Source organism: Oncorhynchus nerka, linkage group LG13, assembly GCF_034236695.1.
Source record: "Oncorhynchus nerka isolate Pitt River linkage group LG13, Oner_Uvic_2.0, whole genome shotgun sequence".
In the NCBI taxonomy this organism is placed as follows: Eukaryota; Metazoa; Chordata; class Actinopteri; order Salmoniformes; family Salmonidae; genus Oncorhynchus; species Oncorhynchus nerka.
Window position 1 is genome coordinate 32245367 of NC_088408.1, and position 121896 is coordinate 32367262.

At 43.6% G+C, this 121896-nt stretch overlaps 4 protein-coding genes, 1 long non-coding RNA gene and 1 pseudogene across 11 annotated transcripts; 2 read left to right on the plus strand and 4 right to left on the minus strand.

Moving 5' to 3' along the window:
- The first annotated feature begins 1532 nt into the window (after positions 1-1532).
- LOC115139376 (dnaJ homolog subfamily C member 5-like) lies at positions 1533-30009 on the plus strand. 4 transcript variants are annotated; one of them, XM_029676665.2, is made up of 6 exons: positions 1533-1920; positions 18412-18578; positions 19319-19532; positions 20431-20587; positions 22004-22245; positions 27251-27339. In XM_029676665.2, exons 2-5 carry the CDS (start codon positions 18421-18423, stop codon positions 22240-22242), a joined length of 768 nt encoding a protein of 255 aa, XP_029532525.1. In that variant the 5' UTR covers positions 1533-1920; positions 18412-18420; the 3' UTR covers positions 22243-22245; positions 27251-27339. The 4 variants fall into 4 exon arrangements, with proteins under 4 accessions (XP_029532525.1, XP_029532529.1, XP_029532528.1 ...); XM_029676669.2 differs by lacking the exon at positions 22004-22245 and adding an exon at positions 25090-25129 and having other exon boundaries at positions 27251-27335; XM_029676667.2 differs by lacking the exon at positions 1533-1920 and adding an exon at positions 10806-14407.
- LOC135574678 (uncharacterized) lies at positions 29344-33181 on the minus strand. The gene is made up of 2 exons (XR_010465550.1): positions 33100-33181; positions 29344-30560 (listed from the first exon to the last, which is right to left on the minus strand). It is a non-coding gene; the product is annotated as an uncharacterized LOC135574678 (long non-coding RNA).
- Positions 33182-35089: 1908 nt separating this feature from the next.
- Positions 35090-42971, plus strand: LOC115140409 (tripartite motif-containing protein 54-like; annotated as a pseudogene).
- Positions 42972-47405: 4434 nt separating this feature from the next.
- uts1 (urotensin 1) lies at positions 47406-48414 on the minus strand. The gene has a single exon (XM_065026045.1). It carries the CDS (start codon positions 48393-48395, stop codon positions 47898-47900), a length of 498 nt encoding a protein of 165 aa, XP_064882117.1. The 5' UTR covers positions 48396-48414; the 3' UTR covers positions 47406-47897.
- Positions 48415-50006: 1592 nt separating this feature from the next.
- LOC115139377 (protein Mpv17) lies at positions 50007-81977 on the minus strand. Of its 3 annotated transcripts, none has more exons than XM_029676671.2 (8): positions 81893-81977; positions 81095-81180; positions 68451-68566; positions 63577-63669; positions 59338-59433; positions 53444-53476; positions 53302-53354; positions 50007-53172 (listed from the first exon to the last, which is right to left on the minus strand). In XM_029676671.2, exons 2-8 carry the CDS (start codon positions 81165-81167, stop codon positions 53103-53105), a joined length of 534 nt encoding a protein of 177 aa, XP_029532531.1. In that variant the 5' UTR covers positions 81168-81180; positions 81893-81977; the 3' UTR covers positions 50007-53102. The 3 variants fall into 3 exon arrangements, with proteins under 3 accessions (XP_029532531.1, XP_029532532.1, XP_029532533.1); XM_029676672.2 differs by having other exon boundaries at positions 81095-81175; positions 81893-81950; XM_029676673.2 differs by lacking the exon at positions 81893-81977 and adding an exon at positions 79991-80607 and having other exon boundaries at positions 81095-81167.
- A 142-nt stretch (positions 81978-82119) lies between these two features.
- On the minus strand, positions 82120-110575 carry LOC115139378 (uridine-cytidine kinase-like 1). 2 transcript variants are annotated; one of them, XM_029676674.2, is made up of 16 exons: positions 110334-110575; positions 109839-109865; positions 109097-109302; positions 106380-106486; positions 105361-105531; positions 101212-101283; positions 94071-94260; positions 93849-93910; positions 90664-90683; positions 89798-89896; positions 89535-89628; positions 89353-89415; positions 88698-88820; positions 88204-88311; positions 85970-86126; positions 82120-84354 (listed from the first exon to the last, which is right to left on the minus strand). In XM_029676674.2, exons 1-16 carry the CDS (start codon positions 110573-110575, stop codon positions 84293-84295), a joined length of 1803 nt encoding a protein of 600 aa, XP_029532534.2. In that variant the 3' UTR covers positions 82120-84292. The 2 variants fall into 2 exon arrangements, with proteins under 2 accessions (XP_029532534.2, XP_029532535.1); XM_029676675.2 differs by lacking the exon at positions 90664-90683 and adding an exon at positions 91496-91512 and having other exon boundaries at positions 110334-110573.
- Between the last annotated feature and the right edge of the window lie 11321 nt (positions 110576-121896).

The following is a 121896-nucleotide window of genomic DNA, read 5'->3' on the forward strand; positions in this document are numbered from 1 at the left end:
CTAAGCAAGCGGGTCCTGGGGCTCTGTTCACAATCACAAACAGAGCCCCGGGACAGAAACACATTTAGACCCAACCAAATCATGAGAAAACAAAAAGATAGTTGACACATTGCTCTGTTTTTTTGTTAATTCTTTCCAAACTGGAAAGCTATTTGGCCCTAAACAGAGAGTACACAGTGGCAGAACACCTGACCACTGTGACTGACCCAAACTTAAGGAAAGCTTTGACGATGTACAGACTGAGCATAGCCTTGCAATAGAGTCCGCTGTAGGCAGACCTGGCTCTCAAGAGAATACAGGCTATGTGCACACTGCCCACACATTAAGGTGGAAACTGAGCTGCACTTCCTAACCTTGTGCAAAATATGTATGACCATATTAGAGACACATATTTCCCTCAGATTACACAGACCCACAAAGAATTTGAAAACAAATCCAATTTGGATTAATTCCCATATCTATTAGGTTAAATACCATAGTGTGCCATCACAGCAGCAATATTTGTGATCTGTTGCCACAAGAAAAGGGTAACCAGTGAAGAACACAATAATTATTTATTTATTTTAACATTGTTACAACACTGTCCATAGCCATAATATGACATTTTAAATGCCTCCATTCCTTTGAAACGTTTGAGTATAATGTTTACTGTTAATTTCAGCTTGTTTTTCACTTTTGTTTATTATCTATTTCACCTGCTTTGGCAGTGTAAACATGTTTCCTATGCCAATAAATATATTTGAATTTAATTGATGCCTGTTCTTAAGTGGCTTGCGCAATAACTCAATTTTCCCTTGCAGTATTTTGAAACTTCTCAAACACAAAATTGTACACTGTTCGTAAAATATTATAGTTTTGGGAAAAGAACTGTATTGAGAGAATGTTTCATCGTTGAGTATTTGCAGAATGTCGACACAAATCTATCTCGCTCCATTTTATTATTCTCCCAGCCACTGGGCTTCCTCTCATCACCATATTTGGTGGTGAGTAGAAACGTCAACCGGATGCTTCAGATTTATATATCCGGTAAACATCTGGCTCATTGTTCTATGACTGTAGCAACAAAAAAAATAGACAACAGCCCGTCGTTTCAAATGGGAACAAACAAGCCAAAGTGGACAGAACAAGCAAGGAGGTGTACAGAGCCAAGCACGAGCTAGCGATATCCTATTGGCGCGTTCTAGCATTCAATTGCATATTTCTGTTGGGGAACGCCTACTCTGAAGTGCGCGTGTCCAATAACTAAATTCGCCTTTGCACTCCTAAACAACGCACTTTTTAAAAACTTTGGCAAAGGGTAAAGTCTACAAAACTTAGTCCACTCTGTTCGGAACATATTGTAGTTTTGGGAACAGAAAACTGTATTGAGATCAAATGTTCTATCGATGAGTAAATTAGCATAACGTCTGCCAATATCCATCTCGTTTAAACTGGGCTTCTTCTCACTGCCATATTTGGTAGTGAGTGGGAAAAGCCAACCGGATGCTTCACATTTATACAACCGGTGAAATATCTGTGTTTATTGTTCTATCTGTGACTAGTGTGGTAGTGGTGGTCCAATTATAAGACCATTCCAGAAACCTGACTTAACTCATCGTAGTTAGTTGTAACAATTTTATAGTTTTCATAGACATATTTACAGTAGTTAGAAAAACCAAGATGCATTTTCTTTGAATTTAAACATTAATTTCAAATCATTCGTGTAACGACATGACGACGCTGTCCCCTGCTTCTGAGAAGAGGGAATCAACCAATCAGACCTCGCTTGTCTGTATGGCTAACAGTACTGAAACGATAGTCTATAGCTGCTAGCATTTTTAGGAGGGGCAGAGACATTCTGAGCCATTATCTGGCGTTCTTGAAATACAAAGTGGATGCCTCTATGATCCAGCTACAGCGAAATATACCTCTCCGTACAAGGTAAGATACGCCGTAAAGTCACCCTGACCTGAGCCACGGGAAAGGATTTCGAGCTACGCTAGCCGGTTTTGGCTAAATGGAGAACTAGCCGCTAGCTAGTGTGTCGCGAGCGGTCTCTTCAAAGATGGTTTCCTACTAACGTTACTATGGTCTCGGTTTAGTCTCTGGGTGCTTAGTGGGTGACAGTCCATACTCCACACCTGGAAGACCATGGGCATGGTGGAAATCCAAGCAACGTATTCTGGCATGGGGTTGAACAGTGTTGGATTGGTTAAATATAATTTATTTTAACGTTTGAACGTTCGCTAGCTAATTGTGACATCCAGTAGCTATCATCGTAGTGAGCTTGTTAACGTTAGCTGCTAAATTACAGCGAAGCAGCCCGTCGGCTTTTGCAGTTGAAACACATTTAGAAGTATCGGTTGATGTCCATCCACCTGTTTCGCATTACTAACCAACACAGTAGACCACGTCAAGCATGAATCTGATCATGTTAGTTAGCTAGCTAATAGCTAATCACTCCCCAAACGTTATTGACAACATTGATTGACAGAAAGCCTACTAACGTGATCCATGTGCGAGGAAAATAGAAATGTCATTACTAGTTCATTAGCTAGCTAAATAACGTTAGATGGCTTACTACATCTGCAGTACTAACGTTATATCATTCAATAACAATGATTGGGGTAAAGACGGGATGTAAAAATGGTTTGTAATTCTCCATGTGGAGATTAGCAAGGGATTATGGTTGTGCAAGGACACAGCAGTGGTTACACGTTTTCAACGAGTCTGTATCCACTAAATCAGATTTCACAGTCAAATTCCACAGCCACAAAATCTAAATTGGCTACAAACATTTGCTTGTTGGTCTTAATTTATATGGGCAGTCCTTAGGTGCTACATCCATTTTTGGACATGTTTTTTTAAGGCAATTATTCGTTATATTATTCAGGAATCAATGGGTACATATGTCATACCTGCATACGTCCAAAAATGGATGTAGCATCTAAGGATCGCCCATATAAATTAAGAGCTATTGTGTGTGACAGCTGGCTAGATATATCTATCTCAGCAAAAAAAGAAAATATCCCTTCAGACGGTAGACAATTAAGGTCACAGTTATGAAAATTTAGGACACAAAAGAGGCTTTTCTACTGACTCTGAAAAACATCAAAAGAATGTGCACATCTGTGTGAACGTGCCTTAGGCATGCTGCAAGGAGGCATGAGGACTGCAGATGTGGCCAGGGAAATAAATGACAATGTCTGTACTGTGAGACGCCTAAGTCAGTGCTACAGGGAGACAGTATGGACAGCTGATCGTCCTCGCAGTGGCAGACCATGTGTAACAACACCTGCACAGGATCGGTACATCCGAACATCACACCTGCGGGACAGGTACAGGATGGCAACAACAACTGCCCGAGTTACACCAGGAACACACAATCCCTCCATCAGTGCTCAGACTGTCTGCAATAGGCTGAGAGGCGCTTGACTGAGGGCTTGTAGGCCTGTTGTAAGGCCTACAAGCCCACAGTCTCTTGACCAGACAGGACTGACAGAAGGTGCTCGTCACTGAGGAGTCACGGTTTTGTCTCACCAGGAGTGATGGTCGGATTCGCGTTTATCGTCGAAGGAATGAGCGTAACACCGAGGCCTGTACTCTAGAGCGGGATCGAGGTGGAGGGTCCGTCATGGTCTGGGGCAGTGTGTCACAGCATCATCGGACTGAGCTTGTCATTGCCGGCAATCTCAACGCTGTGCGTTACAGGGAAGACATCCTCCTCCCTCATGTGGTACCCTTCCTGCAGGCTCATCCTGACATGATCTTGCAGCATGACAATGCCACCAGCCATACTGCTCATTCTGTGTTATTTTCTGCAAGACAGGAATGTCAAGTTAATTGACACGAGAAAATAGCAACTCTACAAAATCGCAATGCCTACAATGAATAGCTAAATTACTTCGGGAAACTAACGGCGTCCGAATGCTTCCCAGCCCATACAGTTTGGTAGAGTTTGTGCATATATTATGACATTTTGTGACGTCATTTGTTTTGGACTTCGATGAGGGTTTTCTCGGCTGTTCGGTCACGTAATTTTTTCTGGAGGCAAGCCGAAGTTCAGAGGCGAAGTCTATGCCTCTTTGTCTGTAATTGGTCAACATTAGGGATTCTTCAATAAATTATTTGTCATTCAACTAGAGACAACTTGTTTTCATGAATGTTTTTTCATTGAAAAATACTGCACCAAATATCTTAATTAGATGTAAAATTGTGCTACTAAGATCTCTTCGGCAAAAACGTCAAAATGAATGACAGATTTCTTGTTCTTTTAATTCTGACTTTTTTGAGGAAGTGTATACTGGCTATGGCGTCATTAAATGGACAAACAGTACTTTTTCTGCTATGTTCTCGTTTTAAAAGGAAAGGTTTTGAAGTGAGTGCGAGCACACTCGTTCTGCCAGCCAAGTTTGACTAGGTACCAGCTGAACTGAATGCATGGGTCCGCAGAGCTCCTCATCCTCTCCACTCTGCTTTTACTAACTGCAAGACATAATTAAGATTGAGGAATCCATTCAATCTCTTATCTGTAGTAATGTTACAGCTATGGTTTGTCGTGTGAGCTAGCTTTTGCATAATGCTGCTGATGATCACACCCTTACAGGCAGCCCTCACTGCCATGTTTCCTAGCAACGTGTAGCTGCTGTGTTTTCACAATCTTCTGTCACAGAAAATATAGCTCAAACTGTTTTCTTTTATTGCCCTTTTGTCAGCAGATCTATCTATTAGTGAAACAAATTTGGGTCTAGTAACATATGGTATGACAATGATATTATTCAATGCATTTGGAAAGTATTCAGACCCCTTGACTTTTTCCACATTTTGTTACGTTACAGCCTTATTCTAAAATGGATTAAATAAAATAAAAATCCCTGTCAATCTACACACAATACTCCATAATGACAAAGCGAAACAAGTAAAGAAATTAAATGCCTTATTTACATAAGTTTTCAGACCCTTTGAGCTCAGGTGCATCCTGTTTCCATTGATCAGCATTTGAAGGTCGCCAAGAGCACAGTGGCCTCCATTCTTAAATGTAAGAAGTTTGGAACCACCAAGACTCTTCTGAGAGCTGACCGCCCAGCCAAACTGAGCAATCTGGGGTGAAGGGCCATGGTCAGGAAGGTGACCAAGAACCAAATGGTCACTCTGATAGAGTTCCTCTGTGGAGATGGGCGAACCTTCCAGGAGGACAACCATCTCTGCAGATCTCCACCAATCAGGCCTTTATGGTAGAGTGGCTAGACGGAAGCCACTCCTCAGTAAAAGGCAAATGACAGCTGGCTTGGAGTTTTCCAAAAGGCACCCAAATGACTCTCAGATCATGAGAAACAAGATTCTCTGGTCTGATGAAACCAAGATGGACTCTTTGACCCTGTGGGTTGATGAGGAATTGAAAAGAGAGATGAGGCAAAATAAGTCTGGCTGCACAATCGATTGGCAAATGTACTGAAAATTGAGAAATCATGTGACGACTAAATAATAAGAAACTACACTGAAACAGCACCTCAATTACATTTTGGTCAAAAATGCAAACTCGGCTCCATCATTCATTGAATGATGGGTCATTCATCACAAAACCCACTGATAATGCCAACTACTTTAAATGTAAAAAAAAATATTGACAAGATCAGAACTTGATATGCCAGAAATAAACACTGACAGTATACATCCAAGTATATCTGACCAAATTTATGAAAGACCAGCATTGTAATTTTGAGTTCAGTAAAGTGAGTGTGGAAGAGGTGAAAAAATGGTCTATTAACAATGACAAGCCATCGGGGTCTGACAACTTTATGGAAAATTAATGAGGATAATAGCGGACGATATTGCCACTCCTATTTGCCATATATTCAAGGCTACTAGAAAGTGTGTGCCCTCGGGCTTTCCTAAAAATAGTAAATCCCCCTTTACCGGCTCAAATAGCCGACCAATCAGCCTGTTACCAACCCTTAGTAAAGTTTTGGATTTTTGGGGGGACCAGATACAATGCTATTTTACAGTTAACAAATTGACAACAGACTTTCAGCATGTTTATAGGGAAATACATTCAACAAGCACAGCACTTACACAAGTTACTGATGATTGGCTGAGAGACATTGATGATAAGGTTGGGGGGTCTGTTAGACTTCAGTGCAGCTTTTTACATTATCGATCACAATCTGCTGCTGGAAAAACATATGTGTTATGGCTTTACATCCCCTGCTATACTGTGGATAAAGTGTTACCTGTCTAACAGAACACATAGTGAGTTCCTTAATGGAAGCCTCTAACATAATCCAGGTAGTATCAGGAGTTCCCCAGAGCAGCTGTCTAGGGCCCTTACTTTGAGTGAAGCCAGTGTGTCTGTATGCGGATGACTATACACGTCCGCTACTACAGCGACTGAAACACAGTGGCAAGGAATAAGTTCATCCTAAATATTTCAAATACAAAGCATTGTATTTGGGACAAATCATTCACTAAACCTCAACTAAATATTTTAATTAATGTGGGAATTGATTAAATTCAGACTGTAATGGTCAAAACATATTGATACAACAGTAGCTCAGACGAAAAGTCTGTCCATAATAAAGAGCTGCTCTGCATTCTTAACAGCACCATCAACAAGGCAGGTCCTAATACCCAACCTATAGACAAATTAAAACAGGAAACGAACGTGCTCATGTCTGTTCAATGCTGGTCCGACCAATCTGATTCCAGGCTTCAAGATTGCTTCAATCACGTGGACTGGGATATGTTCCGGATAGCATCGGACAACAACATTGATGTATACGCTGATTTGGTGAGCGAGTTTATTAGCAAGTGCGTCAGTGATGTTGTACCCACAGTGACAATTAAAACCTTCCCCATCCAGAGACTGTGGATTGATGGCAGCATTCGCACTAAACTGAAAGCGACCGGAAACATGACCGACTGTGACCGACTGTAGATGATAATACAAGTTATAAACATGGAATTACAGATATACCTCTCCTTAATGCAACCGCTGTGTCAGATTTCAAAAAAACTTTACGGAAAAAGAAACACATGCAATAATCTGAGACTGCGCTCAGAACAATAGAATAATAGCCTCCATGTTGGAGTCAACAGAAACCAGAAAATACATGATAAATGTTTCCTTACCGTTGATGAACTTCATCAGAATGCAGTCCTAGGAATCCCAGGTCCACAATAAATGCTTGATTTGTTCAATAATGTCTGTTTATGTCCAATTAGCTACTTTGGTTAGCACGTTTGGTAAACAATTCCAAAGTCACAAAGCGTGTCCACTATAACGTGACGAAATGTCCAAAAGATCCGTAACAGTCAGTAGAAACATGTCAAACGATGTACTATATCAATGTATGTAATGTTGTTTACATACATCTTGAATAACGTTCCAACCGGAGAATTAGAATGATTTCAAATGAGCGGTGGAACGCAGGTCCTTCCCTTGTGAACGCGCATAGTGAAAGCATGGTCAACTTGTGGCAGTGGTGACTATTTCCTGTCTCATTCGACCCCCTCCCTCCTCACATTAGAGGCACCAGACAAAGTTCTATTGACTGTTGACATCTAGTGGAAGGCGTAGGAAGTGAAAACTCATCCATCTCTCGCTGTAATTTCAATGAGAGCTAGGTTGAAAATCTGCCACCCCCAGAAAAAATCCAAACAGGGAGTGGAATTCCTCAGGTTTTTGCCTGCAATATGAGTTCTGTTATACTCAGACATAATTCAAACAGTTTTAGAAACTTCAGAGTGTTTTCTATCCAATACTAATAATAATAGGCATATATTAGCAACTGAGACTGAGGAGCTGGCTGTTTACAATGGACACCTTTTCATCTAAGCTACTCAAACTGCCCCTGCAGCCATAAAAAGTTAACTATAATAAACACACAGAAATACGAGCCTTAGGTCAAATCCGGAAACTATCACCTCGAAAACAAAACGTTTATTCCGTTCCATATTTTAACTAACTGGTGGCATCCATGAGTCTAAATATTCCTGTTACATTGCACAACCTTCAATGTTATGTCATAATTACGTAAAATTCTGGCAAATTAGTTTGCAAAGAGCCAGGCGGCCCAAACTGTTGCATATACCCTGACTCTGCGTGCAATGAATGCAAGAGGTGACACAATTTCACCTGGTTAATATTGCCTGCTAACAGGTTTAAAAATATATAATTGTGTATTGATTTTAAGAAAGGCATTGATGTTTATGGTTAAGTACATATTGGAGTAACGACAATCGTTGATTGATTGTTTTTTATAAGATACGTTTAATGCTAGCTAGCAACTTACCTTGGCTTACTGCATTCGCGTAACAGGCAGGCTCATCGTGGAGTGCAATGTAATCAGGTGGTTAGAGCGTTGGACTAGTTAACTGTAAGGTTGCAAGATTGGATCGCCTGAGCTGACAAGGGAAAAATCTGTCGTTCCTAAGCCGTCATTGACTGACTTGCCTAGTTAAATAAAGGTGTAAAAAAAAAAAAAGATTTCCGATTGTTATGAAAACAACTTGAAATCAGCCCTAATTAATCGGCCATTCCGATTAATCGGTCGGCCTCTAGCCCTAACCCATCTGGACAAGAGGAATACCAATGTAAGAATGCTGTTCATCGATTACAGCTCAGCATTTAACACCCTAGTACCCTCAACTCGTCATTAAGAGACCCTGGGTCTCGACCCAACCCTGTGCAACTGGGTCCTGGACTTTGTGACGGGCCGCCCCCAGGTGGTGAGGGTAGGAAACATCTCCACCCCGCTGATTCTCAACACTGGAGCCCCACAAGGGTGCGTTCTCTGCCCTCTCCTGTATTCCCTGTTCACACATGACTGCGTGGCCATGCACGCCTCCAACTCAATTATCAAGTTTGCAGACGACACTACAGTGGTAGGCTTGATTACCATCAACGACGAGACAGCCTACAGGGAGGAGGTGAGGGCCCTCGGAGTTTGGTGTCAGGAAAATAACCTCGCACTCAACGTCAGCAAATCAAAGGAGATGATCGTGGACTTCAGGAAACAGCAGAGGGAGCACCCCCTATCCACATCAACGGGACAGTAGTGGAGAAGGTGGAAAGTTAGAGCGCCTCTTCAACCTCAGGAGGCTGAAGAAATTTGGCTTGTCACCAAGAACACTCAAACTTTTACAGATGCACAATCGAGAGCATCCTGTCGGGCTGTATCACCGCCTGGTATGGCAACTGCTCCGCCCATAACCGTAAGGCTCTCCAGAGGGTAGTGAGGTCTGCACAACACATCACCGGACAAACTACCTGCCCTCCAGGACACATACACCACCCAATGTCACAGGAAGGCCAAAAAGATCAAGGACAACAACCACCCGAGCCACTGCCTGTTCACCCCGCTATCATCCAGAAGGCGCGGTCAGTACAGGTGCATCAAAGCTGGGACCGAGAGACTGGAAAAACAGGTTCTATCTCAAGGCCATCACTAACATTGAGTGGCTGCTGCCAACATACTGACTCATCTCTAGCCACTTTAATAATTAAACATTGGATGTAATGGATGTAATAAATGTATCACTAGTCACTTTAAACAATGCCACTTTATATAATGTTTACATACCCTACATTACTCATCTCATATATACTGTACTCTATACCATCTACTGCATCTTGCCTATGTCACTCGGCCATCGCTCATCCATATATTTATATGTACATATTCTTATTCATTCCTTTACACGTGTGTGTATAAGGTAGTTGTGAAATTGTTAGATTACTTGTTAGATATTACTGCACGGTTGGAACTAGAAGCACAAGCATTTCGCTACACTCGCATTAACATCTAACGATGTGTATGTGATCAATAAAATATGTTTTGAAGACTCGAGGCTGTAATCGCTGCCAAAGGTGCTTCAACAAAGTACTGAGTAAAGGGTCTGAATACTTATGTTAATGTTTATTTCCATTTTTTTTATTTGCAAAAATGTCTAAACCTGTTTTTGCTTTGTCATCATGGGGTATTGTTTGTAGGTGGATTATACAAAAAATATTTTTTAAATCAATTTTAGAATAAGCAAGTAAGATAACAAAATGTGGAAAAAGCCAAGGGGTCTGAATACTTTCCGAATGCACTGTATGTTGGTGTAGGTCAGTGTTGATGGTTAATGTAGATATTTTACCCTTATGACATCAATATCCCTATTTGCCCAGCTGTAGTGGCTACAAAGGTTGAGGTCAAAGGTGAGCTGTCATAGCAAAATCATGGTGTGTTATTTCACATATTAGTCATTGATTGTCAATATTTTTGTTTTAACTGTTTGTAGCACCTGGCAGTTTAGGTTAAAAATGGTTAGGCTTAGTTTCTACTCTGTTGATTATGAGCAGGCCTACTTGTCGTCTTGCTCATTCCGTTGTCCTTACGCCAAACTGAAGCATGCCTAACATTGTAGCAATGTTATAGGCCTCTACTTGTATTTTGTTTAATACCTCAACCTTTAATCAGGTTGCTGCCAATAAAGTTCATGGTGGCAAATAAAAGCAGATACGATCCTTTTCCGTTGACAGTGTAATGATGTAGGCTGGATGTTTTTCTGAAGTAGCTGTCATCCCTGAGATCCCGGTACTTTGAAAGAAAACAAACAACAAAAAAAAAGTACTTTGAGGCAACATCCGTCTCTCAAATCATTTGCGAATGGCAGCCAAAAATAGCCTTTCTGTGAGAAACAAGAGGATTGCAAAGAAATACAAAATACTTAATTTAGCCCAGTACTGACAAAAGGCAATTTTGGCTGTCACATAGTGTTAGTGTCTGTGCTGAAAATTTGGTTGATCTTTCCATCTCTGACAGACTGTTTGAACACTGAACAAAAACGTAAACATGTAAAGTTTGGTTTCATGAGCTGAAAGAAAAGATCCCAGAAGTTTTCCCTAAGCACAAAAAGCTTATTTCTCAAATTTTTTGCACAAATTTGTTCACATTGCTGTTAATGAGCATTTCTCCTTTGCCCAAATAATCCATCCACCTGACAGGTGTGGCATATCAAGAAGTTGATTAAACAGCATGATCATTACACAGCTGGGTACAATAAAAGGCGACACTAAAATGTATAGTTTTGTCACACAACGCAATGCCACAGATGTCTCAAGTTGTGAGGGCGCGTGCAATTGGCATGCTTACTGTAGGAGTGTCCACCAGAGCTCTTGCCAGAGAACTGAATGTTATTTGCGCTACCATTTATCATGCTGAAATAAGTGGAGTATTTTTCTCTACGGTCACTTAGTAGCCTAGGCCTACTTCTGCCCCAAAAACTTGTCTTTTAATCAATCTATGTGATTTTTGTTTCATGGAATCTCCATCTGTAGGCTATATTTGATTAGTTCTGATGCTGGGCAAATAAGTTGGTGGTCAATTCGTTTGCACATCTATCACTGATTTAGAAACATTTAGCATGCAATGTAAATCAAGTGTAGGCCTATTATTGAGCTCACGTATAGGAAACGTCAAAAGCCTGCAGAGGTTGTGAAATATGAACACAAGATGCGAATGCTTTTGAAAATATATGTTGCTATTACTTTCTATGGGTCTCATGATGAAGATACTCTACTCCTGCTTCTTAACGAAGCAGAGTTACGGTAGGAAAAGAGTTGAGACGTGGATCAAAAAAGCATGGGCTTGCCATGGGCTCTGTTTCAAAATATCACTTTTTTTTAGGATGTCGGTTGGCATGAAGGAAGTTGTGGGAAAAATATAATTTTTTATCCTTTTTATATATTCTTAGCCTACTATAAAATGTGTATGTGATCAGGGTAGGCTAAGTGTGTCTTGTCTTTTTAATGGACAAATTTACTATTTATTTCATGTGCATGGTGCAGCCATATAAACTCAATATGCCATTCTATTTTCCATTCTTTTGAAAATAATTCAAAATAAATGATATTAGTCTTATGTTTCTTAGGACCTGCTTAAAATGAATGAATAATGGATTTCTTTGAGATGGTGTATATTCCATGGATTTATTAACATAGACGCCCACATCAGCACACACCTACTCTGACTCCTACACTTTCCTGCATGTGCACGGGAGATAGAAAAGGCTTATCCTGGCAATGTGGTAAAAATGGGACCCCCAAATATAAAATGTATATCCTATAGTATAAAAAAATGGATTGTGTAACTCCATGATGTTACTTAGATGATTTGTATATGAAGTGCGAAAATGCTAATATACAGTGCCTTCAGGAAGTATTCTGACCCCTTGACTTTTCCCACATTTTGTTATGTTACAGCCTTAAATGAAACAATTCCCTCAGCAATCTACACACACTAACCCATAATGACGAAGCAAAAACCGGTTTGTGGCTTTTGACAATTCCTTTTGTATTCCTCATGTCTTACACATTGTTAGAAAAAGTTTTGTCCAAATCAGATATTAATTGGAATCCTATAAATGTAAAAAATGTATTCAACCAAGTCTGAGATGGTGGGTGTCATGGCTTGCTGAAATGACATTGAACCACTCCACAGCTAGAAGTGCTCTTTAGGTCTTCATTTAAAAAAAAAAAATTTATAAAAAAATTAAATGTAACCCTTATTTTACCAGGTAAGTTGCCCTGAGAACACACTCTCATTTACAGCAATGACCTGGAGAATAGTTAGAGGAGAGGGATGAATGAGCCAATTGGAAGTTGGGGATGATTAGGCGGCAATGACTGTATGAGGCCCAGATTGTCAATTTAGCCAGGACACCCCTAGTCTTACGATAAGTGCCATCTCTTCCAGGGAACAGTGTGTTGTTGGAAAGGTGTCTTCAGGTTTCTCCCCTAGTTGTTTTTCTCCTCTCAGCCCACAATAAGCGGTGTCTGGGCTGGGCCACTCCAAGTTTCTAGGCCCATGGGAGAGGCTTGGCATAGTTCTGAGAGACAGAGTTTAGTTTATTATGATCCCCATTAGCTACTGCACATGCAGCAGCTACTCACCCTGGGGTCCACATAAAACGTACAGAACAGTTATAGACAAAGTAAGATATTACATTACATTCAGAAATCAAATAAGCGTTATGTATTTGTAAGACGAGACAACGGGAAAAAAATACTACTTACACACTTCCTATTCTTATTTCCAGTACAGTTAAATTAAATCTTTAGAAAGAGGAGAGGCGGTGTGGTACAATTTTTGTATGTTTTAATTTTTTTTGAGCTAAACTAGCTTTTTGGCTGTTTGTAAATGGTACAACATGAGAAAACGGGAGCAGGAGATTCCAGCTGTGTATTGACTGGTCGTGTTTTATATTGAAAGTAACTTTATTTTTTTGCCTCAATGGAGTGATAAGGGGCGTGCTAATGTAGTTTTCCTGCACAAAAAATACATTAGTGCAACACATTCAGTAGAAAATAACTTAATTTTCATCAGATGACAACAGAAGTGCAACGCTATTTGGCTGGCAGCCACACAAGTAAATGAGCTTACACTGCAAATGTAGCACTGTGCGCTGAGAGTCGGGAAGCAAGTTCAGGGAGTGAATGTTTTAATAAAAGGAACATAATACAAAAGAAACACTAACAGCACACAGACATGAAACCCGAACAAAGACTCCTGGGGAAGGAACCAAAGGGAGTGACATATATAGGGAAGGTAATCGGCGAAGTGATGGAGTCCAGGTGAGTCTTACGACGCGCAGGTGCGCATAACGATAGTGACAGGTGTGCGCCAGAACGAGCAGCCTGGTGACCCAGAGGCTGGAGAGGGAGCACACGTGACAGCAAAAAGGATGCGTGGCCAATGTATTTCTAATGTTTGCCATGGAAGGAATGTAGCCAGCTACATTTTTATTAATGTTTTGCTTGAAGTTAATTGTGCATTTTTACCAGAGAAAAGTAGCTCCACATCAGTCAGAGCACTGTCTGCTGATAGAATGCCAATTGGTGAATTCTCATCTGAGTATAGAAGTGCAACTGAAGCAAAAGGCAGTGGCCGAGCAGAAATTACAGTAAGAAGTATTTAAATCTGTTTAAAAAATGCAGACATTTATTACGCATTCTTATTTTTCTGTGTGAAAAACGCAGAATTCTGTGTTAACACGAACCCTAAGTGTAATTTGCTAGTTATCTAAGTGGCTGAATTAATAAGGAGACGGGGCATCGTATAGTGTTAGCATTTTTGTTTTCTTTAAAAAATATATAAAAAATTGTGGTACTTTTACCCCTTTTTCTCCCTAATTTCGTGATCTCTAATTGGTAGTGGTACAAGGAAATCCCGGCCTGCCAAACCCTCCCCTAACCTGGACGACGCTTGGCCAATTGTGTGCCGACTCATGGATCTCCCGATCATGGCCGGCTGTGAAACAGGCTGGGATCAAACCCAGGGCTTTAGTGACGCCTCAAGCACTACGATGCAGTGCCTTAGACCGCTGCGCCACAGAGGGGGCAGTGTTCTCTTTCTGCCGTGTTTGAGAAGTCAAAGCCCTTTGGGTGAGTTATCTGTACAGCTGCCTCTGCTATCTGGATTTTCTTGCGTCCCCCCCCCCCCCTCCCTATTCTCCAAGCAGAGCAGGCAGCTCGTTGCCGTAGCGACTCCAGATTCCACACAGACACAGCGTGTACACTTGCTGCACCAGAGATGGTACTGTTCTTCCTTCAGACAAGTATGCGTCAAAGCCTTGTTCATTTGCACTATGTCTCTAGTTCACAGTCTAAACTCGCCAAAAATTAAATTTGGTAGCTCCTACCTATCTGTAACTTATGAGCTGGATTGCCTGTCTTTGCAATTCGTTTTTACCGTTTGTGCTTGTTAGCATATTTAGCTTAGCAGCCTCCATGGAAATGGACTATTACTTGTGCTAATTTTGACAGCATTCTGGTAATAGATGCCGATTGGGATTTTTCTTTTTTTCTTTTGTCGCCCACTTGTGTATTTAACCTGTAATACCGCAAATCCTGAGATGAGAGAAGGATGGTATGAAAATCTGGGTACCGCCCAACCCTACTGCAATGCACAGGAGACCATTATCTTAGGCCTCCAGTGTTTGCCCCATATGCATTTCAATCGTAGACGGCACTGTAGATGTAAAGATGTATCCCCCAGGGAGACCCATTCACCCCCAAGCAAGAAGCCCCCACCCAACACCCTTGCAGAAAGCCCCCTGCTAAGTCTGCCACTGCTGTTGGGAAAAAAAATCCTGGAGGAAACACTGGGCTTCAGTGGGTCCTATTTGACATGATGGATGCCTCATATGCAGAGTCCCTTTACCCCCTTTACACAAGTAATTGTGAAGTCCCCTTTCTCTACAGAAATGGATAGACTGTTCACAAGTAATTTTATTTGAACTGATTAGAGTTGAGGCTGGACCTGAGCCATTGGAACTGGGGCTTTAGTGAATGGCCTACAGACAGGCCAGATAGCAGAGGTAATTCATGGAAACAAGCTTTACTGGTTAAATGTCTCTGCTTGTCCAAGCTTTGGAAGTGTGGTTGTTGTTAAGCAGTTGGAAACCCTTGACTTGGCTACTGACCAGTTCCAATGTAGAACAAAGGTGATTACAAACAGACTGCTTTTTCAGTGTTGGGGCGCCACCAGCTTTAAGTGAATCAATGGGGTAAGCTTAGTTTACTGCTAGTCTGATTTTGCTTGTAGCCTTGTGCCACCATTTACTGTTTCCCCTCACAACAACCTATAGAAAAAGGTTCCCCCCCAGCCCAAACCACCTCCTAAGCCTCTCCCTGCTTGTCTCTGGGCTGTTCAGGGGAAGTCTCTCCAGGCCACAGCCAGTCTAAGATTTCCCCATGTTGATCTGTGTGAGATCAGCAATATGTAATCGTCTTTAGCTCAAGCCTCCCCAGGGCATTAGTAGTCACCGTGTGCGTGGCTGAATGTGGTGTGTGTGTGCCCCAGCAGGGCTAATGTCCTGCTCAGCAGAATGTGGTGTTGAGTTTCACTGCTGCCTTCTGTTAGGCTTTGTTTTAATCAAATGGATTTCAGATAGAGGCTCTACAGTTTATGTATTTCATTATTCATGTTTGCCATGCTGCTGCACTTTACTACTCAGTCTTGGAGCTTAATCCCAAATGAATCTGTGCTGGTCTTCTTGTCAATAGTGTATTGTGATTGTAAATGATCTGTAGGGGTTTTGTGTAGGCTCAACCTTTACATACAGTGCATTCGTTACAGCCTTCTAAAATGGATTACATTACATTTTTTTCCCTCATCAATCTACACACAATACTCCATAATGACTAAGTGAAAACAGGTTAAGACATTTTTGCAAATGTATTAAAAATATAAAAAAGAAACCTCCCTTTATTTATGAAAGTATTCCGACGCTATGGGGCATCCTGTTTCCATTGATAATCTTTGCAATGTTTCTACATCTTGATTAGAATCCACCGGAGGTAATTTCAATTGATCGGACATGATTTGGAAAGGCAGACACCTGTCTATATAATGTCCCACAGTTGACAGTGAATGTCAGAGCAAAAACCAAGCCATGAGGTCGAAATTGTTCGTAGAGCTCCGAGACAGGATTGTGTCGAGGCACAGATCTGGGGAAGGGTACAAAAACATTTCTGCAGCACTGAAGGTCCCCAAGAACACTGGCCTACATCAATATTAAATGGAATAAGTTTGGAACCACCAAGACTCTTCCTAAAGCTTGAGACCCCTTGACTTTTTCCATGTTTTGTTACGTTAGACTTATTCTAAAAATGTTTTTTTTCCCCTTCAACAATCTACACAAAGTACCTCATAATGACAAAGAAATGTTTGCAAAGTTTCTCCCATTCTTCTCTGCAGATCCTCTCAAGCTCTGTCAGGTTGGATGGAGAGCATCGCGGCACAGGTCTCCAGAGATGTTTGATCGGGTTCAAGTCTAGGCTCTGGGTGGGCCACTCAAGGACATTCAAAGACTTGTCCCGAAGCCACTCCTGCGTTGTCTTGGCTGTGTACTTAGGCTCATTGTCCTGTTGGAAGGTGAACCTTCGCCCCAGTCTGAGGTCCTGGTTTTCATCAAGGATCTCTCTACTAGGCCTCCCGGGTGGCGCAGTGGTTAAGGGCGCTGTATTGGATGTGCGCTGTGTTAAGAAGCAGTACGGCTGGTTGGGTTGTGTATCGGAGGACGGATGACTTTCAACCTTCGTCTCTCCCGAGCCCATACGGGAGTTGTAGCGATGAGACAAGATAGTAGCTACTACAACAATTGGATACCACGAAATTGGGGAGAAAAAGGGGTAAAAATTCACACAAAAAAAAAAAAAAAAAAAGGGGATCTCTACTTTGCTCTGTTCATCTTTCCCTCGATCCTGACTAGTCTTCCAGTCCCTGCTGCTGAAAAACATCCCCACAGCATGCTGCCACCACCATGCTTCACCTAGGGATGGTGCCAGACATGACGCTTGGCATTCAGGCCAAAGAGTTCAATATTGGTTTCATCAGACCAGAGAATCTTGTTTCTCATGGTCTGAGAGTCCTTTAGGTGCCTTTTGGCAATCTCCAAGCGGGCATGTGCCTTTTACTGAGGAGTGGCTGACATTTAGCTGATCTACCAAAAGGCCTGATTGGTGGAGTGCTGCAGAGATGGGAGAACCTTCCAGAAGTACAACCATCTCCACAGAGGAACTCTGGCGCTCTGTCAGAAGGACCATCAGGTTCTTGGTCACCTCCTTGACCAAGACCTATCTCCCCTGATTGCTCAGTTTGGCCGGGCGGACAGTTCTAGGAAGAGTCTTGGTGTTTCCAAACTTCTTCCATTTAACAACGATGGAGGCCACTGTGTTCTTGGGGACCTTCAATGCTGCAAAAAATGTTTGGTACCCTTCCCCAGATGTGTGCCTCGACACAATCCTGTCTCCTAGCTCTACGTACAATTCCTCATGGCTTGGTTTTTGCTCATACACTGTCAACTGTGGGACCTTTATATAGACAGGTGTGTGCCTTTCCAAATCATTTCCAATCAATTGAATTTTCCACAGGTGGGACTCCAAGTTGTAGAAACATCTCAAGGATGATCAATGGAAACAGGATGCACCTGAGCTCAATTTCAAGTCTCATAGCAAAGGGATACTTATGTAATAAATAACTTTTAAAAAATGTTTTAAAAAATGTTTACCTGTGTTTGCTTTGTCAATGGGGGGTGTGTGTGTTAAAAATAAAAAAATAGAATAAGGCTGTAATGTCATAAAATGTGGAAATAAGTCTAGGGCTCCGAGTACTTTCCAAAGGCACTGTATATACTGGGACTGCTTGACATACACATCTGTCGACCAACAGACTATGGACCAAATAATCGACCAGTTGACTATTTGGAATCAGCCCTTATACACACGTAGTTACTTGTTTTGAAAAACAATGAAGATCTAAGAACAGGTCTTTAAAATACTTGTTGGTGTATGTCTGTTGCTGCAATGACAACATACTCAGTGCCACACCTCCTGTGTGTGTGACTCCGTGCTAACCTCCTGTGTGACTGTGTGTATCTTGCCAGACTTCAGCCATGGCCACGGCAGGCACAGGACCAGGCGCAGGACCAGGCACAGCAGAGCCAAATCGGCCAGGCCCCCAGAGGAAGATGTCCACCACAGGGGAAAGCCTGTACAAGGTGCTAGGCCTGGAGAAAGGAGCTTCCGCTGATGACATCAAGAGAGCTTACAGGTAACATGCTCTCGTGGTGTGACTACCATTAATGTGATGACTGTTGTTTGATCAAATTAACTATGTTGAATTATTACGTGATTAAATTAATCATGTAACAATGAACTCATTAGCAGTCTTGGGGCACCACAGGAAAGTTATTTAACGAGTTGCTATCTCCCGACTTAAACTCTAAATGTATAAATATCTCTTACCTCAATAACAGTCAATTATGAATTATTATTACCTCATATCAGTCTTATTCTGAACGTCATCGACCGCACATAAATACTAATAATCGCACAGAAATACACACAGTATAGATTATATTGATTACTAACATAATGCAATGTAAAGTCCCAAGTTGACGAACAAAGCATGACGGCGTGGGCGGCTGCTACTGCTGCCATCTTTGATTCTCACCCAGGAGTGAGAGTCATGACAGTCCCCCTCTGGTCGTTTTAATCTTGTAATTATCTTGCAAGTTGCACACCACCATTAAAAATGACCACGGGATGTCCTGGTTGTGGATCCAGGACATCCCGTGGGGGGGACAATACTCAGGCTGTCTCTGGTTGTTATAGCCACATAACTGGTAAGCCTGTTTCTCCATTTCCCAATGACTTGGTCCATCAGATGCAAAAGAATGGACTTCTAATGAGTTATAAGCTCTCTATAGGATTGAGTTTCATATAATTCATATGTGACGGCGTGGACTAAGATGAATGAATTCATCCATCTGTCCATCCATCCATTTACAGGAAATTAGCATTGAAGTACCACCCAGACAAGAACCCAGACAACCCGGAGGCTGCAGATAAGTTTAAAGAGATCAACAACGCCAACTCCATCCTGAACGATGACGGCAAGAGGAGGATCTACGAAGAGTACGGCTCCATGGGTCTCTACGTGTCCGAGCAGTTTGGAGAGGAGAGCGTCAAATACTACTTCCTCATGTCCAAGTGGTGGTTTAAGGTGAGAGAGAATACCTCATAACCCCTCTAAAAGCACCTTTTAGTCTAACAGGGTAATAGATTGAATACTCAGGTGACCTTGACCCTCTGGACAGGTTATCCTGGGTGTAGTCAGGACTGCAGTAGCCTCTGACAGTGGGGTGATTAACCCATCCTGAGTCCCAGCCTACTGTCTCTGTCTGTGATGACGCACTGACTGAATTGCTTTTACAGCCATGTCACTCACACACTCATCACACTGTATTAGACATTACTATGTCTACTCCATTCATTAGACACCCTTCTATCTGGTGGTGGGAGTGCATTGACAGTCTATTAATTCAAGACTTGTGTGGAAGTGCGTTATTGCTTTGAAAGGTGTCATCGTTACCTCCCTCTGAACCTGTCAGTGTACTGTGTTTTTCTGTTTGTCAGTTAGACCGCTGGCGTCAGGTGCAAAGCGGTCTTTATTTAGAACTGTGTTGTGTGTAGTTGTGCTCAGTCACTCTGAGATGTGAGGCCTTTGATGCTGAGTAGAGTACAGTAAGTAGAGTGGTTGAGATGCAGAGGGGACGATCCAGTGACTGTCTCACAAACCTCACTCTGCTTTCATCTACAAAGAAAAATACAAAGCACAGGAAATGACAGGGAGAAATCAAACCGCCACACGTATTTATACCCTAGAAAGCACAGTGCAATAGGATTATTAAGCGCACCACACATATTACATTGGATATGTAGCATTGAAAAGCAGAGAGCTCTGTCTGAGCCAGGAGGTCTCTGCTGCTAGCATCCACTAGCTTCTCTCACTGGGCTACCCTGTAGATCTGAGGCCAGATATGTAGAGGTTCTCATGGGAGCAGGATGACGGCAGGTGGCTGTCCTGGCTGACTGCTGTGTGTTCTGTCCTTGTGCTGCAGACCATGGCCGTGTGCTGCACCGTCTTCTCCTGCTGCTGTTGCTGCTGCTGTTGCTGTTTCTGCTGCGGGAAGTGCAAGCCGCCGGAGGAGGATGATCACTACCAGTATGTGGACCCAGAGGACCTGGAGGCCCAGATCAAAGCAGAGACGGACGGAGGTGAGCGCACGCTGGGAAGGGGGGTTGTGTATGAGAGTTGAGGGGGGATTTTGGTTTGATGATGGGTAGTCTATGGGAGAATGTTTGGGGCACCAGTAGGTGGGCTGGGGACTGAGAGCGTGGTGCTACACATGCATGTATATTATAGACTCTCTGCTATAGTTGGACTAGAGGTCATGGGGAGGGTAGCCGATTAAATGCAGTGTGCCCCTCGGTCCCTGTCCTTCTCCTGAGTCCTTCTCCTGAGTCCTTGGCCCCTCCACTGTACCTCAGCGGCAGGCAGCCTCGCAGATGTCGGTTTTTCAGCCTGAATTAACGCTGTCACTTCCTTTCAGAGCATAGGAGCCGGAGAGAAGCCGATTAGAGGGAGGAGAGGCGGGGAAACCGCAGAGCACAGATGGGACTAGAGCTGCCAAACAGAGATGGGGGGAGGGGGGAGGAGAGAAGTGTCAGTGTCTAGCTCTGCTAGGCAGAACTCCCGGTCTACAGCACCTGATCCTGCTCTGGAGGTTGAGGCTGAAGGCTAGCCCATAGATTACCTTAATGAAGCAGAACAGCTAAAAGTGCATGTATTTATAGCTCACACACACTGAATGAGAGACTGCTGGCTCATATCACAGAGGATATGTGCTTTGTATCACAATCCTCCTTTACCACAAGGATACAAATCGCTAATGAAATGTTGTTTGGTATTTCTGCAGGTCATCTTTCTGTTTGAAAGCTATGAATGTAGTGTACAATAACGTAAACATTAACCATTAGAAATGTCAAGTGTTACTTTTCTTCCAACATTTCAAACTCAACAAGAAGCTTTGTTTTACCCTCTACCATCCAGGTAGGAACAGGGAGAGGGGTTGGGACAGAAGTGAGATGAGGATGATTAATAGCACATCCTCAGATCTAACGGGACTGTATTGTCTGCCTCTGCCTCCTGTGTCGTGTCCTTGACTGGTTGGTCTGAGGACATGACTCGGCTCCTTGACTCATGTTGCCTGTAAACACGGCAGCAGGAGAGCTCAGATCACTCAATAGCAGACAGTCCCAACGACTATACTTCTAAATGCTTTGTCAGAGTGATCAGCGACCACGGTGACCCTATAGTCATGACCCTAAGCCCAAATTGCTGTCGCACTTTCAGTATAAGAAGTTGTGAAATGATAATGCATTGTAATTTACTCTTGGTTTCAGAGATATTTGAATGTTTAGGCGAATACCTAGGTGACATGAATAACCTAACAAAAAACAGGAACTGTGCTTCATTTACAGTACCTGAAAGCTAACCAGGACATGACAAGCTGACAACCCCAGGGCGGTATGGGGATAACACATCAGTATACTCTGGCCCAATGAGCAGGACAGGTTCATCTCGTTCTGACAGAGTGGTGTTTTTGTACGTTTTGTGTTTTGATCTACCAGGTGACACGGTAATCATTGTCCAGCCCATACCTGTAGCTGTACCTATAGCTGTATCGAGCCCTGTGGCTGAGAGCATCAGCCTAGGCCCTGCCATCAGCCTAGGCCCTGCCATCAGCCTAGGCCCTGCCATCAGCCTAGGCCCTGCCATCAGCCTAGGCCCTGCCAGTCCAGTAGGTGACAACCCGACCAGTCCAGTGGCTGCTGAGAACCCAGGCGGAACGCTGCCGGAGTCTAAATGACTCGTAAGCCCCCCCCCCACCCCCGTCTGCCTGATGTACTGGCTGTACTCATCCCATCTGCATGGTGTTGTCCATCCGTTACGCCCCAGACCAACCTGTTTCACCGTACTGTATTAGTTGGTAGTGACACATGTTCTGCTGTTTGGTAGTTCGACTGGCTCACTAACCATCTATTCTGTTTGCCTGTCAGTGCTGCATGATGTCATGGCTGTTACTTCTACATATTTTCAGCACGGCCACATGAGCTTACCTTGTATATAATGTCTCTGCAACCTTTTCACAACAATCATTTCAGTGAATTGATTGCTAAGTATTTTGATTGTGTTTGGTCCATCATGAATGTATCTGCAGTAACTATTTGCTGCCTTGGTTATAAAGTGGATGTCATCTCTTTATTAATTAGGCCTAGTAAATGGTAATTAGATAAAGCCTAATCTCTGCCCAGTATCCCATTACCTTAACGGCAAGAACACAGTGGCACTTAGGGCTGGATTCAATCCGGAAGATCCGCGTTAAAATGTAAAGGTCATTTGTGATTGATTTAGACATTTTAACGTGAATGCAGTCTCTGCAAGAACATTGCCTTTAAATTTAAACCGAGCTATACGGCATTTTCCGCGAGGAGACTGCGTTCACGTTAAATGCTGCATATGTCGGCTCAATCGGAAATTACCTTCAATTCCACCATACGGATTGAATCCAGCCCTTAGGCAACACAGGGCCCCACAGCAGCCAAGTATTCACTCAACCCACAACACATTAGCTGCCTTCAATAAACAGTAGCAGTCTATTTATATGAAACATCAATGAAATGTCAGGCTGGTTAGTTGAAAACCTAGCCTGTGGGTATGTGCAGGACAGAGAGCCATGTTCTAAAAGCACAGTCCCTTTTTGTCATAAGCTAACACAACCCTGGGATCCCCCTGGGGCATGACGTAGAGGTAGCTGACCGCTTGGCTGAGCCAGTCCACTGTGGGTTCAGCAGCTAAAGTGTTGGCACAGTATTCAGACCGTACCATATAACTATAATGAGTCATTCTATTTCTCTAATTCATGCTCTCCCTTCATAGTGGTGGTGATAGACTAACTGGTGGGGATAGACTAACCGTGGTGGTGGTTGTGATAGACTAACTGGTGGGGATGGACTAACCGTGGTGGTGTTGGTGAATGACTAACCGTGGTGGTGGTTGTGATAGACTAACTGGTGGGGATGGACTAACCGTGGTGATGGACTAACCGTGGTTGTGATAGACTAACTGGTGGGGATGGACTAACTGTGGGGATGGACTAACTGTGGGGATGGACTAACTGTGGTGATGGACTAACTGTGGTGATGGACTAACTGTGGTGATGGTTGTGATAGACTAACTGGTGGGGATGGACTAACCGTGGTGGTGGTGAATGACTAATCGTGGTGGTTGTGATAGACTAACTGTGGTGGTGATGGATTAGCCGTGGTGATGGACTAACCGTGGTGGTAGTGGTGATGGACTAACCGTGGTGGTGATGGACTAACCGTGGTGGTAATGGTGATGGACTAACCGTGGTGGTGATGGACTAACCGTGGTGGTAGTGGTGATGGACTAACCGTGGTGGTGATGGACTAACCGTGGTGGTAGTGGTGATGGACTAACCGTGGTGGTGATGGACTAACCGTGGTGGTAGTGGTGATGGACTAACCGTGGTGGTGATGGACTAACCGTGGTGGTAGTGGTGATGGACTAACCGTGGTGGTGATGGACTAACCGTGGTGGTAATGGTGATGGACTAACCGTGGTGGTGATGGACTAACCGTGGTGGTAATGGTGATGGACTAACCGTGGTGGTGGTGAATGACTAACCGTGGTGGTGGTGAATGACTAACCGTGGTGGTTGTGATGGACTAACCCTGGTGGTGGTGATGGACTAACCCTGGTGGTGGAGGTGGTGGTGATGGACTAACCCTGGTGGTGATGGACTAACCCTGGTGGTGGTGATGGACTAACCCTGGTGGTGGTGATGGACTAACCCTGGTGGTGGTGATGGACTAACCCTGGTGGTGGTGATGGACTAACCCTGGTGGTGGTGATGGACTAACCCTGGTGGAGGTGATGGACTAACCCTGGTGGTGGTGATGGACTGACTGTGGTGATGGACTGACCCTGGTGGTGGAGTGGTTTTTCACTTGTCACTGAAGCAGGGTTGAAACTCTAACCTCACAAGACATGCCTTCATTAACCTACAGGCTGTAGGCTAACTCCCATGGAATTACAGAACATTCTAGTATGTTAGTCAGGTGCCTACCACTTTAGGTTAAGAATATTAGTAGTGTTTCCATGAAAGACGGGGGTTTAGAGTTCCTAGATGGTATCGTGGAATATTCCAGACTATGATACCCACTGGGTACTATTAATTTGAAAGTTTGTTCATGGGGTTCCACTGTCACCGTGGAACTACCACTTCCTAGGTACAGGTGTGTATCCAGTGCACTGTTGAGACCAATGCCCCATAGACCTAGACGGACCACCGCTGTCCTGTCACATCCATCCATATGTTTTTGTCATCTCACCTCACACCTACTTCCTCAGCACCGTCCTCTCTGTTAGTGGTCTGTTTGTTCAACACCATGACACCTATTGACGTGTTAGTCTGGTTCTCTCTTTAACTATACCAGAGCGATAGCTTGAAGCTTTGAGAGACAATGGCTATATAATGATGTTGGGATAGTAGTGAATCAGTACTATCATCACATTATACTGTCATCTGATATAGTAAGGGTAGTAGTCTACCACTAATAGTAGAAGTACTTTCAAAGCAGTGCTCTGTGCTCTCCCTCTATGCTGCATTTTGGATGGTGTCCTCTATAAGGACAGTGACAGTGTGGATGAGCCTCACCAGGGGAGGGCAGGTAGGTTCCTGATACACACTTGGTTATGTTCAGTAGGGTGGAACGGAAAGCACTCTCAGGTAACACTTCCTTGTTTCAAAACTTTTTCCACCTACTGAACATGACCTTTGTGGAGTTTCAACACTTCAGGGCAGGTTAAACAAGGGCCCAACTTGAGGTCATGCCTTCTACTAATAATACATTCCCTTGTCTGTTGTATCTGAGATAAAAACAGGCTATTACTTGTAAACTTTTTATTTAACATTTTCACTCAGCAAGTAGCCTAAATCATGACAAACTAGTACAAGATAAAATCGTGTAAGACTGCGCATTAACAAAACAATAATCATAAAACGTGACTTGCTGGATTTTGACCTCTGTATTTTCAGAAGAGGTCACTTTTTTGATAACATGATTTATTGCCGCAAAGCTGGATGAGGATTGGAAGCTTCCAGTCAACAGGGTTTACAGAGCTGTAGATCCAGCTAGTAAACACTCTGTGTACCTGGCAGCCAAGGCCTTGCCCTTGTAGCCTCAGCCTAGCTGCTTTATTGTTTAAAGTTTTACTGTAGTCACAGACCTTTGGCTTGTACAGTCTGCATGAACCACAACCTGTACTGATATTCCTGTTTGATTTCTCATTGGCATCATGTCATTAGCCTAAATCTACAGAACCCTGATATGTAATTTGGTGTTTACAAAGTCATTGTCATTTGAAAGTCATTGTGATCATTGTTACCTGTCTGTACATGCCTGTTGGTTATTCATTTGACTTCAGAATTTGACCTTTTTAGTATACAAACAAATAGAGAATTATTTGACAGGATATGTAGCATAGTCCTTTACTCACTCCATTAGTATAGAGTGGGGCATATAGCTAACATACAGCGCTTTCAGAAAGTATTCACACCCCTCACATTTTGTGTTATAGGCTGAATTTAGAATACATTACATTTAGATTTGTTTTGTCACTGGCAATAGACAATACCCCCATAATATCAAAGTGGAATTATGTTTATTGGAATTTTTACAAATTCATTAAAAATGAAAATCGGAAATGTCTTAAGTATTCAACCCCTTTATGGCAATCCTAAATAAGTTCAGGAGTATAAATGTGCTTAACAATTCACATAATACGTTGCATGGACTTAAACATGATTTTTGAATGACTACATCATCTCTGTACTCCACACATAAAATTATCTGTAAGGTCCCTCAGTCGAGCAGTGAATTTCAAACACAGATTCAACGACAAAGACCAGGGAGGTTTTCCAATGCATCGCAAAGAAGGGCACCTATTGGTACATGGGTAACAATAAAGATACACTACGAAGATACAGGTGTCCTTCCTAACTTAGTTGCTGGAGAGGAAGGAAACCGCTTAGAGATTTCACCATGAGGCCAATGGTGACTTTATATCAGTTAGAGTTTAATGGCGGTGATTAGAAAAAAATAATGAATGGAATGGAGGTAAGCACAGGAAAAATCCTAGAGGAAAACCTGGTTGTCTGCTTTCCACCTGGTTGTCTGCTTTCGACCAGACACTGGGAGATGAATTCACCTTTCAGCAGAACAATAACCTAAAACACAAGGCCAACTCTACACTGGAGTTGCTTACCAAGAAGACAGTGAATGTTACTGAGTGGCCAAGTTAGTTTTCACTTAAATCTACTTGAAAATCTATGGCAAGATCTGAAAATGGTTGTCTAGTAATGCTCAACAACTAATTTTGACAGAGCTTGAAAATTCTGAATATAATCATGGGCAAATGTTGCACAATCCAGTAGTGGAAAGCTCTTAAAGACTTAGCCAGAAAGACTCACATCTGTAATCCTGCCAAAGGTGCTTCTACAAGGTATTGACTCAGGGGTGTGAATACTTCTGTAAATGAGATATTTCTCTATTTGATTTTCAATAAATTGCCAAGCTGTCTAAACATGTTTTCATTATGGGGTATTGTGTGTAGATGGGTGAGGGGGAAAAAAACAATCTAATCCATTTTGAATTCAGGCTGTAAAATAACAATGTGGAGTAAGTCATGCGATATGAATACTTTCTGAAGACACTGTGTCAACTGTCCTTTTCTCTATTGAGGGTTATTTTTTTCTAGTGACTCTGACCCAGTCCCTTGTCTTCCTGCAGGTCCGCGTGCCCCTATCGTGATCCAGCCGCATTCCATCACCGTTGAGGTTCCAGAGACCTCCCAGCCTGCAGCCGGCCAGCCCACCTCCAAGCCCCAGCAGTGACCCTCCCCTCCCAGCCCCGTGTACCCGCTGGAGCCCTCCCCTTAGGTGGGCACGGCCCCCCGTGGGCCCCACCCTGGAGCCCCCAGCAGCCAGCCAGGCCAGCCGTCACCAGTGTCAGTCAACCCCCCCATACTGTGGCAAAGGTCCAACCAAATGGACATGAGCGGCACGCTGCCAAGAGACCAGGACTTCTTATGACTTGATATATATATATATGTCTATCTACCAAACTGAGGATTAGAACAAACTCCTATCACTCCATTTTATCCCTATGTTTCAAATCCTCCCTCATCTATCCCCCCTCCCCTGCTCTCTTTCTCCCTCTTGGACTCTCGTCTCTGTCAGAGCTCTGGGATTGGAGACTCTTCAAGTTCAGTCTGAGTTTTGGGATTTAAATAGCCTGACTCAAACCTTCCACCTCCCGGAGACTAAAGCATGGATCAGAGGATGTGCATGTGTTAAGTTTGATCTGCATGCCCCTACTGTACAACACTGGCACATACATACCCCTCTACTACAGCCACCACCACCATCTTACCCCTGTCAGTGATACCCCCAGCTCCAGCCAGGTGCACTTACAGAATGCTGCACAACCAAGGGTCTCCACCTCCACCTGAATGAGACCCAGAAGTGGGGCCGACATTCGAGAACAGTGAAAATGTCCTGTGGAAAACTTCTGCATTTCTAACAGAAAAATGTGCTGACTGCTTTATTTAATTGCTAATTGATGTCACAATTCTGTTAGTTAGACCAAAGCCAAACTACATGCCACTAACTCCATGCGTTCGGTAGCCACCAGTTTCTCCTCATGCCACTAGAGCCAACCTGAGAGGATTGCACCATTGAGGTGTATGCATTTGGGTCTACTATGCACTTTTGAAACCTGTGAATTGGGTAAATGGTCATTTCTGATGGACTGTCAGCTATTTTATGGGTCCAGCCAACCAGCACTGCTTACTGAAACAGTCAGCACACTTCTCTCTGTATTCGATGGAACTGACCGATGGAAACAGCGAGCTGACTGCAACCCAGCTAAACGTCTCCCATCTCAAAGGGTGGTTTTGCTTTGCGTTCTCATAGTTTGATGTTGTAACATGGAGATACAGGTGGTATGTACTGTAGGGATCTGTGTTTGACCCAGCTACTAAGTGCACTCTATGCCACATTCTAGAGTGACAATTATGTTCTCTGTACTGCCTACAGAGAGATCCCATCACCAATGATTTTGAGACTTTTCAGATGTTGATTTGACTTTGAAGAAATAGCACACCACGTTTTCCATGGGGTTTTGGTGGACTGAGGCATGTTGAGTATTTTATGGGCTAAAGATGCACATGTCTACTATTTACAACTAGGCATTAGTCCTCCCGTTCACTCCTTTCTACAGTACGGTCTCTGTGATGAGATGATGCAATGTCACACAGCAGGGTTAGGGTCTGTACAGATCACACAACCAGCCATTTGTACTTCAGTACAGCTCTCTTTATGATCCTGGGGATGCAGAGTCGGCGCTTTCTCAAATGTACTGTAATCAGAATAGTGAAAAAGTGACGCGAATGGGTGCCACATTGTTATTGCGAATCAGTCAGTCCCAGTGGTGGGTGTGTGTAGAGCATTATACAAAGTCTTTTGGTTTGTTCATTAGTGCGGTGGTCAGTCAGTCATCCCCTCCCAGTTTCTTTGTGGTTGGTCATTTGAAAAGGGCATTCTGTGTTTCCTAAAGAGGGACTGGTACATGGTGTTAACCACCTTGTGTATTGGCTGAAGAACAACCCTAGACTAAATCATGTCATCAAATGATGTCAAGCGTTTTGTAGCTTTGGATGTTTTTTCTCCAGAGTTTTCGTAGAAATGATTTATCAGTAGCTTCAATTTCTTACTGGAATTTATGGCACTTTTTTTTCTCCCCTTCATTTCACTAAGTTAATAGCCAAAACCCTCCTGATTTCTTTTTTTTTCAGTCTGTTGGTTATGCTTTTTCGAAAACCATAGCAAATCGGATGCATTTCAACATAACAGTGCAGTATCTATCCCCAGGGTTCAGAGAGGAGAGATACCTTTTATTTATTCTGGTGATCCTTTTATTTATTCTGGTGATCCTTATCTGCTGTAAATAATAATCACTATGTGTGTCACATGCAAATAACATTGTAATAAGGTTGTTTTGAGAATCTTTGTTGAATTGAAAATGTTTTAAGAATCAACCCCATATACATAATGTACATTGTCTATTTTTTATTTATGTCAAACCGAAAGAGCTGTTTAAAAAAAAAAAAAAGTTTTAAAAAAAAGTTGACAGTTGGGAAGAGAGGACCCTAGACTAGCCAACATGGTCCTCCCATGGGGGCTGGGCAACTGGTTGACATAGGTAAGCAGGCAGGCAGGCTGTCCTAAATGGCTAGGCCACCATGGTGCTGGTCTACAGTAGCAGACAGGCAGTGTGTATCGGTCTGCCCTGAGTGTAGGGGGCAATGATGTCTCCATCTCATCTCTCTTCTAGGACACAGGGTAATGTATGAGGACTCTGCCACTGAAATGATTGATTGTAGTTTTGTTGATGTTTTCATTGTCATTCATTCATCATGTCTCATGGACAAAAATGATCTGTAAATGTGTATTTATATAATGAAATTAAAAGAAGGGGGATTTGTACAATGTATTCTGTGTGTGTCATTGTGGACTCTGAATCCTTGGTATTTTATTAGGATCCCCATTAGCTGTTGCAGAAGCTACTCTTCCTGGAGTGTTTTTATTTATATATACACACATATTACCAGTCAAAAGTTTGGACACACCTACTCAAGGGTTTTATCATTTTACTATTTTCTACATTGTAGAATAATAGTGAAGACACAAACTATGAAATAACACATGGTATCATGTAGTAACCCAAAAAAGTGTTCATCAAAATATATTTGAGATTCTTCAAAGTAGCCACCCTTTGCCTTGACAGCTTTGCACACTCTTGGCATTCTCTCAACCTGCTTCACCTGGAATGCTTTTCCAACAATTGAAGGGGTTCTCACATATGCTGAGCACTTGTTGAATGCTTTTCCTTCATTCTGCGGTCCAACTCATCCCAAACCATCTCAACTGGGTAGAGTTTGGGTGATATTGGAGGACAGGTCCTCTGATGCAGCACTCCATCACTCTCCTTCTTGGTAAAATAGCCCTTACACAGCCTGGAGGTGGGTTGGGTCATTGTCCTGTTGAAAAACAAATGATAGTTCCACTAAGCACAAACCAGATGGTATGGCGTATTGCTGCAGAATGCCGTGGTAGCCATGCTGGTTAAGTGTGCCTTGAATTCTAAATAAATCACTGACAGTGTCACCAGCAAAGCACCATCACACCACCCCTCCATGCTTCACGGTGGGAGCCACACATGAGACCTGCTCTGCGTCTCACAAAGACACAGTGGTTGGAACCAAAAATCTCAAATTTAGACTCGTCAGACATATTTCCACCGGTCTAATGTCCAACGTTCAAGTTTCTTGGCCCAAGCAAGTCTCTTATTATTGGTGTCCTTTATTTATTTTTTTACATTTAACTAGGCAAGTCAGTTAAGAACACATTGTTATTTAGAAAGACAGTCTACCAGGGAACAGGGGGTTAACAGCCTTGTTCAGGAGCAGAACAACAGATCAGCTCAGGGATTTGATTAAGCAACCTTTCGGTTACTGGCCCAACGCTCTAACTACCACTAGTAGTGGTTTCTTTGCAGCAATTCAACCATTAAGGCCTGATTCACGCAGTCTCCTCTGAACAGTTGATGTTGAGATGTCTGTTACTTTGTTTATTTGGGCTGCAATCTGAGGTGCAGTTAACACTAATGAATTTATCCTCTGCAGCAGAGGTAACTCTGGGTCTTCCTTTCCTGTGGCGGTCCTCATGAAAGCCAGTTTCATCATAGCGCTTGATGGATTTTGCGACTGCACTTGAAGAAACGTTCAAACTCTTGACATTTTTTGACTGACCATGTCTTAAAGTAATGATGGACTGTTGTTTCTCTTTGCTTATTTAAGCTGTTCTTCACATAATATGGACTTGGTCTTTTACAAAATACCCTACTTTGTCACAACACAACTGATTGGCCCAAACGCATTAAGAAGGAAAGAAATTAACTTTCAACAAGGCACACTTGTTAATTGAAATGCAATCCAGGTGACTACCTCATGAAGCTGGTTGAGAGAATGCCAAAGTGTGCAAAGCTGTCATCAAGACAAAGGGTGGCTACTTTGAAGAATCTAAAATATATTTTTGATTTGTTTAACACTTTTTGGGTTACTACATGATTCCATATGTGATATTTCATAGTTTTGATGTCTTCAATATTATTCTATAATGTAGGAAATAGTAAAAAATAAAGAAAAACCCTTGAATCATACACAGAATGAGCAGTATGGCTGGAGGGCCACGTCAGGATGAGCCTCCAGGAAGGGTACCACAATAGGGAGGAGGATGTCTTCCCTGTAACACACAGTGTTGAGATTGCCTGCAATGACAACAAGCTCAGTCTGATGATGCTGTGACATACCGCTCCAGACCATGACAGACCCTCCACCTCCAAATCGATCCCGCTCCAGAGTACAGACCTCGGTGTAACGCTCATTCCTTCGACGATAAATGCAAATCTGACCATCACCCCCGGTGAGACATAACCGCGACTCGTCAGTGAAGAGCACTTTTTGCCAGTCCTGTCTGGTCCAGTGACGGTGGGTTAGTGCCCATAGGCGACATTGTTGCCAGTGATGTCTGGTGAGGACCTGCCTTACAACAGGCCTACAGGCCCTCAGTCCAGCCTCTCTCAGCGGACAGACTGAGCACTGATGGAGGGATTGTGTGTTCCTGGTGTAACTCGGGCTGTTGTTGTTGCCATCCTGTACCTGTCCCGCAGGTGTGATGTGCAGATGTATCGATCCTCTGCAGGTATTGTTACATGTGGTCTGCCACTGCCAGGACAATCAGCTCTCCGTCCTGTCTCCCTGTAGCTCTGTCTTAGGCATCTCACGTATGGCAATTTATTGCCCTGGCCACATCTGCAGTCCTCATGCTTCCTCTTTGCAGCAGCATGCCTAAAGCACATTCACGCAGATGAGCAGGGACCCTGGGCAGCTTTCTTTTGGTGTCTTTCAGAGTCAGTAGAAAGGCCTCTTTAGTGTCCTACGTTTTAATAACTGTGACCTTAATTGCCTACCGTCTGTAAGCTGTTAGTGTCTTAACGACCGTTCCACAGGTGCATGTTCATTAATTGTTTATGGTTCATTGAACAAGCATGGGAAACAGTGTTTAAAACCTTTACAATGAAGATCTGTGAAGCTATTTGGATTTTTACGAATTATCTTTGAAAGACAGGGTCCTGAAAAAGGGCCGTTTCCTTTTTTGCTGAGTTTATATAAGGAATGGCTCTCCATGAACCAAACAAAGTATGTCTGTTCACAGAAGAATGCTATCTTTTCGTTCTGTTCTCTCAGACTAACAGAACACTGCAATCATTGGTGAACATAAAATTGGACCAAATACCAGGAATAGCAACGTTTTCTGCTGTTACAATATTTGAAGACGTTATCCAAGAGTCTGCCGACATTTCACGATGACAACAAAGCATCAAGCTAAATTGTTGCCACTAGCCACATTAGTGAAACTAGCTACATATTTAGAGGGTGCCTGCCCCTAGGCTACTCCAGTAAAAGAAAGGCAACAGGGAGCTAGAGTAAAGTACAGTAGGGTGTGTGTTTGGCTTACTCTGCACAAAGCCTCCATGTCCTATAAAAGTCCCCTTAAGCTTATTAGCAGCTTAGCATTACCTCAGCAATTACCTCATCTGTTTAGTAACCAGGAAGTGGTGGGTTAAGGGTCATGGGCCACTTGTCAGAGGGTGTGTTGCAGATAAAGTATTTCCGGGTCAGTTAATCAGCTGAGGCATTTTCTTATAGGCTCACATTCCAGCTTGGATCTTTTGAATAGTTTGGATATTTTATCCGTCACTGATAATTACGCTTAAAGTGTTGGTCCCATGTTTCCTGAGCTAAAAGAAAAGATCCCAGAAATGTTCCATACGCACAAAATAGTAATTTCTCTCAAATTTTGTGCACAAATTTATTCACATGCCTGTTAGTGAGCAATTCTCCTTTGCCAAGATAATCCATTCAAGAAGTTGATTAAACACCATGATCATTAAACCTTATGCTAGGGACAATAATAGGCCATTCTAAAATGTGCAGTTTTGTCACACAACACAATCCCACAGATGTCTCAAGTTTTGAGGGAGCGTGCAATTGGCATGCTGATTGCAGGAATGTCCACCAGAGCTGTTGCCAGAGAAGTGAATGTTAAGTTCTCTACCATAAGCCTCCTCCAACATTGTTTTAGAGAATGTGGCAATACGTTCAACCAGCCTCATAACAGCAGACCATATGTAACCACGCCAGCCCAGGACCTCCACATCTGGCTTCGTCACCTGCAGGATGGTCTAAGACCAGCTACCCGGGCAGCTGATGAAACTGTGGCTTTGCACAACTGAAGAATTTCTGCACAAACTGTCAGAAACCGTCTCGGGGACATTCATCTGCGAGGTCGTCGTCCTCACCAGGTTCTTGACCTGACTTCAGTTCGCGTCATATCTGATGTCAGTGGGCAAATGCTCACCTTCGATGGCTGCTGGCACGCTGAAGAATTGTGCTCTTCATGGATGAATCCTGGTTTCAACCGTCCCGGGCAGATGGCAGACAGCATGTAAGGCGTAGTGTGTGTGAGCGGTTTTCTGATGTCAACATTGTGAACAGAGTGCTCCATGGTGGCGTTGGGGTTATGGTATGGGCAGGCATAATCTATGCACAACGAACACAACTGCATTTTATCATTGCCAATTTGCAAGTGTACAAAATATTAGGAACACCTTCCGAATATTGAGTTTCATACCCTTTTGCCCTCAATTCGTCGGGGCATGGACTCTACAAGGTGTCGAAAATGTTCCACAGGGATCCTGGCCCATGTTGGCTCCAATGCTTCCCACAGTTGTGTCAAGTTCAATGGGTGTACTTTGGGTAGTGGACCATTCTTGATACACACAGGAAACTGTTGAGCACAAAAACCACAACAGCGTTGTAGTCCTTGACACACTCAAACTGGTGTGCCTGGCATCTACTACCATATCCCGTTCAAAGGCACTTAAATATTTTGTCTTGCCTATTCACCCTCTGAACGGCACAAATACACAATCCATGTCTCAATTGTCTCAAGGCTTAGAAATTGAAGAGGACTTAACAAGTGCCATCAATAAGGCATTATAGCTTTCACCTGGATTCATCTGGTCAGTCTATGTCATGGAAAGAGCAGGTGGTCCTAATGTTTTGTACACTCAGTGTATATCCAAAACAGACATTACTACAATAGTATGTTCAGATTCCCACTCCCTCACCGGTTTGAGTCAAGAACTGCAAAGCTGCTGGGTTTTTCACGCTCAACAGTTTCCCGTGTGTATCAAGAATGGTCCGCCGCCCAAAGGACGTCCAGCCAACTTGATACAACTGTGGGAAGCAATGGAGTCAACATGGGTCAGCAGCCCTGTGGAACGCTTCCAACGCCTTGTAGAGTCCATGCCCCGATTAATTGAGGCTCCTCTGAGGGCAAAAGGGGTGCAACTCAATATTAGGAAGGTGCACCTATCTTTTTTTTACACTCAGTGTATATCTTTGGTCCTGTTGACTGTTCGAACTGAAGGAGCCATTCAGATATGAGAGACTCCAACAGCTGCCTCAGTCCTGGGAGACAGGATGCAACAAGGTCTGCCTCTCAGGCCGAGGCCATTAATGGAAAGCAGAGGAGGCTGGTGGGAGGAGCTATAGGAGGACAGGCTCATTGTAATGGCTGGAAAGGAATAAATGGAACGATATCACAACAAACATATGTAAACCACATATTTGACTCTGTTCCATTTATTCAATTCCAGCCATTACAATGAGCACGTCCTCCTATAGCTCCTCCCACCAGCCTCCTCTGGTGAAAAGTGGTCTACTTGTCACAGACCAAGACAGGACAAACAAGAAGAGTCCAGCAGGTCAGAGGTGTGTGTGTGTGTGTGTGTGTGTGTGTGTGTGTGTGTGTGTGTGTGTGTGTGTGTGTGTGTGTGTGTGTGTGTGTGTGTGTGTGTGTGTGTGCGTGCGTGCGTGCGTGCGTGCGTGCGTGCGTGCGTGCGTGCGTGCGTGCGTACGTGCGTGCGTGAGTGAGGGGTATGTTGCAATTACTGTAGGTGCATTGTATTACCATTCTAGGGTTAGGGTTAGTGTTAGCACTTATATCCTACTTTCTGTCCTAATCCTACCACTCTTTGGACCCGTAAGGCACTGGATTCGGCTCAATCTGGCTTTCTCTTTGACCCAAGGGTCAATTTAGCCACTGATGTGGTTCGCAAGAGGGAGTGAGAATCTGACCCCCCCCCAAGTCATTAGGTTACATATTTAAAAAATAAACAAACATGTATACACTTTAATGCCGTAAAACATACTATAGCCTAACATTTCCAGGTGATTGGGTGATCTCAAGTGCTGGGGGTGAGGTAAAGAATCGGGAGAGGTTCGAAATAGTCTACCATCGGGCAGTAATGTGTGTTTACCAGTAGAGAGCAGTACTGTAATCTGTTACTACTGGGTGTTGTAAAAGCGCATTACGGACATATTTAAAAGCCGTTGGTCCTTTTGGCTGTAAACAAACTATGTTGTTTATTACATCATATATATTCCATCGCTGAATGTTTTAGTACGTGGCATATTTTTTGTTCAACGACAGAAATAGGACCCATCTCTGAGTACACATTCTCACTTTGTATACATGGCCACTGGGTGGCAGTCCTTTCCAATATTTTGTTTAATTTAGAACGCTGTACATTATCACAGCTTTTTCATACCTTGTCACTTGACACGATAAATATAAAATATAATATAATTACATCAAGGAAAGTACTTTAGGTCTGTAACACAGATTTGAGCAATATGAACAATCTATCTAGTTACACTCCAAATTATATTCCACAATGACTTTTATCGACTTTGTAAATTGGCTTGCAGTTATTTGATGTTATGACACCTTAACCCAGCAGAGCAAGGGATAGAAATAAAACATTACCAAAGCTAGTGTATCATCAGCTGTTCCAGTGACTGTGAAACAAAGCGTGGGGAGAGTGGACTTCTCCCCTGGAGAATGGTGGTCAATAGCTGTAAATTACATATGAGGTAAACTGTTGGTGAAATCCCCTAACTCCTTGTAAATGCTGTTCCCATAAGGATATTTCCTCAGTCATGGACAGAAGTGATGAGTCTCATAAGACAGAGGCAGTGTGTGTGTGTGTGTGTGTGTGTGTGTGTGTGTGTGTGTGTGTGTGTGTGTGTGTGTGTGTGTGTGTGTGTGTGTGTGTGTGTGTGTGTGTGTGTGTGTGATTGAGTGTCTCTATAACAGGTCGTTCCTTTACTTCGGTGTCCCTGCAGGCCCCTGAACCCCACCAAGGTGGAGCAGCTGATGTGTGAGGAGCATGATGAGGAGAAAATATGAGGAGAAAATCAACATCTACGCCTGAGCTGTGAGACACCCACCTGCTCTAGGTGCAGTGTTTGGCCAGCACAATGACTGTGAGGTGGCCCCCTTGCAGAACGTCTACAAGCGACAGAAGGTAAGGAAGCACCCTGAGTCAGGTTGTGATCTCACTCAATATCTCTATAAGCTGTCTGTCTTCCTGTCTGGTAGTCTGTCTGCCCGCCTGTCTGTTAGATTGTCCTTACAATGAAAAGTAATTATCCAATATAACAGCTTACTTACTTTGTCACTCTCTGTTCATCATGTCCCCCAGAGAGAGATTTGAATGTTATTTAAAGTGTAGAGCCAGTGTGTGTATGTGATCTGCCTGTGTGTGTGTAGTTTGTCTTTGAGTGCTGAGTGAAGTGACAGCAGACAGATGTATTGAGTTGGAGCTGCCCTGCGGGGGTTCTCACACTGTGAGGGTCGGGTTTCATCTCACCTCACACGCACACACGCACACACGCACAACAGCTAATGTTGTATATCACACCTCTGAGTCGTGTGCAGCATTCGTGTCTGTCCTTCATGTGGACACACACACACACACACACACACACACACACACACACACACACACACACACACACACACACACACACACACACACACACACACACACACAGCGGTGCTCTGGCCTGCTGCCATTAGTCCTTACTTCTAATTTCTACTCCCTCTAACTCATTCACTATAAACTTGTCATCTCACTCCCCTCTCTCTTAGATCTCCTCCCCCTCTGTCCATGCTGTGTACTGTGGGCCCAAGCAGAGAGGGACATGCCTGACCATTAGCTCCCATAGTTCTCTCTCTCTCTCTCTCTCTCTCTCTCTCTCTCTCTCTCTCTCTCTGAGTGACTCATCCATCCACAGCAGTGGGACTTGAGTCATTCTCCTCTGAGCTCAAGTCACAGGCTCAGCTCCTCCCTCGCTGCTGGCTGCCCGCTAACTAGCTCTCCTCTCCAGCATCCAGGTGAACAGTGACTAATATCAAAGTGAGAGTCCCACCATACCAGCATGGTGGACACCATATGGTGGGACTCAACTGAAGGTCACTTGTTAAGGATGGACAATGTGTCTGGCTATTAAGTAAAACTGAAGGGGAACGCCACCCACACAAACATGACACATAGGGTTTACATATGTACTGTATCTACTTACATAAGCTAAAACAGTACGAATGGACCATAGCGACAGACATGTTATTGAGCAGATGCCATTTTTCTTTGCACAACGTTGCTCACTCACTCTGTAAATCACTCAACATTACAGATGCAGATGAGAAACGTTTGGGATCAACTTCACCTTCACCTGATGTTTTATGCTTTGTTAAAAAACAACACTTTTTCACTCTATCATCACAGTTGTGTGAACTACCACATTAGGTTAGGGTTTCCCATCCCTCTACTCGGCCCTCCCAGACGTTTCACATTTTAGTTTTAGCCCTAAACTGGCACACCGGATTCAATTAGTCAACTAATCATCAAGCCTTTGAGTAATTGAATCCGGTGTGCCAGATGTGAAACATCTGGGGGCGAGGAGAGGGTTGGGAAGCCCTGACTTAATGTGTTAGTGCAGGGTTGGAACAAAAGCCTTCTTATCCTGTATTAACCCAGGACCAGGGTTGATGGCCACTGGTGTAGTAAGTACAGACATTGACCCATCATGCTCTGTTGTGATTGGCTCTAGACGGTGCTGAGCGACAGCATCGCCATCTTGGTGGCGGGGAACAACCGTATCCAGGCCCTCCTCTCGAAGATGGAGGAGATATGCAGGACCATCCAGGTGAGAATGTCACCCACTACAACCACTCACACTTCTCACCTCAAAGTCACAAACACTCACTGTGGGGTCACAACACACATTACTCACATCACTGTGAAGAACTTGTTATATTGTAATAACTAGCATGAATAAGCAGTAATACATTATTTATTAACTATTTCTACACTGAACAAAAATATAGCGTTGGTCCCATGTTTCATGAGCTGAATTAAAAGATCACAGACATTTTCCATATGCACAAAAAGCTTATTTAATAAGCTTAAAGCTTATTGTTAGTGAGCATTTCTCCTTCGCTAAAATAATCCATTCACCTGACAGGTGTGGCATATCAAGAAGCTGATTAAACGGCATGATCATTACATAGGTGCACCTTGTGCTAGGGACAATGAAAGGCCACTCTAAAATGTGCAGTTTTGTCACACAACACAATGCCACAGATGTCTCAAGTTTTGTGGGCGTGTGCAGTTGGCATGCTGACTGCAGGAATGTCCACCAGAGAAATGTTCTGAAACAAACATGAAAATGTCTTAGTTCTTTCATGGCCTGCATGTCACCCATTCAGAATGTTTGGGATGCTCTGGATCGACTTGTATAACAGCGTGTTCCAGTTCCCGCCAATATCCAGACTTGCCTAGTTAAATAAAGGCTCAAATTTAAATATATGTTGTTAGTTTTATAAGAAATAACTTTGCACAGCCATTGAAAAGGTGTGGGACAACATTCCACAGGCCACAATCAACAGCCTGATCAACTCCATGTCAAGGAGATGTCGCTCTGCATGAGGCAAATGGTGTTCACACCAGATACTGACTGGTTCTGATCCACGCCCCTACCTTTTATTTAAGGCATCAGTGACCAACAGATGCATATCTGTATTACCAGTCATGTGAAATTCATAGATTAGGGCCTAATGAATTCATTTCAATTGACTGATTTCCTTATATGAACTGTAACTCAGTAAAGTCGTAGAAATTGTTGTACATTGCGTCTGTATTAAGCATTTCTAAAGGCTTATTCATGAAAAGTCATTCTAAAGTGTTCAATGGGTGTCTGTGTGCAAGAGAACGGGCATCATCAGAAGCAGAGTCGGTGTGATAAGTTTAACGGGCTGTATGCCATCCTGGAGGAGAGGAAGGAGGAGCTGGTGGGGATGATCAGCCGCCAGCAGGATGACAAGCTGGACTATGTCGCCACGGAGACCACCTGGAGTGCCCGGGCAAGCTTGTGGGGACAGCCATCCAGTCTATGGAGGAGCCACAGATGGCCGTGTTCCTACAGGTAGGCACTATGGATGGAACACGAGCCCTGAACCTGGGTGCACGGTCTGGCCTCAGTAACTGGACCTGGGTGCACAGTCTGGCCTCAGTAACTGGACCTGGGTGCACGGTCTGGCCTCAGTAGCTGGACCTGGGTGCACGATCTGGCCTCGGTAACTGGACCTGGGTGCACGGTCTGGCCTCAGTAACTGGACCTGGGTGCACGGTCTGGCCTCAGTAACTGGACCTGGGTGCACGATCTGGCCTCGGTAACTGGACCTGGGTGCACGGTCTGGCCTCAGTAACTGGACCTGGGTGCACGGTCTGGCCTCGGTAACTGGACCTGGGTGCACAGTCTGGCCTCAGTAATTGAACCTGGGTGTGTACCAGTATGTTGTTGAATGGAATGGAATGATGGTCATTACAGCACAACTGTAATATGTTAAGATGTAACTTCTTGAGCAGAAAACGTTCCTGTTTCAGCCCCTCGGAAACTGCACTAGGATCAGAGTTCTTGCAGGTGTTTCACTGTCTTATGATCAGTATCCCTACAGCTAGCATACGTGTATGAGTCAGTGGGCCCTCAACAACTGACTGTAATATGATCAATTGTTTGATCAATGGCTCTGGGTCAGTTGTGAGCTGGCCCCAATCCACATGAGACATGATAAGGCATAAAGTAATAACAGTGACGATGAGTCACAGACACCATAGAGACTGTAGTCCCCCCGCTCTCACCCCTGACCTGAACAAATAACAGTCTACTTCACATCCTGTACATGCTGGGACCAGGCTCAATGATATGCCCAAAGACACAGTAAAGGATCCTTTCATCCTTTAGAGAAACCTTCACTATCGATGATCAATGGGGTGTCATGCAGTGCTTCGCCGTATTGAGCAGGGGAGGAGTGATGAGCAGAAAGCCCAGCAGGGGAGCCTTATCGGCGGGGACGCTGCTTTTCAAAGCAGCCCTAGAAACTCTGGTCCTGTGATTCTCTGATAACTCACACTGTAACCCTGTGGAGGTGATTGACACCTCTCTCCATCAATACACTAGAAGCATTCTCTGAGTTCCAGTCCCCAGAGGCCAGGCATTGCTCAACTAGTGACAAACCTACACATAGGTCTACACACACACACCTCCCCTGCGGGGGACACCTGCCTCATCCTTTGACCGCTGGCCTACTGGCCATAAATATTGTCCTTGTAATAGAGCCAGGTGGGATGATGTGCCCCTGCTGCAGACCACAGGTAGTTTAAACCCCCGCCAGGCGAGAGATAGATGGTGCCATTTATGCCATTCATCCGACACTCCTTTCCTCCACTCAGGTCCCTTGCTTTATAAAAAGCTACAGTTTGAGTGAAGGCTCGCAATTTAAGTGTCTCTTTATTCAACTCCTTCACCGTCCACGCTTGCAAGCACTTTGTTTTGTCAACCAGTTTAGGGCTCTATTCACTCTGTAAACCTGAGTGATACAGATTCCACGATAGAAATGTAAAAGTAATTTCCGATTGAGCCGACATTTGCAGCGTTTACTGTGAATGCAGTCTCCGCTATAGCGGAAACGTTGCCTTTAAATGTAAATTACGCTGTAAATCTGAACTTCCGCGATGCGGATTGAATAGGGCCCTAACTGTTAGCGCTAGCGTGAGTGTCAGGACGGTGGCAGGTGCACGTTTTATGAATGACTCAAACTGAGCGAGTGATTCAGAAGATTGAGAGAAGAGGAGGCTATAGAAATTAAATAAATTGTAAATGAATAAAATATTATATAAAACTCAAAAAACTTATTCTAGAGTATATATAGCACTAATTTACCTCAGAAATTGAAGTGCAGGAATTGAAACTAAACGCAATAGCCTATTGATAATTTATTTTCTCCACAGAGCATCAAGGATATATTTAAACAGAAAGTCAAATTCTTCTTTTCATCTGTATAGTGTTCCATTCTGCTTCTTATGGGGTGTTTAGCTGGAAAGTCACAAATTACATTACATTCACTAACACAAGCACTAAAATAAACTAACACACCAATTGCAATGACTGTAAACTGAAAGTAACTGCATGAGAGATGTGTGTGGTTGGCAGTAATGTGTGATTGCTGGCTGCTGATAGCTAATGCATTATAATGAAGCTCTCCACTTGTAGAGTTATCGAGCAAACCCACCCAGCCTGCGTCACTACCAGCCACAGGGGGACAGGGGACGCTGCCATCCATCGCTGTCCGTCATCTCCTATTTGTTTGTCTCTGAGCTGTGACCTCCCCACTGTGTCCTTGTCAGGATCTCTGCCACTGCCAAGGCGTCCAACATGGAGCGTCCAGAGCCGGGTTATGAGAGCACGGCCCATTTTGTTACCAACACAGAGGATGTGGCAGACATGCTAAGGACCATTGACTTCAACACAAGTAGGGCCTCAGGTAGCTGTACAATACATACATATATGGAGAGTTTGGCCATTAACGTTTCTCTATATTTGACTCTAGCCTCAGGGAAGTGACGTCAGCTCCAAACATTACCCCTGAAATCGCATGTTCAAGAACAATTCCCTTGTTTTTGTTGGTCTGTCTTAATGTGCTGTGCTGTATGTGGTCGCAGGTTCTCACAGAGAAGACGGTCATGATCTGGATGAGGGGGCCAGGACCTGGCATCACTGCAACGGTGGACGTAGGCTATGGGAGATACCAGTAGTTGAAAAGGATCCCTCAGGTTAATATCAAAAGACAAACCAGCATATAGTATGCTGCTCCTCTGATTTATTCCTGTACCCACATTTACAACGCTTAGGCTACAAACCCAATGGCTTTTATATATAGTTTCTTATGAAATTAGTAAAAAATATTGCCATAAAGGCTGAAATCAAGTGTTTCATGTCCAGAATATGGATCACTTGTCTTGTTTACCTGACAGCACACTCATTTCAAATGGAAAGACAATGCATTATATTTCCTCTGTGATGAATCTATTCCATATTCCCCTAGCTACCTACAAAAGGTATAACGAAGCTGCTTAAAACCAGGGGACCCTTCAGCCTCACTGTAACATTCCAGAGATTAATGAACTGGAAGCACACATTTCATGAATGACCACGATCAGATAGTCCAGGGAGAGATTGGGGGGGTTATTTACTGGGCTGTCGTTTATACATGATTATGGGTTCATCCAGAAACTCCCAAGTGAAGAGTTTGATGTAGCCTGTTGATTGGGCTTTACCTTGTTGTACTGACTATAACAATTCTTGTGATTTTGGCTTAATATACAGTACTAGTCAAACGTTTGGATACACGTACTCATTACAGAGTTTTTCTTTATTTAAAAAAAAACTATTTTCTACATCGTAGAACAATAGAGAAGACATCAAAACTATGAAATACACAAAAAAGTGGTAAACAAATCAAAGTATGTTGTATATGAGACTCTTCAAAGTAGCCACCCTTTGCCTTGATGACAGCTTTGCACACTCTTGACATTCTCTGAACCAGCTTCATGAGGTAGTCACCTGGAATGCATTTCAATTAACAAGTGTGCCTTGATAAAAGTTCATTTCTGGAATTTCTTTCCTTCTTAATGCGTTTGAGCCAATCAGTTGTAACAAGGTAGAGGTGGTATACAGAAGACAGCCCTATTTGGTAAAAAACCAAGTCCATATTATGGCAAGAACAGCTCAAATAAACAAAGAGAAACGACAGTCCATTATTACTTTAAGACATGAAGGTCAGTCAATAGGGAACATTTCAAGAACTTTGAAAGTTTATTTAAGTGCATTCGCAAAAACCATCAAGCGTTATGATCAAACTGGCTCTCATGAGGACCGCCACGAGGAAGGAAGACCCAGAGTTACCTCTGCTGCAGAGGATAAGTTCATTAGAGTTTACCAGCCTCAGAAATTGCAGCCCAAATAAATGCTTCACAGAGTTCAAGTAACAGACACATCTCAACATCAACTTTTCAAAAGAGACTGCGTGAATTTGGCCTTCATGGTCGAATTTCTGCAAGGAAACGACTACTACTAAAGGACACCAATAATAAGAAGAGACTTGCTTGGGCGCCAAGAAACACAAGTAATGGACATTAGACGTTGGAAATCTGTCCTTTGTTCTGATGAGTTCAAATGTTTGATTTTTGGTTCCAACCGCTGTGTCTTTGTGAGACGCAGAGTAGGTGAATGGATGATCTCCGCATGTGTGGTTCCTACGGTGAAGCATGGAGGAGATGGGATGTTGTGGGGGTGCTTTGCTTTATTTAGAATTCAAGGCACACTTACCCAGCATGGCAACTATATAATTCTGCAATTATACGCCATCCCATCTGGTTTGTGCTTAATGAGACAATCATTTGTTTTTCAACAGGACAATGACGCAACACACCTCCAGGCTGTGTAGGGCTATTTGACCAAGATGAGAGTGATGGAGTGCTGCATCAGATAACCTGGCCTCCACAATCACCCAACCTCAACCCATTTGGGGTGGTTTGGGATGAGTTGGATGAGTTGGATCATTACTTATAATACATAGTTAGAAATAACTACTTCACCACCTTGCGTGTGATGGGTGTTTTTAGGTTGTTGTAGATATATGGACCTGACCCTGAGTCCTCACAGGAGCTGACCTTGTCACTGGGGCTGTCGACCTCTCATTGATTGAAGGAAGAGAGAGAAATAAGTAAGGGAGAGGAAAGTGAGGGGACACACACGACGGGAGAAAAGGAGCCGGGACAGGGAGTAATTGAACAAGAATTCTGGTGGGATGATGAAGATGTCTGTGTGTGCGTGTGAGAAGACCACAGTGAGAGTTTCTGACTATGAATGGAGACAGATCATTGGAGGCCGTCAGACATGTATCAGAGTTTGACGCATGCCGTTTTCTGGCAACAAGCTGTTCCAACATTAACTCTTCACACTACAAGAAGGATAAGTCAGAACAGAATGGCCAATTCCATGGTCCGTGACATGTACATGAATCTAATCAAATCAAGCTTTATTTATACAGCACATTTCAGACATGGAATACAACGCAATATGCTTTACAGGAAAAAACGAATAAAAAAACAATGAAAATACAAGCTGAAATATTTACTACACAACACATATAATATAAACAACTAAAGTATGACAAACTGAACTACTAGAAAGCACCCTAAGGAAATACAAAGCTAAAAATATGTTTTAAGATCTCTTTTAAATATGTCCACAGTTTCGGCCCTCCTCAGGTTTTCTGGCAGGCTATTCCAGAGGCTGGGGTCATAATATCTAAAGGCTGTCTCTCCATGCCTATTGGTCCTAGAATAGTTAAAACACCAGTGCCAGAGGACCTGAGGGACCCACTGGGTACATCATTTAAAAGCATGTCTGACGTGTTGGGGTGCACAATCGTGGATAGGTTTAAAGTGGGGTTTCTCATGGAATCTAAGGGGAAACCATTGTCTTGCTCATATTATGATTTTTGGCCTCCGAGATCTGTAGCAGACATAGCTGAAGACTACACGGGCAAATGTAACATTTCGGAACAGAGCATAAAGCTCAAACATCACACAGTTGAAGGTCTCCCTTGCCACCCACCAGATATACTGTATGTACAAAAACCTGTGTATAAATATGATAAACTAAGAATAATCAAATTAAATGTATACCACTGTTGGTTTGAATTGCGCATGTTGTGAAGTAAGAAGAATACATTGTTGTGTCGTGTTTTTATCTCACCTCACACTCCTACTAGTGCTTTAACCGAAAGGCTGCATGTTCGAATGTCTGAGTCGACTAGGTGAAATCTGTCTATCTGCCATTGAGCAAGACACAACCCTAATTGCGCCAGGGTCGCCGTCAATAAGGGCTGATCTCTGGCCGTGACCCCACTCTCTCAGGTTCTCAGGGGGAGTGGGATATGCAACAACAACAAAAATATATCATTCACACACCACACACTTGTACAGGTTACACACTTGTACATGTGTGAAACAGGACATTTTGACTTCCTCTTCATCTTACAACAACCTTAACTTTGACGAGTTCCACAAGTATGACTAATATTGTAGAGGCCGAAGCAGCTGAAAGACTACTCATGAAAGTGTAAGACAAAACTAAATGATCTGACTGTATAGCATATGCACATTTTCAGCTTCAGCTTACAAAATTGTATACAAAAAGAAAATCTCATTATGATATCCCCTCTCTCCTTGTTTAGCAAATGTTTGTGTTACCAACCCTGACCTTGAGCTACAGCTGCTGCTTTGATCTCCAGTGGGATTGGAGGTGGTGTTAACCACAGAATTAATCATTGAATGCATCGCTATGGTGTTAACACAGTGAGGAACAAGGCAGTAGGTCCACCACCATACTGACAGTCTGAGTCATAGAAACACCAGGCTTGGGGGGCATTTTGATGAGTTCTCACAAATTCACAGAGACTCTCACCAACCATTACACCATTCTCTAAGCTTCCACATGTTATTCATTTAAAAAGAAGACGGGCAACTGCTGTTACATTTAATGAGAGTTAAAGGCAATAACTGCAATGATTGTTTGGCCATGGAGGTTAGATATTTGGCCATAGGGGTTTTGCAATGAGTGTTTAGCCAGAGTTTAAGTAAATCTGCAAGGAGTTTATTTATATATCAATAGGCAATAAGAGATTCAGCAGCATCTGTTTACAGATGTAGGAATAAATTATTTTGGTAGACAAGTCAGCAGAATAGTTTCCTTTATTACATTCACTACTGTACGAGACTATGACAAACTCAATGGACATATTTTCAGAACTTTTTTAAATAAAAAAATATAAATGACAAAAAAGCTTTTCTTTACTGATAAACCATGTGATCATATGATATGTCCATGATTGGGGCTTTGACAAAACAGTCAACATAAAATGAACCATTAAATGTTTTTCTTAGTTTAAGGTAAGCATGCTAGGTACAGTACAGAGGATAGTGTACTTGCTTGGATGGAAAGATAATAAGGAGAGTGGAAGTGGCGTTAAGTGTAGGATATGTTCACTTTGTCTCAGATTAGATTGGAGATGAGTTGTATCACAGAAACCTACGGGCAATGCCAGACCCCATACCTGAAACAATGTGAAAAGGCTTCTTCTGCTGGCTGGATGGCTGCCTGCCAAGTGAGCTAACAAACCAAGGGCAAATGGATAATCACTATAAATTAAACAATTGGCATACAGCAAAACAGCAATGAAATGACAATATTACACGAGTGCTTTACCTGATTTGTTTTAATCTATGCCGGTGATAAGGCCCTAGTTCAATCTTTTTCAGTTGTTGAACAAAAATACATCTCAGGAAAAGGACACAATGTATCTATATTGACAGAGCCTTGTCCCTTAAAGTGAGCAACAAAATGAGTCACACAACTAACCATTGAAAGATCACATATGGGTAGCCAATATCAATTTGCACAACATTATTTTTCTCCAATGTGTTATAAAAGGCCTATCCGGAAACAATGACTAGCCTACCTGCCTTTGTTATTTACCTAGTACCAACCATTTAGACTACGACTAACAAAACATGTTGCACTTATTCCACATGAGGGCAACTTGTAACTCAATTTGTGTCTGGCAATATTATTGTTGTAGGCCAACTACAATGCTCCGGACATCCAAAGGTGAGAATACACTATAGAGGTGTGAGATCCGGAGTATTCACACTATGCCATATGTTAGGGAATAGTTGTCAAGGCGCCTCACTATGATTCCATTGTAGATGGGGTCTTCTTGGCAGTCAATAATTTATTGCCCGTTGATTTTTGAAAGGCTTTTTGGACAGGTGGGGAAGTTATTTTTATGCATCTTATGATGAAGAATGGCAGAGAAACCAACGGTTAAATCAAAATCTAAACTATTTCGTGGGTCTGAGAGTGCCAGGGGCTTTGCTGTTTTCTGTGAGATGTTTTATCTGGATTTTTTCTCACTTGTTGACGACACTTGCTGTATCATTTTCCAACTTCATCCAGATACTTGCGGTTTAACTCCGCTTGCTCCTTCTGGCTCTCGATCCTCGCCATTTCGATCATATTTCTCAGAAGGTGGAAAGTGAGGTCGATGGAGATCGGGGGGTCGTCGTTTCTCTTGGTCAGCTCCACGAACTCTTCCAGGCTGTTGCCCTCCTCAGGCGCGCGCTGCTCCTCCAAGAGCGGCAAACTGCGCGCCAGGTGACCAAGACCCCTCGAGCCCAGGGGCGTCACCTCAAAGGGAAACTGTGGCGGGAGACCTGCCTGCAACCGGGGATTTCTTTGCAAATACCTCAGTATCTTTTCTCCTATAAGGTAGGAAATGGCGTTATCACCAGCCTTCAGCAACACCTCGTCCAGCTGACTCTTGTAGCCGTGGCCGTCGAACATTGCCAGGTCCCGTGGTCGACAGACACTGGGGGGGATGTGAGAGCTGAGGAGAACAGTGGCAAGGAGCAGGATCAGGGGAACAGGCTTCATAGTGCTGGACAGACGGACAAAACGGTGCCCTGTTACGGAGAGAGGTGTACAAATGTTAGCAAAAAGCACTGGAACTCAAAGTAGACTCAAACTTTAAATTGCACGTATTTAACAATTGTGTTCAAAGCAAAAACAAATAGGCTATCACATTTTTTACAAAAATTAGTCTAAAGGAAATCGTAACATAAACAGTAATAAACAACAAACGTAACAAAATAATATGTTTCTCTTTACATTATAAACATATGCATGTGAGTAGGCTATTTATAGGCGTGGTTAATTGTCACACAATGGATACATACATCGTTGAGTGACTGAAACAAGCATGCACATGCTTCTTCAGCTTTGTAAAGAAGTAAAATAAACATACATTGTTTTTATGATACAAAAATGACCAACGAATTGCTGTGTGTACTTGATATTCTCAATTCAGCACCAGAACTCTCAGCACCTCAAACTAAAAAGGTGAAACAAAAGAAAGCTAAATAAACCACTTACCGGTACTTTGTCTCCTTAATGCTGAAAAAGTTGCACACCGGCTAGAAAAGTGGCAATTGAGACCCCGGTCCGAAAAGTCCCGCTAAATGTCGATTGGAGAATAACGCCTCTTTCTTAAGGGTTATATATACATCCAACATCGTTCCATTGACGTCAGTGCAAGTGCATAAACTGCTTGTAAATGAGGCGACTCCGTTTGAAGTAAAGGCAAGTGTTTTGAGGGACAGCTGATTATGCTGCAAGCCAAGGTCTGCTCAATAACATTTCAAATGTTTCCATTTGAGTCATTTAGCAGACGCTCTTATCCTGAGCGTCTAACAGCAGTGAGCGCAAACATTTGAATATTTTTTTTCAGGACAGTTTGTCGATCTGATATTCTATTTTTCCATACAATTCTTAAGTTAGCCTACCTCAACCTGTCACATTATCCCTAATTAAGTCCGCAAGGCAAAACCAGTTCTTGTTTCACACGGTGTTGGTACGCCTCCAGTGAAACTAAAATAACAGAACGCACCGCAAAAAAACAACACATTTACTTATTAAAAACAACCAATTGTGGAAGTTATAACAAAGTGATTCGTCAAAGTATAAAGCTGCTCCATGTACCATGAATATGGACTCTGAATAAACTAGTCTAGAAATGATGAACTGTTGTCGTGATGCCTTTATGCATGGTTTAACATCTAAGCGAGGCAGAGCAGAAGTGCACAGCAGGGAAACGTGCTGAGGGCGCAGAGAGAACTGTCCATGGTACTGAAAAGGTTTATGCCCGTGATGCAAGTTCATTCTAAATGAAAACTACACAAAATAGAGGAATATTTCATATTTAGCTGATACAATCCGAGAGCTGTACAGGCTTCACTTAATATGACTGTAGGCCTATTAATGCAGTGAAAACGAATTTAAAGCCACATTTAGTTCGTTATAGAAAATATTCCTCTTTTCAGAAATAGCCAGACTAATGGATTTGTCTGTTTGGTCCCCAACTATTTTTCTAACACACTTTTTTTTTTCGCTTGGAGAAGAGTGGCATATTCAACAATGGTACAAAGTTGAGGTCAAAGCCACTCATCATGTCACCTTTTAAACAGAAGTTAAATACATAATTAGATATTAAAGAACAGGCAGATATGGCTTTAATATTACAATTCCTTGTACATTTTAAAAGTATAGTGTATACAATTGAAGCTTAATACAACATTTGAACATTGTATGTTTAATACTGCTGGTAATGTCATACATTGAAATGAGAACACAGAAATCAAGTAAGCTACTGTTTAACCGCAGAGTAAGTCACTGAACAAAAATATAAATGCAACATGCAACAATTTTGAAGATTTTACTGAGTTACAGTTCATATAACGAAATCAGTCAATTGAAATAAATTCAATAGGTCCTATTCTATGGATTTCACGACTGGGACTAAAGATATGCATCTGTTGGTCACAGATACCTTAAAAAACAAGGTAGGGGCGTGCATCAGAAAACCAGTCAGTATCTGTTGTGACCACCGTTTATTTGCCTCATGGATTTGCATATCGGCCTGTTGATTGTGGCCTGTGGAATGTTGTGCCCCTCCTCTTTAATGGCTGTGCGAAGTTCCTGGATATTGGCGGGAACTGGAAACATACACGCCAGAGCAATCCAGAGCATCCCAAACATGCTCAATGGGTGACATGTCTGGTGAGGAAGAAGGCCATGTAAGAACTGGGACATTACCAGCTTCCAGGAATTGTGTACAGATACTTGTAAAATGGGGCTGTGCATTATCATGCTGAAACATGAGGTGATGGGTCGGATGAATGACAACAATGGGCCTCAGGTACTCGTCACAGTATCTCTGTCCATTCAAATTCCCATCGATAAAATGCAATTGTGTTCTTTGTCCGTAGCTTATGAATACCCATAGCAGAACCCCACCGCCACCATGGGGCACTCCGTTCACAATGTTGACACCAGAAATCAGCTCGACCACATAACGCCGTGGTCTGCGGTTGTGAGGCAGGTTGAAAGTACTGCCAAATTCTCTAAAACAATGTTGGAGGCAGCGTATGGTAGAGAAATTAACATTCAATTATCTGGCAACAGCTCTGGTGGACATCCCTGTAGTCAGCATGCCATTGCACGCTCCCTCAAACCTCGAGACATCTGTAGCATTGTGTTGTGAGACAAAACTGCACATTTTAGAGTGGTCTTTTATTGTCCCTTGCACAAGGTGCACCTGTGCAATGATCATGCTGTTTATTCAGCTTATTGATATGCCACACCTGTCAGGTGAATGGATTATCTCGGCAAAGGAGAAATAACAGGGATGTAAACTAATCTGTGCACAAAAATATTTGAGAGAAATACACTTTTTGTGCATATGGAAAATATCTGGGATCTTTTATTTCAGCTCATGAAACATGGGACCAACACTTTACATATTGTGTTTATATTTTTGTTCAGTATATATGTCAACTACAGTCTGCCTGACTATAAACTTTTCATAGCATTAATAGTAACTTTATATACGCTACCGGTCAAGTTTTAGAACAAGGGTTTTTCTTTATTTTACTATTTTCTATACTGTAGAATAATAGTGAAAACATCAAAACTATGAAATAACACATATAGAATCATGAAGTAACCAAACAAAGTGATAAAGAAATCAGAATAAATTTTATATTTGAGATTCTTCAAATAGCCACCCTTTGCCATGATGACAGCTTTGCACACTCTTGGCATTCTCTCAACCAGCTTCACCTGGAATGCTTTTCCAACAGTCTTGAAGGAGTTCCTACATATGCTGAGCACTTGTTGGCTGCTTTTCCTTCACTTTGCGGTCCGACTCATCACAAACCATCTCAATTTGCTTGAGGTTGGGGGATTGTGGAGGCCAGCTCATCTGATGCAGCACTCCATCGCTCTCATTCTTGGTAAAAATAGCCCTTACACAGCCTGGAGGTGTGTTTGGTCATTATGCTGTTGATAAACAAATGATAGTCCCACTAAGTGCAAACCAGATGGGATGGTGTATCGCTGCTGAATGCTGTGGTAGCCATGCTGGTCAAGTGTGCCTTGAATTCTAAATAAATCACAGACCGTGTCATCAGCAAAGCACTCCCACACCATAACACCACCTCCTCCATGCTTTACAGTGGGAAATACACATGCAGAGATCATCCTATCACCCGTTCACCCACACCGCGTCTCATAAAGACACGGCTGTTTGAACCAAAATTCTCAAACTTCTTATTGGTGTCCTTTAGTAGTCATTTCTTTGCAGCAATTCGAACATGAAGATGTGATTCACAGTCTCCTCTGAAAAGTTGATGTTGAGATGTGTCTGTTACTTGAACTTTGTGAAGAATTTATTTGGGCTGCAATTTCTGAGGCTGGTAAATCTAATGAACTTATCTTCTGCAGCAGAGGTAACTCTGGGTCTTCCTTTCTTGCTGCAGTCCTCATGAGAGCCAGTTTCATGATAGCGCTTGATGGTTTTTGCGACTGCACTTGAAGATACTTTCAAAGTTCTTGACATTTTCCGTATTGACTGACCTTCATGTCTTAAAGTAATGATGGACTGTCGTTTCTCTTTGCTTATTTGAGCTGTTCTTGCCATAATATGGACTTTCTGAATACCCCCCTACCTTGTCAAAACAAGCTCAAACGCATTAAGGAAAAAAATTCCACAAATTAACTTAAGAAGGCACACCTGTTAATTGAAATGCACTCCAGGTGACTACCTCATGAAGCTGGTTGAGAGAATGCCAAGAGTGTGCAAAGCTGTCATCATGACAAAGGGTGGCTATTTAAAGAATCTCAAATATATTTTGATTTGATTTGACACTTTGTTTTTTGTTAAACACTTTTTTGGTTACTACATGATTCCATGTCATATTTCATATTATTCTACAATGTAGAAAATAGTAAAAATAAAGAAAAACCCTTGAATGAGTAGGTGTGTCCAAACTTTTGACCAGTCTTGTAGATGTGACAAACTTTCACAAAAATCTTTCACTATGCAAAAGTTTGAGTTTCAAGTTTCTTTTTTTTCTTTTTAAAGTTTGAATATTTCATATTGTTTGTTAACAATTTTTTTCCTGACCGCTAACTTAAGTGTGCGATTCACAGCTTTCTGGATTCAGTGTATCACACTATTTGCAGGTGTAAAAGTCTCATTGATAGTCCTATATGTGTGAGGTAGGGCGGGTCCTGAAATATCCATCACATCTTATTGGCTTTCCAGGACAAGTAGGAATTCCAGCCGATAGCTACAATCTGGACCACAGCCAATCTGCAAGACAAGAGTTCAATACTGACACATCACAGCTGAATAAATAGATCAATGCCATTGAATAGATCAATATGGAAATAAAATGTATATGGACTACATTGATGTCACTAAACCATCCCTGGTGCTCACCGATGGTGTAGTGGAATAAAATAGAAGTTTGCAATCTGGACTGCAGGCCATAGCTGAAAAAGAGCAGAACACATTCAATGAAACATTACAGAGTGGTTCAAACCGTAAATAATATTTTAAGCCTTTCACAGGGATAACTTACATAGTAATTTGAGATCAAGGCATCTGTGTAGTCCTGCAGAGAATAAGATAGACACAGAGACCTTTACGTTAGAGCTTAGAATGATTGTGTATTTCTAATAAAAACATCTTCACTGACCCTCACCCGGATGCCTTCTTCCAGTTCACACCTGTGTTGACCTCTAACCCTGACCAGGTAGGTAGGGGCTATCAGTCAAGCTGTGAGGGGTTACAGTATGTGTTGGCCCCCATCTGGGCCAGTCACAGTGACAGCTGACAGCTCAACACCATAGTCTCAAAGTTAACAACTGTGGGTCAGTGTCTTGCTCCCTCACATCACATGGCATATAAAACAACCAGCCATCTGGAACAGCCAGGACCCTCACTAAGCCTGGCCCATCTCCCTAAAGGTCAATAATGTCTTTATTGGGAAAGACTAGGTGTGTAAAATAATCCAATGTTCCCAGAAATGTTGTCTTTGGCGTAACAGTTCCTAATTACTACAAAAAAAGGCACCAGCCACCTGGGGTGAAAACACCGCAGTACTACAACATCAGAGACACACGGTGGCGTTACCAAAATCCTTCCCCTTTGGAGAGCGGACTTCTTTCATTCTTCTTCTAGGGCTGAAGAGACAACGAACTTCTTTGAGCTCACGAGGCTGCAGTTATGCGTCCATGGAACTGTTTGGCCAGCGCACACCATATGCTCACTTAATTATGACACACTGAGCTCTGAGCATGTCATAAAACCATCAAACTGTCACATAATGAAAACGGTAATAGGTAGACTAGTTGTTAGTACTTGTTTTTGTGTTCCCAGGAGGCAGTGTGCGCTTGACCTTTTTGCTTCAGTGTCAGCATTCAGCAGCGCGGAGCAGAGCGACTGACCGCATGTGTAGAAGAATGGCTGCACTCAAAATGGACATCTCCGACCTTCACGTTTCCAACTCATTCATCGTCTCATAAAGGAGGGAGGTCAGAGCTATGACATACATTTTGATCTAGCTCTACAGGAGCTATAGAGGAGGTAGGTACTGTAGCATCTGATTGGCCATCAAAATAAGCCACATTAATAACCAAGTGTTCCCGGGGGAGAGCTTGACCCACACTATAAGATGAGGTGAAGTGAAGTCATAGTTGGGATGGGCTTGTGACGTGATTTGACACCAGAGCGGCTTGCCACTAGCTATTGAAGAGCAGGGCTGAGGACTGAGGAGGATGCTGCATATGGAAGATTCCACGCCAGGAAGGCACCAAAATATTTTTGGTATCTCAGATTGTTCTGGCAATTCTCACATAGAAACTTGATTGGAAGGAAGGATGTTTGTTATTCTTTTTACATTTGTATCACAAACCATTTTTGAGAAAATCATGATGAAAGTGGCCATTTTAGGCCCTTTTTTATACATGTCTCTTGTAAGACTCCATGAGCCATGAACCGCACATGATACAGACAACATCTTGGTGTCCTTATACTCCTTACAGTATGTGCTAAAATATGGAGCGTCTAGATAGTGAAATACAATTTTTCACATTAATTTATTCAACATTAACATCTCATATCTCATTATATTTGGAACAATATTCTCTTCAAACACGTCAAATTTCCAGACTGGGTACTCTTAAAGATATGACCCATTTTATACATAGACATTGATATCATGGTCATTAACTAATTACATTCAGCAAGTCACCAGCAGAAGAAAGTGTGCACTAGAAAGTGTGTGCCCTCAAGCCTAAAGGGAAGCAAAAGTAATTCCACTACCCAAGAATAGTAAAGCCCCCTTTACTGGCTCAAATAGCTGACCAATCAACCTGTTACCAACCCCTTTTGGAAAAATTGTGTTTGATCAGATACAATGCTATTTTACTGTAAACAAATTGACAACAGACTTTCAGCACGCTTATAGGGAAGGACATTCAACAAGCACGGCACTTACATAAATAACTGATGATTGGCTGATAGAAATTGACAATAAAAAGATTGTGGGAACTATATTGTTAGACTAATGCAGCTTTGGACATTATCGATCATAGTCAGCTGCTAGAAAAACATATGTGTTATGGCTTTACATCCCCTACTATATTGTGGATAAAGAATCTAACAGAACACAGAGGCAGTTCTTGGAAGCCTCAACAACATAATCCAGGTAGAATCAGAAATTCCCCAGGGCAGCTGTCTAGGGCCCTTACTAATGACATGCCACTGGCTTTGAGTAAATGTATGCAGATGATTCAACACTATACATGTCAGCTATTACATTAAGTGAAATCACTGCAACAATTAAAGATCTGCAGTTAATTTCAGAATCGGTGGCAAGGAATAAGTTAGTCCTAAATATTTTTATTACGAAAAGCATTGTATTTGGGACAAATCATTCACTAAACCCTAAACCTAAACTAAATCTTGAAATAAATTATGTGGAAATTTAGGAAGTTGAAGTGACTAAACTGCTTGGTGTAACCCTGGATTGTAAACTGTCATGGTCAAAACATGTTGATACAACAGTAGCTAAGATGGGGAGAAGTCTGTCCATAATAAAGCATTACTCTGCCTTCTTAACGACACTATCATCAAGGCAGGTCCTACAGGCCCTAGTTTTGTTGCACCTGGACTAATGTAAATGTATACGGAGAGCTAACATTAATAAAATACATGTAAATCTCTCCTGGCTCAGAGTGGAGGAGAGATTGACTTCATCACTACTTGTTTTTGTAAGAAGTGTTGACATGTTGAATACACTGATGTGTCTGTTTAAACTACTAGCACACAGCTCAGACACCAATTCACCTCCCATAAGACATGCCACCAGAGGTCTCTTCACAATCCCCAAGTCAAGAACAGACTATAGGAGGCGCACAGTACTACATAGAGCCATGACTACATGGAACTCTATTCCACATCAGGTAACTGATGCAAGCAGTAAAACCAGATTTAAAATCCAGATTAAAAATACACTTTATGGAACATCAGGGACTGTAAAGAGATGCACACAAACAGGAACATGCATACGCACACACACGCACGCACGCACTCTAGACACACGTACATTCTAATATTGTTGTATGGTGGTATCATACATTTTGTATTGTAGATATGTAGTGGTGTAATAATGTTATATGATATACTGTTTTATATTTGTTTTTCCATTCATTGTGTTGGTGGTGCGCATACAATTAATCATAACTTCAACAGTAGGAGAGCACCAACTCTGACAATTTGATGTACTTTGAATAGTACAAACTTTTGAGGTAATCATATTCATATTTTTTTATGTTGAATAAATTAATGTGAAACATTTTATTTCAGAATCTAGACATACTCCATATTTTAGAGCACACTATAAGGAGTATAATGACACCAAGATATTGTCTGTATCATGTACGGTTCCCGGATCATAGGGTTTTACAGGAGGCATGTATAGGTCTGAAAAGTGCTTAATATGGCCACTTCCATCATGATATTCTAAACCATGGTTTGTGATAGAAATGTAAAAAACATGTCAAACACCCTTCCTCCCAATTCAGTTTCTATGCGAGAATTGCCAGAACAATCTGAGACACCCAAAATATTTTCGAGCCTTCCTGGCGTGGAATCACCCATATGTCTGTGAACATTCCCACGTGTCACTAATGTCCATTTTAACTAGTACTGTCTATCAGACTAAGTTCCATCTGGCTTTAGATGGGGAAGGTGTGGTCACATTATTGCCTTTCATCAAACATTTATTTCACATCACAGTCTTGCCTAATGAGCACAATTGCCATTTGTTTTCTGTCTATTCTGACATTTTGGTGACTGCCCTTTCGGCCTCATTTAAACTCAAGAGCCTTTCTTACATAAATATTTGATGGTCCGCCGAGCAAGAAGAACGGTGGATGAAACCCCCCCACACAAACACAGAACCTTCTCTAAGACATGAGTCACCAGCGCTATTTCAACCCTCCTTCCCTTCATTCCTTCATGGGAGAAAATAGCTTTAATTATACTGGGGCAGAGATGGAGGTCACTCAGCTTGTTTCCTGGAGAACACAGAAGAGGAGAGGAAAGGAGTTCCTTTCAGTTTGGGAGCTACAGGGGTAGCTACAGGGGTCTGACAGTCCCTGGGCTCCAAGGTCAACACCACACACCTCTGTCTCAGACCACATGGTGATTTTTTTGTGATTACAAAAATCAGCATGTACAGTTGGAGTCGGAAGTTTACATACACTTAGGTTGGAGTCATTAAATCTCGTTTTTCAACCACTCCACAAATTCCTTGTTAACAAACTATAGTTTTGCCAAGTCGGTTAGGACATCTACTTTGTGAGTGACAAGTAATTTTTCCAACAATTGTTTACAGACAGATTATTTCATTTATAATTCACAGTATCACAATTCCAATGGGTCAGATGTTTACATACACTAAGTTGACTGTGCCTTTAAACAGCTTGGAAAATGTCATAAATATGTCATGGCTTTAGAAGCTTCTGATAGGCTAATTGACATAATTTGAGTCAATTGGAGGTGTACCTGTGGATGTATTTCAAGGCCTACCTTCAAACTCAGTGCCTCTTTGCTTGACATCATGGGAAAATCAAAAGAAATTAGCCAAGACCTCAGAAAATAAATTGTAGACCTCCACAAGTCTGGTTCTTCCTTGGGAGCAATTTCCAAACGGCTGAAGGTACCACGTTCATCTGTTCAAACAATAGTACGCAAGTATAAACACCATGGGACCACGCAGCCGTCATACCGCTCAGGAAGGAAACGCGTTCTGTCTCCTAGAGATGAACGTACTTTGGTGCGAAAAGTGCAAATCAATCACAGAACAACAGCAAAGGACTTTGTGAAGATGCTGGATGAAACAGGTACGAAAGTATCTATATCCACAGTAAAACGAGCCCTATATCGACATAACCTGAAAGGCCGCTCAGCAGGGAAGAAGCCACTGCTCCAAAACCGCCATAAAAAAGCCAGACTACGGTTTGCAACTGCACATGGGGACAAAGATCGTACTTTTTGGAGAAATGTCCTCTGGTCTGATGAAACAAAAATAGAACTGTTTGGCCATAATGACCATCGTTATGTTTGGAGGAAAAGAGGAAAACTTGCAAGCCGAAGAACACCATCCCAACCGTGAAGCACGGGGGTGGAGGCATCATGTTGTGGGGGTGCTTTTCTGCAGGAGGGACTGGTGCACTTCACAAAATAGATGGCATCATGAGGTAGGAAAATTATGTGGATATATTAAAGCAACGTCTCAAGACATCAGTCAGGAAGTTAAAGCTTGGTCGCAAATGGGTCTTCCAAATGGACAATGACCCCAAGCATACTTCCAAAGTTGTGGCAAAATGGCTTAAGGACAACAAAGTCAAGGTATTGGAGTGGCCATCCCATCCTATAGACAACTTATGGGCAGAACTGAAAAAGCGTGTGCGAGCAAGGAGGCCTACAAACCTGACTCTGTTACACCAGCTCTGTCAGGAGGAATGGGCCAACATTCACCAAATTTACTGTGGGAAGCTTGTGGAAGGCTATGCGAAACGTTTGATCCAAGTTGAACAATTTAAAGGCAGTGCTACCAAATATTAATTGAGTGTATGTAAACTTCTGACCCACTGGGAATGTGATGTAAGAAATAAAAGCTAAAATAAATCACTCTCTACTATTATTCTGACATTTCACTTTCTTAAAATAAAGTGGTGATCCTAACTAACCTAAGACAGGGAATTTTTACTAGGATTAAATGTCAGGAATTGTGAAAAACTGAGTTTAAATGTATTTGGCTAAGGTGTATGTAAACTTCCGACTTCAACTATATATATTTGCAACTCATGCTTAATGTATGTTATTTAATGATCTTATTCTTTGACGTTTAATGTATGTTTGATTGAAATCAGTGGAGAAAAGCCACGATGAGATGAGCCTTACCCTCTTGAGCTTGGCAACGTTCTCCTCCACAGTCAGTCCATTCAAGGTTCCAGAGATCCCCAGGAAGGCACCCAGGAAACACGGTGCAAAGCCCAACTGTTGATACATGACAAGAACAAACACTGTTTTATCGGTCTGTGTACATGTGTGTGTCTGTGTGATGTTTTTGTGTGTGTGAATGTACATGTTTATATAAATGTTAATGTGCGTGCAAAACGAGTGGGGAAAAAGCTCAGTGACTTAATGGAAGCATAGCTTTTTCCATGGACACTGTGCATAAAAATAAGGATGCACACTGCCCACTATTAAAAGGTTTCAAAAGAAAATTGGATAATTGCAATGATTATGATGAGTCCAGTTTGGCCCTGAAAGTAGAGGGCCTGTAGGATGTTGTTACCTCTGCAGGGTTCTGCATATAAGCCAATGACGTCATAATACATATTTACGGAAGTGAAAATGGCCATTTTTAAAACACAGACCCAGGTAGGTTTTTATTGATCTTTGAGGCAACATTTCTCAAACCAAAAGCATAGTCACTGAGGCAATGGTTATACAATGTCTTACTTGTATAACATTCTCTATATATACAAAAATATGTGGACACCCCGTCAAATTGGTGGATTTGGCTAGTTCAGCCACACCCATTACTGACAGGTGTATACAATCGTAAAATCGAGCACACCGCCATGCGATCTCCATAGACAAACATTGGCAGTATAATGGCCTTACTGAAGATCTAGCTCAGCGACTTTCAACGTGGCACTGTCACAGGATGCCAATTTTCCAAAAAGTCAGTTTGTAAAATTTCTGCCCTGCTAGAGCTTCCCCGGTCAACTGTAAGTGCTGTTATTGTGAAGTGGAAACGTCTAGGAGCAATAACGGCTCAGCCATGAATTGATAGGCCAAACAAGCTCACAGAACGGGACTGGCGAGTGCTGAAGCGCGAAGTGCGTAAAAATCATCTGTCCTCAGTTACAACACTCACTACCGAGTTCCAAATTGCCTCTAGAAACAACATCAGCACAAAAACTGTTTGTCGGGAGATTCATGAAATGGGTTTCCATGGCCGGCAGCCGCATACAAGCCTAAGATCACCATGCACAATGCCAAGCGTCGGCTGGAGAGGTGTAAAAGCTCACCCCAATTGGACTCTGGAGCAGTGGAAACGCGTTTTTCTGGAGTGATGAATCACACTTCACCATATGGCAGTCCGACGGATGAATCTTGGTTTGGCGAATGCCAGGAGAATGCTACCTGCCCCAATGCATAGTGGCAAATGTCAAGTTTGGTGGAGGAGGAATAATGGTCTGTGGCTGTTTTTCATGGTTTGGGCTAGGCCCCTTAGGGAAATCTTAACGCTACAGCATATAATGACATTCTAGACAATTCTGTGCTTCCAATTTGTAGCAACAGTTGGGGAAGGCCCTTTCCTGTTTCAGAATGACAATGCCCCTGTGCACAAAGCGAGGTCCATACAGAAATGGTTTGTCGAGATCGGTGTGGAAGAACTTGAAAGGCCTGCACAGAACCCAGACCTAAACCCCATTCAACACCTTTGGGATGAATTGGAACGCCGACTGCGAGCCAGGACTAATCCCCCAACATCACTGACCGACCTCACTAAAGCTCTTGTGGCTGAATGGAAGCAAGTCCCTGCAGCAATGTTCCAACGTCTAGTGGAAAGCCTTCACAGAAGAGTGGAGGCTGTTATAGCAGCAAAGGGGGGACTAACTCTATATTAATGCCCATAATTTTGGAATGAGATGTTCGACGAGCAGGTGTCCAGATACTTTTGGTCATGTAGTGTATGTTGTGAGCAACTATGTTGTTAGCAAACTCGAGGACCCTACCTTGCACTGTTGTATAATTAAGAGGGAGAAATTACTTTTTTTTTTTTTTGAAGTACTCGTACAACTCTGTTAATGAATGACATTAAGGTCCTGCCTCTGTCACTTACAGACCAATGTGGGCATCCATAAAAAGCCTCTATGAAAGTTTCATCACACTAACCAACTGGGATGACTGACAAAAAATGTCAGAGGAAAAGAGGAGGATAAGATAGACGTTGACAACTCAGACATATTTGATTGACAGAGAAATGAACTTGACTGTGACTTGGGGCATGATTTAATTAAGCAATAAGGCAATATACTATGGCTAAGGGATGTTCTTAAGCACGACGCAACGCGGAGAGCCTGGATACAGCCCTTAGCCGTGGTATATTGGCCATATACCACAAACCCCCGAGGTGCCTTATTGCTATTATAAACTGGTTACCAATGTAATTATAGCAGTAAAAATAAAAGTTTGGTGATACCCGTGTTATACAGTCTGATATACCACGGCTGTCAACCAGCCAGTTCCTAATGAGCTTTATACAGACAGGGGCTTCCCTTACCAACTGTACTATTTATACCTTTCTTTCAGATCACTGAGTAAATCATCTAAGTCAGGGAAGACCCTGTTTCTTAACACCATCCAGCTTTACCGATCAGTGACCGTGATAAATGGAGATGCATCACTGTGGTTACGACTCCCCCTGTAAAGCTTACCATAATGTCATCGCCTGACTTACGGCAAATAATGAACTTCATCTAGACAAGAACCACCAACATTAAATCCCCAGGTTGTTGATGAGAGAGGTTAAAGGAGAATGGCAGGAAACTTGCAAGCTAACAGGCGGTCCACAAACAGGCAAATAATGGAGCAGTACAACAGTGGTGCGTAGAATGGCATCTCGGAATGCACAACTCGTCGGTCCTTGTCACGGATGGGCTAGTGCAGCAGATGACCACACCGGGTCCCACTCCTAACAATTGAGGAGTGGAAAAACATCACCTGGTCCGACGAATTCCGGTTCCTGTTCCGTCATGCTGATGGAGTCAGGAATTGGTGTAAGCGGCATTAATCCATGGTCCCATCCTGCCTGGTGTTAATGGTAGCAGGCTGGTGGCGGTGGTGTAATAGTGTGAGGAATGTTTTCCTGGCACACGTTAGGTCCCTTGATACTAATTGAGCAATGTTTGAATGCCACACCTTGTAGAATCCGTGCCCCAAAGAAGTCAGGCTGTTCTGGAGACAAAGGGGGGTCTGACCCGGTACTGGATGGGTGTACCTAACAAACTGGCCACTAACTGTATAGTGACAGGACATATTTTTGGGGGGAGCGGTGGGGGTCTTTAAGATCACAAATTTGCCCTGGAATCGCTGTTTCGTGTGTGAAAATAGCTGTGCAGTGAAAGGAGAGCGTGGAGAGTGTGCATCCTTCAGAGTGTACACTAATCCCTCCTCCAGGAGAGGGCCGTGCGGTGCTCGCCTCTCATTGTCCTCTCTAATCCTGTGCATTCACAGATCCCAAATCATGTTAGCTGCGTATTATGCAAGCAGGCGTTTGTTCCCCCGTCTGTCAATGCAGGGATTGGTTGACAGACGCTGAAGGGGGCTTCAACCTTTAGGGGAACAGGCAGAAATAGATTCCTCTGATGCATGTCACACCTATTCACTCAGCTCTGGCTGGCACCACAGTGACAGGCATTTTTGATGGTGCCTTAACCTGGGGTCCATTCATATTTGGAATGTTTGTTGATGTAGCCAGCAGCATACCACCCTGCATACCACTGCTGGCTTGCTTCTGAAGCTAAGCAGGGTTGGTTCTGGTCAGTCCCTGGATGAGAGACCAGATGCTGCTGGAAGTGGTGTTGGAGGGCCAGTAGGAGGCACTCTTTCCTCTGGTCTAAAAAATATCCCAATTCCCCAGGGCAGTGATTGAGAGTGACACTGCCCTGTGTAGGGTGCCGTCTTTCGGATGGGACGTTAAACGGGTGTCCTGACTCTCTGCGGTCATTAAAAGATCCCATGGCACTTATCGTAAGAGTAGGGGTGTTAACCCCAGTGTCCTGGCTAAATTCCCAATCTGGCCATCAAACCATCACGGTCACCTAATAATCCCCAGTTTACAATTGGCTCATTCCTCCCCCTCCTCTCCCCTGTAACTATTCCCCAGGTCTTTGCTGCAAATGAGAATGTGTTCTCAGTCAACTTACCTGGTAAAATAACAAAAAAATAAAAAAAATAAAATGAAAGTAAGATTTGTGAGTAGAGGAGTCATATACAAGGGTTAATAACCAGCCCATTAGAGGACAGAGAACTTACCTAAAGCAATATAAACCATGTTAAATGATCTATTCATGTAAACTGGCTGTCTTTTTACTTAATTGCAGCCACCCAGATGCCCCTCACCTGATCAACAAGCATTTTCTTCATGGCAGCACTTTTAGTCCCCCCAGTGACCAGCTTGTCCAGAACCTTGTACCAGCTACCTATTGCAGGGCCCTGGGGTTGAAAAAAGAACAATCAGGATACTTCACACAGATTCATCATGAAAAGACTGATGGCATAACAGCAGGAATCAATCATGAAAAATTATTATGCTTTCAGAACATTCCGGAAACAAATATGTTAGACAACAACAGGGTTGGTGTCAATTCAAATTGAAGTCAAAAAGACACACACACACACACACACACACACACACACACACACACACACACACACACACACACACACACACACACACACACACACACACACAGTGGTGAGGCACAATAATAGAGTTTCTCAGCTTTCTGTCATGTCAGTCATGTCACCGAGTCTGTGAGAAGGAGTGTTTGAGAGGGAACATCTGTGTGTGGCGTGTCTAGGAACCTTGGTGCTGTGGCCTGGCCTTGGGTGGTCCTTGGGTCAAATCAAATTAAATCAAATTGTATTTGTCACATGTGCAGAATACAACAGGTGAAGACCTTACAGTGAAATGCTTACTTACAAGCCCTTAACCAACAATGCAGTTTTTAGAAAAATAAGTGTTAAGAAAAAAATAAAAAATAAAAATAATAAATAATTAAAGAGAAGCAGTAAAATAACGGTAGCGAAGCTATATACAGGTAGTACCGGTAGAGTCAATATGTGGGGGCACCGGTTAGTCGAGGTAATATCTACACTACCAGTCAAAAGTTTTAGAACACCAACTCATTCAAGGGTTTTTTCTTTATTTTTACTATTTTCTACATTGTAGAATAACCGTGAAGACATCAAAACTATGAAATAACACATATGGAATCATGTAATAACCAAAAAAGTGTTAAACAAAACAAAATATATTTTATATGAGATTCTTCAAAGTAGCCACCCTTTTCCTTGATGACAGCTTAGCACATACCCCAACCATAAACCATGGATTACAGGCAACGGCCGCACTGAGCTAAAGGCTAGAGCTGCCGCTTTCAAGGAGCAGGACACTAATCTGGATGCTTATAAGAAATACCGCTATGACCTCCCACGAGGCATCAAACAGGCAAAGCATCAATACAGGACTAAGATCAAATCCAACTACGACGGATCTGACGCTTGTCGGATGTGGCAGGGCTTGCAAACTATCACAGATTACAAAGGGAAAAATATCAGGGAGCTTCCCAGGGACCCAAGCTAACCAGAAGAGCTAAATGCCTTCTATGCTCGCTTTGAGGCAAGCAACATTGAACCATGCATAAGAGCACCAGCTGTTCCATACGACTGTGATAACGATCTCCGTAGCCGACATGAGTAATACCTTTAAGCAGGTTAACATTCACAAAGCTGCAGGCAAGTGTCTTCACTGACATTTTCACCCTCTCCGTGACCCAGTCTGTAATACTTACATTTCAAGCAGACCACCATAGTCCCTGTGCCACCATAGTCCCAAAAACGCCAAGGTAACCTGTAGCCAAGGTAAATTAAATGACTATCACCCCGTAGCACTCACATCTGTAGCCATGAAATGCTTTGAAAGGCTGGTCATGGCTCACATCAACACTATCATCCCAGACACCCTGGACCCACTCTAATTTGCATACCGCCCCAACAGATCCACAGATGACGCAATTTCTATTGCACTCCACACAGCCTTCTCCCACCTGGACAAAAGGAACACCTATGTGAGAATGCTGTTTATTGACAGCGTTCAACACCATAGTGCCCTCCAAGCTCATCACTAAGCTAAGGTCCCTGGGATTAATCACCTCCCTCTGCAACTGGAGGCTGGACTTCCTGATGGGCCACCCCCAGGTCGTAAGGGTAGGCAACAACACATCCACCAAGCTGACCATCAACAAAATGGCCACTCAGGGGTGTGTGCTTATTGTCCTCCTGTACTTCCTGCTCGCCCACGACTGCGGCTATGCATGACTCCAACACCATAATTTAGTTTGCTAACGACACAACGGTGGGAGGCCTGATCACAGACGACGATGAGACCGCCTATAGGAAGAAGGTCTGAGACAACAACCTCTCCGTCAACGTCGGTAAGATAATGGAGTTGATTGTGGACTACAAGAAATGGAGGGCCGAACATGCCCCCATTCACATTGACGGGCTGTAGTGGAGCGGGTCGAGAGTTTCAAGTCTAAGAATCTATAAATGGTCCACACACATCAACACAGTCGTGAAGATGGCAAGGGTCCTCAGATCCTCAAAAAGTTCTACATCTGAACCATTGAGAGCATCTTGACTGGCTGCATCACCGCTTTGTATGGCAACTGCTCGGCATCCGATTGCAAGGTGCTACAGAGGGTAGTGCGAACGGCCCAGTACGTCACTGGGGCCAAGCTCCCTGCCATCAGGACCTCTATACTAGGTGATGTCAGAGGAAGGCCCTAAAAATGGTCAAAGACTCCAGTCACACAAGCGGTACCAATGCCCCAAGTCTGGAACCAACAGGACGCTGAACAGATTCTACCCCCGAGCCATAAGACTATTAAATAGCTAGTTAAATAGTTAGTCCGGGAGGCAATTTGGTTATCTGCATTGACCGTTTTAGCACAAACTTTTTTTGAGACTCATCACATACGCTGCTACTGCTTATTATCTATCTTGTTACCAAGTCTTTATTTCTAGTTATATGTACATATCTACTTCAATTACCTTGTACCCCTACACATTGACTCAGTACTGGTACAGTGCATTCGGGAAGTATTCAGACACTTGACTTTTTCCACATTTTGTTAGGTTACAGCCTTATTCTAAAATGTTTTAAATAAAACATTTTCCTCATCAATCTATACACAATACCCCATAATGACAAAGCTAAAACACCTTATTTGTTTTTTATTGTTATTTATTTTATGTTTTATTTTTTCATGTAATTTGTACTTGTACCCCGTAGGTATTGAACCCACAACCCTGGCGTTTCAAGTGACATGCTCTACCTACTGAACCACACAGGAGCTAGAAAATACCTTATTTACATAAGTATTCAGACCCTTGGGAGACTCAAAATTGAGCTCAGGTGCATCCTGTTTCCATTCATCCTAGAGATGTTTCTATAACTTGATCGGAGTCCACCGGTGGTAAATTCAATTGATTGTAAAGGCACACACCTGTCTATATATGGTCCCACAGTTGACAGTGCATGTCAGAGTAAAAAACATGCCATGAGGTCGAAGGAATTGTCCGTAGAGCTCAGAGACAGGATTGTGTTGAGGCACAGATCTGGGGAAGAGTACCAAAACATTTCTGCAGCATTGAAGCTCCCCAAGAACACAGTGGCCTGGAATAAGTTTGGAACCACCAAGACTCTTCCTAGACCTGGTCACCCGGCCAAACTGAGTAATCGAGGGAGAAGGGCCTTGTCAGGGAGGTGACCAAGAACCCGATGGTCACGCTGACAGAGCTCTAGAGTTCCTCTGTGGAGATAGGAGAACCCTCCAGAAGAATAACCATCTCTGCAGCACTCCAATCAGGCCTTTATGGTAGAGTGGCCAGACGGAAGCCACTCCTCAGTAAAAGGCACATGACAGCCCACTTGGAGTTTTCCAAAAGGCACCTAAAGGACTCAGACCATTAGAAACATGATTCTCTGGTCTTATGAAATCAAGATTGAACTCTATGGCCTGAATGTCAAGCGTCACTTCTGGAGGTAACCTGGCATCATCCGTACGGTGAAGCATGGTGGTGGCAGCATCATGCTGTTGGGATGTTTTTCAGCGGCAGGGACTGGGAGACTAGTCAGGATCGAGGGAAAGAGCGCTCAAGACCTCAGACTGGGGCGAAAGTTCACCTTCCAACAGGACAACGACCCTAAGCACACAGCCAAGACAACGCAGGAGTGACTTCGGGTCAAGTCTCTGAATGTCTTTGAGTGGCCGGACTTGAACCCGATCGAACATCTCTGGCGAGATGTGAAAATAGCTGTGCAGCAACGCTACCCATCCAACCTGACAGAGCTTGAGAGGATCTGCAGAGAAGAATGGGAGAAACTCCCCAAATACTGGTGTGCCAAGCTTGTAGCATCATACCAAAGAAAACTCAAGGCTGTAATCGCTGCCAAAGGTGCTTCAACAAAGTACTGAGTAAAAGGGTCTGAATATTTATGTAAATGTGATATTTAGGTTTTTTATTTTGAATGAATTAGCAAAAATATCTAAAAACCTGTTTTTGCTTTGTATTGTGTATAGATTGATGACGGACGGACAATGTAATTCATTTTAGAATAAGGCTGTAACCTAACAACATGTGGAAAAAGTCAAGCGGCCTGAATATTTGTGAATGCAATGTATAGCCAAGACATCATTACTCATTGTGTATTTATTATTACGTGTAATTACTTTTCTATTATTTCTCTATTTTCTTTCTCTCTGCATTGCTGGGAAGGGTCCTTAATTAAGTAAGCATTTCACTGTTAGTCTACACCTGTTGTTTAAGAAACATGTGACAAAGCAAATGTGATTTGATTTGAGCCCACGCTTCCCAGCTGTTCTCTCACTCCTTCAGAGACCTACTCATACCTACTTGTGGTGGCTGCTATTGACGCACAGTCACAGATCTGTTCCCATATAACAGCTGGCCATTGGAGTGTTTGTGACAGCACAATGATCCTCTCCATTTAACATGACCACAAACAAACCTCCTCTCCCGTGTGTGTGTGTGTGTGTGTGTGTGTGTGTGTGTGTGTGTGTGAGAACAACCCAATATGCATGTGTGTAGTAAAAGTGAAGTCAAGACTGATACACTAGAACTAACCAGTCCTTTGAGGTTAGACAGTGAGTTAAAAGAGAAGAAGAGTGAGGAAGAGGAGGACTCACGACGAAGAAGAATCCGATGCTCATCATCTTGGCCGTCCGTGTCACGTTGTGATTGGCCAGACCCCGCCTCTCAAGCACCTGCTGGGAGATGACATCACCCACCCCCACCAGCGTGCCTGTAGGAGAGAGAGGGGAGAGAAAAAAGGGAGGGAGGTGAGAGGAAGTGAGCGAGAGTGAGTAACAGAGAAGATCATTGGGATGTGGTCATCTGCCGCTCTGTGCCAGCAGCCAGGGGACACGTGCTTAGACAGACACATGCCAACCTGTGATGGTGCCAACAACAGAAAAAGCAGTAGAAGCCCATTCAAAGACATCAGCCCCCATTAACAATTAATACCCTGTATACCTACAGACCTTCACATGGTTCAAAGACAAGCCCCCTGCCTCTCTGCTTTACTGATAACATCAGACGTCACAGCTGATGATTATCAAACATAATGTACCTAAAAAGAATCAACATTGACTCACCACATACACCACTACTGTTATAATTGTTTTAACGAGTGTACTATAAAAAATCTCTATGGTTTTGAGACCTAAATATACTGTAGTTACACTGGTGCAGAGGAATTGTTGACTGGGCATTTGTCCTACTCTACACATGTCCACTCCTTACAAAGATTGTTACATTTACATTTTAGTTATTTCGCCTACGCTCTTCTTTATTCTGTATCAGCAAAAAACAACATTTTTACCACCCATTTTTACCATTTAGCATGCAGGCTTTTAGCATAGTCCCTTTCACAACCTTGATGGATTACGTTACCCCTACTAGCTAACCACTAACCGCCTTGAAACACATCACTTATTATGAGTTCAGCACATCAGCATTTGTTTACTGTTACACAAAATCAAGATAAACCTTTACCCTCACAGTAGACACTGAAAGTCTATAACCAAACTGGCTAAAACTCTGTTGTTGGCCAATAGTAGGTACAGCTAGCCACATGCTTACCTGAGTGCTACTATTAGCTAGCAGCAGTAAATCCAGGTAAATGGCTAACACAAACATTGGCTACCATGATATCCTGCAAGTTATAACGGCCAATGAAGATCAGGCAATTCAGCAAAAATATAGACATACCTTGAAATAAACAATGACATTAATCCGATTGGCATTTCACCATTAATTTCCACAAAACGTGCAGTATTCTGTTGATGGAGTTGTTGCTTGCTAGCTAGCTTATTCCCAGCCATTGATCATGACTCTTAGATCCATTACATTACACATAAAAGTAATTGGACGAGGCCTCTCAAGTGATGCAGTGGTCTAAGGCACTGCATCGCAGTGCTTGTGGCATCACCACAGACCCGGGCTCGATCCCAGGCTGTTTCACAGCCGGCCGTGCTCAGGAGACCCATGAGGCGGCGCATAATTGGCCCAGCGTTGTGCGGGTTAGGGGCAGGCCGGCTGGGATATCCTTGTCCCATTGCACTCTAGCGACTCCTTGTGGAGGACCCGGGAGCCTGCAAGCTGACTTCAGTTGCCAGCTGGATGGTGTTTCCTCTGACACATTGGTGCGGCTGGTTTCCGGGTTAAGTGAGCAGTGTGTCAAGAAGCAGGGTTGTGTTTCGGAGGACGCATGGCTCTCGACCTTTGCCTCTCCTGAGTCCATAGGGGAGTTGCAGCGATGGGACAAGACCGTAACTACTGTTTGTTGAGAGCCGTGACTGAACAATAACATGCATCTCTTTCTGTACCGTATCTTAGCTGTTTCAGCACTGCCTGTCACCAAGATAGGCTCCACGCTCTTCTCAATTTACATCAACAACATAGCTCAGGCGGTAGGAAGCTCTCTCATCCATTTATATGCAGATGATACAGTCTTATACTCAGCTGGCCTCTGCCTGGATTTTGTGTTAAATGCTCTACAACAAAGCTTTCTTAGTGTCCAACAAGCTTTCTCTGCCCGTAACCTTGTTTTGAACACCTCCAAAACCTCTGAGGGTTTAGAGATTACTACCTCTGAGGGTTTAGAGCTTGAGGTAGTCACCTCATACAAGTACTTGGGAGTATGGCTAGATGGTACATGTCAGCACAGTGTACCACACATCAAAGCTGCAGGCTAAAGTTAAATCGAGACTTGGTCTCTATCGTAATCATTCCTCTTTCACCCAAGCTGCCAAACTAACCCTGATTTAGATGACCATCCTACCCAAACTAGATTACGGAGATATAATTTATACATCGGCAGGTAAGGGTGCTCTTGAGTAGCTTGATGTTCTTTACCATTCGGCCATCAGATTTGCCACCAATGCTCCTTATAGGACACATCACTGCACTCTATACTCCTCTTTAAACTGCTCATCTCTGTACACTCCCCTCTATCTGAGATATCTACTGCAGCCCTCATCCTTCACATACAACAGCCATTCTGCCCAGTCACATTCTGTTAAAGGTCCTCAAAAGCACACACATCCCTGGGTCGCTACTCTTTCAGTTCACTGCAGATAGCGACTGGAACGAGCTGCAACAAACACTCAAACTGGATAGTTTTATCTCAATCTCTTAATTCAAAGACTCAATCATGGACACTCTTACTGACAGTTTTGGCTCCTTTGTGTGATGTACTGTTGTCTTTACCTTCTTGCCCTTTGCACTGTTGTCTGTGCCCAATAATGTTTGTACTATGTTTTGTGCTGCTACCATGTTGTGTTGTTACCATGTTGTTGTTATGTTGTGTTGCTACCATGCTGTGTTGTCATGTGTTGCTGCCTTGCAATGTTGTTGTCTTAGGTCTCTCTTTATATAGCGTTATGTGTTGTCTCTTGCCGTGATGTGTGTTTTGCCCTATATTTATTATTTATTTATTTAACATTTTTAATCCCCCTCCATGCAGGAGGCCATATGCCTTTTGGTAGGCCGTCATTGTAAATACAAATTTGTTCTTAACTGACTTTCATATTTAAATAAAGGTTAAATAAAATAAAAAATAAATAAAATGAAATCTTTCATATCGGCAAGAAATAATTTTCAAAAAACAAAAGATTAAATTCTATCACACCTTTATATGGTTAGGGTTCCCACACAACCATATTTCCAAGTTACAGAGCTTGTTTACAGAAAACAGACAGAAGACAGAGTGGACTACCTGTGCTAATTAGCTATCTGTCTCCGAACATCTGTGTGTAAACGGAAGACTGACGCCACAAACGTGTCGTCACTGGAAAATGCTATCGGTTGCAACTGTGTTAAAACAGGTTAAAACAGTCTACAGTACGTATTTCGCATTTGGGAAATTATTTTGATGTGATATGAATGTAGTTGGATTTTTGTTTCTAGAACCTTACCACATTTAGATGGAGTATTTGGCTATTTTGGCTTCCAGACCCAATTCAGCCTTTAAACAGAACATGTAAGGTCATTGGACTAAGGAGTAACATTAGCCTCCTTTAGTACAATATTGGGCAAGCTTATTCCATCCTCAAACACCATGCTAGATCCGTGTGACTGGGCCAGTTCATTTTGCATGGCCCGGTGCACTTAGATAGCTGGCTATCTTCGTGCTTTATAATCTACTAGCGACATAACATGACAACTCTTTGGGAACTTTAGTACCTGCTTATCCGATTCACATCCATCACCGAAGCCGCCAGCCGTGGTGCTGTAAGTAACACCGGCGGCATCAGTGGAATTGGAGCCTATATTGATTGTGGCCAAAGAACCGATTTTTCAGCTTCATGTTGAACCCACGCTTCCACTGTTGGTCACCGTTGTAATTGTATAAGTGAGGTCCGCATATGACTGAAGCTCCCCTGACCCAGTCTGCCCAGAAAGCGGTAGGACTTCCTTCCCATCTAGCTACTCACATTTCGACCAAACACGCATGCCGGTAAACAGTGCACTCCCACCACCACCAGTTCTTCTCTTGCGCCAAACCCGCAATGTATTGTTGGTATATGAGTTTTTGATAAATGTCATTCAAATTGTGAAAACAGAAGTGAAATTTTAAGGGGGGATACATTTTTGCAAAAATAATTTTTAGAGGGAATATCATCAATCTACGTTGTTAGATTTGTAGAAATATATTGTGCAACCTTCCCTTTAAGATAGCTAGGTGGGACAACCACATATCAGTAATAGTAAGAACATTTTTCCTCAATAAAGTAGATATCAGCAATGTCAGTGGGAAACAAAATTGTCAAGTGCGAGTGTTAGTTCATAAAAGGCAAGGGATTGACAAAACTTTTTTAGCCACTTGTATATCAGACAAGCAGGACTGATCTTTTCTACTTGTCCAAAGTACAAGCTCAAGTCGCTCTTCCCCCCCAAAATTAAATAATCTGTAACACCATGGGCCAAAACAATGACGTAAAATTGTATTGTATCATGCAAAGAATGACTTATTATCACTGGTACTGACAACGGAAGACTGCTGGTCTCTGATCCCAAGTATTATATCTCCTGCCGTTGTGGCCTTGAGCAAGGCACTTAACCCCCCACAAAGTCAAATACTGCACTGATAGGCTACTGTATAAAACAGTCAAAATATACAGTGAGTGCCAAAAGTATTGAGCCAGTGCCACATTTTTGGTTGTTTTGGCTCTGTACTCCAGCACGTTGGATCTGAAAGGATACCATGACTATGAGATTAAAATTCAGGCTGTCTACTTTCATTTGAGGGTATTTTCATCCATATCGGGTAAACTCCTTAGAAATTACAGCACATTTTATACATAGTCTCCTCATTTTAGGGGACCAAAAGTATTGGGACAAATTCACTTACATGTGTATTGAAGTAGTCAAAAGTTTAGTATTTGGTCCCATATTCCTAGCATGCAATGACTACTGTACATCAAGTTTGTGACTCTACAAACCTGTTGGATGCATTTGCTGTTTGTTTAGGTTTTGTTTCAGATTATTTTGTGCCCTATACAAATTCATAGTAAATCATGTATTGTGTCATTTTGGAGTTACTTTTATTGTAAATAAGAATAGAATATGTTTCTAAACACTTCTACATTCATGTGGATGCTACCATGATTATGGATAATCCTGAATGAATCGTGAATAATGATGAGTGAGAAAGTTACAGACGCACAAACATCATACCCCCAAAACATGCTAACCTCTCACCATTATAATAACAGGGGAGGTCAGCATTTTTTGAGGTGGTTTGATATTTATGCCTCTAACTTTCTCACGCAACATTATTCACAATTCATGCTATAACTGGGCAAATAACTCACTAACTAGCAATGAATATCAACAATCCGAACACGCAGCTTGCTTTGATCTCAAAAACGTATCTCGCGACTTCATGATTGAAAGACCACTCCTGCCTGTCAATGCAGGCATATAATAATTATACTGCGGTGCGCTCTGCAGAGATTGGGAGGACATTGGGCAATACATCACATCCGGAGAACAGTTTGATCCAATTCTGATCAGAGTAGCCTAATTGTTTGATATTGTGATTTTTGCCTGATTAGGACCACTTAAATCTATAATCTGCTAGTCCGACAATTAGTTGTACTTGCCCTGAAGGGTGTTTAAGATAATCTTTGAAGAGGTAGGGTTTCTGATGTTTTCAGAAGATGGGCAAGTGTAATTTGGATTGTAGTACATTTTTGTAGTACATGTGTGACAATGTGTAGATTCATGTGAACAAGTGTCTTGCGGTCACAATGATATGTCAACAAGATGAGACCACATCTAATAGGCTAATATCATTAGATAGAGGCACTAAGCCAATTTAACAAATATAGCCATTAATATACATTTATTTTATACATGCACTGAAATCCAATAAAGACAATTTTCCTACACCTTCACAACCAAAGAGATGTGCATCTTAAAAATGTATAATTACACAATTTAATGTTTTTTTATCTCCAAATCCATTGAGGTGATTTAGCCACGGCACATTATCCTGATTTAGAGTTACATGCAATAAAACAAAACACTTAAAAAGTTAACTTTTGTCCTCTGGCCTCATCAACAAAGCTCTGACTGAATGAGTCATCCTAAAACACACTGGTCCTGTAGGTCATTGTCTTTGGAGGGCCTTACTGCCACACATAGGGATTACTGACGCACTGAAGTGTGTCTGCCCCGGTCACACAGGATAGGTCAGAAGCTCCTTGCTCTGTAAATACTTCTGCACTAGGGGGGCTTGTACGGTGTCATTTTATCAATGAGAGTGAAAAAGAGAGAGAAAGAGAGGAGTCAATGGACACTGGCCTCAGTGACTGATGGAAACGTATGCCATTGCTAGATAGGCCTCAGTGGGACATGATAGTGTCCTGCGTGTGTGTGTGTACGGTGCTTAAAGAAAATTATTTTGGGGTATCTCAGATTGTTCAGGCAGTTCTTACATAGGAGGAAGGATGTTTGACACTTTTTACATTTGTATCACAAACCATTTTTGAGAAAATCATGATGAAAGTGGCCATTTTAGGCCCCCCCTAAACCTATACATACCTCCTGTAAGACCCTATGATCCGTGAACCGTACATGATACAGATACATTATAATCCTTATGGTAGCGGTTGGCAACAGGTGGCCCGATGAGCAAATTTTGGTTTTGGGTTTAAAAAAGTACTGGAAATTAACAGAAATTCAGCAACAAAAAAAATTATATTAAGAGTCTGTTCCCAAGTATTCCCACAAATAAATAAAACACCTCAAATACAATCTCTTTTTGGGCTTAGTTGTGGTCAATTTGAAGTTGTGGTCAATATCTCAAAAGTATCTTTTTTGATTGTGTTCATTTTAAGACATTTTGTTTGGAACAATATACTATACACAAAGATTGTTTGATCATCATTATCCCTGTTTTCCTGAACTTCCAATCCCTTTGATGCATTTGAATCACTCCAAAGCATACCTTCTTCAGACTGAAATATGCCATTACCTGATCTTACATATCTTTGTACTATAACTTTTATTGCGATAAATGGCAATAAGGTCAGATTAAAAAATGCATCAAATGATTTTTTACATATTTGTTGCTGATAACCCCCAAGTGACATAAAATAGAGAATCAGAGATTCAAATAGCTCGATAGTCCATGTTAATAGTATCTTAAATATCATGCATGAATCCATTTGAGATCATGTAGTAGGCCTATGAATCAATTTGACTTTCTGACCCCCCCAACCCCCATTCTCCGATTGTTATGGTGGCTCGCCCAGTGATTTTGTTTGACAAAGTGGCTCCTTCAGAAACATTAGTGACTACCACTGACTGACCTATAATGTCAACTTCTATGTATAAATGGGTCATATCATTAAAAGTACCAGAGAGGGCATTCTGGAAATTTGACGTGTTTGAAGAGTAAAAATAAGCTTTCGATACATTCATAATATTCTGAATGTTGAACAAATGAATGTGAAAAATTGTATTTCAGAATCTTGACATTGTCCATATTTGAAAGCACACAATAAGGACTATAATGACACGAAGCTGTTGCCTGTATCATGTACGGTTCACAGATCATAGGAGGCATGTATAGGTCTAAAAGGGCCTAAAATGGCCACTTCCATCATGATATTCTAAACCATGGTTTGCGATACAAATGTAAAAAGCATGTCAAACATCCTTCCGCCCAATGAAGTTTTTAAACGAGAATTGCCTGAACAATCTGATACCAAAAATATTTTGGACCTACGCTGGCATGGAATCGCACGTGACCGCGAGACCTCCTGTCAACACACACAGGGAGTGCCAATCAAGAAGACAGAGCCGTCTCCTCCAATCTGTTGGAAATGTCACGGGTCCCATTCCCTTCCGCTGTCCAGAGTCTGGCTGGGCTTGGGGGCATCGATCCCCTCGCCCCCACGCAGGAAGGAAGGAGGGGGGAACAAACATACACATGCATTATTTATACATGCTTAAACAAACAATGGCCTCGCGTGTCTCTACGGAGATCTGCTCATATGGGAAATCTACAGCAGAGGATGCAAACATTTGATTTAGGAGATGCATTGATGAATATGACTGAACGAGATTGGTTGATGATAAAAACAAACCTATTGACTACATATCAGCCTAAAAGTATGGTTTCTTTGCGTGGGGGGGGGGTCCTAACTAAAGAGTTGCGAAAAAGATGACTCCTCTCCACCATGTCTCTGACTAGAAAACGTCTGAGAGGAAAAACATTTCCATCAATACTCTGCACAACAAACAATACAGGCACAGACCAATGTTTTCTAGCCTTTGTTGACATCACGACAAGAGACAAAGCAACACAAATTTGTTCTCTCTGCGTAAGCAAAAATCGCCAGTATCTCGTTAGATATGGGCACAAGCCAATTTCAGGCTCAAAACATTCCTCTTTGTGACACTCTCTCACTGGCAGATCTGAAGAGTCAGACAAATGCCAGCTCTCACCGAGCAGTTAATGAACAGAGTCATACAGATACAACACATGTGGCGAGAGAGCGGGTTTCATGGAGGTTCATAACAGAGGAAATTGTGGATTCTTGTAAACAACTTTTGGCAGACACTAGGCCTGCTAGATAAAGGAGTAAACAGTATGTATGTGTATGTGTGTGTGGTCTGTTTGTGTGTGGTGTGTATGCTACTTATCAGGAGGAATAGAGATGAGCAGCCCTGACTGTGGACAATGGGACAGAAAGATAACAGGAGAAAGGGGTGATGAGACACCATGGAGAGGGAGAATCCCCTCCCCTACAGAGAGGGAGAGATGGGAGCGTATTAGACCACTGCCCAGTGCCCACACCTCCAGTCTGTTTCTAGGGAGCGCTGCCTGGGCCATAGCTTACACCTCTAAAATCCAGAACAGCATCCTGTTTAAGATGCAGGATGACCAGGCTAGGCGTTGAGATGCATGACTCGGTGAGGTGTGAGAATCATGGCTGACACAGACAGCCCATCCAGCCACTGACGGCAGAGCTCCAGATTTAGTGTGCTTCTGTTTTTAGCTTGGCCGTTGTGAAATGATGATGCTGCGTGGTGCGGCGGGGACTAAGGAGTGAGCAGAGAAAATGACTAGGTTTAAAAACAGTTTGTTCTGGGCAATGTGAGCTTGACTGGCCCCTCAGGCCACTCCTCAAACGACACACAAACACTAGAGCACGCACACACATACACACACAGGGCCTGGGTCAGATGACCTTCACCTCTCTTGGAGGAAATGAATGGAAGGACAGAGAGATGGAGGAACACAACCTGAGTATCATAACTCAGGATAAGACCCAGATGCAGACAGCTAGAGTCACAGATGTTTATTGACCCAAACAGGGGGCAGGCAAAAGACAGGTCAAAGGCAGGTAGAGGTCCATAATTCAGGGCAGAGTCAATAAGGTACAGAACAGCAGGGAGGCTCAGGAAAGGCAGAGGTCTGTAGACGGGTCAGAGTCAGGCAGGTACAGAACGGCAGGCTCGGAGTCAGGACAGGCAGAATGGTCAGAACCAGGGAAACAGAACTTGAGAAAGCAGGGAGACGGGAAAACACGCTGGTAAGACCTGACAAGACAAGCTGTCAACAAACAGAAAACACAGGTATAAATACACAGGGGATAATGAGGAAGATGGGCGACACTTGGAGGGGGGTGGAGACGAGCACAAAGACAGGTGAAACAGATCAGGGTGTGACACTGAGGGGGACATTGATGGACAGGGGACACACTCACCCCATCAAACCATGGAGAAAACTGAGTGGACCCTATGCTCTCAGATCTGCAGGGAGGAGGTAGTGAAATGTGGCTAGATTGGTTTGGAATCAGGCCATGGTGGAGCCCCAGTCTACAAACCTCCAGCTGCATCAGCAAGAGGATGAGGTGTTGTGGTACTCATGTTTGACACACTGAGCAGGGAACTTTCACCTGAAGTCAGCTCAGACCTGCCTCTACCCCCACAGTCAAATATCATGTTTTAAAAAGGACATTGGGCCTTAATAATAATGTAGGCAGAGAAGCCCTCTTTGTATGATCTGTTTTTCTTAAAATGTCATGGAATAACTAATAAGGCAGTTGGGAAGAGGGTGGAACCTTTTATGTGCTTTTACTGGAGCATCTACAACTCGACCTTAACATAACACGCGTGCACACACACACACACCTTGACTGGAGTGTGTCCTTCATTGTAAACCTTTATTGTAATAACTGGTCCTTTAAGAACAGAACAGAGCAGCCATAAACCCTTGAGAAACCCGAGGCTTATCAACACTACATGAGCTCATCCTTAAACACAGCCAGACACTACCCTCTTACAGCTACCATTTCTCTTTTGTAAGGTCCTTTGTGAGTGTTCAGTGATAAAACCACAGGACAGGTGCAACAAAAACATCTTTCCTCCCAACTTTAATACCATATCTATCTAGCTGGTAGCCACCATCTGATGCCCACTGAGACATGGTCCCGTAGCTAGTCAAGAGGTGCCAACGAGCTTTCTCTCCCCTCCTTTATTGAGAGTGCTGATGTCAGCACTAGCTAGCTTGGCAGGCTGGCTGCGGCTCTAGGGGCCCGTCCTTGAGGGAGAGCCAGAGCCTATAGAGGCTAATGGGGCTGATGGTGATTGACGTGGCCCAGGCTAAGTGAAGTGATCTGGGGGAGAGTTGGCAGGCGTTCCCCCCGGGGCCTGGTGGTTGTTCCACTGGGGAGGGAGTGGACCCACTGAGCCCTCAGATGCATTTAACTGATGAAGTCAACCCAGCCTGACCCATCCCCTCCAGGTAGGAGTGCCTCTCAGGATCCACACTCACAACTTAACTTTGGGATTCAGCTACTGCTACTGTAGCTCACTGGTGTCCTGAGATCTCCCTTTTTCCTCATTCATTTTGTTCGTTGTTCAATCATTCATCCATTGATCAATTCATTCATTGACTGACAGACTGATGTCAGGTACTGAATTCCATGTATCATACAGGCTATAGGTAAGCAGACCTAGAGCTAAGCTAAACAAGAGGTCAGAAAAGTTTGGATTTGTCTGCTGTGTCTCTGCCTTTTTAGAGCAGATCTTCATTTGTCTGTGAGGTCTGGTGGTCCCCTCAGTGGGGAGAACACACACACTCGTTATCTCGCTTTATCAGGTGTCCTCTCTCGCTCTTCTGAAGGTCTCCAGTGCACTACAGTAGATACAAACAGCATTTCCACACAGCTACAGTAGCTAAATGTAAAACAGTATACTTTCTCCCTTCTCTCTCTCCAGTGAAAACTAAGATGATGAGTCACTCTTCAAGTCAGACATCTTAATTACATAAAATGCTCACTCTGCCTGCAACCCCTTAACCCAGCTGCCTAGGAAGGGCACTAATGCATTCTTATTACAACCAGTCTTCCCTGTACCGGGTATCTCCTTCAAATCTACGTGGACACATTCCAGAAGAATATCAATAATCAATTAAATTGTAATCTCATAGCACACCTTTGTTAATAATGGCAAAGAGAGAGGACCGCTTTGCCACTGCCAGGCTTCTGGGCAGTTTGACACTGGCACTCCTTATGCAATCAGTGAGGTAATGACTAAGGCAGGGGTGTGGCCCTTCCCTAATTAGCCAATTGTTCCTCCTAGTAAAAAGACAAGTGTTGAGGCATGAGATCAGATTTGGAAAAAAGGAGTTAGGCCTACTTACTGTGGAAAACAAAACACTCATAACAGCGTCCAGTTTTCATCATCCCATAAAGGTTGATATGGCAGGCAGTCTCATGTAGCCGTGGCAGCACATTGTCGCGTGGTTGTATAAATAGGGATGTTGTTGACGTTTCCACTCTGAATCGTTATCGGTCACACAGACACAGCTTTGCCTCCGAGAGGAGAAACACCAAGGTAACAAATTAGGGAAATATCAAAGCCTTTTTACACTGACAGTGACAATATAGACTTGGGTTACCACTGAAGTACAAGTTATAGAGGAGCGAGTCAGCCACATATTCCTATCAAATCAGGGTGAAATATCTGAACAAATATTGATTAGATTTAATTGGCTATCAAAACAAGGCTGGCACCTAATCCTGACATACGCATCATCTCAAGGACCTACAGTATAGGCTAGTGATGGTAGTGAAAAGACTGTTCTTCACTGCCATCTTGTGTTAACAGTAAAAAAGACAGTGTGGGCATGTAAATGTTGGTTAATGAGACACTTCAGCATTATAGGAGGAAAAACACTTATATTCTACAAGAGGACATAATAAAACTATATAGAAGGAGAACATTATGATTTACCTGTCTTCAAGGCAATTTCCACACCTATATAAAAATAAAACCTAATCAAAATATTGATGAAGTCATATTGGCTTGGATCCTCTGATTAGTAGTCACAGTGCTTCCTATGTTTGCAACCAATCTACACTGTCACAGAATCAACAGGAAACATGTCAAATATTTACAGAATACAGACAGGGCTCCATTTTAGGGTACAGCACAAATTGAACAACCCCATTCAGACCACGAGCTCTCATCCAACAACCCCATTCAGACCCGAGCTCTCATCCATAAACCATGGAATAGGGGGATTGCATTTGTAAACATTTGGACAGACACAGTCTGTGAGATGGATTTGATATCAGAGCTGAAAAAGTTGAAGCAGCTGAAATCAGGTGAAAGCCTAAGACAACATTTTGGGGGAAATTGACTATCATTGGTGGAAATTATGGCGGAGGCTTTGCTGTAGAGGTGGACAGTGGACACAGTGTAGTCACTGTAATGTAACCTAGTGTTGTGGGTGTTTTCATACCGGCTGTGATTATCTGGACAGTCCATGGATTCCTGGTCATAAGAGCCTGGTAGGATCTCCACAGTCCCGCCATTCTCCGCTCTATGCTGGAACACAGACGATCTAGTCAGAACCGCTTATAACCAGTCATAACCCATATGCCTTGCCATCAACTGATTGTGTGTGGACATTGGTAGTTCAATATAGAACTTTAGATATATGAGACATGACTATTTTCATTATGACAATATTCTGACTTTTGAAAACAGCTAATGGTTGGGTGATATCTGTACAGTTTCTTGATATCACGAAGTAGACAACCAAACGTTTCTTTACACAGACGAAGTAACTGCGGCCATATGGGAAACGTAGGCTAGCCTACTCTGCTGCTTATGCAATGGAATGTCTGACGCGTGCTGCCGCACATAACGTTCTCCACATTACCTGATCACGGGGGAGTCAGCAAAATTGGATTTGGACAACTTTACTACACTGTAACTAGTTACTGCTACAGCAGTCATACTTGCCGTACTTAATGTAACCCTGATAGTGAACATATTATTTATTCAACATAGCCCTGTTTCCTAGTCAACCAAACGTAAAGCATCCTAATCCTAGCCTTGTAACCTCATTAGCTAACGTTAGCCGACTTAGCTACTCTCTGGAGTTCTGCCACCGACGTTACTCTGCCACCAATAAGAAACTTGTCATGCAGCTCTAACATTACAGTCAAGTCGGTCATTTCTACATAATAAAAACGGTACAACTAGACAATGAAAGTGTTACAAAGCGAAGAGATAGAACACAATTGTTACATGCCTTCCTTAATACAGCTCCAACTGAGGCACACAACACAGACTACTCTAACCGACGTCACTTCCACAACAGCATCAGATGGATTATGTCACCCTCTGGTGGTGCAAGGCTAACCCTATGACAAGTAACCAACAGTGACGATGAACTTCTGTCCTTGATTTCTATTTTCCAAGCACTCAGTTCTCTCTCAGGACAGTTGAACATGAACAGGGTAACACAAAACTAAAACATTCAGTTCGCATTATTTTATTTGTTTCTTGGACATGAAATGATAGCATGAAATATTGCAGTGATTTGTGTGCGAAGATTCCTTTTTGATAAGGGAACACACACACCAACAAAAAAGCCCAATCAAGCATTGTCCTTACATCATGCTTTAAAAAAAATGTCTAATCAACAAAAGGAACACAAAAAAAATCTAGATTCATGGAACATTGTTGAGCATATACATGTAACCAAGCTGTGTCAACCACACAAGCAGATATACAGTAGTAAGCAGACACCCATGGACAGTTCAAGCTATACAAAACAGAAATGCAGGTGAGGTAACGAATATAGCTAAAGCTGATGCCCTATAGAGAAGCCTTATTTGACACATGGAGAACCAGCAAAGACAAACACTCTCCCTAAGGGAAATAGATAGATGTTTTTATTATATACACACACACACAACTGGACAAATATGTAACACTATGCTTACCAAATGTCTCTTAGCTAACAATATGCATATGCATAGTTTTGGCAAAAAAATGCCTGAGGATATCTTGGGTATCCTCTTTTTTTAAGACACTATATTTAAACACTCAAAGCCACGGAATCCTCAAGGTTCTGTCTTGCAATCCTGTAACTATGAAGGCCAGAAAACAAAATATGTACATGGTCAAGCTGGTCAGCCTATTAAAACAAGATACAGATGATCCATGATGGTTTCATTTGAGTAGTTTTACAGTCAGAGCCACCTCTCCTGTTGTAAGTTCTTAATTATACTACAACATACATTGTACGGCCTTTGTGAACTAATCAGGGGTATCAATTTAAATGAGAAAACATTAAATACACAAGGAAATAATTTACACAGGAAAAATATTCAAGTATAGATAGTGCTAAGTAGTTCAAATCGTTAACAAAATAATTAAACTGACTATCTGCATTGACCATTTTTGCAACAACTTTGATTCATCACATTTATTATCTATCTTGTTGCCTAGTCACTTTATTCCTAGTTATATGTACATATCTACCTCAATTGCCTCGTACCCCTGCACTTCGACTCGGTACTGGTACCCTGTGTACATAGCCAAGTTATCGTTACTCATTGTGTACTTATTATTACTTTTCTATTATTTTTTTCTCTTCATTGTTGGGAAGGGCCCGTAAGTAAGCTGTTAGTCTACACCTGTTGTTTATGAAGCATGCGATAACATTTTATTTATTACCCAGAGAAATGTCTGCAAAGTTTAAAAAAATAATTTTCTGCATCAACCAACCTATAATATATAAGTGAGAGGAAACCAAATAAAATCCTTATAATAAAAACAGCCTCAAGTACTAAATAATGTTAAAAAAAAGCCAATCATCTTAAACCATAAAAAAAACTACTTTTTTTGCACGAGACTTTTGTCACAGCTAAGGCAACAGCACACAATCTCCAGAGAGGACAGTCCATAATGTCCATAGATGTATATTAAGTAATACTAAGGCTATGTTGAGCTTAAAGCTACCCATGAGCTATACGACCTTATATTTTCACTACCTACCTGGTCCATTGTACCCTCAGTCTGTAACTTGCTCCTCTCAGTTATAATACAAAGTCTCCCTGTGCATAACATTGGTCATCACCATTATATTCACACGTTATTCAAGCACAGCTGAGATCTGGCACTAACAGCCACAGACTGTCCTACTCTCATCTTCCCTGATTTCATACTGTGGTGTGATTTGTCATCTTAACTATTTATATGGGTCAACTCAACAGGAAAACATCAAAAGGACTTGAAAATGGTCATCCTTCAACCCAAAAGAGGCTTTTTATTTCTCTTGATTCTTTCTCCAACTTTACAGGTCCTGCTGAGTCAACAAAAATCAAACAAGCAAAATCACAAATCAAGTATTTTTTTATCAGTGGATAGATAGATATGTATGGGCTAATGGGCATCGCTAGCAAAGCTAGGCTAATATCACATTTCCTCCTCAGGAGGGTAGGTAGCCTTATGACCTTTCACCCTGATCAGAGAGGGTAGAGTTGGCACAGGGGCAGTGCCCAGGACATCATGAAATGATAAGCAGCAGAGGGGCGCTGACTGAGGGGGAATCTTTAGCTCTTAGGAGCTGATCAGTGGTTGGCTGGCATGGCTAAGTGCTTGTGTGATATCCCCCCCTACTTCCCCCTCAGCAGTCCATCCTTTAATCACTCTCGGTCCAGTCCGAGGGAGTGTCCGTCCCAAAGTAACGGTCCCCGAAATTACCTGGAAGAGAGGAGAAGAGAGAGCCGTCAGTCATATTGTCATTGTGAATACATGAGTTGGACTAGCGTCAGTGAGAATTGTGTGATCAGTGGCAGTGCTGATGGAACATATGGGTTACCCCAGCTATCAACTGGCTCATTCACCCCCCCCCTCTCCCCTGTAACTATTCCCCAGGTTGTTGCTGTAAATGAGAATGTGTTCGCTATCAACTTATGATAAAAAAAGCCGTCAGTCTGGGGTGATTCATAACAAAGCCCATCCACTTGGGTCTGAGTGGCTGTGGCAGCAGCTACAGTGCATTCGGAAACTATTCGGACCTCTTTACTTTTTCCACTGTTATGTTACACACCTGTCTATATAAGGTCCCACAGTTGACAGTGCATGTCAGAGCAAAAATCAAACCATGAGGTCGAAGGAATTGTCCGTAGAGCTCTGAGACGGGATTGTGTTGAGGCACAGATCTCGGGAAGGGGGCCAAAACATTTCTGCAGAATTGAAGATCCCCCAGTGGCCTGGAATAAGTTTGTAACCACCAAGACTCTCAGGGAGGTGACCAAGAATCCAATGGTCACTCTCCATCATTCTTAAAATGGAAGAAGTTTGGAACCACCAAGACTCTTCCTAAAGCTGGCCGCCCGGCAGCAATCGGGGGAGAAGGGCCTTGGTCAAGGAGGTGAACAAGAACCTGATGGTCACTCTGACAGAGCTCTAGAGTTCCTCTGTGGAGATCGAACCTTCCAGGACAACCATCTCTGCAGCACTCCACAAATCAGGCTTTTATGGTAGAGTGGCCAGACAAAAGACACTCCTCAGTAAAAGGCACATGACAGCCCGCTTGGAGTTTGCAAAAGGCACCCAAAGATTCTCTGGTCTGATGAAGCCAAGGTTGAACTCATTGGCCTTAATGCCAAGCATCACGACTGGAGGAAACCTGGCACCATCCCTACGGTGAAGGGTTGTGGCAGCATCATGGTGTGGGGATGTTTTTCAGTGGCAGGGCCTGGGAGACTGGTCAGGATTGAGGGAAAGATGAATGGAGCAACGTACAGAGAGAGCCTTGATGAAAACATGCTGCAGCAATGCTCCCCATCCAACTTGACAGAGAGGATCTGCAGAGAAGAATGTGAGAAACTCCCCAAATACATAAGTGCCAAGATTACAGAGTCATACCCAAGAAGACTTAAGGCTGCAATCACTGTCAAAGGTGCTTCAACAAAGTACTGAGTAAAGGGTCTGAATACTTATGTAAATGCGAGCAGTTTATTTTTTATAAATTAGCAAAAACTTCTAAACATTTTTTGTTTCGTCATTATAGGGTATTGTGTGTATATTGAAGTGGGAAAAAACTATAATACATTTTAGAATTAGGCTGTAACCTAACAAAATGTGGAAAAAGTCAAGGGGTCTGAATACTTTGCGAAGGCACAATCTGACAACCTGGACGTTTTGAACTTGTGACGGTCATATCACTAATGATCATTCACACCACAAACCGCAGACTCACTAGATCTGCATTAGGACACCGCTTTGAAGGGAAACCCACATTAAGTGAGAGTGACTGAGAACAATGTGTGTGAGAGAGCGAGACAGACCGATAGATAGCAGAAGCACCCACCAATGCCAGGGATGATGTGAAACTCGTTGTTGACCTTCTTATCGACGGCGGTGGTGATAATGCGGACCTTAGGGAAGGCGTAGGCCACAGAGTGGACGCCCATCTCAGCCATCAGTAGAGACAACAGGAAGATTTTATCCTCCTGGACATCATGGTCCTACAAAAGGTGACAGACATACGCAAATGGTGGCCTTCAATCACGATTGAAGAAAGAGTGGTGGTTAGTGGGGAGTTTCTGTGACAGTAGCACAATATGTAAGGAGAGCGAGGCAGCCACTTCCAGACCGGTTGGGATCTCAAGCTCTTCCCATTCCCACTGCTACCTGTCAAAAGGGACTCCTTAGTCTGATAGGTCTTCTGCACTCATCACATACACACACCCCCGTGACAATCTTTTTAAAGCTACAATCCTTATTCGAAACATTAACAAAGTGGTCACCCCAACCTCTGTTTTGGTAAGAAGTGGAGGGATGGACCTGGAGAAATGTAACCATTCAAATCCAGAGACTGAGCTACGGATGCGAAGACTGACCAGCCATGATATAAATTGTAGTTTTAACCATGTTGTGAGGCTATACAGTGTTTGTTTACGTTTACATCGTTTACAAACATTGGTGTAAAACAGGCTTATATATTTTGGGTTATGATGGGGTACGACAGTTGAACTAAACTCATGAGGCATTTATAGAAGTTAAATTCTTCAAGAATCAATGGGTATGTATAACTACTTTATAAGCCCAAAAATGTATGCAGTAACTAAGGACTCTAGTTTTAAAAAGAGATAGTCATGGAGGCAGTAAAGTTTGCTTTTGGAGGACAAACAAAAACCACTGACTTTGGCCGCCATAGTGGATGGCGATAATTCTCCCCAGATGTTTACATTTCACAAGGGGCGAAGGCTAAAAGCACAGGACCTGTACATTTAGACCTCTAGTCTTATCACAATGAGGAAAAAGGACCTCAAACTCGCTGGACTCAAACTGTGTTTTATGACGGCAAACAAGCATCCCGATCTCTCCTTAATCTCCTGCTGCTGTAGCCGTCCAGTCTCCACTAGCAGAGCTGCTGCCCTGCCATCTCAACCACCAACAAGGACAACTCTGCCATCTCAACCACCAACAAGGACAACTCTGCCATCTCAACCACCAACAAGGACAACTCTGCCATCTCAACCACCAACAAGGACAACTCTGCCATCTCAACCACCAACAAGGACAACTCTGCCATCTCAACAACCAACAAGGACAACTCTGCCATCTCAACCACCAACAAGGACAACTCTGCCATCTCAACCACCAACAAGGACAACTCTGCCATCTCAACCACCAACAAGGACAACTCTGCCATCTCAACCACCAACAAGGACAACTCTGCCATCTCAACAACCAACAAGGACAACTCTGCCATCTCAACAACCAACAAGGACAACTCTGCCATCTCAACAACCAACAAGGACAACTCTGCCATCTCAACCACCAACAAGGACAACTCTGCCATCTCAACCACCAACAAGGACAACTCTGCCATCTCAACAACCAACAAGGACAACTCTGCCATCTCAACAACCAACAAGGACAACTCTGCCATCTCAACCACCAACAAGGACAACTCTGCCATCTCAACAACCAACAAGGACAACTCTGCCATCTCAACCACCAACAAGGACAACTCTGCCATCTCAACCACCAACAAGGACAACTCTGCCATCTCAACCACCAACAAGGACAACTCTGCCATCTCAACCACCAACAAGGACAACTCTGCCATCTCAACAACCAACAAGGACAACTCTGCCATCTCAACAACCAACAAGGACAACTCTGCCATCTCAACAACCAACAAGGACAACTCTGCCATCTCAACAACCAACAAGGACAACTCTGCCATCTCAACAACCAACAAGGACAACTCTGCCATCTCAACCACCAACAAGGACAACTCTGCCATCTCAACCACCAACAAGGACAACTCTGCCATCTCAACAACCAACAAGGACAACTCTGCCATCTGTCGTATTCAGCCATGTCTCAGGGGTAAACAACATTATCTGGATGCAGAACCATAGATAAACCCCCCAAGCCCGAACGTCTCATCAACATAGGTGTGTGGTGGAGAAGACAAACATGAGAATATTAGACTTCTACTAGAAACTACTATTATATTTCGATTGAACTATAATACCCAACTAATGCTGAATAGACTAGACCAGAGGAGTAGAATGAGGTAGAACTGACCAGCAGCACTCGGACGGCCATGAGAGCAGCAGCCCCAGTGGACACAGTGCTGTCCATCAAGATGACATAGTCCTCACTGATGTCCTTAGGCAGACGCAGGTAGTGGAGCTGGACAGGGGCGATAGGAAATGTTAAATATAATGGGACGTTTTATACAATGGTTTTCATTTGGGCATTTCATTAACTTAAAATGTCACATTTTGAGCATCTGTGGTGAATGAAACCAGTAAAGCTGAAGAAAAAAAGGTGCAAAGCTTGAAGGCTACAGCTGGCATAGACATCACACACATAGTATATCTCCCAAGTATGGCTGGTCTGCGATTCTAATGAGGCAGTGAACCCGAGGTCAATGAGGCCAGTGTGTATCAGTTAGCCCAGAGACTGACACCTAGCCTTGAATGAAGTCACTAAGCAAAAAAAGATGACCCCATCCACTCCTTGTTGATGATCTTCGCGTTGAAGAGTTCATGTCTGGGTGTGTTTCTGTGTGTTACCTCAGGCTCTCCAGTGTCATGGTTGGTCTGGATGAGGATCTTCCCCAGCCTAATGTCTTTACACACATGCATCAGCGCCTGCTCCATGGTCTCCCCTGCTCTTAGTATGGACACACCTGTGATCTACACACACACACACACACACACACCACTTTTATACTCCTTCACAGTTTAGTTTATAAGTAAACTTCCATTGAGCAACCTGAAGGACCAGCATAGTGAGAGCTCAATGTTACCGATCCTGATGGTAGGAGATATGACTATTACTCTACTGCAGATGTCTAACAACCCTGCTGCCTAACAGAGCTGCTCCCACTGAGAGCCACTCAAACACATCACCATAAAAAGACTGGAATGAACGATCCTCTCAGGCCTATCCACACACTTTATGACTCGAGGGTTTTCACTGCAGGCGTCTAGTAAAACGAATGTTAACAATGCCTATAGTGCTTTATGTATGGTGATGAATAAAAGGACTGGAGAGATAAACTAGTCTAATCACTGTACAATCTTCAGCCAATAGTTACAAGTAGCAATCAGAGTAATTGTGACAATTTAGCTGCAATGTAGTATTGGGGATGACATTGATACTTTATTGCAGTTTAGGGCCCAAAACCCTCTGTGAAAGTGGGGAGGTATCTGCATAGAGCCTTACCCTTTTACCACTGAGTCTCTTCCCTTCATAGATGGAACCTTGGGGAGTCTCCACTTGCACAGGCTAGAGAGGATGAGAGGAAAGGACGAGAGAAGAGACCAGTGTTAGTGTATGATTGTGTACAGGGCGTAGAAGGCAATGAAATATTGGTCATGCGTCTGCAGGCATGCAGGGCCACTCACCTTGAGGGGCAGAAAGGAGAGGGCATGTTCTATCAGGAGCCTCATTAACCTCTTAGAGTAGAAGATGAACTCATCACGATTAGTGTCCTTATTCCTGCAGGCAGGCAGGCACACACACCAGGGTTAGGGGACAGGGAATGAGCGTGAGGGCTGTGTGTGTGTGTGTGTATATATATTCATTATAAACTTGTGGCAATGCAGAGTCAGTGTTGAGAGGGTGAGAAACCGGCCCCCAGCGGTCAACCAGAGCTCTACGACCTTACCTGATGATGGTGTGCATGCCGCGGACCTGTGGGGTGCTCTCCAAGACGCTGAGGGTCTTGGGTAGGGGCTGTCCCTGGTGGGCCGAGGCCAGAGCAGACCTACACAACAGAGAGACAGTCAGACCACTGTCCCCTGCTGGAGTGACCACAGTACAACAGACAACACTGCCCCCTGCTGGAGGGACCACAGTACAACAACACAGACGTCACATCAAACCAGTGGGACAAAGGTAAGATACCACTGGGATATTTTACGTTCCTCCTCGTAAACATGTATTGCAGTATGGTGGTCACAGATGCACAGCCAGGCAAAGTTGGGTGGGGGAATAGTGTACAGGTACTGGCAACAGCAATGCTTTAACAGGCTCCTCTCGCACTGTCTGGAGCATATGGTGCTATACCGGCAGACAATTCAACGTGACATCACTAGGACCATTTCAAATCTAGAAAATAACTATTACGTTGTACTGTTCTAAACAGTGGTTCTGTTGATAAATAGAAATGCCATAAAGCAATTGAGCACGTTGCTATGTGTTCTGCATTGTTGTTGCCAATACTCGAAGCCAAGACAACTCACTCTCTAAATAATGTAGTACTGCACTGAAATTAGCCTTTTGAACGTATATATCTGGTACCAAAATACAGGATAGTTAAGACTGTAGAAATCATAGCGAAAACTAAAAGAATCAGGCAAATTGGTTAAGAAGTAAATGAAAAACAATATCTTGGAAAAATAGCAATGACAGCAAACAAAGGTTGTTAGCTTTTTTTGTCAGGGGGCTATGTTACTAAATCATAAAAGAGGAGCAGATGAGAGGGGCGATAAAACTTAAGAGAAGGAGGAAGATGCAGGAGTTTATCCTCACATATCCCAGCGGAGCTTCCTCTGGAGAAGGTGACAAATATTCATTTTGCGAGAACAAGAGTGATGACAAAGAGGAAAGAAAGAGGAAAAGAAAGAAAATACATCCCAATTAGACAGCAACAGGACAGAGTAGGGGCCCTATGATATCTGTGGAGGAGAAGCTGAGAGGTGTGACGGCCAGGGGCCAGGCTGAGAGGGGCCCCTGGGAGGGGGAGGGGGGTCAGGGCCCCTGTTCAGCTCAGCGAGGGGACGGCTTCAAGACCAGACGACATCACCATGGTTATGAGCTCTGACTAGGCGTAGTTAAAAAATAATCATCTTTGCAACGGCCTTAGCGAGCGGTCCTATGATAAACATGTAGGGCTAAACTCAAGGTCATACTCTGTCCTTGGTTAATGTGACATTAGCTTTCTGATCTTTCGGTAAAAAGGAATTCATGACATCAGCGACTCCCAGCTGTCTTTTTTTTTTTTTAGGCCTTAACCAGAGCTCAGTGGAACCATAGCGATGTCATCCTTCTGGTGTTAGCGATAGCTTTCATGACTGACGGTGTGGAAGAAAGAGAAAAGGAGCTGCACAGCCTCATTTAGCTTTACACAAAACATTTTCCTGGGCACCTTGATTAGTTGATCATGTCAACATCAGTGGGGAAAAAATAAAAAAAAGCCAAAATGCTCAAATAAATAGTAACATGAGTATTCTGTCAGACTGGGCATATCTCCTTTTGTCCTTCCTGTGCTCTCTGAGCTTCTGCTGAGAGGAAACAGAATGAAAAAGACAGAGGCAGCACGAGACAGAGACCGGTAGAGATATGAGGGGTGTGGCAGTCATACCTCACTGTGATTTCACGCTGAGACGGTTAGAGTGCATTATTCGGTCAGGGTTTAGCAAGTATTTGATTACAAACACACACACAGGGAGGAGAGAAATAAAAACAAAACTCATGAAATGAGACAAGCCATTCCAACCCTCCAAACAAAGCCAAATGTCCCCAGTCCCCACCGCCCTTTTAAATAAACACAAACACCAGGCAATGATATTACATTCCCCTCCATTTTGCCATGAATCAGACAGACAGTGTTCCATCAGATAAGCTCAGTGCCTAAACCGGTACCTCTTTCTCTGTACAGGTTCTACTCCTGCATTAGATCAGGCTAAATTATGGTGCTCTGATCTCACAACAAGGCCCAGTGCACAGCATGGGAATTTAATTTCAAATGTGAATTTTATGGGCAATAAAAAAATTAAAAGTCAAGTGTTCTGCTCCTTTTCCATAAAAACCCCATGGAGGTGCATCATATTTGATTTACTCGTTTTATCCATTAGTCTGATAAACTAAATCGTTCCTACATAGTATCTAGTACATATCAAACAGAATGCCCCAAAGCTAATGGCAAAGTGTGGCATCCTAACCAAACCAGGGGGTTTCCTAACCAGAAGTACTATAGTGGGCCCAGTGGTAGTAGTCTTGCCATATGGAGGGTGCGATGGTTCATTAGGCTACAACAGGCCCTGTCCTCATCAGTCACTCACTCTATGGAGGACGAGCTGCCGCTGTCTCCCCCCACTCGACACCATTCATTACTTGATCCACACAATGGCCTTTTATTAGAGATCCCTTAATCCACAAATCCTCACACACACACACTATCTGCTTTTGCACACGCGGTGGCCTCTCTCAATCTCTCACACACACACCCCGACGGGTGAGACTCTGAACGGGAATGGCGTACACTTTAGACAGAAGTCACATGATCACGTGTCACTCCCCACACAACCCTCTCCAAAATAAATCAAAGTACAGCGAGTCTGTTAAATAGAGTGTAACTGAGCACCTTTGAGCTTGTCTTTGAAACCCTCCAAACTTATCGCTCTCTGTGACAGATGGTTTGTCACATTACAGTGATGATGGATCAGGACACCACAGGGCCACACACACTGAGTGGGAAAAACATTAAGAACACCTGCTCTTTCCATGACAGACCGACCAGGTCAATCCGGCTGAGCGCTATGATCCCTTATTGATGTAATTTGTTAAACCACTTCAAAATCAGTGTAGATGAAGGGGAGGAGACAGGTTAAAGAATGATTTTTAAGCCTTGAGACAATTGATACATGGATTGTGTATGTGTGCCATTCAGAGGGTGAATGGGCAAGGCAAAATATTTAAGTGCCATTGAGCGGGGTATGGTAGTAGGTGCCAGGCGCACCGGTTTCTGTCAAGAACTGCAACCCTGCTGGGTTTTTACAAGTTCAACAGTGTCCCGTATGTATCAAGAGTGGTCCACCACCCAAAGGACATCCAGCCAACTTGATACAACTGTAGGAAGCATTGGAATCAACATGACGCATTGGACACCTTGTAGAGTCTATGCCCTGACAAATTGAGTGTTCTGAGGGAAGAAAGGAGGTGGGGGGGAGGTGCAACTCAATATTAAAAGGTGTACTTAATGTTTGGTGTACTCAGTGTAGATCATGATTTGTAGGGACTTAAAGGGGCCGTCTGACAACAGAAAGCACAGTGTTAACGATGCCAGTTAGGATTTATGGGTCATGGAACTGACAGATAGGTTGGGTGTCCTTGACGCATGCATGTCCACACACAGGTGTGCCTTTCAGTTATAAATCCTTTCTTGTTACGTTCCCTTGGTGTACAGAGGGATGGGTTCAGCCTGATACCAGAGACAGGCAATGTACATGTCAAATTCATAACCTATGGTGCTAAATCCCAGCCACTAGATGGGAGAAGTGAGGTGGGCAACTGGTTGGGTCAACTTCTACGTGGAGACCAGCCTCTGGGAATTCAGGATTACCTTGGAACTACCAGATTGAAACAGTAGATAAGATCAGCAGACTCCTATAGCTGTCCTAATAGGACATATAGTCTTGAGAGATCCTATGAGAATGAGACTCGTCGTTGATCATTAATCCAGTACTGACCCACCCATGTTGAGAGATAGGACAGGGTTCAGAGGTCATGGGTTAGGTCAGGAGTTTTTCCTGGTAGGGAAGGTGGTCAGGAAAAACTCCTGGCCCAAATCATGAACCATGGGATAGGGGGTCATGCAAAAACTGAGCATGGTGTGAGCCGAAGAGACGACACCATGTACAGAGATAGGTACATGCTTTTAGGTTAGGGTCTATGGGCAGAGATATAGGAGATAAAAGCCTATTATTTACACATACCTTTTCAAGCTGACTGTGAACATGCTGCACAATCAGATCCAAGGCAACAAAGTTCTCGCCCCCTAAAATAATCAAACACACACGTATCTTTTATAGCAGAATCACTACAGATATCATTTGTAAAAAAGTTTTTAAATGTTCTGAATTGAATCTAAAGACTCTATACATAGAAACACTGCTTCTAACACACTGGTAGTATGCATCTACCTACAAGCCACTCACCCCTGGGGACCACAATATCCGCCACCTGCACGGTGGGTTCGATGTACTGCTCAAAGGACGGCTTGACAAACTTGTTGTACTGCTTGATGACCCCGTTGATGTCCCGGCCACGGTCCGATATGTCCCTCTTCAGACGCCTGACCAGACGGATGTCCGAGTCGGTGTCCACAAACACCTTCATGTCCAGCAGCTGAGGGAGGAAGATGGACAGAGAGGGAGAGACAAAAGGGTTAAGAGAGGTCATGTACATAACCAATGGCAGAAGTTCTCAACATGACAGATCTGACTTTTAATAGGGCAGTATTTCCCGAAGATCATTTCAAGGACGGGGTGCTGGGTAAATGCCCCCACAGCAACATTCAGGGTGGCCCACCTTCATGATGGTTGGAGAATCAATGTCCTAGGGTCAAAATAAGTTCAATGGGAATCTGACGGCCTATTGGGTCTTTGAAGCTCTTTTCCTGAACACACATCAACAGAGATACAGCTAGCCAGCCAGTCAGGGGAAACTAAAGCCAGAACTCAAAGCTCTAACCTCAGCAAAAACTAAAGTGAGGAGGATTAATGGTCAAGCAGCACCACTGTATGTGACGGAAACACAAGAATAGGCAACAACTCAAAAACAAGAGCTATTGATGACAATCTGGCCATTGAGTGTTGGGAGCGTAAACTCAGAGAACCAATGAGACTGTCAGTCATTGGAAAAGTAAATCTGCTTCTTGACCAACCGGGCCATCACAGCTGTCACCCTATAGGAGGAGGGGATGAGGACTGGGGCTCCAGCCGCTCCCCATGATCAGACTCAGCCTTCCCCTCTATTGCTCTCTCTCTTACTGGAACCTCTGTCAGTGTGGGGAAAAACTAGAGCAGGGCAGTTTAGCAACGTTTTACACCACTGCAGCTTAAAGATGGCAGGTCATTGCCGTGCCAGAGAGGACCTGACTCTCGGTAATGTTTGTTGGAGTCATGACAAAGGGTTGAGAGGGAGCCAATTTATAGCCAATTTATAGGAAAGTAAATCAACCGGTTGATAAAAACATTTAGTACTAAGTGAGCCACAATTACAACAAAAATAATACGACACTTCTATTGAAAGAATGAAATTGAAAGTACATCCTGCATTGTTTGTTTGGCTTATCATCCTAGCCCAGCCTCTCTGTACAATAGCCGAATTGATAAATCACCTTCCTGCAACACTAACTCAAAAAAGTTCTGGGACACTGTAAAGTCCATGGAGTATAAGAACACCTCCTCCCAGCTGCCCACTGCACTGAGGATAGGAAACTCTGTCACCACCGATAAATCCACTATAATTGAGAATTTCAATAAGCATTTTTCTACGGCTGGCCATGCTTTCCACCTGGCTACCCCTACCCGGGTCAACAGCACTGCACCCCCCACAGCAACTCGCCCAAGCCTTCCCCTTCTCCCAAATCCAGTCAGCTGATGTTCTGAAAGAGCGGCAAAATCTGGACCCCTACAAATCAGACGGGTAAGACAATCTGGACTCTTTCTTTCTAAAACTATCAGCCGAAAATGTTGCAACCCCTATTACTAGCCTGTTCAACCTCTCTTTCGTGTCGTCTGAGATTCCCAAAGATTGGAAAGCAGCTGCGGTCATCCCCCTCTTCAAAGGGGGGGACACTCTAGACCCAAACTGATGCAGACCTATATCTATCCTACCCTGCCTTTCTAAGGTGTTCAAAAGCCAAGTCAACAAACAGATTACCGACCATTTCGAATCCCACCGCACCTTCTCCGCTATGCAATCTGGTTTCAGAGCTGGTCATGGGTGCACCTCAGCCACGCTCAAGGTCCTAAACGATATCTGAACCGCCATCGATGAGAAACAATACAGTACAGACGTATTCATTGACCTGGCCAAGGCTTTCGACTCCGTCAATCACCACATCCTCATCGGCAGACTCGATAGACTTGGTTTCTCAAATGATTGCCTCGCCTGGTTCAACAACTACTTCTCTGATAGAGTTCAGTGTGTTAAATCGGAGGGCCTGTTGTCCGGGCCTCTGGCAGTCTCTATGGGGGTGCCACAGGGTTCAATTCTTGGGCCGACTCTCTTCTCTGTATACATCAATGATGTCGCTCTTGCTGCTGGTGATTCTCTTATGGGATTTTCATGAATAATGAATAAATTATGTATACGTTTAACGTAGAACTATAACTAACAGAATTCTACCCTGTCTTTATATAATGATAAATAATGTTTGTTCATTAGGAAGAGGTTATGTAGCATAGACCTAGGAAGAAAGGAATGTATGTGTGTGTCGAAAGAGAACGAAGAGGCCCATTAACCTATGTTTGAACCGACCCGGCTGTAACTCTGGGGAGATAAGATAGGACAGGGAGAGCCCCTCCAGAGCTCTCGTATCTGGGGGAGACTGGAACTGTCAGCTGAGTGGTAATAAACTGTGGTGAGACTTCATGAGAAAATCCCATGGTTGGTGTGTATGTATGTGTGTAGGTTAAGAGAATATTATAAAAGGAACATCTTTGTATATACAGTGGGGCAAAAAAGTATTTAGTCAGCCACCAATTGTGCAAGTTCTCCCACTTAAAAAGACGAGGCCTGTAATTTTCATCATAGGTACACTTCAACTATGACAGACAAAATGAGGGGGGAAATAATCCAGAAAATCACATTGTAGGATTTTTTATGAATTTATTTGCAAATTATGGTGGAAAATAAGTATTTGGTCACCTACAAACAAGCAAGATTTCTGGCTCTCACAGACCTGTAACTTCTTCTTTAAGAGGCTCCTCTGTCCTCCACTCGTTACCTGTATTAATGGCACCTGTTTGAACTTGTTATCAGTATAAAAGACACCTGTCCACAACCTCAAACAGTCACACTCCAAACTCCACTATGGCCAAGACCAAAGAGCTGTCTAAGGACACCAGAAACAAAATTGTAGACCTGCACCAGGCTGGGAAGACTGAATCTGCAATAGGTACGCAGCTTGGTTTGAAGAAATCAACTGTGGGAGCAATTATTAGGAAATGGAAGACATACAAGACCACAGATAATCTCCCTCGACCTGGGGCTCCACGCAAGATCTCACCCCGTGGGGTCAAAATGATCACAAGAACGGTGAGCAAAAATCCCAGAACCACACGGGGTGACCTCGTGAATGACCTGCAGAGAGCTGGGACCAAAGTAACAAAGCCTACCATCAGTAACACACTACACCGCCAGGGACTCAAATCCTGCAGTGCCAGACGTGTCCCCCTGCTTAAGCCAGTACATGTCCAGGCCCGTCTGAAGTTTGCTAGAGAGCATTTGGATGATCCAGAAGAAGATTGGTAGGATGTCATATGGTCAGATGAAACCAAAATTGAACTTTTTGGTAAAAACTCAACTCGTCGTGTTTGGAGGACAAAGAATGCTGAGTTGCATCCAAAGAACACCATACTTACTGTGAAGCATGGGGGTGGAAACATCATGCTTTGGGGCTGTTTTTCTGCAAAGGGACCGGAACGACTGATCCGTGTAAAGGAAAGAATGATTGGGGCCATGTATCGTGAGATTTTGAGTGAAAACCTCCTTCCATCAGCAACGGCATTGAAGATGAAACGTGGCTGGGTCTTTCAGCATGACAATGATCCCAAACACACCGCCTGGGCAACGAAGGAGTGGCTTCGTAAGAAGCATTTCAAGGTCCTGGAGTGGCCTAGCCAGTCTCCAGATCTCAACCCCATAGAAAATCTTTGGAGGGAGTTGAAAGTCCGTGTTGCCCAGCAACAGCCCCAAAACATCACTGCTCTAGAGGAGATCTGCATGGAGGAATGGGCCAAAATACCAGCAACAGTGTGTGAAAACCTTGTGAAGACTTACAGAAAACATTTGACCTCTGTCATTGCCAACAAAGGGTATATAACAAAGTATTGGAATAAACTTTTGTAATTGACCAAATACTTATTTTCCACCATAATTTGCAAATAAATTCATTAAAAATCCTACAATGTGATTTTAGGGATTTTATTTCTAATTTTGTCTGTCATAGTTGAAGTGTACCTATGATGAAAATTACAGGCCTCTCTCATCTTTTTAAGTGGGAGAACTTGCACAATTGGTGGCTTACTAAATACTTTTTTGCCCCACTGTACATGGCAGAGCTCTCTAAATAAACATTCATGACTTTGCAGCTGGGCCTCCATTTGATTCATTCCAACCAGTTTCCTACAGTTTCAGGCCGAGTAATCAATTCAATTGTGTTTATGAACACTGAGAACATAATTCTCGTGACAGTCTCTGATACACCTCTACGCAGACGACACCATTCTGTATACTTCTGGCCCTTCTTTGGACACTGTGTTGACTAACCTCCAGACGAGCTTCAATACCATACAACTCTCCCTCCGTGGCCCCCAACTGCTCTTAAATACAAGTAAAACTAAATGCATGCTCTTCAACCGATCTCTGCCTGCACCTGCCCGCCCATCCAGCATCACTGCTCTGGACAGTTGTGACTTAGAATATGTGGACAACTACAAATACCTGTGTCTGGTTAGAGTGTAAACTCTCCTTCCAGACTCACAAACATCTCCAATCCAAAGTTAAATCTAGAATTGGCTTCCTATTTCGCAACAAAGCATCCTTCACTCATGCTGCCAAACATACCCTCGTAAAGCTGACCATCCTACCGATCCTAGACTTTGGCGATGTCATTTACAAAATATCCTCCAATACCCTACTCAATAAATTGGATGCAGTCTATCACAGTGCTATCCATTTTGTCACCAAAGCCCCATATACTACCCACCACTGTGACCTGTACGCTCTCGTCGGCTGGCCCTCGCTTCATACTCGTCACCAAACCCACTGGCTCCAGGTCACCTACAAGACCCTGCTAGGTAAAGTCCCCCCTTATCTCAGCTCGCTGGTCACCATAGCAGCACCCACCTGGTGCTCCAGCAGGTATATCTCTCTGGCCACCCCCAAAACCAATTCCTCCTTTGGCCGCCTCTCCTTCCAGTTCTCTGTTGCAAATGACTGGAACGAACTACAAAAATCTCTGAAACTGGAAACACGTATCTCCCTCACTAGCTTTAAGCACCAGCTGTCAGAGCAGCTCACAGATTACTGCACCTGTACATAGCCCATCTATAATTTAGGCCAAACAACTACCTCTCCCCCTACTGTATTTATTTTGCTCCTTTGCACCCCATTATCTCTACCTTGCACATTCTTCCACTGCAAATCTACCATTCCATTGTTTTACTTGCTATATTGTATTTACTTCGCCACCATGGCCTTTTTTTGTTTGTTGCCTTTACCTCCCTTTTCTCACCTCATTTGCTCACATTGTATATAGACTTGTTTTTCTACTGTATTATTGACTGTATGTTTGTTTTACTCCATGTGTAACTCTGTGTTGTTGTATGTGTCGAACTGCTTTGCTTTATCTTGGCCAGGTCGCAATTGTAAATGAGAACTTGTTCTCAACTTACCTACCTGGTTAAATAAAGGTGAAATAAAAAAATAAAATAATAAATCACCCGGAACAGAAGTGCTTTCATCACGATTCTTAGTTGCTGATACTATATGCATTGCGATTCGATGTTCCAAACATATTGCACACCATATGTCTGCTGCAGAGAGACAGAGCCATGAGAAAACGAGTTTGCCAAAAACAAAATGGTCTCCCTATGTAAAAAGAAGATGGAGAACAAGCTATGAAAGAAAAATACTGGAGTGTTGTTTCACGTACAGCCAACTCACGCAAAAATAATATTGCGACATCGTCAAAGAGATACATCGGCAAAAATAATATCCTGATGTTTAACTATCGATTTTTTTTTTTACCCCATCACTACCAGACACACACCCTCTAGTTCAGGGGTCTCCAACAGGTCCACCTATGAGTTGCCTGCCAAACAATTCAGAAAGTATATGTAATTTTTCCATTGCATGTGTTCGATTGCAAACTGTCATAAACAAATCTCACAAGTATCAGACACCGCAAGCTCCAAGGTACTATGTAATCAACGCAACATAGACATTATACCAACCCTGGTTAACCACTATTGGCTTAAAATGCCAAACCTAACAATATCTGCCAATTAATTTACAGCTATATTGCCTGTCTGTCTGTGTGGTGCACATAACAGTCTTCTGGGTTGGCAGAAATGCTTTCCACAAATCCTTCATTTAAATATTAACTGCAAAGTAGGCTTACCTGGCAGAAGTCTATCATGAGTAAGTATACTGTATCATTTGCATCTATTATTTGCTAACTTTTCCATGAAATGAGCAGCAGCAGTACAAAACCGTCGCTAGACCGAGATATTAGACACATTCCTTGCGCTCTAGAAATTAAAAATGTTAAAAAGCAAAGTCCCGCTCAAGGTTGGAAACCCCCTGCTCTAGTTATAATGAAGAGGCAAAGAGAGTCCAAGGCAGGCCACAAGTCCAGGACAAATGTGATTGGGTCTATCTGGTCACCTCATGGATCATACTTGTCTAGTTAGTTCATGGATTTAGATGAGCCAACATGGTCTTTGTGAAAAGTTGTTTACCTACGTTGTAATAAAGAGGACCACGATAATCAAAGCTGACAAGGGCTGCCTGAAGAACTGCCATCAATTCTACTACAACAGTACTAGTAGTATTGTTGCTTTGTTCTAAAGAGAAATGATTCATGCATTCTTCTCTGAAGAGAGCTGGGCTTCAGGTTAGTTATGTTTTACTCTAGCCAAGACTGCTGCAGCACTGGGTTCACAACAACACCCCACCCCCTCCTTTTCTATCAGTCATTCTCCAGCCCAGTCACCCATAGCCAGCCCCTGCCTGAAACCTAATCATAGCAGATAGCTGTGAGCAGGGGAAAGTAGAACAGTGAATACAGAGCCATCCAGCAGAGAGAATCCATCTAATTTCCCTGAATCTGCTTCAGGATGGCAGCGGCACTCCATTAATCAGCCTGGCTGGCATCTCTACAGCATGGCAGAGTAATTCATCAGGTCTGCTAGGCTGGTGGGGTAAGAGGGAGGGAGAAGAGAGGAGCAGGAAAAAGAGAGCAGGGAGCGGGGGATGACTGGAGACCAAGTACTGTAGAAAGGAAAAGTGAGCATTTCATCTTCTTACACTCACCTTAAAAGTAGGTTAAAATAACAGTCTCACCTTCAAAAGCTCCTTGTTGGCAAACGCCAGAATCCCCTCAAATATGACAACATTGGCACCGTAGACAGTTTTCTGAAGAAGAAGAAAAAAAACACCATAAAAAAAAAAGAGTTTCTCACCACACAAAGCGGATTATTATGTACAGTGTACATAATTAGACAGACAGACAGCATATGGCAGAACGGGGACTGGGCCTTATGATAGATGTGCCCACCAGGTGTGCCAGGTAAATGCGTGGGCAAATGTCTGGCAGAGGGAGACCGGTGGGTTGACGAGGTGTGAGGGGCACAGCGCCTTGGCAGCACCCGTCTGCTGTCCTGTCAGCACCAAATTCACAGCTAATCTAAAATGTTTGTGCGCCGCTCCAAACCCCCCCTCCCATTCCTCCGGCCTATCCCCCTCTGATTAACAGCCCTTTGTGTGCTGTAATTACCACTGCAGCTATCTGATGTGATTTTGTTTTTTGCACCACAGAAAGTAGTCCCTGAGGTGGCAGAGCAGAGCAGGTCCAACTGACTCGTCAAGATCTGATGTTATCAGAATTAAACATTAAGATGTCCAAAACAAGAGATGGACTGTCAGTGACTCAAAAGGCCCAGATTTAACCGTGTGTGTGTGTCGGATACGGAGCATAGACATGTATCACTCAGGTAGTACTGCCTAGTCAGGGAGCTACAGACTGTCACGATCCCATTCCAGGAGTCTGACGAGTTCGGAGCTGCAGTGAATGACCAGGCTACGTCTGTATTGATCAGAGAAAGAGGATCTCATACAGAGAGAGAGGTTTAGTGTTCATGTTTCATTCATTTATCACATTATTACCCCCTGGTGATAAAAAACAGTTTTTTTTGTTACAAGTAATGTTATTGTTTTCCTGGATAGATGTACTTCTTTCAGCCGTGAAATTACATTGAGTCTTGAAAGTAAACATTAAAACGCAAAATGCAATTCTCATAACAACATACTCATTGTTGATAGTCAATACATGCAGTGGTTTAAAATTCATACAAGCATTTTCTTTGAGATTACTGCCGAGACACAAAAGACAATCATTGAAAGTGTCTTGACACTCCTACTCATTCCAGGGTTTCTCTTTATTTTTTAAAACTATTTTCCACATTGTAGAATAATAGTGAAAACATCAAAACTATGAAATAACACATATGGAATCATGTAGTAACCAAAAAACAAATCTAAATATATTTTATATTTGAGATTCTTCAAAGTAGCCACCCTTTGCCTTGATGATAGCTTTGCACTATTGGCATTCTCACAACCACCTTCATGAGGTAGTCAACTGGAAATGAATTTTAATTAACAGGTGAACCTTCTTAAAAGTTCATTTGTGGAATGTCTTTCCTTCTTAATGCCATTGAGCCAATCAGTTGTATTGTGACAAGGTAGGGGTGGTATACAGAAGATAGCCCTATGTGGTAAAAGACAAAGTGCATATTATGGCAAGAACAGCTCAAATAAGCAAAGAGAAATTACAGTCCATCATTACTTTACGACATGAAGGTCAGTCAATGCGGAACATTTCAAAAACTTTCTTCAAAAATGTTCTTCAAGTGCATCGCAAAAACCATCAAGCGCTATGATGTAACTGGCTCATGAGGACCGCCACGAGGAAGGAAGACCCAGAGTTACCTCTGCTGCAGAGGATAAGTTCATTGGAGTAACCAGCCTCAGAAATTGCAGCCCAAATAAATGCTTCAGAGTTCAAGTAACAGACACATCAACTGTTCAGAGGAGACTGCGTGAATCAGGCCTTCATGGTTGAATTGCTGCAAAGAAACCACTAATAAAGGACTGCAATAAGAGACTTGCGTGGGCCAAGAAACACGAGCAATGGACATTAGACCGGTGGAAATCTGTATTTTGAGTCCAAATGTAAGATTTCTGGTTCCAACCGCTGTGTCTTTGTGAGACGCAGAGTAGGTGAACAGATGATCTCTGCATGTGTGGTTCTACCGTGAAGCATAGAGGAGGTGTGATGGTGCTTTGCTGGTGACACTGTCAGTGATTTATTCTGTAGCAATACACCTCCAGGCTGTGTAAGGGCTATTTTATCAAGGAGAGTGATGGAGTGCTGCATCAGATCAGAACCTGGCCTCCACAATATCCCGACCTCAACCCAATTGAGATGGTTTGAGATGAGCTGGACCGCAGAGTGAGGGAAAAGCAGCCAACAAGTGCTCAGCATATGCGGGGACTCCTTCAAGACTGTTGGAAAAGCATTCCTCATGAAGCTGGTTGAGAGAATGCCAAGAGTGTGCAAAGCTGTGATCAAGGAAAAGGGTGGCTACTTTGAAGAACCTAAAATATATTTTGATTTGTTTAACACTTTTTTTTTTACTCCAGCAAGAGCAGACTTGAACCCGATCGAACATCTCTGGAGAGTCCTGAAAAAAGCTGTGCAGCAACGCTTCCCATCCAACCTGAGAGTTGGAGAATCTGCAGAGAAGAATGGGAGAATCTCCCCAAATACGGGTGTGCCAAACTTGTAGAGTCATACCCAAGACTCAATTTAGTAATCGCTGCCAAAGGTGCTTCAACAAAGTACTGAGTCTGAAAACTTAAATGCGATTTCATTTTTTTATTATTAGTAATTCATTTGCAAAAATGTATAAAAACCTGTTTTTGCTTTGTCATTATGGGGTTTAGATTGATGAGGGAAAAAAATAATTTAATCAATGTTATAATAACACTGTAACGTAACGAAATGTGGGAAAAGTCAAGGGGTCTGAATACTTTTCAAAGGCACTGTATTGCCATAGCAATGTCTGAATGCACACAGACAAATAGCAGGATCAACTTGGTGAGATTGTAGACTCCTACATTGATAGTGCAGTTTGTTTAGGCGATTTTACAGCTAGCCAGCTACTTCATATGCTGATATTGACTTTGGCATTATTGTGTGTAGCTACTTTTGCTAGCTACCTAGCTAGCCAGCCAGCCCAGAGAGAGAACATTGCATTGTGGGTTTTGTAGTCAACTTGAGTATCAATAGATTTCCAGTGGCGTAAAGTACTTAAGTAAAAATACTTTAAAGTACTACTTAAGTAGTTTTTGGGGGTATCTGTACTCTACTTTATTACATTCCTAAAGAAAATAAATGTACTTTTCACTCCACATTTCCCCCCCGACAAAAAGCACTTGTTACGTTTTGACAGGAAAATTGTCAAATTCACACACTTATCAAAATAACATCCCTGGTCATCCCTACTGCTTCTGATCTGATGGACTTAAACACAAACGCTTCATTTGTAAACTGTGTTGGAGTGTGCCGCTGGCAATCAGTCAATAAAAAATGTTTAAAAAATTGTGCCACCTGGTTTGCTTAATATAAGGAAATTGAACTGATGTATACTTTTACTTTCGATACTTAAGTACATTTGATCAATTCCATTTACTTTTGATACTTTAGTATATTTAAAACCAAACACTTTGACTTTTACTCAAGTAGTATATTATTGGGTGATGCACTTTTACTTGAGTAAAAGTAAAGATACCTAAATAGAAAATGACTCAAGTATGACAATTGACTACTTTTTCCACCAATGTAGACTTCCACAACATTTTTCACGTTGCTAGTAAGGTTGTTATAACAACAAAATGAAATATTTGTTCCCCAAAAAATATTGTTCTCACATATTACAGTTATTTAACACTGTAAATCATAAGAATCATAAGTCATAGACCGTTCTACCTGCTACCGCATGGCAAGGTACCAGAGCGCAAAGTCTAGGTCTAAAAGGCTTCTTAACAGCTTCTACCCCCCAAGCCATATGATGCGTGAAAAGCTAATCAAATGGCTACCCAGACTATACTGCTGCTACTCTCTGTTTATTAGCCATGCAGTCACTTTACCTCTACCTATATGTTAACTCGACTAACCGGTGCCCCTACACATTGACTCTGTACCGGTACCCCCTGTATATAGCATCACTACTGTTATTTTTTTGTTGCTCCTTAATTATTTGTCATTTGATTTACTTTCTCTCTTAAAACTGCATTGTTGGTTAAGGGCTTGTAAGTAAGCATTTCACTGCAAGCTTATATTCTGCGCATGTGACAAATAACATTTGATTTGAATGCGTGGTTTAGGGTGGATTATTGCTTTAAGACAATTTACTGAGTCTGCCTTACCCACTCCTTGCGGCGGCAGTGAGAAGTGAAGTCGTAGACGGGTACTTTGATGCTCTTGCCCTTCTTCAGCTTCCTCAGAACAGTCACCAGCAACTCAAAGTCAAAGGCCTCTGGGTGATCAAAGTTATACTCATTCTTAGCTGCCAGCTCCTGCTCATCTTTGGTCAAAACCTGGGGGGGAAACAAGGTCACAATTCAGGAATTCAATTACACTCTTGCCTGACCTGCATTTGTGTAGATCTGAGAGGATTGGATTGGTTGAAGCAATATGGCAAACATTCCACCTAGCCTATCAAAGGGCAAGATGGAGCTATTTAAATACTCCTACTGTCCATGCCTTTGCGATGTGCACAGGTACCTAGGTGTGGGGGCCTATTTGGGCAACAAAGCATGAGTTGTTAAGAACCATTCCCTTGTCACATAAAAAAAAAACATGGCCGCTACAGTAAAACATACTTAAAAGCCATCGACTTTTGTTTCCAACACAGCTAGGGACATAATTGACATGAATGATTCCATTAGTTCCCTTATTGGTTAGGGGTTTAAAGCTAAATAAAAGCTAAAATAAGGGTTAATTACTGACCGTTTGGAGGGTTGAGGACAGCGCAGGGTACACACAACTGCTTCACTGATCAAGTTAAGCAGAGGCAACTTTCTTTAACAACAGGGAACCAATTCAATCAATCTATTGGAGCAGCTGCAGTGGTCTCAGAATGCGATTGAGTTGAGTGGTTCTGTCTGGGTAGACTGAGGATGCCTCTAGAGGGTACTGATAGTTCTGTGCTCCCTAGGTGTTGCTGCCTCTATACTAAATCAGAGGGGGAGCCAATAAAGCATTCAGCATGAAGCGGGTCATGAAATGACATTCATTGGCTAGTTTACCTTCAACAGAATGTCTTATAAGTATACCCAGGAGTTATTCCTGAACCTGTGACCTCACCAATGATAAACTCCAGGCCATACTTATAAACATAGCTTATTATGCAAGTTTACCTTATAGAACAAGCCCTATAGTTTACCTTATAGAAAGAGTCCATGGAGAGGAGGACCACCCAGGGAACATCTAGAGCCTCGATGATCTTATTGGCCACCGTGGTTTTTCCAGAAGCACTTCCTCCACAGAGGCCTCCAGGAAGAAACATGAGGGGGTAAGACAGGGCTCCTGACAAACGTACACTAGGAACCCAAAACAACAACCCTGGGAGTAAATCCAACAATACATGCTGTGGTTGTGAAAATCTGGATGCAGTGCTTGTCGTGTTTGCTCCTGCACAGGCAGTGGAACCCCTATCATAATGTACTGAATACATAAACCAGAGAGGTGCACATAACACAGGGTGCAGTTCAAAACTGCGGAGTTAGGCTATAAACGTGCACAGACAAAATATTCAAGATAACAAAATGGAACTGAAAACTGTCTGGATAAGCTGTTTTTCAAAATATTTTACTTCGAATTGAGCTATGTTGACACAACAAATGAAACTCGGCCATCAGACTAACTGACACAGAACATGAAGCAACCCATCCAGCAAATTAAATTAAATCCGTCGAATTGTTGCCTAGAGACAATAACAAACAGCTCTGGCTCTGATGATTCAGGGCTCCTTTTATGTGCTTACCATCTCTCCTCTCCCTCGGACCTCTGAGGCAGGTTGGTTATTCTACATGAGCAGACTTTCTAACCTTCAATCAACAGAAGCAGAGTGTTGGCCAGAGCAGAACAGCAGGATGGCCTTTTTACAGGAATCATCAACCAAAGCACATCCAAGTGTGAAACGTAACCAGTCAAGTCCGGCTCATTGAAAGTAACAGATTGCGTATTAAAGATAGCCTTTGCCTCAGTCAGCAGCACTCAAGCCAATCAGATGTATTTAAACAAAGTATGGTCCGGCTGGGTAATTCATACACATGGTTAATTTCATTATGGTGTGTAAAGTGTACAGGGGTGCCTTACTGGGATGACCAGAAAGACCCCGGCCAAATGTAGAATATAAGCTACAACCTAAGCTAGCATGGAGGTTGCCCTGAGCACTGATGATGAGATCCTATTATTTTAGGATGTCTGAAAACCTTTTTCAAAATGTCTCTTCAATTTCCACACTGCCTATCAACTCTCCAGGACAATGTCTGGTGACTGACCATTGCCGTGCATGTCATTTCTGTTCATTAAGTTGAGTTTGAGGTTGCAGGTAATGAGTCATGACAATTAGAGCCCTGCACGGACATGAATTTTCAGCAACTACAGTACTACCCATGCCTACCACTTTCAGGCTCTACCCTACCTAAGCCTGATTTCTTCTGTTAAATTTGAGGCCCTAGCCGAAACAACTTTCTCCATTAGTAAAACCATTAACTGCTCCTCTCTGTCTGTCACTTGCTCCATGTGCAGGCAGCTCGCTCTTCATGCGCACTGCTAATGGAGGCACTGAGTCTGAGTAACCATAGCAATGGATCGCTTGGGCTGCTCTGCCAGAGATATTAGAGAAAGGAGATATGAATCCCATTGGGCAATGTATGGAGAAACGTATAACACCACACCCAGCAGACTGTCAACCAATCTTGTTCACGGTGCCATGTGATTGTTAAGCTAATCGTCACGCAACCCCTTCTCAAAGTTAGGGTATGAGTCAAGAAACCTGCCTACTTTCCTCAAAAGTACGTAATGTCACAATTCGAAAGCTCACAGATAAGTTACTTCTCACACTTCGGATAAGATTTGTAATGGTGTACTTACTGTTGACAAAATTCATGCTAATATTGGGTTATCCTTGAGAGCTCTCCTTGTCCCAGAGTCGCCTAGAATGCACCGTGCAGCCCATTGCCGTACCATGGGCAACGTACACAATGGGCGTTGATACGATTTCAATGGAGTTTCAATGGAGTTTCCCCATCTCCTCAAAAGTATCTCTGGCTCAGGGCGCAGTGGTCTAAGGCACTGCTATCTGTTCCACTAGAGATCCTGGTTCGAGTCCAGGCTCTGCCGCAGCCGGCCGCACAATTGCCCGTGTTCGTCCGGGTTGGGGGAGGGTTTGGCCAGGAATGCTTGAGGAATGTCTGTGCTGACACGGTCGCCAGGTTGACCCAGCAGACACACCAGCGACTTCTGTGCTGACACGGAACAGCCACCAGGTGTGCATCTAGGATGTTTCCTATCTGACTCTGACACGTTGGTGCGGCTGGCTTCCGGGTTAAGTGGGCATTGTGTCAAGAAGCAGTTGGGTTGTGTTTTGGAGGACGCACGGCTCTCGACCTTCGTACGGGAGTTGCAGCGATAAGACAAGACTGTAACTACCAATTGGATACCATGAAATTGGGTAAAAAAATAAAGAATATATATATATATATATTTTTTTTTTAAGTATCTCTGGCTCTGCTCAACAATCAAAGAGATTTGATTTAGCTGTTAGCTTCTTTTGGTCACTCTAAACTCCGACAAAACTCAAGGAACATTATAATTTGAAAAAAAGAATTTATCCTGTCTTATCTTTGACGAGAATGAAGCACTTCCGACACCATGTTATGATCTTAGTCATATAGGACTGTAATGCGCAAGAGCAAATGGCTCAGCTTCAAAATGTTAGTGATCAATTTAGTGATACCCGAGCCCTACCCGTACCCTGGTTATTGTTGAAAAAAAAACAGGCCCTACCCGACCCTAACTCAAAGTATAATGTTGGGGCCTTCCGGGCTCGGGTAGCCGAGCACTAATAATAATGTCAAATGACAGCTCTCTTACCAATAACGAAAGCCTCTTTGAAGGTGGTCCCAGTGACATTGTACCAGGGGGGCCTTCCTGCAGTGTAGATTGTCCTCTTGTTGGTCCTCAAGAGAGGTGGCTCAGTCTTGCTCTGGCTGGTGGTCCGTTTCCGTGGAGACAGTGAGGGGGTCAGAGGGCAGCGGGGGTGTTTCGGAAGACTGCCCAGAGAATCATCTCCACTGCCACTGGTGAACAACAATAACACAAGGGACAAAAAGGTTAGTTCCGCTCAAATTCTGCCTAGTCATTATTTAGCGCTCTTCACTGGATAACCCATAACCCAGATTTTCCATTGAAGAGGATTGTATTATAGCTATTAACTTTGATTCATCTGTGACATGAATCACTACAAACATCCACTCACAGAAGCCATCATATCCATATATACCATCAGAGATGCCGTTTAAGCTCATAGCTGCCCCATGATTATGATCAGGACAATGATCTGGGCAATTTGATTACAATGTGTCTGTCCTGTGGAGAGAAAAGAGAGGGGGTCCATACACTCAAGGAACCCTCATCAGTAGCGCTCCGCAGTTCTGTACTGTCTGTGTAGGTGAGGGAGAATGGGGGAAAACTTGACCACCCTCTCCAGGAAATCACACAGTTGCTGGGGGGCATGGGGCAGGCACTCGCATGAGTAAGGCTGTCATCATTTGGACAAAGAGAGTAGAAAATCGAAATGTGTGACAACAGCAATGTCTAAAAGTGATTTCCTTACCTACTTTTCCTCTTCACCTGCAGTGATCTGAAAACACAGGACAAGTGAAAAAATGTTGGTAATTCAAATAGGCGAAAGAGAGAAATACACTTTAGACTATTGAAATGAACACCTGGATGTTCATTTTCACTGTTGCTACTCTGTTATAATGCCAACTCGGCATCTGAGATCTGAATCATTGCACCCACATTCACTGCCACGTCTATGTGACTGTGCATTAGCTAACGTTTGCTAATGTAGCATTAATGAAGCGTTATTCTAGCCGGCTTGCTAACTTATTCATTGAGTACATACACCATAACTAAGCAACATACGTAGCTTGCTTCCATCATTGTAGCTGAGATATTGAGTATAAGCGATCAGAAATAATTTATTTCAAATAAATATTAGCTTTGCCTGGCTAATGATAGCTGACTGGTTAGCATGCCAACCCACACGGCACACTCTGTATTGCTATCTTTGTTAGCCTGAAACATATAAATTATTTATACATACCTGTCAGATCTAGACATCGACCGGTCTTCTTCTTTCTCCCCCTCTTCTTGTTGTGGCATCTGGACATCGTTTTGGTTAATTTTCATTGCCATGTTTCCATCTCCTACACACCGGAGACGCGCGTAAACAAACACCGGATGAAGCGTCCTGACGTCACCTTTTGTGTACATGTGCGTGCGTGGAGTGCGCTCCATCCGCACTTCACCGTGGTAAAACCAGCTTCTAGTTAGATATTCGCGCATTCAAACCTCAATAGCTTTCAAACCACTTGATTTGTAGTTTTGCATGTCTACTTTGACGCTAAATAGAATTTTCGAATATGAGAGTAAATAGAGCCAAGACACCTTGTCCGAGAGAGATTTACATGGTTATCAAAACGTCACATCAGGGCAAGGCTACACGAAACACAGCCCTTATTTGAAGTTTTTCTAAAATACCTTTTGGAAAAAACTATTGGGACCGTTTTCCTGTTTGACTGCTAGGTTTTATAGGTATTGTAATGACCTGACTAGATCATAAATGAACAATTGTCCAGACAGAGGCTTGAGTTTGCGAATTGACGGTTTATTAAACCAACTTTACACAGGCTACTGTTTGGGCCGTAGCACACGCCAAATAGATGACAGATAACCCACAAGCCAATCGTGACCTTCTCTTGTGAAGCCCAGACGTAAGAGGGAGAGAACAAAGGCTGAACCTGGTCTTAACTTCCAATGCTCCACCCCCCTGCCCAACCCCCCTCCACGCCACTCCGCCAACCACCAGGATGCCCGGCATCAGAACATTCCAGGCATTGGCAGATAGCAGGTTGATTGACATGTCGGACCCCGCGAACACCGGGTACTGGTCAGTACAACACAACCACCTCCTAGCCTAGCACATAACACACAGCTGTCTGTGCGGGTCGCTACACAGCCCCCCCACCACAAAGTCCCTCGTCCCCGAGGGAACAAACAAAGTCTCTGAAGCGACCCGGAGGTCTCCTTTGCCTGCGTGGCCGTGATGGTCGCAGAGTGCCCCTCTGGGAACCAGGGGATGAAGGCAGGGATATGGGGGACAAGGAAGCGGAACGGGTACTACAGTCCGTGGCTCTGGGGAACCACGCGGTGACACAGGGGGAGACAGGGGAGTGGGCTGTCTGGAGCCTTGCCTGCGGCACCTGAGGGTGGGTGCCTGGAGAATGTCATTGCCAGAGAGGGGAATTGTGGGGGTTCCTGGGGTTTGGGGAGAAGAGGCCCCTCTGTATGGGGCTAACCTGTCCCGGTGCAGTGCCACCTTTCTCCCCCTGGGAGGAAGCTGCACCCGGTACACAACCTCCCCTACCCTCTCCAGGACACTGCAGGGTCCCACCCAGTGACTGTCCAACTTGGGGCATCTGCCTTTTTTCCTTAGGGGGCTGTAGACCCAGACCAGCTCCCCAGCCACAAAGTGCCTTCCCCAGGTGTGCACGTCATAGTTCCTTTTCTGCCTCACACCTGCATTCACCAGCTGCTCTCTGGCGAAGGTGTGGGCTGTCTCCAGGCGGTCCTGGAGTCTCCGGGCATACTCCGGCCCCGGAGGAACATGAGGGCTATCCAGGGGCCGACCAAACGCCATCTCCGCAGGGGTGCGGATCTCTCTCCCCAGCATGAGAAGGGCAGGCGTGCAGGAGGTGGAGTCTTGGACAGCGGAGCGGCATGCCATGAGGACCATAGGCAGGTGCTTGTCCCAGTCACGCTGGTGTTTGGAAGAGACGATGGCCAGCTGCTGTCCAAGCGTTTTGTTGAAGCGCTCCACAAGGCCATCACTTTGAGGATGGAGAGGAGTAGTGCGGCTCTTGTGCATACCCAGCCTCTCACACATGGTGGCGAACACACGGGACTCAAAGTTTCTGCCTTGGTCGCTGTGGATGGACTCTGCAGCTCCAAACCTGCTGAACATCCCCGCTGTCAGGGCGTCGACGATGGTCTCTGCCTCCTGGTCAGGCAGAGCATAGGCCTCGGGCCATTTTGTGAAATAGTCCATGGCCGTGAGCACCCAGCGGTTTCCACTGTCTGTGGTGGGGAACTGCCCAACTACATCCACTCCCACCCTCTCCATGGGAGCCCCCACTGGGAACTGTTGGAGCTGAGCATGAGAGCGGCCTGGGGGCCCTTTCTCGCTGTGCAGTTGTCACAGCGGCGACAAAAGTCCTCCACATCCCTCTTGTGCTGCCCCCAGTAGAAGCCCTGACGGAGACGGCGCAGTGTTTTTGTGACCCCAAAGTGTCCAGTCCCCACCCCCCATGAGTACTCTGGAGCACAGCCTCCCGCAATGCTTTTGGGACCACCACCTGCCACCTCTCCTCTCCCGTAGCTGACTCCTTCCATGCCCGCTGTAGCACGCCATCAGCCAGCCGCAGTCTCTCAAACTTCGACCACAACCCTTTGGTCGCGAGTGAGAGCGCTGTCACCTCTTCCCATGGTGGCCTCACCTGCGCCTCTACCCACTGTAGCACTGGCTGTAGGTCTGTGTCCCGTCCCTGCTGCTGCCGCCATTCAGCCACGTCGACAGTCTGCAGCTCACAGCAGACAGGCCCGCTCGCCCGACACACTGTGGCACAGACACCCTCCTCTGCCCGCAGCTCTCTCTCCCGTCCCTCTCTCCGTTCACAGTGGCGGCAGCCGTCTGCAGTACAGGGCCGACGGGACATGGCGTCGGCGTTGGAGTGGCGTGCCCCTGCCCTGTGCACCACCGTGAAGTCATACGGCTGAAGCTCCTCCAACCAGCGTGCCACCTGCCCCTCTGGCTCTCTGAAAGACATGAGCCACTGGAGAGCAGAGTGGTCAGTCCTTACAGTAAAGGGCAGACCACCCAGGTAGTACTTGAAGTGTTTGACGGAAGCCACAACAGCCAAGAGCTCCCGCCGGGTGACACAGTAGCGGCGCTCATGTTTGTCAAATGTTTTGCTGAAGTACGCCACCACTCTCTCCCCTCTGGCCCCACCTGGGCCAGCACCCCACCCATGCCCACATTGCTCGCGTCTGTGTCCAGGATAAAGGGCAAGGTGAGGTCAGGGGGCGAGCACGGGGCCTCGATCAGTGCACGTTTGAGGGTGTTGAACGCCTCCTCACACTCCACTGTCCAAGTGAAAGCCTTGTCCTTCGGCAGCAGGCGGTTCAGTGGAGCAGCAACGCTTGAGAAGCCCCGTACAAACCTCCTGTAGTACGAGGCCAGGCCCAGGAAGCTCTTCAGCTGACGCTGGTCGGTGGGGGTGGGCCAGTCTCTGACAGCCCCTACCTTGTCCTCCATGGTGCTGATCCCCTCCTTCCCCACTCGGTGGCCCAAGAAGGACACCTCTCTCCTCATGAAGTGGCACTTCTCGGGGTGGAGCTTCAGACCTGCGGCAGCCACCCTCTCCAGCACACGCCGTAGCGCCCCCAGGGCTGACTGGAAGGAGCTGCCATGGGCCAGGATGTCATCGAGGTATACCAGACACTGCTGTCGGGGGATGCCATCCAGCACCCTGTCCATCAAACGCTCAAAAGTAGCTGGAGCGTTGCACAGGCCAAAGCACAGGACCTTGAACTGCCAGTGTCCTCTGTTAGTGGAGAACGCAGTTTTGGCTCTGGCCTCTGGGGAGAGGGGCACCTGCCCTGCCAGTAGCCGCTGCGGAGGTCTAGTGAGGAGAACCAGGAGGACCCCCTAACCAGGTCCAGCGACTCATCGATACGTGGTATGGGGTATGAGTCCTTCCTGGTTACCTCATTCAGCCGCCTGTAGTCCGCACAGAACCTCAGCTTGCCCCCCTTCTTCGGAACCATGACGACTGGCGCCGCCCAGGGGCTGTCTGAGGGCTCAATGAAGTCTGCCCGCTGCATCTCCAACACAGCCTTGTCTGCCGCCTCCTGGCGTGCCAGCGGGATACGGCGGGGACGCATCTTGATGGGTCGAGCATCACCTGTGTCGATCTCATGCTGCACCAGATGGGTCTGACCCACCTCTTCCTCACTCAACGCAAAGCTGTCTCTGAATTCAAACAGCAACTGCCACAACCGTCCCTGCTGCTCGGGGTCAAGACCAACACAGTTCCTCCCCATATCTCCCTCACTGCAGACAGTGTCCTCTCCTCTCCCATCTGGGGTAGCTGGGCTGGGGGTGCGGCCCGGGCTCACAGAGGGCTGTGTCATGGAGGTAGCTGGGGGAATGTAACACACCGCCGTAGGTGACAGGGGGACTGGGGAAAAGTCACACACAGCTGTGGGGGAGGTGGCGCAGCCATGAGTCTCTGCTGCTTTAACTGTTGGAGTAAAGGGTTTGTTGGGTTGAGTGAATGTGACATTAGGGGGGGCCATGGTGACTTCCGTCCCTCCCTGGAAGCTCAGTGTGCCCCTATTTAGGTCTAACTGGCAGCCTGTGCAACTAAGAAAGTCCAACCCCAGGATACAAGGGTCCTGCACAGCCGCCACCCACACAGGATGACGCACAGTCCTGCCCCCTACTGTCAGAGTCATTATTCCCTTCCCTTTCATGGGTGCCAGCTCACCTGTGACTGTGCGGAGCTGCACAGTTGTAGGCTCACACTGAGTCCAACCTGGCACAATATCTGGCCTCACCAGGGTTACTGTGGACCCAGTGTCCACCAGGGCGGAGCAGGGCACCCCCTCCACAGTGACAGGGACATGACAAAAGTCCCCAACACAGGTCCGGCCCACCACAACAACAGGCTCCATCCGCTTGCCCTCGTCTGCTTCTGGGGGAAGTGGAGCCTTGCTTCCCCGTCTGTGCCGGTGGGCTCCTCCTGAAGATGATGGTGGTTGGGATAGAAAGCCAGGGGTCCGCACTACCCGGTCTATGCGGACCCCGAGCCGTTTCCCTGAGCTCTGGGGGACATGGGGCAATCTCGGCGCAGATGGCCTGGCTGGCCACAACCCCAGCAGACCCTGGGACCAGGGCTTGTGTTTCGTGCCGCCTGTAGCGACACAGCCCGAATGAGTTCTGTCATTTCGGCCACCCAAGCAGGCTTTTCCGGCTCCAGGCTGCTCTGCCCCCCAGCTCGCACAGAGGGTGTGTCTCCCTGCACCCCCACCAAAGCCCCAGCCCACACCAGCTCCCTCTCCAAAGCCATCTCCAAGGCTGTCTGCAATGACTCAGGATGAGCCAGCTGGGTCTGTATGCGCAGCTCCGTAGGGGAGAGCGCCTGTATGAACTGGTCCCGTGCTAGCTCGCTCTGCACGGAGGGGGGCATGTGAGCATATGCCCGCCGAGAGAGGCTCTCAATGTCATTAGCTAGCACCCGTAGAGGCTCTCCAGGCTGCCTGCGTCTATTACTCAGTTCGGAGCGCAGTAGCCCGGGCTGTACACACTGTCCATAGCGCCTCCTCAGTGCTCCCACTAGAGCACCATAATCATGCCTGTCCTCGGGGCTAATCAATATCAAACAGGCCAGAGCTTCATCCGTGAGGCATAAAGCCAACTGCAGTGCCCTTTCTTCATCCGACCACCCCTAAAATGAGCTAACAGTTCAAACTGAGCATGAAAAGCTTCCCAATCCGCCTTACCGGAATACTTCGGGGTCTTAACAGATACGGACGCAGCCGGGAACTGGGCACCGCCATGTTTGTTTACATCCTGAGCCCCAGATTCCTCGTCACGCCGCGTCGACGTCGCCACTTCGGTCCGCCCACCAGAATCCGCGCGAAATACACTCGACGAAACACTCATGCCCGCTTCAGCCGCCATCACTCTAACGTCCTCCCTCAAGCGGCCTCTGCGCTCCGACGCCCTGGCGATCTCCTCAGACAGAACCCCCGACGTCCATTCACACGCACCTCCTTGGCCATAATCGTCCCCTACCTCCACCTTCACTTTCGGATTCCCTCGAAGCATTTTCAATCCCCGTTCTCACCTACGGTAGCTAGCCACATAAGTCAGCTAGCTAGCTGGCTAACTTGTATCAACGTTTTTACTTCTGACACCAATGTAATGACCTGACTAGATCATAAATGAACAATTGTCCAGACAGAGGCTTGAGTTTGCGAATTGACGGTTTATTAAACCAACTTTACACAGGCTACTGTTTGGGCCGTAGCACACGCCAAATAGATGACAGATAACCCACAAGCCAATCGTGACCTTCTCTTGTGAAGCCCAGACGTAAGAGGGAGAGAACAAAGGCTGAACCTGGTCTTAACTTCCAATGCTCCACCCCCTGCCCAACCCCCCTCCACGCCACTCCGCCAACCACCAGGATGCCCGGCATCAGAACATTCCAGGCATTCCCGTGATTGGCAGATAGCAGGTTGATTGACATGTCGGACCCCGCGAACACCGGGTACTGGTCAGTACAACACAACCACCTCCTAGCCTAGCACATAACACACAGCTGTCTGTGCGGGTCGCTACAGTATTATGACACCTACACTGTGGGGCTCTGTCGTCTGTTTGTGTTGTTGGTCTTGGCTAGTTTAATATTCCTGTTGGTTGTTGCAAACCTGTCGCTCAAATTGCGTGTATACAGTGCAGAAATACTTTTCAAACATCCTGAAATACACACGCCAAAATCACATTTCACGTGCCCATAGTACTCCCCACCCACTACAACAGGATAGGAAAAGCCTGTCTAAACTGCATTGGGGACGTCGATGTCCAAACAAAGATTTTACAGAGGAGTTCCGAAATTTAACGAAGACTGGATTACTATCAAGGTAAAGTTAGCCTAGCACAAACGAGCAAATGCTTAATTTACAGTTTATCTCCCTATATGTTCACTATTTGAATTGCAGCATGAGTTGAACGTTTCTCAAAATGTTTCACTGGTTCAGCTTGGTTACAACTTTATTTATCACTAGAAATCAGATCAGCTAAAATTAACGAGGAAAAACATGAAATAATGGCAATAGGAAAAATAACTCATGATCTACAGCAATTCTTTAAGTGGACCACAAAAAAATGAAATACTTAGGCAGCTTAATAAGTGACAAACAAAAAAAAGAAGTTTACATACACCTTAGCCAAATACATTTCAACTCAGTTTCCACAATTCCTGGCATATAGTCCTAGTAAAAGTTCCCTGTCTTAGGTCAGTTAGGATCACCACTTTATTTTAAGAATGTGAAATGTCAGAATAATAGTAGATTGATTTATTTAATCTTTTATTTCTTTCATCACATTCCCAGTGGGTCAGAAGTTTACATAAACAATTCTACCAAATACTAATTGAGTGTAACTTGGGTCAAACGTTTTGGGTAGCCTTCCACAAGCTTCCCACAATAAAGTTGGGTGAATTCTGGCCCATTCTTCCTGACAGAGCTGGTGTAACCAAGTCAGGTTTGTAGGCCTACTTGCTCGCACACGCTTTTTCAGTTCTGCCCATACATTTTTATATAGGAATGAGGTCAGGGGTTTGTGATGGCCACTCCAATACCTGGACTTTGTTGTCCTGAAGTCATTTTGCCACAACTTTGGAAGTATGCTTGGGGTCATTGTCCATTTGAAAGACCCATTTGCGACCAAGCTTTAACTTCCTGACTGATGTCTTCAGATGTTGCTTCAATATATCCACATAATTTTCCTACCTCATGATGCCATCTATTTTGTGAAGTGCACCAGTCCCTCCTGCAGCAAAGCACACCCAAAACATGATGCTGCCGCCCCCGTGCTTCACGGTTGGGATGGTGTTCTTCGGCTTGCAAGCTTCCCCCTTTTCCTCCAAACATAACGATGGTCATTATGGCCAAACGGTTCTATTTTTGTTTCATCAGACCAGAGGACATTTCTCCAAAAAGTACGATCTTTGTCCCCATGTGCAGTTGCAACCCGTAGTCTGGCTTTTTTTGGCGGTTTTGGAGCAGTGGCTTCTTCCTTGCTGAGCGGCCTTTCAGGTTATGTCGATATAGGACTTGTTTTACTGTGGATATAGATACTTTTGTACCTGTTTCCTCCAGAATCTTCACAAGGTCCTTTGCTGCTGTTCTGTGATTGATTTGCACTTTTCGCACCAAAGTACATTCATCTCTAGGAGACAGAACGCATCTCCTTCCTGAGCGGTATGACGGCTAAGTGGTCCCATGGTGTTTATACTTGCGTGCTATTGTTTGTACAGATGAACGTGGTACCTTCAGGCATTTGGAAATTACTCCCAAGGATGAACCAGAGTTGTGGAGGTCTACAATTTTTTTCTGAGGTCTTAACTGATTTCTTTTGATTTTCCCATGATGTCAAGCAAAGAGGCACTGCGTTTGAAGGTAGGCCTTGAAATACATCCACAGGTACACCTCCAATTGACTCAAATGATGGCAATTAGCCTATCGGAAGCTTCTATAGCCATGACATAATTTTCTGGAATTTTCCAAGTTGTTTAAAGGCACAGTCAACATAGTGTATTCAAATTCTGACCCACTGGAAATGTGATACAATGAATTATAAGTGAAATAATCTGTCTGTAAACAATTGTTGGATGACATTACTTGTCATGCACAAAGTAGATGTCCTAACTGACTTGCCAAAACTATAGTTTGTTAAGAAGAAATGTGTGGAGTGGTTGAAAAACGAGTTTGAATGACTCCAACCTAAGTGTACGTAAACTTGTGACTTCAATTGTATTTTGAAAAGTTGATTCTTCTTGGCTTGACTATATGTCCTTTCAACTTGCCATAGACCAGCTGGGAGAGACAACTCTACCAATGGCCCAAGTAGCCTATGGCGATATTTTTTAATTAAAAAAAAATCTTTATCGAAGTAGGCAAGTCAGAACAAATTCTTATTTACAATGACGGCCTACCAAAAGGCTAAAGTCCTTCTGCGGGGATGTGGCCCTGGGATTAATTTATTTTTAAATACAATATAAATATAGGACAAAACACACATTGCAACAAGAGAGACACAACACTACATAAAGAGAGACCTAAGACAACAACATGCCAGAAATACTCATCATAAACTTTGATGAAAGATACAAGTGATATGCAAAGAATTAAAGATAAACTTCTCCTTAATGCAACCGCTGTGTCAGATTTCAAAAAAACTTTACAGCGAAAGCACACCATGCAATAATCTGAGTACAGCGCTCAGCCACCAAAACAAGCCATACAGATACCCGCCATGTTGTGGAGTCAATAAAAGTCAGAAATAGCATTATAAATATTCACTTACCTTTGATTTTCATCGGAATGCACTCCCAGGAATCCCAGTTCCACAATAAATGTTTGTTTTGTTCGATAAAGTTAATCTTTATGTCCAAATACCTCCTTTTTGTTTGCGCGTTAGGTTCACCAATCCAAATGCACAAGGCGCAGGCACTAAGTCCAGTCGAAAAGTTTCACTATAAGTTCCATTACAGTTCGTAGAAACATGTCAAAACGATGTATATGTAGCTCCCTCCAGTAACCACGAGCACAACCGCTCCTTGATTTTAACTGGCGGCTTTATTCTGTAGATTTAGTCAGAATTATCACCTTCCGTGAGAACTATAAAGTAAATTAAAATACAGTTAAGCACACTCTTACAACCTTATCTTACGAGTGACTTATTAGCATCGTATAACTCTGAAGTGCTTGCATACATGAACAGTTTAGCCGGCGCTATAACAGTATCAAATTAAACGCATGAATAAAGGAAAAATACCTCATTGGCTGCTTATTACAGAAGGGATTATTCCTGGCATGAATTCACACTTCATCCTTAATTATTATAACTTTACCATCCTAACATACACACTTCAACCTTTACGAACTACACCCGATGACATGAAAACTTAGCTAACACAGCGTGGGATTGCCTTCCCTCCAAAAGTGTGTTGCTACAATAAGGATCCCCGTTACAACAGTTATCAGCTACGTAGTTCCGCTTGTCTTATCATTTCCCCCGTACATCAAACACGTAAACAATTTTAAAAAACAACAACGACATAGACTTACAGGTTAACTGTCAGTTACAGTATATAATCAATCTTTAGGATATTTTTATCATAAATCTTCAATAATATTCCAACCGGACCATTCCTTTGTCCGGTTGGAACGGAGCTCGTGCTCACGGCCGCACGCGATAAACAACTCAAGGCTTTCTGCCAGATCCCTGGTTCAAACAGCTCTTGTTCGCTCCCCTTTCACAGTAGAAGCCTGAAACAACATTCTAAAGACTGTTTACATCTAGTGGAAGCCTTAGGAAGTGGTATATGACCCCAGTTACACTGTATATTGGATAGGCAATCACTTGACAAACTACAATTCTCAGATTTCCCATTTCCTGGTTGTATTTTTCTCACGTTTTTGCCTGCCATATGAGTTCTGTTATACTCACAGACATCATTCAAACAGTTTTAGAAACTTCAGAGTGTTTTCTATCCAAATCTACTAATATTATGCATATCCTACCTTCTGAGTAGCAGGCAGTTTACCCTGGTGACGCTTTTCATCCGAATGTGATAAATACTGCCCCCTATCCCAATGAAGTTGTTTAACAGAATGTGACTGGCAGAACGGGTGTTGTATGTGGAGAATGAGGGCTGCAGTAGATATCTCAGATAGGGGGGAGTGAGGCCTAAGAGGGGTTTATAAATAAACATCAACCAGTGGGTCTTGCGACGGGAATACAGAGATGACAAGTTTACAGAAGAGCATAGAGTGCAGTGATGTGTCCTATTTTATTTTTTATTTTTTTATTTCACCTTTATTTATCCAGGTAGGCAAGTTGAGAACAAGTTCTCATTTACAATTGCGACCTGGCAATTAAGGAGCATTGGTGGCAGGTCTGATGGCCGGAATGGTAAAGAACATCTAGATTTAGATTTAGATTCAACTTTAGCCTACAGCTTTGATATGTGCTGAGAGAAGGACAGTGTACTGTCTAACCACACTCCCAAGTACTTGTATGATGTGACTACCTCAAGCTCTAAACCGTCAGAGGTAGTAATAACACCTGAGAAGAGGGGCATTATTCTTACCAAACCACATGACCTTTGTTTTGGAGGTGTTCAGAACAAGGTTAAGGGTAGAGAACTTGTTGGACACTAAAAGTTTTGTTGTAGAGCATATAAGACACAAAATCCGGGAGGGCCAGCTGAGTATAAGACTAACGTCTGCATATAAATGGATGAGAGAGAGATTCATACTGCCTGAGCTATGTTGTTGATGTAAATTGAGAAGAGCGTGGGGCCTAAGATTGAGCTTTGAGGTACTCCCTTGGTGACAGGCAGTGGCTGAGACAGCAGATTTTCTGACTTTACACACTGAACTCTTTGAGAGAGGTAGTTAGCAATCCAGGCCAAAGATCCATCAGAGACACCAATACTCCTTAGCTGCCCCACAAGAATGGAAAGGTCTACCGTATCAAAAGCTTTGGCCAAGTCAATAAAAATAGCAGCACAATATTGCTTAGAATCAAGGGCAATGGTACATCATTGAAGACCTTTAAGGTTGCAGTGACACATCCATAACCTGAGCGGAAACCAGATTGCATACCTGAGAGAATACTATATTCATCAAGAAAGCCAGTCAGTTGATTACAGACAAGTTGTTCCAACACTTTTGATAAACAGGGCACAATAGAAATAGGCCTATAACAGTTAGGATCAGCCTAATCTCCCCCTTTAAATAAAGGACAAACT

What these genes read in the sequence shown, in the direction of transcription:
- LOC115139377 (XM_029676671.2), bottom strand. Translation starts at nt 81,167, where the DNA reads ATGGCGGGACTGTGGAGATCCTACCAGGCTCTTATGACCAGGAATCCA. An exon ending in ACGTTGCCAAGCTCAAGAGG is followed by an intron (nt 53,477 to 59,337) that starts GTAAGGCTCATC and finishes TATTCTCTGCAG; the next exon opens with GACTACACAGATGCCTTGAT. An exon ending in TTTATTCCACTACACCATCG is followed by an intron (nt 53,173 to 53,301) that starts GTGAGCACCAGG and finishes CTTGTCTTGCAG; the next exon opens with ATTGGCTGTGGTCCAGATTG.
- uts1 (XM_065026045.1), bottom strand. Translation starts at nt 48,395, where the DNA reads ATGAAGCCTGTTCCCCTGATCCTGCTCCTTGCCACTGTTCTCCTCAGC.
- LOC115139376 (XM_029676665.2), top strand. Translation starts at nt 18,421, where the DNA reads ATGGCCACGGCAGGCACAGGACCAGGCGCAGGACCAGGCACAGCAGAG. An exon ending in GACATCAAGAGAGCTTACAG is followed by an intron (nt 18,579 to 19,318) that starts GTAACATGCTCT and finishes ATCCATTTACAG; the next exon opens with GAAATTAGCATTGAAGTACC. An exon ending in CAAAGCAGAGACGGACGGAG is followed by an intron (nt 20,588 to 22,003) that starts GTGAGCGCACGC and finishes TTGATCTACCAG; the next exon opens with GTGACACGGTAATCATTGTC.
- LOC115139378 (XM_029676674.2), bottom strand. Translation starts at nt 110,575, where the DNA reads ATGCGCGAATATCTAACTAGAAGCTGGTTTTACCACGGTGAAGTGCGG. An exon ending in TTCACAGTCAGCTTGAAAAG is followed by an intron (nt 90,684 to 93,848) that starts GTATGTGTAAAT and finishes CACCTTCTCCAG; the next exon opens with AGGAAGCTCCGCTGGGATAT. An exon ending in TCTCCTTTCTGCCCCTCAAG is followed by an intron (nt 89,416 to 89,534) that starts GTGAGTGGCCCT and finishes CATCCTCTCTAG; the next exon opens with CCTGTGCAAGTGGAGACTCC.